Source organism: Vitis riparia, chromosome 10, assembly GCF_004353265.1.
Source record: "Vitis riparia cultivar Riparia Gloire de Montpellier isolate 1030 chromosome 10, EGFV_Vit.rip_1.0, whole genome shotgun sequence".
In the NCBI taxonomy this organism is placed as follows: Eukaryota; Viridiplantae; Streptophyta; class Magnoliopsida; order Vitales; family Vitaceae; genus Vitis; species Vitis riparia.
Window position 1 is genome coordinate 11932837 of NC_048440.1, and position 144179 is coordinate 12077015.

The 144179-nt window shown below is 34.0% G+C and overlaps 5 protein-coding genes across 8 annotated transcripts; 2 read left to right on the plus strand and 3 right to left on the minus strand.

Moving 5' to 3' along the window:
* Nucleotides 1-2867: 2867 nt before the first annotated feature.
* LOC117923385 (ABC transporter C family member 2-like) lies at nt 2868-15290 on the minus strand. Of its 2 annotated transcripts, none has more exons than XM_034841644.1 (4): nt 5222-5896; nt 3859-3980; nt 3513-3758; nt 2868-3354 (listed from the first exon to the last, which is right to left on the minus strand). In XM_034841644.1, the coding sequence occupies exons 1-4, from the start codon at nt 5244-5246 to the stop codon at nt 3175-3177; spliced, it is 573 nt and encodes a 190-aa protein (XP_034697535.1). In that variant the 5' UTR covers nt 5247-5896; the 3' UTR covers nt 2868-3174. The 2 variants fall into 2 exon arrangements, with proteins under 2 accessions (XP_034697535.1, XP_034697536.1); XM_034841645.1 differs by lacking the exons at nt 2868-3354; nt 3513-3758; nt 5222-5896 and adding exons at nt 12798-12976; nt 14555-15043; nt 15174-15290 and having other exon boundaries at nt 3897-3980.
* Nucleotides 15291-20258: 4968 nt separating this feature from the next.
* LOC117923696 (ABC transporter C family member 2-like) lies at nt 20259-64363 on the minus strand. Of its 2 annotated transcripts, none has more exons than XM_034842113.1 (28): nt 64195-64363; nt 62517-62941; nt 60520-60698; nt 57059-57098; nt 55892-56048; nt 55324-55438; nt 55143-55223; nt 54961-54985; nt 53602-53658; nt 51913-51978; nt 50652-50726; nt 46519-46626; nt 41528-41662; nt 40851-40957; nt 40658-40751; nt 39731-39898; nt 38818-38958; nt 36701-36901; nt 36305-36403; nt 36035-36187; nt 33039-33424; nt 32125-32305; nt 31448-31771; nt 24865-25621; nt 22982-23103; nt 21458-21703; nt 20841-21267; nt 20259-20598 (listed from the first exon to the last, which is right to left on the minus strand). In XM_034842113.1, exons 2-28 carry the CDS (start codon nt 62847-62849, stop codon nt 20504-20506), a joined length of 4872 nt encoding a protein of 1623 aa, XP_034698004.1. In that variant the 5' UTR covers nt 62850-62941; nt 64195-64363; the 3' UTR covers nt 20259-20503. The 2 variants fall into 2 exon arrangements, with proteins under 2 accessions (XP_034698004.1, XP_034698003.1); XM_034842112.1 differs by lacking the exon at nt 64195-64363 and adding an exon at nt 64003-64053.
* A 15013-nt stretch (nt 64364-79376) lies between these two features.
* LOC117922949 (cell division cycle protein 123 homolog) lies at nt 79377-83687 on the plus strand. Its single transcript, XM_034841187.1, has 2 exons — nt 79377-79450; nt 82386-83687. Exon 2 carries the CDS (start codon nt 82449-82451, stop codon nt 83463-83465), a length of 1017 nt encoding a protein of 338 aa, XP_034697078.1. The 5' UTR covers nt 79377-79450; nt 82386-82448; the 3' UTR covers nt 83466-83687.
* Nucleotides 83688-86567: 2880 nt separating this feature from the next.
* LOC117924071 (DNA damage-binding protein 1) lies at nt 86568-123364 on the minus strand. 2 transcript variants are annotated; one of them, XM_034842622.1, is made up of 19 exons: nt 123078-123364; nt 122152-122200; nt 116861-116920; nt 116671-116762; nt 110147-110198; nt 109952-110014; nt 109753-109802; nt 99501-99576; nt 98884-99093; nt 98644-98750; nt 98382-98490; nt 95895-96095; nt 95575-95790; nt 93294-93404; nt 92818-93093; nt 92175-92449; nt 88316-88667; nt 87742-88026; nt 86568-87599 (listed from the first exon to the last, which is right to left on the minus strand). In XM_034842622.1, exons 1-19 carry the CDS (start codon nt 123179-123181, stop codon nt 87018-87020), a joined length of 3270 nt encoding a protein of 1089 aa, XP_034698513.1. In that variant the 5' UTR covers nt 123182-123364; the 3' UTR covers nt 86568-87017. The 2 variants fall into 2 exon arrangements, with proteins under 2 accessions (XP_034698513.1, XP_034698514.1); XM_034842623.1 differs by lacking the exons at nt 116671-116762; nt 116861-116920; nt 122152-122200; nt 123078-123364 and adding an exon at nt 113428-113446.
* Nucleotides 123365-138077: 14713 nt separating this feature from the next.
* On the plus strand, nt 138078-138772 carry LOC117924183 (origin of replication complex subunit 1A-like). The gene is made up of 2 exons (XM_034842762.1): nt 138078-138371; nt 138689-138772. Exons 1-2 carry the CDS (start codon nt 138154-138156, stop codon nt 138759-138761), a joined length of 291 nt encoding a protein of 96 aa, XP_034698653.1. The 5' UTR covers nt 138078-138153; the 3' UTR covers nt 138762-138772.
* Nucleotides 138773-144179: the final 5407 nt, after the last annotated feature.

The window sequence follows — 144179 nt, forward strand, 5'->3', positions numbered from 1 at the left end:
AAGGATTGAATTGATTTAGGGTTTGAACTAAAAAATGAGAAAACAATTAAGGAAGATTAGTTACTATGATTCTTAATGAGTGGGTTTTAATTTGAAATGAATCCTTGTTAAATGAAGGAAGGGTAATTTTTTGTTTTTAAAAAACATTAAATGGTTACATCATTAATCATATGATAGTCAATGGTTATTGTCAATAAGGGGGTAATTATGTTACATTTGTGACAATGTAGAACTAGAAAACTAAGATAGTGAAAATGCAATTGTCAATATCTTAGAGGATGTTTGTGTAATTTTCCTATATAATTTTTAGAGTATTTATATTTTTATCCACCAAATATATATACACATTCACCTAAATTAAGATTTTTTTTAGGACAAAAATGACCCCTAATGAAATAACCAAAATACCTTTAAAATTAGCATTGTCTAAACTATATTTTCAAACAATCTTAAGAGCCTTAAAAACTATACTTTTAGATACCTTTAAGGACATTTATAACTATACTTCCAAATATTCTTAAGGGTGTCTAGACTTCACTTTTGTACATACTTTTGTTTTTGGCCTTGTAAGTCTGCACATCATGAAATTTGGTTTTTTTTTTTTTATCAAAATTTCTCATTCAAAAGTGCTTCTAAATTATTTTTAATTATTTTTACAACAAATTTTTGTTAAAAATTACATAAATCATAAACCCTAAAATGTTTCATGTGGTATAAACATAATATTAATGCATGGATTAAAAAAATGTATAAAAAAAGTTGGCATTGACTTTGAACTTATCTCAAATACATTTTGAAAAACCTTTGTCTTAGTAGGGTAACACAGGGGTGAATGGGTGGATATTAAAAATTTTAATAGATGAGTTGAATTTCTTAACCCAAATAAACCTACAAGAGGGATTTAAGTCAATTTAAATCAATTGAATTCTATATGATAAAAAAAATATCTTATGCAAACACAATCACACAAGAGTCAAACAATTTTACATGGAAAACCCCTACATTAATTGTAAAGATGAAAAAACCACGGGTCTAAGACCTCTAATATATAATCCATTATATAAGATTAAGATATATAGATTTGCCAGACAACTTTATCCTAAAGACTTAGTCTCTAGTACCTATATCATTTTCCATGTTCGTGACACGGTGCCTCCAATGCTCTAATGAATTTATATCAGCCTCTATGGGGATGCAGGTCAGGTCGTTCCAATAACCTAAAATTTGATTGGTGAATTCTTGAGAGAGTATGGGAATGATAAGGCAAGTTAGAGTTGATTCTCTCAAAACATCCCAACCAAAAATAGGTTTAAAAAAAAGTTTATATAGGTCCTAAGACCTAGAGGGTCGGTACTTGAATTTTTGAAAAGAAATAAATCTTTCATTTCTAAAAATGCAATATATCATATTTTACTAAAAACAATTTAGAAACTTAAGAATTTTAAAAAGATTTTGAAATATTTCATATTTTAAATTCAAAAAGATTTGAAAATTTTTTCTTTTTAAAATTCATAAATTAAATTCTTTTTTTCAAATCTCTTTTACAAAATTTTTAAAAGATTTGGAAAGATTCTCATTTAAAAATTTTCAATTTTAAATCCTTAATTTAAAATTTCTTTCCAAATTATTTTTATTATTTGAAAAGATTTTTTCTTTTTAAATTCTCAATTTAATATTTTTTTTCAAATTAATTAAGACAGTTTAGCTTAATTTTAAAACATTGATCCAACTCTATCTTATTAGAAAAAAACTAACTTGTCTTTATATAAACCTTTTCAGACTTATCTATGATGATCCAATTAATTAAACGACAACTTCAAATCTTCAATGGATGATAAGTCACTTGAAATCTTAAATAGAGAGTAAGTCAATGTTTAAAAAATCCTATACCATAATGAAAAGGAACAAAATTACTAACAACAAAAACATAAGATAATGTCCTAACACTTTTTATATTGACAACTTACTTCGAAGGAAGTATTTAATCTTAGAGTTTATTATTAAGGAGTAAAAAAATAAAGAGAAGAAGGAAGAAAAACTAGGTGTGAAAGAGAATAATAAGATATTTTAGGTGCATTAAATTTTTTTAGATAGATGTGTTAATAAGATTAATGTTTTAAGGTGAATGTATAAATAGAATAGATATATAGAGTGATTGAGTGGATACAAATATAGATTCTCCAATTTTAATCCTAAAACCCTAATCTCGGGTGTTCTTAGGTGGTGTTTGTTTTTTGGACTTTTTGGTGAATACAATTTGTTTTCAGAATTTAGGTTGTTTGTTTTTCTACTTTTTCATGACTTATTATAAACTTTTTACTAAATAGAAAAAGCCAAAATATGTAACTTTTTCTAAATAGAAAAAATAACATATTGATTTGTCTTTACTTTTGAATACTTAATAGAAATAAAATACTACAAAAACAAACAACCTAATATTTAACACTATTAAGTATTAAGGTTCTATTTAGAATTAAGTAAAAAAACAAACACCAACTTGATCTTTCTTTTAATGTTCACTCGTCTCAAAGTGCTTATTAGGTTTGCTGATTCTTGACCCCCATTTTGTTACATACAATCATTCATTAAGGTGTTATATATGAAAGACTTTTTCTTTCATATGAAATCAGAAAAAAATCTAACTCATTACATAATACTCTTATTTTGTGAATTTTGACACAAACTTTATATGGATTTGTTGATTTATTTTAATAAGTTTTGACTTTAGCTCAAATTTTTAGTTCTCCATTTCTATTTTATTTTCTAAACATTTTGTGAACCATTGTTCCAGTATCACAAATTTCTTTCTCTTTTATAAATATTTCTTTCTCATATTTATGATATAAGAAATTCGAAACTGTTCAACCTTTCATCTCTCGACAACTTTTTCGATTTCATCAATGATCTTGGCCTGAAAACAATGTCAATATTGTGTAGTACAAATGTAAGTTTAATATATTGTACCTTCAGACATGTTGTGGGGGGTGGACCACCATCTTCTACCTCCTGGAACCTGGAATTGTCTCAGCATTTCTTCAAGTACTACTCCACCATGCTTCTTTCAGAACTCCCTGCATAATAACCAAATCCTTTGTTTTCTACAGGTTCCAAAAATTGAAGGTCATTTTGTGACCAAGTTGTGCTAACAAGAAGGGTGAACTAGGCAGCATTAGCTTAGCGCAAAGAAGCAAGCAATCTTGGCTGCCTGTCCAGTTGCATGGCCTCCTCTCCTTCCTCTCCAAGTACTAATCTGCACAAGTACTCAGCATTTGCAGCTCCTGTACTTTTAACCATCTTAGAAAAAGAGCTTCCTTCATTGAGCAGTAATTCCTCTGGGGTATCATACTCTAGAACCTGAAAGAAATGTCAAACAGGTTCTAACTAGTGAGTTATCAAATATTAACATTCCATGTGAATTTCATTGAAGTGTAAGCCTTCATCTTCTCAAACCCAGATGCTACACTGGTGCATTACCAAGTAGGAAACCAGAAAGTTGGCAAGAATAACTTTACCTGACCAGAATCAAGGACAAGGATCCGGTCACAGTCGATTATGGTATTTAATCGGTGAGCAATAATAAGCATTGTGCATGTTTTGAACTCCTCTCGAATGGTTTTTTGAATAAGAGCATCAGTTTTAACATCAACAGCTGCAGTTGCCTCATCAAGGATGAGAATCTTTGATCTCCGCATCAAAGCTCGAGCAAGACTTAATAGTTGTCTCTGCCCAACACTGAAATTCTCTCCTCTCTCCAAGACCTTGACACAACCAAAGAAAATTCCTTTCTTATTAGCATTAGTCATTTTTATCTTTATAGTTGACTCAACAGATTTGCTGAAGAAAATCTAAAGAACTGACCTCTGCATCCAGACCAAAAGAATTCATCCTAATGAAGTCCTTGAGATGTGCTCTCTTTAGAGCCTTCCAAAGGTCAGCATCATTGTGCTCATTGAAAGGATCAAGATTAAATCTCACAGTACCTACATTATAAAAATGACAATTAGAATATGTTGAGGAAAATGATTTTTATCATGTTTTGTTTCACCGTGAAAAATACAAACAAAAATCAAATACAATTAAAATTAGTTAGAAATTTATACGTTTTCAAGTTATCTAATCTTTATATATAAGAGGAAAAATAAGTGAAATAAATTTGAAAAACCATATAAAAATAATTTATTAATTTTGTTGGTAGAATTTAAATAATTTTGTATTTATTCATTTCCTTTTCTCTCTTTGGTAAAATATGATTCATGGGAGAGATTATAGGATAATAATTAGTAGGTGAATAAGATCCCTTATTTATGGGAGGGATTTTAGGGGAATCCAATCCCCAATTGTGTATAAATAGGATGCACATATTGTATTCTAATACAATTCAAGGAGAGCATAATTTATTTCATGGTATCAAAGCTAGGGTTCTCTTTTGCACCCTAAGTTTTTTCTTTCCTCAGCCTTAATTGCTGAGAATTTTGTTACACTTGTACAACTTTCATTGCTAGCAGCAGAACTTGTTGATGCCCATCTCCTTCCTTTTAATTTTTTTTAGCCTGCATAGCCTCATAAAATTTTCCCCTCTTAGATTTACAAAAATTGTTTCTGATTTGCTCTAATTTGTTTGATGGATTAGAAATCATCCAATCTTCAAACTTTGCTCCCAACTTGATTAGCAGTAACCCTTTTATAGAATATCAAAATCTGCAAAATCCATTCAAACTCAATAGCTGCAATTATTTGGTGTGGTCTCAACTGATGTGAACCTTTTTTAAGGGAAAAGGAAAATTGAATCATCTAATTGGACCTGTCCCAAGTGAAGACAATCCAACTTGGGATGAAGAGAACTCAATGATTATGTTATGGTTATAGAATTCAATGCAACCAGAAATCAGCAGGATGTGCATGTTCTTAACAACGGCTATAGATATTTAGGAGATTGTTAGGCAAACATATTCCGAAGCGAGGGATGATGCCCTCATCTACGAAATAAAGACCAGGATTTATGCTACCAAGCAAAATACTTTTTCTATTATTGAATACTATAATATTGTGAAAAGCTTATGATTGGAATTAGATTATTATCAAAATATTAAGATGAAGTGCAGCGAAGATGCTGCCATGATGCTCAAATATGTTGAAAGTAAAAGGATATTTGATTTCTTAGCAGGTCTTAATGTGGAATATGATCAAGTCAAGGTTTAGGTCCTTAGAAAGTAAGATGTACCTCCCTTAAATGAAGTCTTCTCCATTGTAAGAGCAAAAGAAGGAAGGAGTGTTATGCTTGACACCCTAACAACAGAAGGTTCAACTCTTGTCACTATGAAGCCAAACTGCACACTACCAAACAACAATTATGGAAGAAGTGAAGTGTCTGGATCACTAGTTAACAAAGATGGATTGTGGTGTGTCTATTACAAAAAACCAAGGCATACCAAGGAGATTTGTTGGAAATTCCATAGAAAGCCACAATCATTTGGTAGAGGGAATGAAAGTCGATATGCACAATCTAGACAATGGAACAGTCAAGCCTATATTGCTCAATCTAAAGAGAATTCCCAACCAGAAATCTCAACTTTTAGTATTCAAATGGATTGTGGCGTTATGCTTGACACTCTAACAACAAAAGGCTCGGCTTTAGTCACTATGAAGCCAAAATCCATATTGCCAAACAACAATTATGGAGGAGTGAAGTGTCTAGAACACTAGTCAACAAAGATAGATTGTGGTGTGTCTATGCAAAGAACCAAGGCATACCAAGGAGACTTATTAGAACCTCCATGTAAAGTTGCAATCATTTGGTAAAGGGAATGAAAATCGATATGCACAATTTGGACAATGGAATGGTTAAGCCCATTGTTAGATAGTGTATAGTTATTTAGGTTATTTACTTTTCCTTTTCCTTTTCTTTCCTTATTGCATTGTGGGTCCCACTAACATGTATATATATACCCAAGTCCGATGTGTATTCTATATAGTTTTTTAATAACAATAATTAGGGATTCTCCCTTTTCTCTCTCTCTCTTCACATGGTATCAGAGCCTAGGGAAAAAAAAACCCTAATTATTTTCGGTTTATCCGTGAATCCATTCTGGGAAATCTTTTAGTGATCGTGTTTCATTCCGGTCACCCTTCCCATCTCCTAAAGCTTCCAATCAACCGTATCGCTGTCAGAAAACCCTCACCGCTGGCGACTTTTCCGGTGACTCCGGCGAAGTCCTTTTCCGACACCGACCATACCATCAGGTGCGCAAGGAGGAGATCTTCAACTTTTCTCAAAGCACCGGAGGAAAAATCCCAGCCACGCGCGTCTCTTCTCCGGCGGCCTGAATCTCACGCGCCGGCGCGTGAGGGCGCGTGGGGCACTTTCCGGCCACACGCTTCCACCTCCAGCCTCGCCTGACACCGTCTAGCCACCCTCCACCTACGCTTGTGTCATCTGAGCCCTAAAAGTGCATTTTTTAGGGTTTTTTGTCTCCGCCGGCCCTCTAAACCGCCTTTTCGACGATCTCTGGTGACTTCCTCTCCACCCCGAGCCCTGCACGTGTCTTAGGAAGTCCGCGATAAGCCGTATTAGGGCTCTCTTCGATCCAAACGTATTTCGTTCACCAGATAAGTAGATATGGCTACTAAAAGTTTCACTTTTTCCTCTGTCATATCTGGATCTCTTATGATTACTTCGGAGAAATTGATTAGGAGTGAAAATTATTTGTCCTGGTCTGCCTCTGTGGAGCTTTGGTTTATGGGTCAAGGTTATGAGGATCACCTTGTTACGCAGGAGGCGGATATCCCTGAGGTTGACAGAGTACAATGGAGGAAGATAGATGCACAGTTATGTAGTGTGTTATGGCAATCAGTTGATCCTAAGATTCTGCTTCATCTTCGGGCCTACAAAACATGCTTTAAATTTTGGAATCAAGTGAAAGGGCTATACACGAATGATATCCAACGTCTTTATAAGGTGGCTTCTTCTATTGTCAATGTCAGACAACAAGACATGGATTTATCTACTTATATTAGCCAGATTGCCTTTCTTAAGGAGAAATTCTTGACCGTGATGCCTCTTACTACTGATGTTGGGGATCAACGAACACAGATTGACAAGTTCTTCATGGTTCTTACGCTTATTGGCCTCCGTCCAGATCTCGAGACCGTCCGCGATCAGATTCTTGGCAGTTCCTCCGTTCCATCCTTGGATGATGTGTTTGCTCGCCTCCTCCGTATCTCCTCCACTAAGACTTTGCCATCTGATAACATTTCAGATTCTTCTGTGTTAGTTTCTCAAACTAGCTCTCGAGGAGGACGCAGTGGTAACCGAGGTAGAGGCCAACGTCCTCATTGCACCTATTGCAATAAGCTTGGCCACACTCGTGATCGGTGTTATCAGTTACATGGGCGGCCTCCCCGCACTGCCCACGTGGCCCAGTCATCTGATCCTCAGTCGCCTCAGCCTCCCAGTTCCTCCACATCTCAGGGTATTTCCCTCACTGACAGTGAGTATGATGACTATCTCCGCTATCAGGCCACCAAGTTAGCTTCTGTTGCTTCTGTTGCCCAAACTGGTAATGCTTTTGCTTGTCTTACCCACACATCTTCTTTTGGACCTTGGATTCTAGATTCTGGCGCTTCTGATCACATATCTGGTAATAAAGATTTTTTCTCTTCTATTACTACTACCTCTACCTTACCTACCGTTACTTTAGCTAATGGTTCCCAAACTATAGCTAAAGGTTTTGGTTTCGCTCATCCTCTCCCTTCCTTACCTCTCCATTTTGTCCTTTATGCCCCTGAGTGTTCTTGTAATCTTATTTCCATCAGCAAAATAACTCGCACTCTTAACTGTTCTATCACTTTCTCTGATAAATTTGTGACCTTGCAGGACCGGAGTACGGGGAAGACGATTGACATAGGACGTGAGTCTTAAGGCCTCTATCACCTCACCGCGCCTTCAACTCCTGCAGTTTGCATTTCCATTGATGCTCCTTTTCTCATCCACAGTTGCCTGGGCCACCCTAGTCTATCCAAGTTCTAGAAAATGGTCCCTAGTTTTTCATCTTTGTCGTCGCTTGCGTGTGAGTCCTGTCAGCTTGGGAAACATACTCGTGTCTCGTTTCCAAAGCGTTTAAATAATCGGGCAAAGTGTCCTTTTGAATTTGTCTACACTGATGTTTGGGGTCCTTGTCGGATCGCGCCTACTTTAGGATTTCAGTATTTTGTCACTTTCATTGATGACTATTCTCGATGTACTTGGTTATTTTTAATGAAAAATCGAGCTAAGTTATTCTCTATTTTTCTAAAATTTTATGCTGAAATCCAAACCCAGTTCAATATTTCTATTCGTGTGTTGCGCAGTGACAATGCCAGGGAATATTTTTCTACACCATTTACTTCATTTATGTCCCAACATGGGATCATTCATCAGTCTTCTTGTGCTCATATTCCTCAACAAAATGGGGTAGCTGAACGTAAGAATCGACATCTTGTTGAGACAGCTCGTACTTTCCTTCTCCATAGTCATGTTCCTTTTCATTTTTGGGGGGACGATGTTCTTACAGCATGTTATTTGATTAATCGTATGCCATCATCTGTATTAAACGATCAAATTCCTCATTCATTTCTTTTCCCTGACCAACCACTTTATTTCCTTCCTCCTCGTGTTTTTGGTTGTACTTGCTTTGTTCATATTCTCACTCCTGGACACGACAAACTTTCTGCCAGAGCCACAAAATGCATCTTCTTGGGATATTCCAGACTTCAAAAGGGTTATCGTTGTTATTCCTCTGAGACTCATCGCTACTTTCTCTCCGCTGATGTCACTTTCTTTGAGGACTCACCGTTCTTCTCCATCTCTAAGTCTCTTCCTGTTTCTGAAGTCTTACCCCTTCTTATTATCTCCCCACCTGCTGCAGTGCCTTCTCGCCCACTTCAGGTTTATCATCGCCGTCATCGTGTCGTTGTTCCTCCTTCTTTGGCCGAGGTACCTGCTGACTCACTTCCTATCTCTTCGGCTTCTCCTGCCCCGGCTCTACCTCCTTCTACTGACTTACCCATTGCTCTTCGAAAAGGTAATCGATCTACTCATAATCCTCATCCCATTTACAATTTTTTGAGTTACCATCGATTATCTTCACTCTATTCTGCATTTGTTTATGCTATATCTTCTGTTTCTCTTCCTAAAAGCACCCCTAAGGCTCTTTCCCATCCAGGCTGGCAACAGGCAATGGTAGATGAAATGGCTGCTTTACACTCCAATGACACTTGGGATCTTGTTGTTTTACCCTCTGGTAAATCTATAGTTGGTTGTTGTTAGGTCTACACAGTTAAGGTTGGCCCTGATGGTCAGGTTGATCGCCTTAAGGCCCGCTTGGTTGCTAAAGGCTATACTTTCTCTCCTATTGCCAAGATAGCTTCTGTTCGTCTATTGCTCTCCATGGCTGCTATGCGTTCTTGGCCTCTTTATCAGTTAGATATTAAAAATGCTTTCCTTCATGGGGATCTTGCTGAGGAAGTTTATATGGAGCAACCACCTGGTTTTGTTGCTCAGGGGGAGTCTGGTTTAGTGTGCAGGTTACGCCGTTCTCTATATGACTTGAAACAATCTCCTCGAGCATGGTTTAGCCGTTTTAGTTATGTTGTTCAGGAGTTTGGCATGTTCCGCAGTACAGCAGACCATTCCGTTTTCTATCATCATAACTCTTCGGGGCAGTGTATTTATCTGGTAGTTTATGTGGACGACATCGTCGTTACAGGCAGTGATCATAATGGTATTCAGAAACTAAAGCAACACCTTTTCACCCACTTTCAGACTAAAGACTTGGGGAAACTCAAGTATTTCTTAGGGATTGAGATAGCTCAATCCAGTTCCGGTGTGGTTCTTTCCCAAAGGAAGTATGCTTTAGACATCTTGGAAGAAACCGGTATGTTAGACTGTAAACCGGTAGACATTCCTATGGATCCAAATGTCAAACTTATACCAGGACAGGGGGAGCCTTTAGGAGATCTTGGGAGATATCGGCGACTTGTAGGTAAACTGAACTACCTCACCATTACTCGTCCAGACATTTCTTTTCCTGTAAGTGTGGTTAGTCAATTCTTACAGTCACCATGTGATAGCCATTGGGATGCTGCAATCTGCATTCTTCGATATATAAAAAACACACTAGGCCAAGGTGTGTTGTACGAGAACAGAGGTCATATCCAAGTTGTTGGTTACACAAATGCAGATTGGGTTGGCTCACCCACAGATAGACATTCTACTTCCGGGTATTATGTTTTTATTGGAGGTAACCTAATATCTTGGAAGAGTAAGAAACAAGATGTAGTGGCCAGATTTAGTGCTGAAGCCGAGTATCGAGTTATGGCTCTGGCAACATGTGAACTCATATGGCTGAAACATCTTCTTCGGGAGTTGAGATTTGAAAAGGATGAACAGATGAAGCTCATCTGTGACAACCAAGCCGCTTTGCATATTGCATCCAATCCAGTCTTCCATGAAAGGACCAAACACATTGAAGTTGACTATCACTTCATTAGAGAGAAGATCGCATTAGGATGTGTGGCGACTAGTTTTGTCAATTCAAATGATCAACTAGCAGATATTTTTACTAAATCTCTCAGAGGTCCTAGAATTAAATACATTTGTAACAAGCTTGGTGCATATAACATATATGCTCCAGCTTGAGGGGGAGTGTTAGATAGTATATAGTTATTTAGGTTATTTACTTTTCCTTTTCCTTTTCTTTCCTTATTGTATTGTGGGTTCCACTAACATGTATATATATACCCAAGTCCAATGTGTATTCTTTACAGTTTTTTAATAACAATAATTAGGGATTCTCCCTTTTCTCTCTCTCTCTTCACAAACAAGATCACTCAGCATTTGTTCTTAAAAGGGAGTTTGGAATAGTGCTACTCATAGTATAGATAGATAATATTGTCATTCCAACTTCCAAGAAATGATTCTTCAGAAATTGAATAAGTAAAGAACCACTTAAAAGGGAACTTTCAAACCAAAGATTTTGGATTCTTAAGCTACTTTCTTTGAATAGAAGTAGCTCATAGTAAGGAAGCAATAGTGTTGTCATAATGGAAATATGATTTGGGCTAGGGAATTGAAACTAGAGTGCTAGGAACCAAGTTTGCAGAGATAACTATGGAGCAAAATATCATATTTGATGTAAATGACAGTTCTAAGTTTAGTGATAGAAAGAGATACAAAAGCTTAGTTAGAAAGCTAATATATTTGACTATCACTACACCAAATATTTCTTTTGTTGTTAGTGTCATGAGTCAAGTCATGGAAGCTCCAGAGAATGTTCATTAGGAAGTAGTATGCAGGATCCTTGAATTCTTAAAAGGCACAATTGGTATGGATATTGTGTATAAAAAAAATCATTCAACAAAAATTTATGTTGAAAGATATCATGCCCTTCCACTAATAGAAGATCTATTGTTGGGTATTGTACCCATGTTTGTGGTAATGTAGTGACTTGGAGAAGTAAGAAATAGAGTATGGTATCAAGGTTAAGTGCCAAAGCTGAATACAGAGCTATGGCTCCCATTACTTGCGAACTTATGTGGATTAAGAACTTATTCCAAGAACTATGACTTCCTATCAGAAAATCAATCACTATGACAATCAAACTACCACACATATTACTAATAATCCCATGTTTCATATGAGAACCAAAAATTTTAAGTTGACTATCACTTCATCAGAGAAGTTATGGTGAACAAGTTGAAGAAATTAGAAGATCAAGTTGGAGATATGTAGAAAAAAATCTAGGTCTATTCAATCAATATAAAGAGAATGTATTATCAGTGATTTATTTACTATGCTTTTAGTGTAGTTATGAAGGTATTAGAGTCATTTGAATTCAGACCTATAACTATAAATTTGTGAGGCTACTCACGATTTTTACAGCTTTTTCTTTTCTTTTCATTTTCTTTTCCCCCTTCTTACTTGCTTCTAATACAAGACACAAACTATGTCTTTGATATATTTAGTCCTAAGGAGGTTAATCTTGCTCGATCTTTTAATTATAATTAATTTTGGGTTTTAATTGGACTATGAATTAATCACAATAGACTAACAATCTGGTAATAAGTAAATAACTAATTTTTAGTTAGACTTATTCACCCCTTCAAAATCCAACCTACCTACAATCTTTTGCCAACATATTTTTTGTCTAGAAGAGTGCAAATTCTTGGTGATGAATTCTAGGAGCATGTTATACCAAATACTCCTCAAAATATTAAATGTGGTTTTTAATAATATCCAACTATTGAACTTTTTAAGGAAGTGAAAAGGAAAGATCCCTTATTTCACATACTGAAAAAGGATTAAGCAGAAAAGATTAAATTGAACCACTCAAATGTGTCCTTTATATTTACTTAATGACAAAGTTCTGCAGTGAAATTCCTAGGTGTGATATATGCATGCTAATGGAAAAATGGTTAATTTATTTTAGAAACAAATGAAAGATCAAAATATCATCAATTATTTGTAACTGCCGGTGTCTGTACTCTGGGCCTCAGCAATATTTCAGTTAAATCAGATTCAGCGCATTGATATACCTGCTCTAAATACCATTACTAGTTATAAATTAGAGCACAATCAGATTCTGATTTGAAGAACTTCAACAAATAAAGGAACAAAAAAAAACCTCACAGTTAACATATATCACTTACGCCAACTTGCATTAGGAAGAAGAGGCAAAAATGATCATGCTGACTTAAAGTGAGAAACAGATCATGCTTTCAGGCAAGGAAATATTTAATAAGTGAATTTGAAAGCAACTCACCTACTGTAGAAATCCTTCATAGAAAGAATGTGTCCAAGCATAACAACATCCCCTACCACAAGATAAATGACTCCAAAGCGTACATACCATCGCAACTCCTGAATGTAAGTTTTAGTTTCTACACTGATCATAACCAGCATCAAGAACCAAGCAGGAGCCTCAATCATCAAGGAAACCATCTGCAAGAGAAGATATAAAATGGTTTTTCATGTTACAAGTCAAACAAGTCTACCATTCTGGATTCAATCTATAGTGAAGTCATTTCATTTATATTTCTTAATATGCTTAACAGAAAAGAAGCTGGATGAGCCTCCCATATTAGCATGGTGATAATACAACTTCCACATAATGAAATTGGAGTAGACCATAAATTTCCATACAACAGCCATTTTATTAAAGGAATTGTAAGACGCTGATGTTAGCTGATCAGATTGGTATTGGCAGTGTCCAGACACTTGCAAATTCCAGTAAGGTTTTGGAACACTGAGAACTTTGATGTGGTAAACATTTCAATTTAGAGGGAATTTCAAAGAAATAGGTCATGAGCCATTCCACAAAATGCTCAGAGAAGAGAAAGATGAGATCATCTAATCAGCAATTGACAGATGTGGCATTGTTTTATTCTCCCTCTTGGGATTGGGTTGGATGCTGCTGAAATTGCTCATGGAGTTTTGTTTTGTTTTGTTTTGTTTTTTTTCTTTTTCTTTTCTAGAAAGTATAGAGAAATAAGAGGCGATGCCATTCATGAAAGATGAGCCATCTTTTTCTTCTGTTTTGCATTTGGCATGGGAGAATAGCAGAATTTGTTTGAGAGAAGGAAACTTTCCTCTGCTTAAAAATAAAAGATGTCTGTGAGAAACCTCTGTTAGGATCTTTAATATCAACTAAAGGATGGTTCTCTTCGGCTTTATATACCCTGCATATTGGGGATTGCCTTTGTTTATTCAATTACTTTCTTTTAACCTATCCAGCAGGAAAGTTTCCCTGATTAATCATAAATTAATTTCCTTCCATTTTCCATGTTATACGATCTTTAAAAATGTACCTTGCTAATAATTCTAGAACACTTGTCTTACCTTTTCACGAGTCCAGTATCCCAATGTAGCCCAATATGCCTTTTAATCCAAGTCCTATTCAAGACATATTAGTTTGTTAAATCATTCCAATTTCCTACTGAGATCATAGGCTCAAGCTCCTTTGTCAAAACTATTAGCCAAATGACTACAATATTGTTATTACATATCAACAGCCTTTGTAAGAACAATTTGTGCATCTTTAGGGCCAACATTTACAGTATTTCTTCCTTTTAATTTGCACAAGAACTGAAAATTTTTAATTCCTATCACCAATCCCAGTACCAAAAGAGCAATACCCTGCATATTCTATGCCGTGGATATACATTTACATTTGAAATTTTTGAGAAAGTCGACTAATCAAAGTGCCTTGTTTAAAGCAACTACTATAACTTCATTGAACGTTTTAACAATAGTAGAAGAAAAAACATAGTGATATGCACATAAAACCATATACTGCCAATCATAGGATTCAGAAAAAAGGGAAAAGGATCAATAAGCACTAGCAATTTGATCTGTCAAAATGCATATTGAGATCATTTCCAATGATTAATCTAAAGCTAAGAGCTATCAAGTTTGAATTACATGCTTTTCAGCACATGCTAGATTTGGAGATAAGTTTCATCTCAGTAAGGCAGATTGAAAAGTTACAAATCATGAAAACAATATTAAAAGAAAACTGACCTCAAATGGAGCCATCTCGGTCTGTCCATCTAAATTAAATACTGAAACACCCATGATCAACCGGAGTAAAGGCTCAGCAGTACAACAAAATGCCAAGAATCCCAACATATAATTATAGTAATTTGACCTCAAGCAGAATCTCTGGACCTTGAAATCCATCTTGATCAGCCATAATCGGCAAGAGCACAGAGCCAAGAGAACCAAATGAGATGTGCAAACAACCAAGGTGCAGACTCCACAGGGTGTGTAAGCACCAAATGCACTTCCTTCTGCTTTTGCCCAAACCCCATGTTCCACAGGTCGACAATACCAAACCAGTGGCCCAAAAGCCACCATTGATTGTTAAGATTCAACTATCTAGCACCAAAAACACATTGAGCCCTCATTTTCCTTTACTTTTGGCTTATAGAATCATAAGTTGTTTTGATAAAATTTTAGGCTCATTCAATCTAAATTCACCACTAACTAATTTCTTCCATGAAGCACTTCCTGCAATAAAAACAACCCATATTCAAGCTTAAAGATATTCAAGCACAAACACCCAATCACACACACACATATATTTAGAACAAAAAAACTGATAACCACATGATAATTAATATTACCCAATTGAGTCTACCTGTAGTTACAACAACAGAAATTGGTTATTGTATCTGAAAAAGAGGATATATCTACTCCAAGAGTATGATGGATAAAAATGGGACGAGGAGAAAGTTCAGACGACTCTTCACTTGGGTTTTGGAAACTGGCTTTTAAAATATTTTCCTGTTTGAAAAAAAAAAAACAAAAAACAAAAACATGCTGGACAAGAGAAAATAAAGAATAATGTTTTGTTATTAAAAATAGTTAATATAATATTTTTTAAAAAGATTTCATATTTCGAAACAAATTTTTTATTTGACAAAACATAATAAAACATTTTAAAAAATTATTTTTTAAAAGTGTTTTCAAACAAAATCAAAACCTTTCTAAAAGAGCAAAAGTAAACTTAAGTAGCTTATATACCTATGATGTGTTAGACAATTGTTTTAAGAATAGTTTTATATTTTTTAAAATAAAAAAATAGAAAAATATATTTAATAATTAGAAAATTATTTTTTATTCTTAAAAACCAAAAACATAATACCTTATTAACATAGAACAATTTTTTGTTTTTCAAAACAAAAATCATAAAAACACATTTCACAAACAGAAAATCATTTTCTATTTTTGTTTTTAAGAATAAAAGATAAAGTGCTCTCAAAGAATATTATTTTTATATTTTTAATTATTTTTTATGATTATTTTAAAAAATAATTATATAGACATTTAAAATGATTAAAAATAAAATATTAAATATAAAATTTATTTTTAAAGCATATTTAAAAATATTAAAAATAGATTAAAAGCATTTTAAATTCAAAATCATACTCTTTTTTTTGTTTTATAAAACAGAAGAGTTTTAAAAAAAAAATTGTTTTTCATATGCAAGATTAAACCACTTGAAGTTTAATTATCTTTGCTCCCACTTTGTCAAATCTCACCAACCAAACAGAGAAGAAGTGGAACAATAGATAGGCACCAGCAATAGAATAATTTGTCAATCAGTTTGACAGACTATATTTATTGGAGCATTATCTCACACCTGAATAAAGTCTTTTGTCTTTTAAGATATGATTTGCAGATACAGACTCATGTGGTTGACCACCGACCACCGACCACCGACCACACATATCTCATAATGCTCTCAAAATACACGCCACGTGCTGCCTTATTAAAGCACTTATTTTAGATTCATTTCTTATCTGTGAACTTAAAATTTTAAGTTAAAATAATACATTCAAAAGAAATTAAACCTTTTAATTATAAAAGCAGAACAGTGGATACAAATATTAATTTGGACTATGTTCAGTTCTGTGAAATTTGAGAGAAAATGTAAAAAAATAAAAATAAAAAATTTAATAAATTATTTTTATATACTTTTTTAAAATTATTTTACTTAATTCTCTTTTAATTACATTTGAATAATTTAAAGATTGAATAATTTAACAATATGTAATTTTTTTATAAATTTTAATTATATTTTATTTTTTTTTGTATTTTTTAAGATGAAATCAAACATAAAAAATTATTTTTTGAACATTTTTTTCTTCTAGAACCCAAGATAACATTAACCTAATTTAATTTAAAAATTAAAAATAATTAAAAAATTTAGTTTGTTAAATATTTATCAAATTATTCTTTGTAATAATTGAAAGTGGTGTTGACTCTTAAGTTTTAAATAATGTAATTTTTTAATATATATACAGTACTTAAGACTTAAGAGTCAAGATCAGTTTCAAAATTTCATTTATTAGATGATTGATTAATATCTTGATCTAAAAAAAATATATTTTGATTAAAATTTCAAGGAAAACATCTCTATAATAATTAATTAAAGTAAAGAAAATTCATAGAACTTCAGAAAAAAGGTATATAGCAAATAAACCAAAAGGAAAAAAGTCAATAGGAGAACCTTCAATGTCAATAAAAGGACATGATCGACTAGGGAGAGAGATTTCAATAGAAGGACATCGAGCAGAGAGAGAGAGAGAGAATATCATCATTATTATTCTCTTCCACACTTGAGTGTAGTCAACCAAAGTATATTAGCGAGTTGATAGCCCCAAAGAGGAACAAAGCACATATTATTGCCAAGAAGTTTTTTTGGCACAAATAGGTACATTTTTTTAAATATATTTATCATATACAAAATGTTAAATATGAAAGTTAACAAACAATAATGTTTACAGAACCGTGCACCCTTAAAAGTGCAATCTCATATTCAAAGGCTATTAGAATTAAGGTGAGATCAGACATCCCCGTTCATAAGAGGATTTTCTCCCTTATTTAGTAGTTCAATAAAAATAAAAAACCTAGGCTTCTCTCATGTTGGCCCAACCTTCATGGTGTGCATACCAAATGCCAATTGAATCATGAAAAATGGATACAAATTTTGGACTGCTACTTAATATCGGCAATAGGTCTGAAAAAGTATCTAAAAATATCAAATTTAGATATTTGTACCCTGTCGAAGTAAGGAACCATGGCATATATGTTTGGAATAGATTCCATTTTGAGAGAGTTGAAAAAGCACTATCTCGTTGAAAGGTTCTATACATCTGCCCTTTCTCAACGCATTTCTTTATACAAAGACTCCGTTTTTTCCTCTTTTCAAATGGTAAATATTTCTCAGAACATGGAGTGTAAATCAAACTCATGTTTGAATTGAAATTGAGATACTAATGCAAGTTCTTCCCTTTTGAATCAGATGAATTAAATGACATTCAAAAGAATGTCTTTAAAAAATATAAAGCAATAAAATAAATCTCATAACATTTTCGATGTCTTCCATCCTTTTTTGCCACACAATCCAATCAAAGTGAGACAAGTAATCATTCAAAGGGTCTTGTCTCTAGTGGAATTCCTAAACCCATATAAGAAATAATCATCATGTTATAACAACTCCTAGGGTGAACCCACACCATCCTTGTTAGTGTAAAAAGACTATGTCACAACTCTAAAGAGAACAAACAATGTAGAAATAGATGATCACCCGTCTCTTCATTCCCCTTACATGATATACACCAATTTAGATTAAGGGCTTTGAAAGGTTTAATTTTGCAATCTTAACATTCTTACCATTATAAATATTCTTAAAGCTATTCAGATTCACCAATTTCTTGCTAGTAGTTTTTAAGAGCCATTTCTTGAGAAGAAATGAATACATTTCACTTACCATACGAGGAGATGAATATCGCATTAGAAGATATATTGATCATTCTTGATATTTTTGTATCCAACAAAGCTATTATTTACCCCAACATATAATGATAATCATATGACAACACAATTGATTAGTAGGACGCTCAAAGTTTTTAAGTCTAATGCACATATGGAGTTGCAAACACATAGAGGACATTCAATGCATGTAGAGTGGTTAAGCGACCTTTATAGAGATGGTACTATGCAAATGAGTAATAAGAGGGTATAGCAAGTTGCTCGACCTTATTTATCATACATCATAGGTTGTATATTGTTTTTTTGACAGGAATGGTAGTAGGTTCCAACCAAGAGTAGGATTAATGCTTAAGAACCACTTGTGAAAGTGTTTCCGACCATTTTCATACCTCATTCCCACGTACCTTGATCCTTCAAATGGATTAAATTGAGTTGCCTCCAATGAGGGTCTATTGATGCTAAAGGGATTGGGTGACCTTTGATTTTCTATAAAGAGATCTTGTGTGCACAAAGTAGTTCATGAGTTTATCCATGCACACATCCACAAGCGGAACATTCACTCCAACATTTTTAGATCTTTCTTTCATCAACTAAAATACTTAATGCAACTTTGGAAATACTATCCCTTAATTCACTAAACAAATGACTTTTCATATTATATTGGACACTTGTTAAACTCATTTCAAATGATGTTTTTATTTCAATGTGATGCAACTCTAACATGGTATGTATTTTAACCCAAGAACCCTCAAAATCACCTTAAGATGTGCCCCATTATATCTTCAACTTTACATATGAACTCTCCGCCTTATTGAATATTGAATAACATTTGAACTCAATATATGATGTTTGAAAACACATTATGCAAAAAAAAAAAAAAAATGTATTTATTCATTATAGTATCACCAAAATGCATTACATATAGTTCCCAATGTGCTACAGTTGAACTAATCACTTTGCTTTCAAACTATTCAATACCTCCTTCATTTTAATGATACTTTTTGATATTTCAACTAAGATACTCATTTCTTCCTAACTTAAATGACCAACAAAAGCATGCCCTTTGAGATATTTTGCATGGTTATGTTTTCTACATATAACACTAATATTTAATCATCATTAGTTGTCAGCCTCACACCTTTAAGAGTAAATAGATATTCATATTTCTTCATCCATATCAATTTTTCTTTCTTCTTTTTTTTTACTCTTATATTCGATATTAGCCCTTGTCAAATCTCTAAATATTCCACTTTTTTCACGAGTAATTCTAAGCTTTTATTTATTAAGTTCCCTCGTAATGTCTTTATAAATTATAATAATTATTCCATTTCTTTTACCGATCTCCCTTACCTATTTGATCAATGTATCCCTACTACGATGGATTGCATGTGTTGTGAAGAGATTTGTGTAGTCAATCATCATTCGAGCTTGTACTATGAATGCAACATCCTATTTTTTTTATAAAAAAAAATTAAATAAGATTTAATATTCTTTTACTTCAAAAAAAATGTTTGGAAGTTCAATGTGAAACATCCTTAAGGTGTCCAGACATACAAAGTGAGGTCCCTAGGGGTCGCCTTTAAGGGTGTTCAGAAGTATGTCGAATGGCCTTAAAGTTGTCTAGAGGTACATTGTTAGACACCTCAAAAAGGGTCAATACTTTTTTTTTAACGCTCCTTTTTTAAGCTCTAAAAATCATTCCTATGAATTTTGAACAAAAATATGCATGAAAAAACAATTTCAAAACATCATTCATATATTCACATCGAGTGGGAACATATTCCTTTCACGAACCAGTGTTAGAACCATTTTCACTTTCAAATTGATTCCATGCTTTCTTTAATCAAGAACATAACCATCCTCGGGTATCCAAATTATTCCTTGTTGGCTAATATTTTATTTTCAGAGCCGTTTGGCTAACAAGTTGGGCATTCAAAGACAAAAGGAGTCATCAAATTCCGAACTTCTTTACTAGAAAATAATGATGGTAACAACCCTTTTACCATCGTCTCACAACCTACAAAATTATCAAATATTCTAAGAATAATAGTAACAGAATACTATTTGGTTATATAATATACAGAGTTATAGGCAGATAATCAGAGATTTTGGTAATCCAAAATCAACTCATGATCAGAACTTTATTCCCGCTTTTCGTAAGCGTGTGAAGAACCAGAGGCATACTGTTGTCTACATTTCGATACGGTCCCAGTCAATTGATCTGTCTTCAAAACCATTTTCTGACTGAAGCCTGTTTCGAGCCAACCTGCTCATCATTGCTAGACCTGGCAGGGGGGAAAATATACAATTTTGGATCAGAAAGAGATGAAAATAAAAGAGCATTAAATTTCAACATATATATGCGTTAGAAATTAAATGCCACTAATTCAAGCTGGCCTCTTCTTGTTAAAAAGCAGATCCTGTGTAGACATCCACGCGTGTAGCTCATGTATTCATCATTCAGTTAGAAGAATGTGTGCTCCATGTGAATGCATGTGATGCAAGCAGAGGGGCAATTAATTTTTACCTTCAATCATTCTGTAGAGGGATGACCACCATCCATCTCTAGAAACCTGGTATTGATTTAGTGTCTCTTCAATAACTTTGTCATGCTTTCCTTCCAAAACTCCCTGCAGAGTTATAACGGCGTCCTTTGTTTTCTTGAGGATGCTGTTTTCATCTTCAATCTCCAGCTGCTGAAGGTCATTCTGTGATGAAGTGAGGCTAACAGCAAGAGCAAACTGTGCAGCAGCAGTCCAGCGGGAAGAGGCCAGCCATCTTCTCTGCCCATCAAGCCGCCTGTTGTCTTCCCTGCCCAACTTGTTCTCTCCTTCCCCACCAAGTACTAGGCTGCGTAAGTATTCAGCATTGGCAGCTCCAGTACTTTGAACCATCTTAGAGAAAGCGCTTCTATCATTTGAAAGCAGTTCCTCTGGGGTATCATATTCTAGAACCTGAGTGGAAGACATTAAAATCATGACATGTTGACAAAAGACTAAATAAAACCAAAAATTTCAATAAGAAAGCATACAAATCTGTCAGCAGTTTCCCATTCAAGGGCAAGCTTCATGTTTTCTCTTCCAAACAAGAGCAACAAGGAAATAAGAGAAATGAACCAGAAAAACATTGAAATTGAAGGCGTACCCGACCAGCATCAAGCAAAAGAACTCGATCACAATCAATGATGGTATTTAGACGATGAGCAATAATGAGCATTGTACATGATTTAAATTCTTCTCTAATGGTTTTCTGAATGAGAGCATCAGTTCTGACATCAACAGCAGCTGTTGCTTCATCAAGAACAAGAATCTTTGATCTCCGCAGCAATGCTCGAGCAAGACTTAAAAGTTGCCTCTGTCCAACACTGAAATTCTCTCCGGCCTCGGAAACCTTCACATACCACATGGAAGAATTGTTTCTATTTAAAAGTTGTTACTCTGAATTAGTTCAAAACAACAGAATTGACAACATATCAGGGCCCATTTACCTAGATTTTGGAGATTCAGTGTACTTGCACGGATAATATGGACTTAATAACATCCAAACTTGAGTTAAAATTTAGTAAATTTTTTGTACAAGAGGGATTAGTTGTTCTACTTCTAACCAAAATTGTAATAGCTCAACCCACAGTTGAGGTTATTCAATATGTTCCCCTTTGAACAACTTTCATACTTCAAACAGTTGATAGATGTTTCTTTACTTTTTTCAAATCCAAACTGATTTTTGGAAAATGAAAATGCTCTGAAACTTTAAGGAGAAGCATATCCCAGGATCAAGAGAAAGTTCATTAGATAGAGCCAATGTTAGTTGATATACATGTTGACACTAGCAAACCATAAGTCGCCCTGTTGAATCGTTTCATTTGGATAAATTCTTCTAATGAAGAAGTGATATTCCATATGTTTGCCCATACATGCAAGCATGCATACATACACATATATAGACAAATATGAATGTACATTATTACACAACAAATAAAAATGCGCTAATCTAACACCCACCCAACAACCAACCACAACCCCCCTACTCCCACCGCAGCCCACTTTTTTTTTTTTTTTTTTCCTTTCTTTAGTTTCAAATACCAGTAGTTGAATCATATTTTCCTCGTTATCCAGTTTTTCATTCTGTTTCCAATTACTTTTGCCTGGTCATCCTTTAACACAATTTTCTCAAAAAAATTACTGATGGTCATGCATGGCAATTAAGGAAATAACCTACTAATTCATTAATCCAGGAAGCAGTTCATGGGTCATGTATTTATTGTTCAAAAACAGTAAAAAGCATCAATTTGGAGGTATAACTTTCAAGGAAAATGTGACTGGTTCAACCTGTTTTAACACATTCTTCACCACTTGCTGATGTGGCAAGAGGCGATTGGATGTAGAAACACATTTATTTTCTCTCTTTAAACTTTTTCTACAGATAATCTAACTTGCCACACCAATAAATGGAAAAAAAGTGGTGAAGAATATGAAAAGAACAACCTTGATCATTTTTAACTAGAAAACTAATTCTGAACTATGTGATGTATTTTACAACAAGCAGAAGGATGAAAGAGAAATAAAAACTATCAATTGACAATTTAATATCCATGCTGTTTGAAAAAGAGAAAGAAAAAGAGAGTGAGAAAAAAAATAATGATCTACTAAAGCAAATTTGAGCATGTACCTCAGCATCAAGACCAAGAGAATTCCTCCTGATAACATCCTTCAAATGTGCCCTCTCTAAAGCCTCCCAGAGGTCAGCATCATTGTGCTCATTGAAAGGATCAAGATTGAATCGCACAGTTCCTATGTGAAACAAGTGATCATTAGAATAACACAAACTTCATTAAAAAAAATTTATTAACTAAAATGCATTGAATTGATAACTTAGGATCTTATCAGTAATAAGAGAAGATACAGCCTCCTAAGCACTATATGAGGAAAAAACCCTCACAATACAACACCACCATGGCACCAACCATTCCTGGTGGCATCCCCAATTCACCCACCCCCATTCCTTGTGAATAACCCAAAAAAACAATTAATATGGTACTGATTTCATCCTTTTCCAAGTCATTATACTCCATCACTTGAGTTAACCAATCAGAATTTCCAACTTTATAAACTATTAAACAATTGAAACACTTAGATTTTCAGATAGTCCATATCAGTAAGCCATATTTGACAGGCTTTCATCCCCAAAAAAATTATAGATAATTTATCAGTTCAAAGCTGAAAGAACATAAATATGGCTCTTCATCATTCTCTTAAAATGATATCAGGAATGAACCCTGAAGCCAAAAAATTTCCATGAAAAAAACAGATGAAAAATTAACGAAAAATATTCAAGTATGGGTGGGCATAAGATAATTCAGGCTCTAGAACCAACCAAATAGTTGAAGTATTATATATTAGTAAGCAGGACATGATGATTATGCTTTGCATAAGCCCCAAAAAATATGTAAAAAATCAGGAGCATATTCAACTTGATGGTCCAAAACTTAGTAACAGGCTCCTAAAAGGCAGCACCCACAATCTTAATTCTCGAACCAAAAATTCAGGAGCCTTTTTTCATTTCTAGTTGGTAACACAGTTAATGCCTGCTTGTAAGGAAACCAAAAGGCCTAGGTATCTTAAGCACAATAACTTAATTGAATATCAATACAAAATAAGATTTTACTTCATTTTTCTCGTAACATGAGTATATTTTGAGTTTCTTTGAACTTTATCATCAGGTTCATATCTATATATGAGATTTAAGATGAAGCACATAACACGTCAAAAATACCATTTATGTATAAATACTATAGCACTATAAACTTCATTTATTATTGTAATTATTAGAGGGTCTACTGTATATACACATATGATTTCACATAGCACTCCCAAAATACTATTAATGCATAACATTATTATTGAGAAAGTAATATTTTCCTATTCATAAGGAGGATTCTGGGGATTCTGTGGTGCTTGTTTAGAAAGTCAAAAAATATATTCTACTCTTATTATAGGCAGATTTTATGGATCTTGTCTATCTCGTAGCGTCAACTTTCTTTCTAGGTTTCAATTGTATATTATTGTAGTTTCTTGTTCTGGCAACAATTATTGTCTATATATGTTGTAAACCTTTCAATTTTTCTGAATGAATAAAGGAAAATCAATTCCAATTTTCTCAACTATAAACTTTACTTCATTTATTATTGTAATTATTAGAAGGCCTACTTTATATCATTAGATGATTTAGATAGGCCCTCGTATCTGGACACATATATTCTATGAACTGACACCCTTGTGCTCTCATCCCCGTTCTTGCAGCCATAATGGTTTAAATAAGTTCAGGATGGGTTATGACCAGAGAAGCCAAGTTTATTGATGAGAGCAGTTCACAGAATCTGCTTTCAATTTTCAAAGGTATGCAAAAACTGGATAAGGAAATTTATTAAGGTGTCACGTAAAAGAAGGAAAAAGGGAAAACCACATCAAGCAAATCAAGGAAAACAATGGAGAGTAGATCAAATATGCCTAGCTGTTAGCCTGATCACAACCAAGATTATAGATGTAGTATACCTGAGAAAAGAACTGGTGATTGTGGTATAATACCAAGAACTTTACGTAGATCCCTCAGTCCAAACTTTGAAATGTCACAATCATCAATCAAGATTCTTCCCCTTTCCAGTTCTACAATCCGAAATAAAGCATTAAGCATGCTAGATTTGCCTGCCCCAGTCCTTCCAACTATTCCTACCTTGTCACTTGGAGAAATTGTGAAGGACAATCCATGCAAGACTGGAGGAAGTTCAGGCCTGTAACGTAGAACAACATCCTCAAATTTGATGGATCCTGATGAAGGCCATGCAGGAGGGGGACGATTGCTCTCAATTACAAGTGGAGCTTCTGAAGGCAATTCTATATAAGAGCCAACTCGCTCAACAGAATTCAAACTATTTTCAGCTAGACTAGCAAGTCTCAGTACACCAGTCAATAGACTAGTAATATTTAAAGCATAACTGAGAAGCAGACCCATAGTAGATGCAAATGCCTGCTGGTTTTCTGCCCTTTCATTCTGCATGACAGCAAAGGTTGCAGTTAACCAAATCATGAGTCCCCCTAATGCTTCCAGACGGATTGCAAGCCAGCGGTTCGAACTCATGTTCACAAGGGTGTATCTTATATTGTTGTCCATGGATTTTCCATTAATATCAGCCATCCGATCATACGCTTTGTAAGCACGAATTGTTGAGAGTCCATTCAGCGCTTCTCCAAATTGTGCATAAACAGGTGATCTGGTTATGGAATCCAACCGCTTTACTTCACGGGCTGTGTTCTGTCAAAACAAAATTATGCTTCCATAAGAAAACAGTAAATCTATAGACAAGGGGCTCCATAATATACAGTCTAAACCCATTCTTCATGAAAAATTTATTGAAAGTCAATAATAAAATTTAATAAAAAAGGAGAATTCATGCATGCGTTCTCCAATTTAAAAGGTAACAAAATCAACAAAATGTACTAATTAAAACACCCAAAAGTGGGCATTTCCCATTTCCTAGAATAGCGTATTTTTTCATATTCATAACTGAAGGTAATATGCCTGTCAGATCATCAATATCAATGATATGGTTCAAATCCAGAAACCTTATAAAACCTTTTGCGCTGATAAATGTTCTATACGTGTTCAGCAGGGAAACAGTATTATATTTTCTTCATAGCTCCCTTGCTTCTATGTTTTAGTAGAGACCTTTTTCCTTTACGTGGCCCCTATGGAAATTGCCGTTATATTAATAGCTTGTTTTAAGGGCTTTGGTGTGAGGGGAGCATAGATTTTTGGGGAAGTTTGCCATTTCTGTTTTTTATTTGGGCAATATAGTAGAAGAAACTCAAGATTTTTGAGAACAGGACTGGATCTGCAGAAATTTTGTAGGATAAAATATGTTCCCTCACATCCATTCTAGGGTCTGTCACCAAGGTTCCACGGGATTATCATTGGATAGAAAAACGATTGACTAACCAGAGGAAAAGGATACTGTGTCCTTAGTGTCATCCTTTGGAAGACTTACGCTCATTTTTGAAAGTTTGTGCTTTTATTCTTAGAGACTACAGTGAGGAGGTATTGCAGGCTTTCTCCAAATCCGCAAGCAATGGGATTTATATGATATTGAGTTTTTAATGCCATGGGAAGTGTAAATGGTGCTACTGGTTCTGCTGTACAAACTATACTATCTAATGGAAGGGATTCATCAGTTATTATCTCATGGATCTCCACAGAAGGCACAGGTTCTTGGCAACTCATTCATTGGATAGAAGGATTCATGCTCTTTCTAAACTCTTCATCTGGGAATATATACTCCCTTAAGATCTGTATTTTGTACATTAATGGGCTGCAGTTGTGCAGTTAAGAGGTTTTAGCTCTGCATCCTTTTTTCCTTTTTATCATTTTTAATGTGGATTTAAGGCTCTGTTGCATGGATATGAATGTGGATGTCAGGTGTCGGCATTTATTTAGGTGTCCAATCCTTCACAGGTCCAAATTTAGGATATGAGGTATTGGTTAAAAAGAATCTTAATAATAGATAGGGATATTTGGACCCCACATAATGAAAGAAAAAAAAATCAATTAGATAAAAAGTAAAGGCATTCGTTATAGAAATTCCCTCTCTTTTATCTCTCATCTTTTTTTCTTATCCCTGATATTCCTAAAAGGGTTTTTATTCCAGCAAACTCTGACTATCTTCAATGTAATCTATATGCCAAGGAAGATGAAAGTAAAAACAGAAATCGACTAAAATAAAAAAACTGTATCTAAAGCAAAATAGGATGTCCAACATGGATCTTATACCTACATCGATGTTGTATGGTGTAGACCTGAGAACATTTCATGAAGTTGGAGAGTCTGAGAATCAAAGCTTTAAGGATAGCTGATCCTTGTTATTCTTGGTTTTTGTTGTTTCCAGTTAGGAAAAAGACTTCTTCCCAAACCCTTTTGTTGACAGACCAGATGGCTGACAATTTCACTAAGAGGGGTGCTAGATCTTTGTAGTTGTTTATTTAGGACCCCTACCCACTTGATTTATCCAAGGCATAGAGCGGTCATTATGTATTTGGCTCTCTAATTTCTGTTTGCTTTATGCCTTTTGCTGTTGCAAAGGATATCTTACGCATCTTGTCTTTGGTTCAATGAATTCTCATTTTTTATCAAGGAACAAAAACCAAAAGGCAACACAACTTTCTTTTTTTTTTTTTTTTTTTTTTTGATAAGGAAATAGAGCAAATATATTAAAAGCGATTGGATCAGGCGCACAAGGTACACACAGAGTATACAAGTAGCAGCCAAATATAAGCAGAGGGAAATAGAAACAACAAACCAACACAACTTATGCAATTTAAAGTAAAATGATTTTTTTTTTTATTAGAAACAAAAGATGTTTAAAGTACTGACAAGAAAACATAAGGATGAGAAATCCTCCCCATGAAATACAAACCAAATCAAAACACCCAAAAAACCTTCCGCTTTACAGGGAGATTTGTACAAAAGGAATAAAAAGACTATACACAACATACAACTCGAAAAGCTCAACTCAACTCCTCACCAAGTAAGCCCAAGCCTAAGGTGTACAAACCAATAGCCAACTAAACTGAATAGCACTCAAGGGAAAAGGTTTGAAAACATTAGTATGGTAGGCCCAAAAAGAAACAAAGAAATGAATCAGGTCCCACATCATCTCATGCATCTTGCAAGTATCCTAAAAAATCCTAGCATTCCTCTCTCTCCACACAATCCACATCAAAGTGAGAGAAGCAATCTTCCAAAGAGTCTTACCTCTAATATAATTACCAAAGCACATAAAGGAAATAACCATCATATCACAAGTACTCCTTGGCTAAACACACACCATTCTAGCCTATGAGAATAGCTTGTGTCATAACCCCAACATAATCAGACAATGTAGGAAAAGAAGATCAAACATCTCTCCACTCCTACATAGGATGCACCAATCAGGACTAAGGGCTTTGAAAGGCCTTCTCAATCGTAGCATATCATTAATATTTACCTTCTTAAGTGTCACTAACAAAGCAAAGGTCATGACCTTAAAAGGGACTCTTGATTTCCACAAAAAAAATTAGTTGGATGGAAAGGAACTAAATTTGATAAATTGGTCAAGGCTAAGAAGAAAGCTTTAACTGAGAATAATCCTAAAGAAAAAGGTACCCAAACTTTCGCATTTGGAATAGATGGAGACAAATGTACATGGGAAAGAAAAGTCATTAGTCTTTTGAGATCCCCGATCTCCAAATCAATTAGATTACGATGAAACAAAAGATTCCAAGAAGGAGGGGTAAGTGCAATGGCTTTCCAGGGGCAATGATGCCAAAGGACGAAGCTTTCCTTAGGATACTTTCAAAGTCACTTCCCTAATAAAGCTTGATTCCTTAAGAGTAATTTTCTCAAACCTTAAACAACTGAACTCCTTAAGCCTACACACTAGATCCAAACTAACCAAGTGATCCTTTTTACCCTCCCCAAAACTCGACCATAAAAAATCTCTTTGCATTTTTTCAATCCTGGATGTTTTTTTTTTTTTGATAAGTTTCAATCCTTGATGCTATTGATACCGAAATCTTGAAAAGGGATGAGAAGTAGCTTTAGATGTGCGGTAAACAAAACTGAATTTGAGTGATTCTACATCCTAAAGACGAAAAAACATTTTTCCATCCATCCAACCTCCTAGAAACTCAGTCAATCACTAGATCACAAAATGAACTTGATTTTGGAACCCTAAAGGAATACCCAAATACGTTAAAGGTCGATCTGAGATTGAACAATCAAGCATCAAAGTCATCCTGGAGATTTGATCTTGACTAATGGTGATCAGAAAACCTCCCAAAAACCAACAACATGAGCTTAAGGGTTTGCATTTATTCCAAGGAAGCTCTAGAAAAAAAAAGATAGTATCATCAACAAATTGTAAATAAGACACTAGTCCTATTTCTACCCATTAGAAATCCCTAAAAAAACCTCTTCCCTTTGCTCTCACCATCAACCTATTTAAAACATCAACCACAATGGTGAAAGGAAATGGGAAAGAGGATCTAGAAGCCTTCAGCCTCTACAAGCCTTCACCCAACCCTTGGCATTTCAATTCATTAAGACTACAAAAGTTGTCGAAGACAAACATCCCCTCATCCAAGACCTCCATTTTGAACTAAACCCTTTTCGTTCAAGTACTTGGTCCAAAAGAATCTCAATCAACATGGTCATAGGCCTTTTCAAAATCAATTTTGAAAACTACCCCTTCCTCTCCTTATCTCATTTTCTCATCCACCAACTCATTAGCAATCAAGACAACATCCAAAATTTGTCTCCCCTCTACAAAGACTCCCTAGGACATGAAAATGGCATCCCAGATGACTTTACACAATCGCCTTGATAGTACCTTAGCTATGATTTTGTACAAGCTAGTAACCCAATAGATAGGTTGAAAATCAGAGATTCTGCTCATTTGACTCTTTTTTGGCACCAAAGCAATGAAGGTAGTGTTGGTACTTTGATTAATTATCCAATTATTGTTAAACTCTAAGAAAACTCTTAAAAGATCGGCCTTAATCGTCTCCCAGCACTCCTAATATAAAGCCATGGTGAAACCATCTGGCTCGAGGACCTAATCCTTGTTTAATTGCAACACAACATTGTGAATCTCCTCTTTTGAAAATGGGCGATCTAGCCAATCGGCGCACTCTTTGCTGAAATGGGAGACCAATCTAGTCCTTCTATCCTCCATAAACCACCTAGAGATTTGGATAATAACTTCCCAAAATGGTGCTTAATCTCTTCCAAAATGTTTTCGATGTTATCTAAAACTTTCCCATCTTCTGACACTAAAGATTTTATGAACTTCCTATTCCGCCTACCATTGGCCACCCTATGAAAAAATTTAGTGTTGCAATCCCCTTCTCTTATCTATTTGACTTTTTTTTTTGCCTTCAAAACACCTCCTCCTTTAACAACACCTCTTCTAATTCCCCTTTCCTTAAGGTCCTCTTTGCTGCAAGTTTAGGAGTCAAATTCTCTTCTTGTTTCTTTGCATCCAAGTAAAATGCATTCTCCAATTGGATTAATTCATCTCCACTACTATCAACCAAAGGCTCCTTCTTAAGAAAGACTATTCTGATTATGGCCTCAAAGGGAGGAATCTAAAAACAAGCATGTGCCCCAAAAATGATTGGAGCTGAAATGAAAATTCTGAGCCAATGGTTGAAAAACAAAGAAAGATAAAGTAGGGATTCCTCCTAATCTATTATGTACCAGACATGATAATAAATGAGTATGGATGTAGGCATAGGTGTTTGACATGCCTTCTGTCAAATATGAAACCAGCAGGTGTGTCCAATGCATAAAAAGAGAAATGTTATGCTTGACAACAATAAGTTCCCTCAAATAATTTTTTAACCTATTCATTTGTTGCATTCGTATGTCAAATTTGAGTGAAGTATCCTCCTTCTTACCATAATACATATATTTTTCATTTTGTCCCCAGGTATAAAGAAAAAAAAAATAGTCATAAACTTCCATAATTGAACCAGCCCCTATTTCCTTGGATTTGAGGATTAAATGAATCAAACACCTAAATGCACACTAGCTCCTAAAACTGGCAACAAAGATCATGTAACAAAGTAATGGATAGAATAAAAACCAAATGCATTTATGAGAATTTGGATTTAGCTTCAATTGAAAACCTAATGAGAGAAAATCCCATGATATGTGTCGATCATGTGCAATGAAGATCAATGGCCAAATAGTAATAAGTACTGATTTACTTTAATTTGCCTTTGATTGAAAGTTTTTCCCTTAGCTCTGGAAATTGAGGAGAGACGTGAACACCTATGACTTAACTTGACCCAAGATAGAGTATAATGTCGAAAAAAGATCTATATAGCCTTCCTGAAATTCAAATTTTCTGGTCAAATTTGAGAAACTTTTGGGACCGCCAATAATTTCCATTACTTGTCAATCAGGGTTTCCCCATAAACTTGGCAACATTTTGGCAACATAATACACCTAAAAATGTATCATTTCTGTCTATATGTGGTGAGAATGATTAATGGCTCTAAAATGGTTGAGACGTGTATGAAAGTAAGAGAAAATTCCACATACCTGGTAATATAGATAGGCTGAATAGAACAATACCAGAAGTGGCATTATGGCCCACAAGGACATGGTGCTCACAATCCCTATCAACACAAAAGTTGAAAGGAGTTGGGAAATTTGGCCCAGAAACATATTTACGAATACGGCAACATTGCGATCTATGTCACCTAGATCCTTTGCAAATCTATTGATTATCCGTCCAATTGGATTGGTATGGAAGAAAAGCATTGGAGCTCTTAAAATAGAGCCAAGCATAGCATCATGCAACCTTTTGGCTGCATAAAGACTTGACATGATCAACCAATATGAATTTGCCAATGTCACCAGTACCTGAATCCATAAAATGAGAAAATAAGCTATAAAATTTGGAAATTTAAACTCAAAAAACTGTTTCCAAAAATGAGTCTTCAGAAAATGGCTAGAACTCCATAGAATGGAAAATAGAGAAGAAGATATCTTTATGATGTTCTAGGAAAGCAGGTTTTTTTTTAACACACAATCCAAATGATCTTTCAACATTTTTTTCACTGTGATTTCAAAAACAAAAAGATTTTTTCCAATAGTGGAACCAAACAGGCCCTTACATTTTTTTTCTTTCTTTTTTTTTTTTTTTATGTTAAAATCAGCAACAATTTAAGTATAGTGATAAACTTAAATTTCAAATCATCCAACTGAAAACACACCTGACCAAATGACAACATTGCATATATCAGATTGTAGTAACCAGGTCCATGAGTCCTTGAACCACCTTGATCTGTCCATTGACTTAACCATGTGCTGCTTGAAACCCGTAGAGTTTCAGTCAGGATATAGCACATAAAGAGTATCATAACTACCCATAGGCCTCCTAAAGCATTCTTATACCTGTGAAAAGGCAGTAGAAACAAAATTAGTTGATTCCATCATAAGTCAGATAGGATTTGGTAAATAATTAACTCTAAGTGACCAAAGTAGTAGAAACAGAATCAATTGATCCCATGTCTATGATACAATCTACAGATTCCCTACCAATAAGTTGGCACATTCCATAAATGCTATATCTGTGTAATTAAAGAACCTAAAATCTTTTGCATAATATGGGAAGGAGGAATCCACAAACCGAATGGTTATATTCTTCTGATTGTAATATTTGAAAATGGACATTTAATAAAAGAGCCAACAGATGGCATGCCCTAACCCCTACGTTCAATAGGTTCACCAGTGCACAACTGGGAAATAGCATTATGTTAAAACTGGTTCATACTAAACCAGAGGCTATTGTGTCACCAAAACTGAAACAGAACTTACTAACTGTTAATTATAATGAAGTTCCACAAATTTCGTAACAGTTATTCAGCCACTTTAGCTTATTCTTGTCATTCTGGGCATTGTATGTGTGGCCCTAGCATTGTAAAACATATTGGAATTTTCAAATATGTGATGCCCAAAATCATAGTTTGACAGCATCATATATTCAGTTACAATAGCATTGCAATGGAGTAGTAAGGAATAAAAAACCAAGCCTCAAAAGTAGGTCAAGAGTGATTATTGTAAAACAGATGATCAGCATCCCTGTTTGCCATAGATGTCAGTCTGAATCAAGATGAAAACTTCTTACCTCACCAAAACTTTCCAACTGACAACACCTGTTTCCCGTTCTTCCTGCTTGATAAGAACAGATTTTCCCTCTTTTGGTTTACTTGTGTTGCTTGAATTATTTGGAAGTTTGTCCACCACCCCATTAGCAACAGGCTTTGAGGTTTTATCATCAATATTTTCCTCAGCACCATTTTCTTCCACATACTCTTCCATTTTTCCCGCATTTTCCATCAGTTTTTGGAACATCATCCCATTATTAGATAGTTCCTCAAAGGTCCCCTCCTCCTTCACCATACCTTCATGTACTAGGATAATTCTATCAACCTGTGAAAGAAAATGTAGCTGGTTTGTGACGAGAACTCTGGTTTTCCCTCTTAATTCTCCCTTGATGCATCTATCAAAAACCTGGAAATGATTGGCAGTGAAAATTAGACCATTATAAAATAAAATTCAAGAACAGTTCTATGATTAAATTCCAAGAGCCAAAGATGGTGATAATCAAGAACAAAGAAGAGTTAGAACAGATACAAAAAAAAGAGCAAAAGAATAGAAGAAACAAATAATATATCGTGCAATTATGCCTCTTTTAACAAAAGAAAAGTTTCATAATTCCATATTTGTGTACATGTGTAATTAGAGTCAGAGTAAGAGTCAAACATATTCAATTCAAAATACTTGTTTAGATAATTGAACAAAATTGAAGAATAAAAATATCTATTCTTCAAGCAATTTACAGTGTTGATAATATGGTTTTCAAATCAAGATTATGGAATATGATTAATTGAATCAGATTTCAATAAAAAGGAGAGGATAATTTTGCAAGAAACCTAGTCAATTAATCGAGACTCTTGCTTAGTTAGTTTAAGTAACATTTCTCATCTTGATCAATGACCATTCTGCTTTAGTGATTGAGCAGAAACTTAGTACGATTGATCAAACGTATTTGTACATAGATCAAGCCACATCAGTAGCAAAAATATTATTTGTTTAAATCCTTAGAAATCTTATTGATGAAACATGATATACATTGTGGGCCCAAATTATAACAATTAAAACTTTTAGGAAAGTTGGTAACCCAACATGGTAGCAAAACCCTTATTAAGTGAAAATTTGTCTCCCTATCTATTTGCCTCTCCAAGTGCAGAGATGGAACTGTACATGAGGGGGCTATTAGAGCATGATATACAATGTGGGCCAAAATCCCAACAGCTTAAGCTTATGGGAAAGATAGTCGATAACTACTGATTATCTTAGAAGTCTGTATTGTATTCTCCACTACAAATACAGAATTTGAGTGTCCTTGGCATGTGCCTGTTTGTCTCTCCATGTACAAGGACACGGTCATGCATGAGGAGGGTTGTTAGAATGTGATATACATTATGGGGTCAAAATATTAACAGCTTAAGCTTTCAGGAAAGTTGGCAACTCAACACAAATTATTTTAGCACTCTATATAATATCAAATTCCCCTCTACAAATACAGAATTAGAGAGTCTATGACGTTCTCCAAAAATAGAAAAGATAAGTTGATCAGTGTAGCTCAATTTATTTATGACTCCAACTTAATTAGAATAAAGTGAATAAATCAATAACTTTTAAGGTATATCTCTTCAAATCACCTAGTTTAAGGATCCTTGGAAGGCTATTGCTCAAGTTTTCCAAGATTTTTCCCTTTTTATTCACCTAGCGGTGGGGAATGGGGAGAGAATCCGTTTTTGGGAAGATATATAGTGGGGTAACCAAACTTTGTGCTCTCAATTCTCTGGTCTTTATAGAGTTATTTCTGTGAAAAACCTCATTGTCTCAATTGCCCTTGGCAATTCCTTTTCACTATATTGGAATTTTAATTTTCGTCGTAATCTTACTGATATAGAAATTTAACTCCTTCAGAGAATCATGTCCTCCCTTAGTTCAATGCATTTTTCTCCTTCTGTGGCAGATTCAAGAGCTTGGTCTTTGTCCTCATCAAGCTTGTTTTCCGTTAAATATTTTTTCTTGGCCTTGTCAAATTTCTCAAATCCTATTTTGTTCCTTCTGGCCAAGTTTTTATGGAGTTCAAAAGCCCCTTCAAAGGTTAAGGCCCTTGCTTGGTTAGTGGTACATGGGAAGGTAAACACCAATGACAAGTTACAATTGAGAAGACCCTACAAATCCCTTTGTCCTTTGGTGCATTCTATGCAAAGGAAATGGAGAATCGATCGACCACCTTTTTCTCCATTGTCCTTTACCTATAGGGCTTTGGCATTAGCTCTTCAATCTAGCAAGGTTGGCTTAGGTTCCACCAAGGAGTATTGTGGACATGATGTATTGCATTTAAAGGTTTGGGGAACTCAATTAGAGGCAAGACACTCTGGCAGATCGCTTGCCTCACTTTGTTATGGATGGTGTGGCAAGAGAGAAACGCTAAGATTTTTGAGGATAAGGGGAGAATGGAAGAGATGTTACGGACTCATTTCTATTCCTCTCTTTGGGCCTCTTGTACTGCAACTTTTGGAGGAGTTCCTGTTAGTGTTCTACAGCTCAACTGGACTACAGTTTGTGATTCAGTAGTTTGAGATAGTTAGGGTTTATTCTTTGTATTTAGTTTTCTAAAGTTGGGTGTTTTCTCTTTTGATCAGTTTTTGTTTTGGAGGGAAGGACCTCTCATCCTTCTCTTGTATCTTTTCTTCTATTAATACATTTCTCTTCGTTTTTTATCAAAAGAAAAAAAAAAAAAAAAGGATCCAATCTACAAACAGTCTTTTCAATACACATACAAATATCTAAAAGGTTTCCATTTCATAAGATCATGATATGCTCAAGTTAATTCTATGGTTTAAGATAATCTTCAGGATTCAATATAAAGAATGTTGTTTCTAACAAACTTGACCAATAATTTTAAGCACAATTGAGATGGGCATGTTTGGGGCTATAACATGATCTACAAATCATATCGAATATAAAGCAGAATGTAGAAACAATAATGATAACAGCGATCCTCAAGTAATTTAACATTATTTAACATGAAATAATTACCTGTCGACCCACATGAGCATCTAGAGCACTTAAAGGGTCATCAAATATGTACACATCTGAATTGGAATATACTGCCCTAGCCATGGAAACTCGTTGCTTTTGACCACCACTAATATTCACCCCCCTTTCACCAATCTCAGTAAGATCACCACCCTAACAAATAAGAATGTAAGATGACCAAAAAATATACGGCCACAAACTATGAGTAATACAGGAATTTGCAAATTCAAGAGAACTGCAACATGATACAACTCTTGAGAACAAACTTACAGGCAGTAAGTCAAGGTCATGCTGCAAAGCAGTCACATCTATTGCTTTCTCATATCTCGCTGCTTCAAAGGGAGATCCAAATAATATGTTACCCCGCACCTGCAAAGATAGAAATAGAAAGGTAACCAATTCACTTAACAGCAATTTAATAACAAAGGGATAGTGTGTGACTTCATATCTATTATGATCCAAGAGCTAGATTAACCGCCCACATAAACCATGTTGAGCTAGGTAATTTCATTTTTTTTCCTTCCTTTTTTTTGGTTAAGCAGTTATTTCATATTTATCACAAGTATCAGCATGCTTCCATCACCAAGGATGGGAAGATTGGTTGTAAGCCCCTGATCATTAGACAAGAAATAGATAGTAATGCAGAACAAATATGCTGAAACTCACAGTGGCATTGAAAATCCATGAAACTTGTGGAACATAAGCAACTGTTCCTCTTATAATAGCACTTGCATCTGACATTGGAGGCAGCTCCCCCAGCATTGCCGATACAAGTGATGTTTTTCCTTCTCCAGTACCGCCGACAATTGCAACCAAACCACCAACTGGTATATCCAAATTGACATTCGACAATGTAGGCCTGTCAGCCTGGAACAAAAGATTCAGATTTTGGATCTGCATGATTGCTAGAAATTATGGAGCAAACTTTCAAATTTCACTAGTTTCAAATGCCATTGAATGCATTGAGAACAGAAAGAACAACGTATAAGTGAATATTGTCTTTGGAGAAGTACAAAACCTACTTTTAAGACATGTCTAGAAGCATGTCTCAAGATAATAATTTGTGGCAATACACAAGAAAAGGTCCTCAAAATGTGACTCAAATCTTCTCATCCACGAATCTTATAACACAAGGCATAATACACAAATAAGCTGTTGGGTTGCTTGTATCAGATATGTGCTATTCGCTAACAGGAATTTCTAAGACTTATTTTGCAAATGCCTAAGCTAGTTCATTAGTAAGGGCGTGTGTTCATCCCTAGCATCACATGGATTATTATCCAAAATGTTATAAATCTTTACTTTTTTTTGGATGCACAATAGAATCAAGCACAATACCATTAGAATTTTTTATTCAAACTCTTCTTTGAAAGCACACATGAACACCCAAGTCAATACGGTTTAGGTCCTTAGATGAGCCAATCTTTTTGCATAAAAGGATGAAGGCCCACAAAATATCATTATGCACAACCCAGCAATAAATTTCTCCTTATATGCTTCCAAATGTCTCTGTGTGGATGCGGTGTGCTCATGCATGCTTGTGTAAACACTAGAGTTAGCAGAGCTGTAGCAAACGTCAAGGCAAGAGATTGCAACACCAATCTAACATCTGGGTCAATTGTATTGATGGATTCAATCATGACTTAAACTGTTTTGGATATCCTATAAGTGCACACATGCTAAAAGGAGGCATAAGGTAACAATGGTAGGAATGAGCTCAATATAGGTCAGTGGATGGAAGCTCTAATGCAGGTCCCACATTCAAGTCTTTCCACTTTCTAAGTTATCCTAATCTTTACCAATAAAAGCAACAGCCCAATAACCCAGTTTACAATGGGCTGCAAACATTCAACTGGTTCAGAAAGGTCATGCCAGTCTAATCCAGTTCCATTCCTAAAGTAATCAAATTGACCAAACAGGCCACGAGATTGTGAGACCAACTCAGTGGCCTGGGTCCAGTTCGGATAACAGAGCTCCTATCTTTTGTTCTCTTGCTGTTGCTTCTTATTTTTTCATTTCTATGTCTCAGTTTTGGTTTTGTTCTTCAACAGGACTTATTCATGGTATTAGATTGTAAGATGTAAGTAGTACATATTTTTCTTATAACAGACTTGATTACAAATCCTATGGATGGTGGCAAGAGGTAGTTCATATATTAATCAATGGTGTGAATAGCTTTTGCCATATAATGCAAATATCATGAACAAGAGGGAAACTTTATGGCTTCCCCACTCATCTTCCTCCCTTCTATTCTTCAGTTCTTCTTTTTGCCATCTTGGACAACAAAATCATAACAAAAGGTTCTTATATTTATAAACTTTTCATTTAAACTAGTGATGATGAGCATTTGGATCTCTTCAAAGTTGCAATACTATAATTGACCAGACCCACCTGTGCTTGGGGAGCCAGGATTGTGGGGTGGGTGGAAGGAAAGAGGTTGCACCATTAAAAAACTGTAGAGTCTTCAATTGCAAAAAGGCTTTTGAATTATTCATCAATATCTTTACTCATATGAAATTCTTTTTTGCTGGGTTAAGGCTTTGTTAAAAGCCAAGAATACTTCCATACTCTTCATAAAATTTTATAAAATGGCTGAAAAGCCTGAAAAATATTTAAGACAAGCTCTTTAAGTGCAAAAGAGTTGAACCATCTTCACTTCTTGATGACCCTAGTATGAATTACTACCCATGTCTCTGTGTGTGTGTGCGGGGCTGGGGCCCAGGGGCAGGGGGGTGTGGGGGGGGGAGTATGGGGGGCCGCACACAAAAAGTTAAGATATAGACCTTTGAATCCCAAGAAAAGTATCCATTCTTGATTGAGATGGCTGGAAGTCCAGGTTCAAGAGGTGGATTTGGTAGAAGAATTCTCTCTTCAGCTAAGAATAGTTCCTCCAGTCGCTTCAAGGATACATTTGCATTTACAGCCTGTCAAACAAAAGAAACATTAGAAGCTTCAAATGCAAAACCAGTTTACATTTCATATTTAAGTAAATTCTATTTCACCTAATTGATAAGGCAAAGGATGTGAATGAAACAAAGTAATCAACATAAGAAGAAAAAAGAAAAATAGAATAGGAAAAACCAAATGTCAAACTAATCTCCAAAATAATTGCACTAAACCTTTGCAGTGATAAAGGAAAGTATTTCATTGATTATTCCAGCAATTCAAGACTCAACAATAGAATATAACCAGTAACTTCTCAAATGTATAAATAAATAAACTGGAGAAAGAATAAGTGAAATGGACAAAATTGATGGTGGAGAAATGATCATATCAGCAGACCACAAGTTCACAACCATCACAATATATGCAAGCAAGTTAAGAATTAAGACAATATGGAACAACTCTCTTATAACTTGTATTTTTTATGGCTATCTGGTCTCTACCAATCCATTAGTATTAACTAATCAAACCCAAACAACCTCCACTCCACCCTGATATACACCTAAAAAAAAAACAAAAAACAAAGAAATTCCCAGTATCTCCCTTAGTTTACTAGAGCAATATATAATATCACTATTCATGTCAAATGATACTGCAAAGGGCAGAGAGCAGAAACTAACATGAGCAGGTCCAACAACAAAATTTATCAATATTCTTTGATAAACATAATTGACATAATATATATATCTACAGACACACACATATATAGATGGGAAAAAACATGAATGCAACAAAGGTGGAAAAAGACAGAACCTGGGTTATTATATTAGGAAGCATAAACAGGGGAAACCGTAGGACTGCAAACAGAGAAAGTGATGTAAATGCCCTTGCAGGTGTGAGATCCCCTCCAAGCAGAGTGAACATCCCAAATGAAATCACAATCACTACAACTGGAATGCTGTTTAGCATAAAAACATTAAACTGCAAAACAACAGGGAAAAAAATAAAGGAAATAAGAAGGTAAACAATGTTATGGTTCCTTAATATATACGTGCACATGGATGGAGGGCTACATGTGGAATACAAGAACAGTAACCTATAGAGCATGAACAATGTATATCAGATAAAAACACACATGCTCACCAGTCTGCAGTATAAAAAGGATAGTTATGTTTTGTGTGGAACATAGCTCTTAAGTCACTAGTTGTCTCACCAATTTAATGAATCAATAAAAAGGTACAATCCAAGACAAAAGTTAAATATTTTATCGATAGTGATACTATCAATTGTAGGCTATGTAACAAGGGAAGCCCAATCTTTGCATTTTAGCATTATTGTAAGAATAGTCACAAATGTTTGATAAGAGATCATCTAAGGCACCAACAAGCATAAATTGATTTGCTTCCAGGAATCCTTTTCAGACACATCATCAGTGTCTGACAGTGACAAGTTAATGTCCTTGACTCCTTGTCCTTGTTAAAAGGATTGTAAGGATCCCTATGCATAAGCATGTTCATTATGCATATAATGCAGAAACCAGATTGTAATAACATAGTTATCCATGCAATAGCAACTATTCACCATAACAAATCAATTATTTAAATAGATGGTATCACAAAAATTATATTTCTAGATAACACTTGAAAGACATATATTATATTAGAATTTATTGGCATATTTGGCATTCTTGTTATAGAGAATATCAAAATGGAAATCTTTTCGAAGTGTTTTATGTCATACTGCTCCCAGAAATGATGCTTTCCGGAACCATGACAATTCTTCATTCCTGACACTCTGAACTTTGGATTGGAAACTATTCTCCCATGCATAGCACCTGCATCATTTCAGCACAGATGGTCAGAGTTATCCTTTTCTGAACTGCCAAATACTGTTGAAATTTTTTTTAAGCAACCCTTCTCTAAATGAAGCATACTTTACAGTGTCCATGGCAGCCAAAATTTCATTCATGAGGCCAATCCTCTTGTCTGTACGTTGCAACCCTTCCTTTGATAGTTTCTGCATTCTGCTGATCACTACAGTCTGTCCCACAAATGAAAGACAAATTAATTGAAGGAGATTATTAATAAAAGACAAATAGACATGGAACAAAAGTAAGAGGTATGATGCTCAAAAATCTAAAAAGAAGGCTCCCCTACCCTCCCACACCGCTTCTCTAGCATTCCATGCTATATAGCATGGCTGATAGTTTAATTTCATAAAATCTTCCTTATAATGTGATAGCTATATCTCAATTTCAAATTATTGCCCACCCAAAATAAATATATTTATATATATCTAAAATTCTTACATTTCATTCTAGTTTTGAATCTCCACTCCTTATCATGACCAAGATAAAATAACGGGATAGTCAAAGTAGATACCTTAAATTTAACCATTTCTTTACTTCTACCCCTTATTTAACATAGGAACATCATAACTTGGTTGTTGCATTATGCTTATCTCCTAAACTAGAACGATACCAACAGTGAGAAATTGGAACATTAGTAGAAAGAGAGAAGATTATCAAGAAAATGAAGTCCACAAATTTAAAATGGGCGCTATGGACAACAAGGAAAAAAGAGAAAGGTAACCAGAGGGAGACTCACATACCTGTATTGGAAACAGAAGAACAAGCATTAGTGCACCAAGAAGTGAAGCAACACCCAACTGCTGGTAAAGAAGAACCATTGCAATGATGATACGGAATGGAGCTGACCACAAAGTGTGAAGTGATTGGCATATTTGCTGTAGAATAAAAAGACGATTCAGTCATAGGATCAACCAAGAAACTTCTATACATAATTAAACAGAGCAAAAGGTTTTTCAAGAACAATATCAAAAAGTACATAAAAAAATTTGATATACCACTTTTTGAAATACAAATGATATCATGTTGTATCAGTTTCCATGTAAAAGAAATAGCCTAAAAACAAGTTCCGTTGTGTCAGTTGCATAGTTACATTATATTTCCAATAATAATATCACGGCAATATAGCTCCTTAGTTCATTTTCATTATTGCAACATCATAACAAATTTAGCAAATAGCATTATGCAAAGAAACATATACACAAAAGATATCATTGATTTTACTATAAGTTGAATGTAGACAAATAGAACAAATTGAACTACAGTTCAAAACTGCAGGATTAATGCCACTTCCTTATTCAAAACTTTACAGTACCATGTTTGTAACTGATTAGAAGTGGTTATAATGACAAATAGATTTTTTGACCTGCAAATTAAATTGATTTTCATGCATACTTTTGTTATAAACACACAAATGGAAAACACATACAAAATATTTCTGGAATATAAATTGCTAGTGGTACACATTGTGGCCTCAAACCCTAACAGCTTAAGCTTTTAAGTCAATTGTTAGCTTAATATAGTATCAAAGCTAGAGGTCTTGAGTTCAAGTCCCCCCTTACTGATACTATTCCCATCTATTTATCTACGGCTGCTACTAATTTGTTTCTTCACATGCCCATTGTGGGCCCAAGTCCTAAAAACTTAAGCTTTTAGGTCACCAAAGAACTTTAGCTTTTAGGTCATCAATTTGTGTCCCCATATGCTCATTGCAGGCCCAAATCCTAATAACTTAAGATTTTTGGTCACTCGACTTGCATCTCCACATCTAATTGTCCCTCCGTGTGCAGGTATGCGGTCACACATAAGGGAAGTTGTTAGCCTAGTACAAATATGGGCTCAAATCGTGACAGCTTAAGCTTTTTAAGTCAATCAGTAACTTAAATCATTACTAGATATTAGGTTCAATTGATTTTTTCCCTAGAGTCCAGGTAGTAGGAAACTGGATCTTGAAGTCTTCTCAATATATAATTAGCTTGAATTCATATTGGTCCTTAGATATCCTCCTTTAATATTGCAATGCCATCAAAACTTAGACTTCTACTAAATATGGTTTTGGAGAGCATCAGGGTATCCATCAATGAACCATTAGAGAATTAACCGTTTGAGGCCCAGATATTAACCATTGGAAGGTTTGCAGAGGTGAGGTACTTGGGTTTTAGCAATTTATAGTGGAAGTTAATTCCACCATTGTTCTTTCTAGATTATCTTACAGGAAGCAAGGGCTTAGAAACTGGATGGTTGGTTGTGCAAAGTCATTAATCTCCCCAAGGACTTGCATTTCTCTCTATTCCAATAATAGGAATAGTCAACCAAAAATTTGATGTCTCGTCTAAGGTCAAAGCCTTTGCTTGGCTAATGGCACCCAAGAGGGTAAACACCAATGACATGCTACAATTGAAAAGACCTTACAAAGCCGTTCGCCCTAATTGGTGCATTTTGTGCATGGAGAGTGAAGAAACGGTTGATCATCTTTAACCCTTTGGCACAAGCTATTTACATTAGCTAGTTTGGATTGAGTTCCTTCCAAGAGCTTATGTAATATGATGATCATCTCATATAAGGGTTTGGGAGGCTCCATTAGACGTAAAGTCTATGACAAATTGCTTGTCTCACTCTGATATGGATTGTGTAGAAAGAAATGCTAGAATTTTCAAGGACAAGTGGAGGACTTCAGAGACACTGTGGGATCTAATTCATTTCTATTCATCTTTCCAGGCCTCTTGTACCATGGTATTTAAGAGCATTCCTCTCAATGTTGTTCAGCTTGACTAGCATTCCATGTGCAGGCCAGAAGGGTTTGGATGATGAATAGAAGAGATTTGTTTTGATTTCTATTTAAAGGAGACAAGTTAATCCTCAAGAAGAGATGAGAGGTTTCATATAGAATATTCTCAAGTGGTTCTATATAGATGTACTAAAAACTAGAGAAGGTTCAATCTTTCATTTTTTTTATCAGCTTTTGTAAATTTGGGGAGAATCCTGCATTCTTCTCATGTACTTGCTTTATCCATTTCTAACACATTATCGTTTTTGATAAATTTAAAAAAAAAAAACAAAGAAAAAAAAGGAATAGCCAACCAGAAAACAGATTAGTTGGCCAAGTAAGGTGCCTTACTGCTAAAGGCTTTTCTGGGAAAATATATGCCTCACCAAGTCGTACCAGTTCAAGGATTCTTTGCATCTTTTTATTTCCTTTTCCCTATGTCCAAAATGTAGTTCTTGACTTGAAGGATAGCGCACAACCCTCCTTGTGTCCTCAATTCATTTGTAATAAATTGTGTTTCTGATAAAAATACTGCAAATCCATTATCATGCAGTATTAATAAATCAAAAACTTCCATAATTTTTTTTTTTTTTTGATAGATAAAGGAGAATATATATTAAAAAGAGGCGCCAAAAGAGCAACACAAGGTAAACAATACCTATACACCCACCGCCAAAACGGCTTAAATAAGAGAAAGAACAACATGACAGAAGGGACTAAAACAACCTCAACAAGAGCCCAACCAATCAAAGAAACTAACTAAAGTCGGAGGATAATCTTCTATAAACAATTTTGTCTCTGACCAAAGAAAGCATACAAAATAACTTTTTGTCTTTGTATCAAAAGCACACCATCGATGAAGGCCATTCTATTCCTTGCCTTCCACACCGACCAAAAGATGCATAATTCATTAAGCAATTAGAAAACCAGAAAATTCGGGTTCAGATAGTTTACTAATGATTTTTCACGAGGCAATTCAAAGACTGGTTAGTATTTGCTTGAACTAGAATGCTTGGGTTCAGGCAGTTGACCATTCACCAAAATCTATATTTTATGGTTTATAGTTTTAAACACATTGAACACCATCTATAAGCTTACCAATGTCCTTTTTAAGATGATGTAACAATACTTTTTTCTTTATCCAAGAGATGTAACAATATTCAAGACTTCATTGTGATAAAAATGACAAGAACTCATTGAAGCTTAAATATATCATATCAAATCCTCCTCTTCAACCTTAGTCAAAATGCATTCAACTTGTTAACAACCTGAAATTGGATAGTGGAAGAGTTGAGGTTTGTCATCCACAATTAGAGAGGCCAAGCCTAAAGTTTGGGAGGCTAATGGTCATCATTTTCCTTACCTGAAAACATTGCATAAACATGGGAGTTTACCTCAAGTTTGAAAAAGAAGAAGAAAAGAAGAGGAAGCCCTTAATTTTCTATGTTCCAGGGACTGAACTTTCATTTAGATTCTGTTGCCCTTAAAGCTGAAAAGTTAAACATAATCCAGTTTAATTGTGTAGAACCTTGATGTGCCTTGAGAAAGCAAATCACTCACTTCTTTAATAGGAAAAGAGAAGAAAAGTAGCTTTTAAGATTTCACTCGGGTGGCAAGAGATATTAGGTGGGGATGGAAAGGTTCCAAGTTCAATTCCAGTCCATGTATTAGAATCTTTTTTCCAAAAGAGCTACTAAACAAACAATAAAAGAGAGATTACACTCTAAATTTCTTTAGATTCTGGCTAGGTCAATAATGCAGTGAATCCACTGCCATATCTCTAAGGCCCTCTAATCCCCTCAGAAGCTTAGAAAATTAGATAACAGAAACTCTCCCAAGCTTGGAGAAACCCAAACCAGCAAGCTTAACAATCCATTCTCCTCCTCCATCAACAACACAACCCCTGAGATGACTTAAAAATAATTGTGTCTTATTTAAACCATAAAGAGATGGAGATTATAGGGTGGACAACATTTTTAATTTTACAAAGGCATTGAAAAATAATCACTCACCTCTTTTCCTTCTACTAAAGCTTTTTTCTTATAAAGGAAAATACTTCCACTATTTCTGTTTCAATATGATCTAAGATCCAAACAGAATAATATGGGGAATGAACTTTGCTAGGCAATTGGAGGTTTATAATAAATTCACCCCTCCAAGTAGTCATCTCTATTGTCATTTAGTTCCTGCATTTTATTTCATGCAATTTGCATACCATAGATGTTAATAAGATATGATATTTAGATGCACTTCTAGGAGGAATTATCTCTCTTTTTTCTTCTCCTCTTTTCAAAGGATTTCTTGCTTTCTCTGTAATCTTCTGATTCCTAAATATTATCAATAAATTATTGTTTTCTAGAAGGGGAAAAAACGATATGTTGGAGATTCTGATAGCACATTCTTTTCTTTTCTTGAACTGGTATAGGAAGACAAACTTTCTGCCTAGGTTGTAATTTAAGAATTTAAAACCCATATATCATGACCTAACCAATTAATGTACAACTGCTTAAAGGGTACTCCTATAGTGGTTATGAGAATAACCCTCTTTTGTTCTCAAAGATTGAGGAGATAGTATTTGTTTTCAAGAGTTTTGTTTGATTCGGTTTCCCTAATGATGAAAGTAACCCTTCTCTTAAAATACTAGTCTTTCAAGAAATTAATCTTAAATCTACTAATTTTTATTTCTTTTTTCTCTCAGTACATGCATCATGTCTGTTTTATATTAGTGTTTCGAAATATGATTGTATACATAAATTTGACAACAATACACAAAGTGTAAGGATGAATATATAAGTTATACTGGTTTTTGAATTAGAGCTGATATACATACAATTCATATTGTAAGATGATCATATGAATCACACTGGTTTTTGAATTAGAGCTGATAAACACACGCACATATGTGTGTGTGTGTGTGTGAGAGAGAGAGAGAGAGAGCATGCTTTTGAGGGTTTAAATAGAACATACCTGGAGGGCTTCAGCATCAGTCGTCATAAGGTTGGTTATTTTTCCAGATGCAAATTGTCTGCGACCCTCATGTGTTAGCTTTAAGGATTTTCGAAATACAGCAGCAACCTACAAATGTTAACAGTTGAACATAAGTATGCCAGCACTATCAGAACAGTTAAAGGAGACATTAAACTGGAATAAGAATCTAACAAATATCTGTATCACTAGATCTGGACAGACATTATACTATTCACCAGCTCATCCCCAGAATAAGGGCTTAAAATTATCTTACATACCTGAAAAAGATACAAAAGTCAACAAGACATAATTGCCCAATTTGTACCTGTCAACTCTCTCAAATACGCTCAGTGTGGGTTGGTTATCCCATAATTATTACCTAAAACCTAAGTCAGCTCAAACCCAATCAAAAGCTAAACTCAATGCTACTTAACACCTATGTGTGAAAATGAAAAGCTCAGAAAAATACAAGGACAAAAAATGTGTAAGGTTTATCAGTAAGCAGTTTTCCAACGTTCTGCTACCATGGAGAAAATCTGGAATTTGGAAACTATGTGGTGCTGAAAAATCCAAAATTCAGAAAATGTCCATAGAAGAGGAAATAAAATTCAGATCAGAATGCTATTTGTTCAGGGATTAGTTTCCCACAGCATTTGCATTCAGACTTGGGTTTAGAAAACCATGTATAGAGAGGGTTAATTTAATATCCCCACTAATATAGCTTCCTATAAGAAAATTTGAAAAAAAAAAAATTCATATCTTTTAATGAGACGAAGGTCTAAGCTTTTGAAGAAGAGAGCTTGCAGTGTGACATGACAAGGATGAAAAAGCATTAAGCCTAGAAGGTTTCACTTTGACTTTCCAGCAAAACAATTATGCAGTGAAAGGAATTTATTGGGCTTGTTAAGGGAGCTTCATGCTTTAGTGTCCTTGAAGAGCTTAATAAAATGCTACTTCCATTGTGTTGCTTCCTAAAAAATGAGGGACAAAGGATATAGATCTATCAACTTAGTTGAAGTTATATACAACCTTTTATCCAAGATCCTAGCTGATATACTCAGAAGGTTACTGAGAAAGTTGTTTGATGGGGGTAAAAAAATCCTTGATGTGGTTCTAATAGCCAATGAAAGCATTGATTTGGGATAGGAGTTCAAGGAGAATAGTGGCATCTAAATTGTTTCTTAGAGGTTTTAGGGTTAACAGAAGGGAAGATCAGGAGTTAGACATCTCGCAGTAGCTATTACCTAAAGGTTCTTTCTTGTTTTGAAGGTACCTCTAGCTTAAAGGTAAACCTGGAAAAGAATCTGCTTAATCTGTTAGGAAGTATGCAGGACGTAGAGCTTTGAGGCTTGTTTGGAAACTGTTCTGACAGAAAATAGTTTTCCAAGTTCAAAAACAATTTTGGCAAATTCCAAACTGAAAATGATCTTTTGAAAGGTGTTTTTATGAAGTGTTCTGAGAAACAATAGAAAACACAAATAATAGGCCTGTAACTTCTATATTGTACATAAGTGCATAGTGCCTTCATGGAAAATAGGTTGAAAAAACCATTGTTCATATTTGAGTTACCATTAACGAAACAGAATTTTGTTCCTGAAAACAACTTCAAACTATCTTTAAAAAATGTTCTCAAAACCTGATTTTTGAGCATTGTTTATGAAAACATTGTCAAACAGCCCCTTAGTTTCAGTTCTTGGATATATGGTCACTCACATGTCTTCAACTTATTTGGGCTTAAAGTTGAGATCTCATTTCAAGGCTAAATCAGTGAGGAATAAAGTTGAGAGAATGAGTTGAGAGAAGCCTTCCTTCTTGGAAAAAGAATTCTTCTCAAAGGGTGGAAGATTAATGATCATTACACGTACCCTGTTCAGCCTTCCGGTTTACTTTACATCCTCTTTTATGTTGCCAGTTTCAGTATATAACAGATTAGAGAAGCTTCAAAGAGACTTTTGATAGGGAGAAAGTAGAAGAGAGGAAACACATTTGGTTAAATGATAGACAGTCCATTCTGCAAAGGGGCAGGTGGTCTTCGCATTTAAACTTAATAAAGCATCATTGGCAAGTGGCTTTCAAATTTTAGAATTAACAAAGACATATTCTGGAGGAGGGTCATGGTAGGCATATTTGGCAAGGAAAAGGGTGGTTTGTACTCTGGGATAGGAAGGAGAGCTACAAGAGCAGGCCTCTTGAAAGTAACCAGAAGAAGTTGGAATCCTTTTCATCCTTTAACCTATATCTCCACAGGAAATGACCTCCAAGCAAGTTCTGGACTGATTTTGGTGTCAGGAAACTCTCTACATGTAGCCATGAACAGAGATGGGTCAGCACCCAACTTTTGGTGCTTGGTGGAAGGGAGATAGTCCATTGGAACCAAAGGTTTGGAAGCACAGAGTCTTTCATGTCTAGCATTTCAGTCATCACAATAGAGAGGAGAGGGAGGATGAGCTAGGGTTGAAAGGTTCCAGATAAGTCAAATCTTTTTATAGGGGACTATGTTGTAAACTGGTAATGCCAGTGTCTTGTCCATGAGGAACATGCAAGGAGGCTCAATGCCCCTTATAGGGAAGGATACTTCATGTCAAAGGCAGCATGGAGAAAATTCTTACCACTGGCCAAAGCTATAAAGGGAGGAAAGAGCCCAAAACATGAAATATCAGCTCATCACCTCCTTATTCACTGTAAGGTAGCTTGTAGGTTGTGAGATTTGTTGTTCTCGCCATTTGGTGTCTTTTGGGTATTGCCAGAAGCAATGAAAAAGACTCCAGGAGGTTGACATGCTAGTTTTGTAGGAAAAAGAAGAAAAATGTGGAGAACAACACCCTTGAGTCTATTTTGCTGCATTTGAAAGAGGCGGAGCACAGAAATTTAGATTTGTAACTACCAGAACTAAACCTAAAGAGTCTTTCCTTAAGTCACTATTTATTTGGTTAAAGGATTCGCTGGGGCAATGAAGATTCTTTATAGATTTTATAGATGGGTTGGATGGGGGCAAAAATAAGGAGGCAGATGAAGAATATTTGAACTATCAATATTTTATTTTTGTTTTTTTATCAGATTTATTATTGAAAATAAAAGTACAAGAGAAGGATGAAAAGTCCTTCCTTCAAAGTACAAATCCTGATCAAAGTAATACTTACACCCCACTATACAAAAACTATACACAAAGGTTAACCCCAACTATCTCAAACTTTTAAATTACAAACCAAAAGCCAATTGAGTTGAATAACGTTAAGTTGAACTATCAATATTCAAGCTAAAATGAGCATGCATAAACACTGTGACATCAAATCAACAAATTAGTTTAGCATAAAAGAATTTATGTTAAAAAAGTTGATGCACTTCCAATCAGATTGAATTTGTCTATTCCTTTATAGTTGGAACACCATATGATGGATCCAATCAATGAAAGCTTCTCTAGTACTTTCAAAAAATTAGTATGATCAGATTAGCGCAAAATTTTATTTTATTTTATGAGTCAAGATTAGCACAAAATACATTCTCAACATTTTCAATGAGATGGTTTTCCTCTAGACCAGCTATCTGGAACACAAATAATAAGCCAATTTTGACCAACCCACTACAGTCATAATACAAGCTAACTTGTAGCCACACGCTTAAATATTCTGGCCTGAACTTTGGCTGGGATGGATTTGCCTAAACTTAGGCTGGGATGGATTTGCCTGAACTTAGGTTGGAACAGATTTGAGAAAACAATCAGTATTGAGTCTTGAACTAGACCAAATAATTTAACCAGTTTGGAAAATTAAAAAAACAAAAAACAAAAAAAAAGGCTATACAATGAGCTCACAGACCAAACTTTCAGCCCAAGCCAAGTCCACAACAAAAATTGCAAGCCAAGTCCATAGCATAATACTAGAGAACTCATAGTGCAAGGTCGAGTACTCAAAACACAAACAACTACACAATGCTGCCCCCAACAAAACCACACAACCATCAAACCAACCATTCATTTCCTCCACTCACACCATTCCACCACTAGAGTAGGGAAAAACACTACAAATCCTCTTAGGACATGTTTATACAAAGCATTAATGCAACTTGGGACAACTGAGGTGAACAAGATATACCTATATAAGCACTTCAAAACGGTAGAGAAGAAATCAACTTACCAAAGTTGATCTAACCCGGAAACCCACACGCATGACATTCTGGAAATACTGAGCTTCAAATAATACCCCGAATACCTGAAGAAAGTTTAAACCAATCAGTGTGGAGTTCTTCTTCCAATTGTGTTACAAAGATCCAGTAGAAAGAGAGCATGCCCATAACAGTAATATCAAGAGCTTTACTTCATAAAACAAGTATAGGATTATTGCAATAAGGTAAAAAAGCCAATAACAAGCCACCTTCAATTTGCTCTTCAAAATCAGAACCCCAATATCATGCATGTGAACAACGTAACTCAAGAATCTATACTTCAACAATGCATGGTTGAAGAAACTAAATGTTTCCAATAACTTCATGTAGATTTTCCATTTAAAGAATTTTGATCCATTATTTCAAAATGAACCAGTTTATGACTTCCAATTTAGTCGAATACTACTAGGAAACAGAAAGGTAGCAACCAGATGGCTTCAGCATTACTAGGTAATGGCATCATATCATCAGCATGCCATCAATACCATCCAATGAAAAGTAGATTACCAACTACCAAATCCCTCAAGAGGAGTAAAAATCAAATCAAACAAAAATGCCATTTACAAATATTCTATATAGAATCTAATCATTTAAAACGCAAATCCCTACAGAAACTTGACCACTTTGGACAACAAAAGTGAACATGTAGATCAACCATTTGTCAAAACAAAATATTTTCATTTTGAAAAATTACGAAAACAACATATTTCAGACTTTCAAAAAAGATATAAAGAAAATAATACCATCACTATTTTGAATTTCTACTCTGAATTGAACTAAAATTTTGAGAAACTTATATTGGTGTAAATGGATGAGCAAAACCTTTAAAAAAATTCATGCATTTCAATCATACTTCTTTCTTTTTTACTATGAATTTTTTAATGTAATCCAAATACAGAAACGTTACTAGTAGGATCAGAAGTAAAGCCAGCTACAAAAGGCAATTTATGTTTTCCAATAGATAAGCAGGGAGGGAGGGAGGGAGGGAGAGAGAGAGAGAGAGAGAAGAAAATAACAAGATAATGAATAAACCCTTTAAAAAACTTCTTGGTATTTAATCATACTTCATTTTATTTTTCCATGAATTTTTAAGTATAATTCAAATACAGAACCAGTGCTAGAAGCATTAAGAATTAAAATTAGCTTCACAAGGCAATTTATGTTTTCAAATATAAGAGAGAGAGAGAGAGAGAGAGAGAGAGAGAAACAGAGGAAGAAATATAGAATTCCTACCACTCCAACAAAAATTGAGAAAGCATAGATATAACCAATCCAAGCTGGATCTCCTTGTTGCATAGACTGCACATGATTCATCAAATAATATAAGCGAGAACAGTTAGAAGAAAAAAAAATAACTAAGATAATCAGATGTGTGATTTGGACATCTACTGTGCCTAAACTATCTTCTTCTGACAAGAAAAAAATGAAAATCAAATATTCAGCCCAGGACTATTTCCAAATACATCAAAAGCAAATATCATTATATACATGTGAATTAGATAGTTATAGATCATTTCAACATTTTCTGGTATGCTACTCCAATGGATTGAATTTTGGTAAATTAAAATGCATATACATGCAGGGGCAAAAATGTTTTCTGGTGTGCCTATAGTTCAATCTTCGTTTATCTTTGTCCATTATTCACTTGCATGAAACTCCTATAATAAAAAAATAAAAAATAAAAAATAAAAAAACAAAGAGTAGTCCCCAATTGCCCATCAAAGCCAAAAAAGAGGATAGCAGCAGAACAAGGCAAATAGGGAAAACAAGCCAACAACATGCATCCTTAGAAAACTGACACCATGGACCGACGATCATTGAAACGGCTGATGCACCCCCTTCCACTCTCAAGTGACCAAGGTCACAGGGACAATCTCAAGAACTTTCGGTCCAAGCTTCATAGCTCATGATCCTAGCTTATGCTGGAAGCAACAATTGATACAGTTATGATACATTGTTCACAGTAACAAATGCCAGAGTCACAGGATGACTCCTTAGGCCTACCAAGCCTTTCGCAAATTGACGAAATAGCTAAACAGTTGTGTAATCTTATAAGAATGAAACTTTATTAACAATAAGAAGAAAGAGATAGAAAAGGATGAGATATCCTCTGCAACAACAATAAATAAAAAACCAAAACTACAAAGTAATCTACAGAACCCGCAACAATAACTCCTCAAAGAACAAGAAGGTAGGTTTTTTAATAAAGACTTCTTAGGCCTAGCATCCTAATTTGGCCAACCAGTATAGTTTTATCAAGGTATGATCTTCCTCATCCAGTCAATAAATAGCCAAGGACCTTGGATTCCAGAGAAAGTTCCATTCATAAGAAGATTTTTAACACCCAAAACATAAGCCATTCTTTAACCTTTCTGCAGAGCTAATAACTTTGAGTTGGGTTTGGGTTAGATGCAAACCCGACTCAACTTTTCCACAGGCAGGAAATGTATAATCAAATGAAATGATGGAAAAGGGAGAATGAAAGACAAGCAAACATTAAGTCAATCCATGCATTAGCTACCAAATGTTTAAACAATAAGAGTAAGGAAAATACAATTTATTTAAGTACTGCACAAGTCCACTCTCCAAAAGTAGACGCGTAATTACAGGAGTCATGTGAAGTTTCAAAGAATGTCACATGATCATGCAAATAAGCATTTAAGGCAGCGATGCTGGAAAAGCACAAACCATAACTATGAACTAGATTTGATGAAAATGAGAAGCACTTATCTAATCATGAATCACAGGCATTCTTAAGCAATTCCATTTAATAAATAGATTATATTTACTTAAATGCCAATTACAAAAGGAAAAAAAGAAGGGGAAAAAATGAAAGGCTTCCTAGGATCTAAGCTAAATGAAAAATAAAAAGATGAGGCAGACCATTTATCCAGAAAGATACTGGGGAAAAATAGCACTAACCTGTAAGAGCTGGTTCAGAATAAGTGGGCCCACAAATTGGGAAAGATCATTGCCAATCTACAAGTTGGACAACAAAAGTATAACTATATTAGAAATTGATAAATCAAATTGAGAAGCAGTACTTTAATTATGCATATATACTGCCTGTGTAACTTTTCAAATGCTTCCAAAGAGAGAAGGAATGCAACTTAACTATGAAACAACCAATGTGCTCAAAAAGAATTTAGAAATTCCCATTAAAAATAAATTCTAAAACCAACTTGTTTTAACGTATCACAAGTTCAAGAAAATCAGATGAGGAAAATTTTGAGCAATGTTTTAACATAACATAATGCGGAGCGAATGCTTGAGGGCAGCGTTAGGGGTTCAACCATCTGGCCATCTTTCAAAGCAAGATACTAATAAGAGGGTGCACATGTTATTCCATGAGGGTTGCCAAGCATGTCTGACTCATTTTTCAAAGGCACTACCATATGCCTAAAACTAAGGCCTCATACACAGACCAAAAGCTGGATTTCCAGCAAAATATCACAAGATAGTTCTTTGTGGACTTTTATTGAAATCATATGGCCTTGGTTGCTATTCTTCATGTTATACACTGTATTTGTAAAATTTATTAGATGTAAGTTTAGCATGATAGTGTACAAAATGGATATTACCAAAACATACATCTTAAATTTATTGGTAGCTCATAAACCTAAATTCAGAACTTTCACCCTTCAAATACTGCAAAAATAAATTTGGAAATCATATTTCAAAAGAACTGTTAAAAATGCATTACCTGTCTAAAACTCCACAAATAATCAAAGAAAAGCATGTAAAGGAAGATATTAATTACTTAAATGAGGTATCATAGGGTTACTATTATGGATTTTTTCTTTCAAATTGACAAAGTGAATGGGCAGCACTTAATGATAAGAAAAATGTACAACTACCACAAGAATATAGCATAATTATAATAATAATAATGTATCTACAGTAGCATGAGCATTCATACAAAGGGCTTTATGAGGTCCATCTGATAAAGCCTCGCACCTTCAAGTACACCCACTTGTGGTACAGTGATACAATGCGCAAACAATGGGACTAAAATAACCCCAGATCATTGCATGAATCCATGAATTTTGTGGATCAAAGCTGCTGGATGGTGAAAACCAAGCATGTTTGCCACTAAGAAGCTAATCATAAAACTAAAGTTAGAAGTTTTCCAGGCAAGAACCCTTCTGATTAAGAAAATGAAGCTCCAAGCAACTGACCATAAAACTACACAGATATGAATACTATGACTCTAACTAGAGGTGATGATCTTAACCAAAATACCACCTAGTTATAACAACATCAGAAGATTCGGCTCATTACCTTCCAAAAACCTCCCCACCAAAACCTACAAAAGAAAAAGCAGGAAATCAATGGGCTGCATGTGTATACAAATGGTAGAGGAGTCGTTCACAAAGACAATAATATTTATTTCGGAGATTCAGTCAGATAAAACCAAGGAATAAACCATTGCGATTGTCATAACAATCTATCTTGACACATACCTTCCACCAAGGCTACGATTTAATGCTCTTAAGAGCCATGGTTTAGGCCTTAGAGCTTCCTCAGCCCAGCATCTCTGGAAGCTACACAAAATCAATTTAAAAGAAAAGACAATACATCATACAACCAAGACATGAGAATTCATGTAAAAAAAAAAGTGTTAAAGAGAAAACAAGCACTCACTTGTTGTTCAGTGTCTCAGTCTGGTCCCAGGAATCTAATTTCCAGACATCCTTCTCTGTAATTGGTCTTTTGGACCCTAGCTGCATGATGGGATTCATCCATCCAAAAGTAATTCCTACCATAAGAATGAGAAACCAAAAATGTCAGTTGAAGTTAAGCAGCTAGGCTATATGATGATTTATTTAGCATATAAGAAGGCTATTCTAGTCTTTGTACTGTGCTGCAAATGCAAGCAGTGAACAGCAAAGAAGGTGGTTAGAAGTTGGATGGGATGATTCTTTCCACCAAGGAACTAACAAAAATAGGGGGATTGATCCAGATGGGTCTAAAGAAAAGTAGCTATGAACATAAGAAAGTTTGTCCAATCATTTAGCACAGATTTTCACCATTTAAATCAGAAAAAACATGGAATGTCTTTATAATTGGTGGACTATCCACAGTATTGCTATATATTAGTTTATGTTCTTCTCACATGACGAAGCAATAATCTATATCTATGTCAAAAGGTGAATCCATTTGGAAATAGGTGTATAAGAAATGAAGGGTATAGAAGTGAAATATTACATACTTGAAAATATGTTGACATGCCTCTCAGGACAAATTTGCTCTCCTCCTGGAATTTCTTCATATTCTGCATCGTCAACCGATCCAGTCCACATTGGGGTATAACCCGGATAAGGATCCAGGTCAGGAACATAGAAGAGCAACAATATCCCAAATAAAACCTACATCAAAATAATAATCATAGATCAAGGTTCAATTTACATGCTATGAACAGAAGTTGAAGACAAAAACCAAAGGTCTAGAATCTAATTCAACACTAGTAGCACACTTGATCACTTTGCTGTGGATCCTGTACTAGCTCAATACTTGGTCATTTCAGCATCCTAACAGAAAATTTAATAGAAAATTATCATAATTTAACTAGTTTTAGCCATCTTGATCACCTATGACACTGATCAATTTTCTTTTATAGGTAATGATTTTTTCTTTCTTTTATTGTTGCTGCATTGAACCAAAATGGAAACCTTCCTTATCCTCATCCAACCTCTTGTCACTTGAGTCAGGCTTCAAGGACAGCAATGGTCAAGTTGGATCACATGTAAAAGCATACTTGATCAGCCAATATAAACATGGGAGGATCATGTCAGTCCTACAGGCCAATCAGGATGGAACACTGAAAATCATCTTTATAATGGATTGTTTGGTGCTTTAGTAATCCCTACCCAACTCTGAACTCCAAATGGATTTGCAGCCCCAATTCATCCTATAAAGTGATGGGACTTTTCAATGTTTAACACAACCAAACATTATAAATTTGATATTATGGTATCACTACCACTTTGATGTCTTATATGAATCTTTAAACAGATTTGTTTTCCATCTATATGGACTAAGCTTCAATGGCTTGAACTAAAAAGTGTCCTTCTTATGATGATCTGGGGTTCAATTAACAACTTCAGGCCAGGCCTAGATGGTGCTCAGTAATAAAATGCTTCTAGCAGCTGGCTATGATATGCCATACTGGAGGAGACAACTTCCAATGCAGATTTTTAGTATTATCCTGACAGCTTAATACACCAACCACCCTATTTTTTAATAAAAAATTCTTTTAATAATTCCCAATATCATGCAATATGTATGACATTAAAATATATTCCACTGAAATGCAGATACATGAGAAAAATTAACATAATTAACAATCTTTAACATTAAAAATATAAGAGCAACCAACCTGCAAGACGACCTCACTGATGTACAAATACAGAATAGACCTGCAGAGGACATGTACATTGTAAGTTTGAATTGCCAAATCACACTTGTTAGCAGGAATGCTACTCAAGAAATCAGATCTTTGACTCTTGGATTCATCTTTATATGACTCATAATCTTTACAAGATATTATGCATGAATCTTCATATAATTTGTACCAGATACAAAGATGATTTTTCACATAAGAAATCTCAAGAGAAAAAAAAACATATTATTAAGATGAAGCTAAAATATTTTAAGGTAAGGAAGAAGTCTTTCCAGACTCGAAATCACCCTTCCAACCTATTGCAAGGGCAAAAACGAAGAAGAAAACATCCTTCTAGACTCCCCTTTCAACCTACCACCAAGGGCCAAAAAATAAAAATAAAAAGGAAGAGAAGAAGATCATTCTTTCAACCTACTGCCAAGGGCCAAAAAAATTAAAAGTAAATAGGAAGATAAGAAGAAGATTGAATGAACACTTTTTTATGGATCAACCTAAAGATAAATTCATCAAGTCTACACTAGTTGCTTGATGGGGTTTGTGTCACGAATGGAGCACTCTTTGGCATGCGGTTTTGGGGACTCCTAGGGAGAGTAATGTGGGTTGCTCTTTCTTTTAGACTCCAAGCTGAGCTCTTCATGTTGGAGATCAACTAGCCAAGCAGGCAGGATTGTAGATACTTTATTACATCTGTAGCCATTAGCTTCTATGTTGTTCCTTTTATGCAGATCCTCGTCCTTTTTATCAGCTTGTATTAAATTTTGGAAGAAATTTCATCCTTCTTTTTACCTATCAATTCAAATCAAAAGATTTGTTCATTGAAATACAAACAAAAATGACAATTATCAATTTATATGGAACAGAGATGTAGGTTTTCCAAGTGGAGGTCTTCCCATATCTAGGATTTAAAGTGATAGCATATGGTTTGGCTCCCTCCAGATATCCCCAATCCATCAGATGGCAATTCATTCCAAGTCAGTATGCAAAAAGAACACTGATCTGAAGCAAGCATTCATGCTGGATCATGATGATTTTGTGAGGAATCAAACAATTAAACTTGGGTGATTCCTATTATAAAGCATCTGTATATATTCCTCAAATTCCTGAGTCAATCTCAAAGAACTTTAATATTGGCTTAAATAGCAATAAAAGCTTTTGGACTGCTGCATTGAAACAAGTTTTCCTAATCCTCCTTGAAAGGAACATGCCACGATGTGATGGGACTAAATTTAAGCAAAAACATTTGAAACTTGGAAGGTAAGTAACCTGTAAGAACATGGGAGCAAATCAAATCTAGATTACAAGGGAACCATACCGCTCAACATGAGTTTTCTAGAAAGTCTGAAACTAACACCAACAACAATAAAAAAACTTCATCAAATTTCATGGATTATTTTTATGAACTACTTATAATCCAGTATGGCAGATGGTTCACTGTATAAACTGTTTGCAACAATTTAAGATGAGTCATCATAACACAGGGTAACGGATTTTTTTATGTTCACCAAGTGAAGGCTGATGACAAGCATAGTTTCCATATACACCAGAAGAACTATTGTGAAATCGAAGGTATTCATCCTAAGAGATAGCTACATAGTTTTAAAAGGTGCAAGGCGCACCTAAGGAGCAAAAGTCTCCTATAGCTCAGGTGCAAGGCACAACACAAAATGCACGCCTAAGTGAAGTGAAACCTAAATGAGGAAGCATATCAATTTTATAAAATATGATTCAAAATCTAATCCAATCAATAAAAAATTTAAGATTCCAAACATTTAAAAGAACCATTCAACAAAAGAGTAATGAAATTATATAAATTTCAATGTTCGATTAGAAATTTCAAGAATAAAAGTGTTTAGAAAGGAAAAGTAAAACAGACAAGGTGAGCATCTTCAACAAAGCGCATGTCTTGGCAAGCAAGGCGCTATAGCTAGGGAGTGGTTGCACCTTTTAAAATTATGGATAGCTAAATGATTCATAGCTACATTTTATTGGTCCTAGTTAATAGGCCACTTCAGGATGAACTACAATTTCTGTGTGATTCAGTCGCGAGAGGCCACCAATTCCTTTATTTTCAATCTGCATAATCAGGTTGTTCCATATACATGAAGATATTTCAACGTGAAATTGCTAGATTGAATGACATTTCAAGGGCAAAAAATCTTCAAAATTAGCATGTTTAATGTCATAGGATTCAATTCTATGTTGACCAATCTTGCCATCATTCCCTTTTGAGCATTTAAGGTTCTTAAAAGCCAAATACTTGAAAATAATCAACTTGGGAACTCATGGCACAGCCGGAGAGTGCAGCAGCCCAAGAATGTTGTTACAAGGAGGCTTCCCAACTGATCCTAACATGAGGCCTTCCTCATACTTGTTTGGAGTTCAGACTAATGATTAGGTACAAGGGAGATAGTCTGCAGATTTATTTGCTCTATTTTTGTGACTTCCATATGTAGTATCTCCAGATACTGATCTCACATCTCATTCTAGAAGATAATTTTTCTGTTATCAGAACCTTTCCCCATCATATCACCAGGTGCAAATTTCAGCATCCTGTTTCAATCTCTTAGCTCCATGAGGTACTAATTTTTTTTTATTTTTTATTTTTTTATCAGAAACGAAGAAAAATATATTAAAAGAAGAAAAGATACAAGAGAAGGAAGAGATACAAGAGAAAGAGAAGAAACAAGAGAAGGATGAGAGGTCCTTCCCACAAAAACAAAAACTGAACAAAAGAGAAAACACCCAACTTTAGAAAACTAAACACAAAGAAAAACCCCAACACTCTCAAACTTTTGAAACGCAAACCACAGTCCAATTGAGTTGTAAAACACTAAGAGAAACTCCGCTAAAAGCTGCAGTACATGAGGTCCTAACTTTGACCATTGCACTTCAATAGCAATGATGTAGGACAACCCTAGGATGGTTGCCTACACTCAAGGGACTTTCTTGATATATATCTTGAAGATTCATCCTCATCAAGCAACTTGTGTTTTAAGCTTATGATTTATGATTCAAACTCAAGGTGAGTGCCAAGTCAAGGGTAATTTTAGTCTGCAAATGTTATTACCATTCCCCTTCACCAAGGAAAGAAAAACAGAGCAACATCACATAAAACTAGACTATTATGGTTTTCATACAGCTCAAGACTCCTAAACTCACTATTAATTGAATTACAAATTCTCATTTCACAATTAAGAAATGCTGTCACCAACCCAATATCTACCTTCAGATCATGGATATATTTATTCCAAGAAATGAGAATGAGAGGACAAATAAATCTCAGCTAAAGTTTAGCATTTGTTATAGTCTTATTTTCATATGCATTAGTAAAACTTATGCTTTACAGGGGATGATTCAAAAAGGGTGAGACCTTAGAGAAAAACTAATAGTATCTAGCAAAACAAGTGCTAAACTTATAAAACAAGAAAAGAACCAACCTATCATACAACTCCTTCACTGAAAGAATGAGATTGAGCATCACAGCTTCCCCTACCAAAGTATAAAGGACTCCAAATCTGATATACCATCGAAACTCACGGATGTATACTTTAGTTTCTATTCCGATCAAGACGAGCATAGAGCACCAAGCAAAAGCCTTAATGATCAGGGAAACCACCTGCCAGAAAAATAATAAAGATGAAGATAATGATCTTGCAATTGCATGTAGCATTAGCTTGTTGCTTACCAAAACAGGTTATCCAAATCTTACAAAGTTGTTTAGGTATTATCGATGCCTTACATGCTTTGGAATGATCTTAAACTTGAGCTAATCATGTTTTCAAGTAATTCAAAACTAAATTGATTACAAATTGGAGGGAACAGCCTTTCAAGGGTAGACTGATTGGTTTGAAAGTTTGAACATTCCTTCAGTCAACTTCTGGGAAATTTAACTCTGATTTCATAAAATTTCAGATTCAAATTAAACGAGATAAATTGATGCAGGAAGGTCTGAGGCCCAATTTTAAGGCCTTGTTAGAATGTGCGCTTGAACACCTTGGCTGGCTCTTGCCTTAAAGTTCAAACTCACTTGTCCTTCAATTACCACTTCATACTTCTCTTTGTCTCTTGCCTCTTCCTTTGACTTTAAGGAGGTCGGCCCCTAATAAATATTCCAGGAAGACATGCATTCTTTTCTTCCACTTCTCTGATTCTATTTCCCATTTGAGAACCCCAGTTTCCAGCATGCCATGATTGACACTAGTGTCATTCACTACTTTGTCCTTGTGGAAGAGGCAGAGCAGGGGACTGTAAGAGATAACTGACCAGGGAGGGTCAAGACTGTTAGCTTGGAGGCAAGGCTCTTGCATGGTGTATGCATGAGATCATGGAGTACAAAGGTTGACATAAGTGCTGCTCCCATGGACGACCATCAAGTAGCCTGGAGTTCATAGTGAAGGATAAATGGTGTCCATTTTTCCCACTCACTATGACCATCTTAGAGAAGAAATGCAGGATACACCATGTAAGGCCCCAAAGGTAACAGGAACCAAGTCTAACACTGCTTGCAGCTCAGGCATAAAGTTAAGGAAGGACATTGAGTAAGAAAAACTAGCATACCTAGCTGCACTTGCAAGACACTGAAGCACTTAACATTGGCCCAGATGCCATAACCAGTATTACAGTAATAGACCCCTGCTTTCAGTCGTACACTATCACAATCATCCTATTGCATTCAAAGTCTCTTGATGCATCAGGCCTTGATGAAATTTCTCTAATCAGACTTCAAGAAATTTTTTTTGTAGGAGTTTTTTCAGCCTTTTACATGAACAAAAAGGGTGAAATTTTTTTGACAATGGAGCACTCTACTAAATCAAAAGTATCTTTAAACTACAAATATTATTAAGAAATAAAGGAGTCCAAGTTTCATCTTTTAGGAAAGCCTTTAAAACAGTGGTAAGGTAACAAATCAAGCAAGCTGATTAACAAGATTAAACATGTGAAAGAACTTTAAAAGGGTAGTAGCATGCTCAACAAATTGCAAAATGATAATCACTCATCAAGATAGAAATTTGAGATGAAGTGGATAAACAAGATATAAATTTCATAGTTATCATTATAAGAGGTTTAGTCATTAAGGAACACAAAAGAAAGGATAAAAAGAAAAGGCAATTGACAAAAGAGAGGGAGATTTACAAGATATGATCTATCCTCATCTAGTGCATCAATTCCAAATATTGGACTTAAAATAATTTCTTTATTTTGAAATGTTAAACAAAACAAAAAGAAAAGATAGAACATATTAATTTGATTTTTTTCACCAAAAGAAATGTAAAACAGGTTTAAGCCTTTTAAAGATTAAAACATTTAAATTAAACACTTTAACAAATAAAAGGAAGCTAATTCCATATAGAGGGGTATCAGTAAAGTCATTAAAACAGAGAACACAAGGACCTTAACTAGATAGACTAATTGAAAGTAAAAAGAGAGAACCTACCTCAAATGGAGCAAGACCTGCTTGCCCATCAAGATTAAAGATTGAGATACCCATGATCAATCTGAACAAAGGCTCAGCAGTACAATAACCAGCCAATAGTGCCAACATATAATTATAGTAATTTGACCTCAAGCAAAACCTCTGGACTTTGAAATCCTTCTTAATCCGCCATATTCGATAGAAGCACAGACTTAGAAGGATCAAATGAGATATGGAAATCACCAAGGTATCAGTTGCACAGGGTGTGTAAACACCAAATGCATTATCCACTAATTTGGCCCACCCCCCATTTGTGACTGGCCTGCAATACCAAACCAACGGCCCAAAAGCCATCTTGAATCACTTCTCTATCTTCCTTCCCTAGCAGAGTCGTCGTTCACCACTCAGACAAGTCTAACACTGCCAAGGCTCCATAGGAAGCTATTCTGCAATAAGATAAAATAAAATAAAATTCACTATTAGAATTTAAAATAAAGAAAAGAAAAGCAACTATTTCCCTTTGTTTAATCCAGTAAAACATTAATGAATTTAAGGATATTCCAGCAACAAGATTGAAATCCAATCTTTCCTTTGTCTAGATGAAAATTTTTCAATCAGAAAATTTTCTTGACAAAAATAAGACATAAATTATTCCCAAGCTGAACTGTAAATTATTTATTAGAATGAAATAAAACCTTCAAATAAGTAGAGTTTTATGCTCCATTTGATTGCTTAGAAAATACAGAAAGATAAAAGAAATTAAAATTCTGAAACTTACAGTTTTTGTCATTATTATCAGGAAATAAAAACCTCAACAACAATTAACCTAATACAGCTTATTCAGCTTAGTTTGAGGTATGTCTGCAAGGACAAGAAATACACTTACAAAAACAAAATTAAAGTTAAGAAAGTAGAAGATGTAGTTGAAATTAAAGTATATGCCCTTTCTCATGATAAAACAAATTATATTTATATTTGCCTAGTCTAACCAAACATTTGCATTAGGCTCTCATCGCTGGAGATTTTCATATTCTTGACTCCCAAACAATGAAAACAGAAAAATCAAACTATTTTATTTCTTTATCATTTTCCCACGATTTCTCACAACCCAAACGGGACCTCCAGAAAGCTTCTTTTTCCTAGAAACTGTTTGCAGTAAAAATCTAGCTGAAAATTTCACAAAAAAAATAAACTAAAGTTTCTTATTCGCCATTATTTCCATAAACCCAGGAACCGCATAAAACATAATATTCAAAGCTTCCATTCTTTTCCTTCTCACAAAAAAAAATATCAATCTATGAAAAAGAAAACAGAAAAAGCATAGAATGTACATGTACCGAAACACAAGCTCAGTTCAAACATATAGAAAAAGTGACATTGAAGACAAAAAAAAAAAAAAAAAAAACCAAAAATACAGCTAAAAATTAGCATTACAGTAATTAAAAAGAGATAAAAGAAAATCATCAGATTCACTCAATCACATGCAGAACACCTAGAAACAAAATACCTGCTGAGTGTTTCTTTGTATTTAACGAACTTTGAAACTAGTTTTCTGGATGATTAAAAAGAGAAGAGACCAATAATGAAAAAATTATTTAAAAAAAAAAATCAAGGAAAGAAAATGAAGAAGAAAATCGGTAAGTTGTGATGAAAGACAGAAAAGTAGAGAGGAAGAGAAAAGAGGCTCGGTGTCCGGTACCGGAAACGCAGGAAAAGAGAGAGGGAAACACTCGCCTTTGGATTCAAGCGCGTGCGCTACCATGGAAATTATTCGATTCCTCCTTTGTATTTCTCGTTCTCTCCTGCTGTTGCTCACGATACCAGACAAATTGGCATTGCAGACGTCACCGCTTACGGCGTCATTCAAAACCCATTGACAAATCCCAAAGATCCAAAAAACAAAAAAAAAGGAAAATAAATTTATTTAATCCTATGTTGATCAGAGATACCATAAGAAAGAGAGAAGCCGCCACGTTTGAATGCAACCTTAATATTATAATAATAATAATAATAATTATTATTATTATTATTGACATATGCGGTTGGTAGTTGGTACGTAGCCATACTAAGAGCATTTCCTTTACAAAATGATAAAAGAAATGATGTGCTTAATTTGTAAATGACTTACTTCTTGGAGTCAATGAATATGAAAATAAGACTTGTATTTTGAATTTTCTTCTAAAAGTCATATTTTTCAAAATGAGTGGGTTAGAAAATTGTTTTTGAAAGTCATTTTCTATTTTGAAAATAGAATTTGCATTTTTAATATAAATTATTTTTAGAATAAACTTTACGTAATTTTCATTTGTATTTATGTAATATTTTTATAACATTTAAAAAATATTATTAAAAATTTATTTTTATCTTTAGATTTTTTTAATAATGTTTTATTACTAAAAATAGTTCGAAACGGTTTGCTAAAATAATTTATACTCAATACTTAACTGGGTAGGAAAATAGGGGCAGTAGGGGATGAATCCACCAAATTGCCGTCAACTTTGACAGCTCAACCTGTAGGCGTACGATAGGGCTAGTTTCGTCTTTTTACGATAAATTTGTCCCTTTTATAGAAACAAATGGTAGATCGTCAACTTCTTCCAGTTTTACAGGCTGTTGATGATTTGGTTAATTATTTGGGGCAAGTTAGGATGGGGCCGTCCTCATCACCTTTTTAAAGGCCTTTCGCCCGCTCTGTTTCTTCAGATGTGTGCTGAGGTGATTTCAAAATCAACGGCAGGAGATTAGAGTTCAGGGAGCTTTTAGTTTTTTAAGCACGAGGGCGGGCCCCGCTGGGTTCCTGGAATAGTAAATCCACCAAGGAGGAATAAAGTCTATTCCTTTTCCACCTTGTTGGAGTGCTGGATCGAGTACGTAAATCTCAAACTCGCTTCTTCTATTCCACACGTGTCCATATCCTTTTGTTTTTTTTTAAATAGCTGGTAGATCCACATCTTGACCCTCTATTTTTCCTTTTGGTAGTGAAAAAGGAACAACATCTTTTTGGCTACTTGTTTCAACCAAAAATACTCATATCACATCAATGATTCTCACCACTTTCTATGTATTCATTATATTTCATATCTTTTGGTTTTTATTTTTCCTTTTTCTTTATTTTTCTAAGTTTTCTTTTTTATTTTAAAAAATTCCTCTTTATAATAAAAACATTTGAATTACTTCCCATGATATTGCCAAAACAAAAATAATAATAATAATGATAATATTCTCTTATTTTTTGTTTTAGAGTCTACTAGATGCTTTCAACTTAAAAGTATTTTTTCCACAAAAATTTTAAATTTTGAGAAATTGCTTCAAGTTATCTTTTAATATTAGCATTTGTAGAATCTCCACCCAAAAAAAAAAAAAAAAATCAACTAACAATTGTTTTGAATTTATATTTAAGTATTAACTAATTCTCCATGTAAAAACATTTTTTAAAAAAAGTTATTAACGAAAAAGCATTATAAGTTGAAAGTGTTTTTATTCATGTTGTATTAAAGTATGTTTTTGAGTAATTTTAGAAAATGTTTTTAATATTATTAATATTTAAATAATAAAAAATTTTAAATTTTAAAAATATTTAAAACGCTTTATCTAAGCAAGTAGTCTCTTTCAGGGGACGACTTTTTGCCAACTGACAAAAATCGTAGATCTCAACCCAATGGTCCAGCATGGTCATTGTTTTGGGGCAGATCCCATCCTAGGCTTGAGTTCCCCTAAGCCTAGCTTTGCCCTTGACACCACCGATTTTGGGTTTTGTATCATAATCCTATTTATTTATACTTGCATTATTATTTTCATGTCTTAGCATTATTATAAAATATTTAGAAATTAAGTATATTTAAAAATAATTTTTATAAATACAATAAAAATCTACTCTCAATAAAGATTTTTTTTTTTTTCAAAGAATAAGATTTTCTGTTGTAAGAATTGTAAATCTAAGAAGCATCTCCCAATCGAATGTGATAAATCATTTTGACTGGCTCTATTTTTAATTTTTAATAATATTATGAAATTTATGAATTTTTTACTTATATGTATGTATATAATATGAAGCAGTTAATAGCTTTTGAACAAGGAAGACTCTGACTTGGTTACCAAGAAAGCTGTGATTTTATTTTAAATTTTAAATTGCATTACCTACCAAATAGTAAACTGCAATATCTTGACCAACTTAACCCTATTTGGTAGAAACTTGTCCAACTGTGTTTGGAATCATTGTCGCTTTCGCTTTAGAATTTCTATACTTTAAAAAACCCAAGGTATTAAAATATTTTTAGAGTTTTAAATTTAAAATATTTAAAAATAATTTTTAAAACGCTGTATGAGACTTATTATATTATATATAAAAATTACTATTATTTTTTATTTCTAGAAACAGACAACTGAAAGGATATAAGTGGAAATTAACAGATATTACTTTTAAACATGGTATAATATATTGTTTATAATATTGAATTATAACGTTTCGAGGTCATGACATGTATTACTGATTTATATTACAGCTCTATTTAGATAATTTTGAATAAGGTATATATATATATATATATATATATATATATATATATATATATATATATATATATATATATATATATATTAATTAATTAGTTAAAAGGAATAAAATAATCTTCATATTTGTAAATTTAACTTTGATATATTTTTGTTTGAAAAGTAATTTATTTTTTTACATAAATACCCTTAATTATTTCAAATCTTTATATGTAGATTTTAAAGGAAATAGTTATTTTATAAGAAAATAATAATGGTATTTTTGTCAAAATATGATAAAAAAGTTGATAGGGCGGTGTTTGTTTTTTTGACTTTTTGTTAAAAGTAATTTGTTTTCAAAATTTAGGTGGTTTGTTTTTTTATTTTTTTTATGACTTATTATAAAATTTTTACTAAATATAAAAAGTCAAAATATGTAGTTTTTTCTAAATAAAAAAAATAACATATTTATTTTTTTATACTTTTTAATACTTAATAAAAATAAAATACTACAAAAACAATCAACATAATATTTAACATTATTAAGTATTAAGATTCTATTTAAAATTAAGTAAAAAAACAAACACCACCTTAGAAAATAGCTTATTATAAAAATTAGAGAAATATTATTTCTTATAAAATCTCTAATTTAGACTATGCAATAAATTATTTTCTATTTAATAAAATTTTCATAATACTAATATTATTTTTTAAAATTTATAAAATTTTAATTATGGTTGTAGATTAGGATGAGTATTGTTTTGGTAGGGGTTCTTCAAAATAAGTGGGAGAGCAATTTTATTAAATTTAAAATTATAATATCCGATACTAAATTGACTTTCCTAACAGCAAGACGCATAAAGAATGAGTGGGAGGGAATGAAGTTCAGTTGAGAATGTTTGGTTTGAGTGGTAGGAAATTAGGAATTGGTCTAGCTCAACCCACATTAAAACGCGACTTTAGATGACGGTTTCTACGTTCTCATCTAATAAATAAATGAAAATAAAATCTAGTGCGCCAACGAGGACGAATGGATGGTCGAGACTTGAGAGTTGAGAGATTTGATGCCACCTAGAAAATAAGTCTTTCATTAAATGACAGTGAAAATGATGGGAACGGTGAAAGATTATTTACTTTAACAGTAAGATTTGATATCACTTAGAAGGGTTGACATTTCCTGGCTGAAAGCTACTTCCCTGATAAAAAAACGAAGGTGGATGAATGATTAATGTAACAGGAGGCTAAGATGAATCCAAGAAGAGTGAGGGTGATTTCAGCCTGAAATATTATATTAAATGGAATGAGATAATATTCATGTTTTTAAAAATAATTTTATATATTGAAAATATTTTCACTTAAATTTTTTTATCATCTTAGTCTAGCCTATCATTTCAATTTGCAAGCGGCATGGTGCAGAGTGTAGCAGGTCGCCTAAAAGGACAGGGAGACGTCTCGTCGAGCGTATTTCTAACGGGGAAAAAATGATTGCTCATATGAGCTGGTTAGGGAATCTGCTTGGAACGCGTCATGCACTCTTAAAGGAACATAAGGTAACCAACCATTGATACTTAAGGGTCAAATTGAACGTTTCGACGTGTTTGTGCTTGTCTAGACAGAGATGGAGAGATGTCACATGTCTAATAAAAGGGTGTTGCACGAGGTCGAGACAATCTACCATGTGGCCACAAAATGGATGTTTTTACAAGGGTAATTTCGACCTAGAATATTATATTAAATGGAATGAGATAATATTAATGTTTTTAAAAATAATTTTATATATTGAAAACATTTTCACTTAAAATTTTTTATCAAAAAATGTTTGATTTGAATAAGAATTAAAAACAATGTCTAAGGGTATCTTTGTTCAAAAAATATTATATTTTATGTTTATTAAAAAATAAAAATAGTTTTTTTTTTATATTTATTGATAGTTTAATCATGGTTATTGAAAATCTAAAATATTTTTAAAAATAATTTTTATATCTAATATTTTATTTTTAATTATTCTATATATTTGTATAATTATTTCTTAAAACATATCTCAGAAAACAAGTGAAAATAACTTAAAGGTGTTTTATGAAAATATCCTATTTTTAGTTCTTAAAAACAAAAAACATAAAAACCAGTTTTTGGTCCAAAATGGTTTCTTATTTTCTGTCTCTCTTACCTTGGTGATGAAATAATTGTTTTCATTTTTTTGTTGTAAAACAAGGAGCCTTATTATGTCTTCTTCTTGTTGTAAGTATATATACAACCTCCAACCTTGCACAGTGCTCTTTTTTTCTATTGTAATGATGATATTTGGCTTTTGTAGTTTGAGAAAGGAAAGGCATGGGACTCAGGATGGAACGAACTTGCCTTTTTTTTTTTTTTTTTTGTGCAAGTATTTTTGGGTGCATGTGGGTGAGTGAGATTGTCGTGATAAAAATGAAGGAGAGGGGACAGAGTTGGTGATGGTTTGTCGTTTGTGTTGTTGATAAATAAAAGATTCTCGACTTGAGAGATCTTCCTCCATCTCCAAAACCTTGTCTATCACCCATCCTTGTCCATGCTCCTTTTTATCCATGTTGATGACGAACCTTCTCTGACTTTGTGTGGCTTTCATTTATTCTGAGAGGGTCCCCTCATTTACTCACAATCACATCCAATTTGCTTCATTTTTTTTTCAAAGAAATTAACCATTTGTTGGTATGAAAGGGTCAAGAAGGTGAAGGACGATCTTGAAAAGAATATATCCAAGGATTTGGAGGACTTTGTGCCCTTAATTGCAAAGAAAACTGGGTTGAGAGCTTGGTTCAAGGACACTTTCTGGAGATGAGTGAAGATGTGAAGCATTATTAACCTCTATGCTGCCATTGGCATGGAAACTCACTGACCCACTTTGAATTGATGGACACTTCTCCTTCCTTACCTCTAAATTCTTGTTACAACCTTAAACCAAGTTACAAAGATCCAAGCAAAGATTGAGAAAAAACCAGGAAAGAAAGAGAATTTTTTTTTTTTTGATATTTAAATTTTATTTAATTAGATAAAATAAAAATATGTGGGAGACTCTAAATTTGTGTAAAAATGAAAAAAAAAAATCATGAAAATGTAAGGCCCATGTTGGAGAATTTCATCCAAACAATTTGAAAGAATTGCATTTGATTTCCAAGCCTGCAGATGGGTGCTCCTGAGACATGAATGAATATGTCTGGACTACCTTGACACAACAGGATGGATTCCGTGTGTAATAAGAGAAGGGTTGCTATCAAAACAAAGAAACATGAGGAAATGTGTGAACTACCGGAAAGAGAGCAACCCAATTCACAGGACATGAATGAATCAATGATGCTTTCATCTTTCATTTTCTTCAACACCACCACCACCACCACCAGATACAGCTGTAGCCCAAGCCCAAATCAAGTTGAAATTTCAGTTCCCAGCCCAACACCATGTGGGCCCAAGACCAGTCTGAGATTCCAGATGAAAATTCCGGCCCAAAGTCCTTTTGGGTCATGCTAAGGAATAGTAGAAAAAGGAAATTGCATATGCGAAGGCATAAAAGTTGAATAGGAAGTTAAATGGAAAAAAAAGAAGAAAAAAATCCTTGGACTTACACCCAATAAAATAAAAGAGTGAAAAACTGAAAACTTCTGATTTAACCATTAAATACCCTCATCTCACATTTCTGTACTTCTTCCCATCTGGAGCAGGCCAGCACCATTTTACACCCATTTTTGTCAATTTTATTTTCATTTTTAATAAATCAATCCACTTGAAAGGAAATGAGTATAGAAATTCTAAATACTATTATTTTTAATTTTGTGAATTGGGTTTGAATTCATGTTGTGTTTAGATTGTGGCTGAGTTTTGAGTCTATTGTTAGTAGATTTGGAATATACATTTTGCAGGATTTGTAGGTTTCAAGCATTACTAGTTATTTGTATTTATGATTTTTTTTTCTTTTGAAACTTATGATAGGAAATTTTAGATATGAATGTAGAGTTCTAGAAGAAGATTTTGTGGGAATAAAAATGATATATGTTTGGAAAGTTTAGTATACTGATTGAAGATGGAAATAAATTGTTGTAAAATTTGGTAAAAATATTTGTGAAGCAGTGGAAAATCATAGTGGAAGCATGATTAGTTTATAATAAATATAAGTTTGTTATCATGTTGAAAAAAGAGAGAATGGAATACAATAAAATATTATTTTAGCAAAAATATTATCAATACTCAATCACGTGAGTTTCGAAAAATGGTATCAAAGTCAAAATATCAAGGAAGGTAAAAAGCCATATAAGAACTAGAATACTAGGAAATATGTAGAATAATAAGAAATGTACAATTTTGTTAGTGAAATTATAACTAAATAATAACTCAATTCCTTCTCATCTTTCAAAATTCCCAATTAAGAATTTTGATAATTGATATATTTAGATACGTGTCTTGTTTAGATCTTAAGATTTATGGGGTCTAGTGAATAACCATCACAATGAAGTGATTGATTTAAAAGAATTCGAGGCACTATTAATAGAGTAGAAAAATTCATTGAAGATTCTCGAAAGAAAGACAAAAAAACGCTCTACACAATATTCCAAACAATAGATGAATCTATATTTGACAAAATCTCAGAAGCAGTAATAATAACAAAAGAGAAATGAGTTACTTTATAAAAATTATACAAATGAGATAATTGTGTCAAACAAATGAAGTTGTAGATATTATGAGCTAAATTCGAGTCTCTCCACAAGAATGACTTTGGATTGATCTCAAATTTTTTTAATTAGGTACAAATCAATGTAAACCAAATGTGGGTTAATGGTGAGAAACTTGATGATCAAAGAATACTAGAGAAAATCATGCGATCTTTAAGCGCAAAATTTGAGTATGTTGTTGAAGCGATTAGATAAGGAAATGACATGTTCATTCTTGTAGTTGAAGGGTTGATGAGTGCATTGTGTTCACATGAACAAAACATAAATTAGAGAATCAACTATAGTAATTTGAAGCAATTTTTGCAAATAGATCATTTATAGAAAGTTGTGATGGCCAATAAGGTGGTAGAGGTAGAGGTAGAAGAGGACACAACAAATTCAATAATAGAGACGGAGATGATAACAAAAATTATTTTAGAGGAAGGAGCAATGCTCTTAGACCTAAAGTCCATATATAATGTTTTAGATGTAAAAAATATGAACATCGTAAGTTAGAATGTTCAACAAAATTGCATAATGAACAATTAGAGCAAGCAAACAAAGTCAAGGTGGAGCAGAATTCGGTATTATCCTACAATGTAACAACATCAAATGTAGACTGCAAAGATGTTTGATACCTTAGTATAAGATGCAACAATCACATATACGGTAAGAAAGGACTATTCTTACAATTAGATGAATAAGTTAGAGGTGAAGTTAATTTTGAAAACAATCCAAAGTTCAATCGTAGGAAAAACTAATGTTAAAATATATTCTAAAGATAGTACTAATGTTACTATAATATATGTATTTTTTTATTTTAAATCTTTTTTTGCAATTTGTTGAGCATAAGACAATTAATAGAAAAAATATATATCATTAATATCTCTAATGGAGTTTGCACCCTTAATGATAAAAATAAGAAGATGTTTGCAAAAGTGTAGATGAAAAAGAATAGAATGTTTCCTACGTTTCTTCAAGTAATTTTTTTTTTTTAGTTTAAAAGCAATTGTGGAGATAACAATTGGCTTTGACATCTTCATTTTGGTTATCTCAATTTTTATGGGTTGAATCTGTTGGTGTAGGACAATATGGTAACATAATTATCAATGATTGATGTTCCAAATCATGCTTACGAAGGATGTCTCCTTGGGAAATAATATAGGAATTCTTTTCTAATTATAAGATTCAACAGAGCTAAACAACCTTTGGAGTTAGTGCATACAAATATATGTGATCTTAGTGGGGTAAAATATTTTGGTCACAACAAATATATTTTAGTCTTTATAGATGATTTTACAAGAAGAACTTGGATTTATTTGTTAAAAGAAAAATTCGAGACTTTTAACAAGTTTAAAGAATCCAAAATTCTTGTTGAAATATAGAGTATTTGTAATATTAAGATATTGAAATATGATGGAGAAAGAAAATTCACTTGCAATGAATTTTATAATTATTACAAAAGTTAGGGTATTTGATGATAATTGGTAGCTAGCTACACACCTTAGCAAAATAGTATAGTTGAAAGGAAGAACAAAACCATTGTGAAGATGGAAAGAAGCATGTTAAAGGCCAAGTCAGTTTCAAAATATTTTTAAGCAAAAACTACATGTGTAGTGTTCTTGTTGAATAAGTGTTTTGCTTACTCTTTCAAGGTTGAGAGGCTATGTAATATAGTAACTTGGTGAATTATGATAATTGATAGCTTTACATCATGATTTACTTTAGGTTTTGTCTAGTGTGCATCATACACATTAGTGCACTTACCATAGGAAAATTATTTCAATGACCAAGATAAGTCATCCCTCCAATTAGGAGATAGTGCTTTACAACCTCACATGGATTGCTCAAATTCATGAACCAACTGTGGACTACTCATCACTCTATAAAGAACCCATGACTTGGATCTTTTATGCAACTCCTAATGCCCCCAAGTTATGAACAATTCAAATGATGTGGGCATATATGTCGAAATAATCAATTAATGCATATGAGATAATAAAATGGAAATTAAGAAACATAGATAAATAAATATATCTCAATCTATTACATCAAGTTTTGCTTTTTAGGGCTGAATCCCAACACCTAGATTGATTCTAATTTGATGAAGTAACTGTGGTGACATCATAAATCTCATAGACTTAAAGATCTTCCTCTTATTAACTTCTTTCATGAAACTCTTGCATAAGAGAAGAGTGGTCATCTCTAAAGGGAGGCTAGGGTTTTTTTTTTTCTGAAGTCTTAAAGACAAAAACGCAAAAATGAAGTCTTAAACAACTAAAAGGGTTTATATAAACTTCCCTATGAGCTTAAGTGACTTAAACTCAACTTAGGCTTGTGTTACTTAATCAACCCAATTGAGTCCTAATTAATTAATTATTCATTTTTTTTATTTCAATTAATTAATTAGCCTAACCTAGAAATTTCATTCATAATATCTAATGTAACCTTATATTTTTACCAATATGCCTTTATGCATAATTATGAATTATAAACCCATGATTCCCTTAAACAAATGTGCCACCGTGAATTATGAGCTTGAACGGGGACTGTTGGAATCCATAAGAGGATACTAGCTATCTCAAAATCCAATTTTGAAGTTGACTCAACATTCCATTAAAGAGAGTCAATCGTACTTTAGTATCATATGATATTACAACGAGACAAAGCTCAGGTTCATGACCTATACTATTCACTGTATGCAAACTCCCCATGAACAGGTGTTTGTAATTTAATGAGGTATGTGTTATCATCTTCTCAAAGTTACTTCTCTAATATTTGAGTTATAGATTTTCCTATTATGTGATCAATTAACATACTTTAGCTCATAAAGAGCATATGTGAAATTCTACTTAAGGAATTATTATGACCATATCACATGTCCTTAGGAAGACACACTATCTCAACACATGAGATATCATAGTGCCTTTATTGATAATACTTATTACCACTGACCTTAATAAACAATAACCTAATTTCTAAGGAATATATGACTACCTTATGATCTCACTCATAAGTTAAAACCTCTTGTTGATTTCAACACAGACTTAATATTCTCTCAAGGTCGAGAGTCCATGTAGCATGGTGGTTAGTGACTCATGACTACTTGATAGCTAATGTCATGATTTATCAAAAATTATACCTAATGTATAACCATATACAATAGTGCACTCACCAAGGAAAATTATCATGACGACTAAGACAAGTCATCCCCCTATCATTATAGTCTTTGATGGATTACCCAAATCCATGAATAGATTATGATAACTTATCAACTTGCAAATAACTCATGATTTAAATTTTCTATGCAACACTAATGCGGTCAAGTCATGTACAATGCAAGTGATAAGAGTATGAATGCTCAAAATATAATTAATGCAAACAAGGATAATAAAGGGAATTAGAATCATAATAAATAAATTTATTAATAAAACTAAAATATTTTACATCATATCATGCTTTTTATGACTCTATCATAACAAGTTTGCCCTTAGGTGAACCCCTAATTCTTTATGGATTGAATGAACTTTTCAAACTAATCTCTTGGTGATTGTTTTAGTCTATATAAGGACTTTTTTAGCTTATAAACTTTTGATCCAAACTTCACATCAAAACTTGGGGGTGAGTCCATGTAAACTTCTTCCTTCAAGTCTTCATTAAGGAAGACATTCTTTACATCTAGTTGTTATAGAGGCGAATCAAGGTTTATTGCAATTGATAGGAGTATTTTCACGGTGTTTTGCTTAATTTGTCATAGGAGCAAGTAGTTAATATTGTAGGTTTGAGTAAATCATTTGGCCACCAATTGAGTTTTAAACCTTTCAAGTGATCCATCTAACCTATATTTGATTGTGAACACTCATTTGCACTTAATCATCGTTTTTCTTCTTGGTACGTCCACCATCTCCCATATCTTATTCTTCTCAAGAGCCCTCATCTCTTAAAAAAAGTACATTTTTTCCACTTAGGAATTCATAAAGCATTGTGTACATTCTTTAAAGTTTCCATACAAGAAAGTTGTGAAGTGAATGCAAAAAAAGATGATGAGAGGTTCTTATAAGACACATAATTAGACGTAGGATGTTTAGTATAAGACCTAACACTTTTCAGATAGCAATGGGAATAATAAGATTATTAATGAACTTTGATTGTGAACTAGGACTATGCATGACATATTGAACCAACTTGGATTGGTCATTACTTGGAAGATCGGTTAAGTTCTAATTACGTCATGGTTCCAACTCATGGCATTGTAGTGGACCATTGGTCTCTTTCCTTTGAGTTGAATTCTTCGTCAAGTAGGTATAGAGTTCTGTGAACTTAGTACCTATTTTTCTACTATCATCTATTCTTGTGTGATCATGAGATGGGTAGTAAGGAGGGGCTCAGATCTATATTTTCAGTGGTTAACATACTTGGTTTCACTATAAGTTCGATTGAAGTGATCATGGGTGGAACATGTGATGATTCTTCTAGTCGAAAAACATCTAGACACTTTGAGGCTTCATTTTCTCTCTTTCCCCGAAGACAAGATTCAAAAAATGGTTTGGATTTGAAAAATGAGACATCCATAGTAACGAACTTTTTTTTTGGAATGGGATCATAACATTGTACCCTTTCTATGTTGGAGAATAGGCCACAAACATGAACCCTTTTGCTTTAGGATTAAGTTTCCCATAATTTTGTTCATAAATATGGACAAAGGCAGTACAACAAAAAACTTCTAAAGGAAAATTGGATGAAAGTTGAGATGTGGGATGACATTTTTGAAAAAATGTAAAGGTGTTTGGAAGTGCAAAACCTTGCTTGGCATTCGATTTTTAAGTGGCCATAAGGATAGCTTCACCCCAAAGAAACTTAGGAACTTTATTTGTGTAAATTAAGGCCCCAACTGCTTCTAAAACGTATTTGTTTTTACTTTTGGCTCCTTCATTTTGTTGAGGAGTATCATCACAAGAAATTTGATGTACAATTTGTTTTTGCACAAAGGAATGTCCCAAGTTGAATTATTATTTCTTATTATTATTATGAAAAACTTAAATATTTGTGTGGAATTGTGTTTGCACCGTGGTGTAAATTTTTTTGAAAACTTAACTCTTGGTTTTTATTTTAGTAAATTTACCCAACTTACTAGTGTATTATTGTCAATAAATGTGAGAAACCATTTTGTTTTTTCTAGAAAAGCGTAGTTAACATAGATGGTCCTTATATATCACTGTGAATTAAGGAGAAGAGTTTAAAAACTTTATAAGGCTGTAATAGAAAAGATGTTCGATGATGTTTAATTTATTTACAAAATTCATACTTAAATAAAGATGAATTTTTATTTTTTAAAGAACTTGGAAAACAAATATTTTAAATAATGAAATTTCGAGTCGCCTAGCTTAAAATGCCATAACATTATTTGACTATCACTAGCAATAAAAATGGATTTAAAACAGGTATTTTGAATATGTTTTCTCAATTCAGTTCCATTCTCAAAGAAATAAAGTCTTCCGCTTTCTTTAACATTGCCAATCATCTCCCCCGAGGTTGTTTCCTAAAGCTCACTTTGGGATGGATAAAAATTTGCTTGACATTTGTGATCATGAGTTAGTTTGTTGACAAACAATAAATTGCAGGACAAGTTAGAACATGAAGGTCATTATAAAGTGTAAGGGAAAAAGAAATGATGATTGATCTTGTCTCGACCATGGTTGAAAGAGTACGATCTACAATTTTGATCTTTTTGTTTCCTTTACATGGACTATAAGGCAAGAATAATTTTGAACAATCGAATGTGTGATCAGTTACTTTGGAATCTATGATCCATGGATTATTTGAATTTTGACTCCTACAAACTTAAAAATTACAAGTTGGTCAAATTATATATATATATATATATATAAAAGATATTCCTTGTTCTTGGGAAATCTTTTATTTTTATTTTTTATGAAGCTATCTCCATAAACCCAACCCAATATATTATATTAGAGTTGGTTGAGCTTGATTTGAGTCTTTCCGATGTTGAAACAAATTGGGGTTCATCAATTGTGGGTTGAAAGGTATCACTAAATTCCCCCGGAGTAGCAATATCATAGGATATCAATCTTAAATACTTTCCAACAACTTATATGAATCAAACTTAAAATATAATATTTTCCTTTACTTTCTTGACAACCAAACAGTCTAAAAAGTAAGAAAAAATGGTTTAAAAATACAAACGATTTTCACACATGTAGAAACCTAATTTTTAACCACACTTTCATAAGGAAGAGGTAAAGAAGGAGAAGAAATAGAAGAAAAAAAATATAAAACGAAATTATTTACCTTTAACGTCTTCTCTAAGTAGAGATGAACAATCTTTACTCCTTCATGTTTGTATTCAATTTTCACTTAATTTTCACTCAACAAATTTTTAAAGAAAAAGAAAAAGAAGAAACCTAGGAAAATAAAAGAAAGATGATTTTCTTTAAATTTTCCCTCTTTTATATTTCCTTTTCGAATATTAGTTGGCTTAAATATTCTTATTTACATTACGATGTGACCAAATTGCCTTTAGCTGCCACCAAAATTTTAGGTACACCCTCTTTGTTTTGTAGTGTCCATTTCTTCATATCTTTGTGACATTTAGTAACCTTTTATGATATGTGATTACCCTTAAGTGTGATGTGTGAAGTTTCTAATGTGTCCCCAAATTATTTACACTCATACTAATAGTTTAATTGATATTTTTGAGCTTATTTATGTAGTTTTGAGGTTATTTAACTTTCCTAATTATTTTAAATTATTATAAATTTAATTACATTATTTATAATTTTTTAAGAAAAAAAAAATATATATCTATAAACTTGGGATGCTAGAGGTCCAATAAAAAAAAAGTTTATAGAGAATATGAGTAATTTAATGAATTATTGATAATTTATATGCTTATGTGGTATTTAATTTCTATTAAAATAATTTTTTGATGAAGTGATAAAATAAAAAGTTTTCTTATTATTTAATAAAAAAGGTTATAAATGTAATTTTAATGATAAATTTTCTTGGGTTGAATAAAATATATTTTAATATTTTTTGTGTTAAAAAATTTGAAAGTTGTTTATATTTTTTAAAATGTTTTTATTTTATAATATTTTCGATGAAAATAATTTTTTTTCTCATCAATGGGTATATGAACATGTGAACAAGCTTATTGCATTCAAATTTGAATTTTAATAATATTAGTATATTTTTAATTGATAAAACTTAATACTTATTAAAACTTAATATATATTATTTAATAATTTAAATTGATTTTAAATTAAATTATACTTATAAACTTAAAATTTATTACTTAATTCTTATTTTAAGTATTAAAGTTGTTTGATATAATTAAATTTAAATTTATTCTAATTATTACATTAATATATTTATCATCATAAATTATAATTAGAATAAAAGAAATCAAGTGATAATAATAGAATTCTTGGAGTAGTAAAAGAAATCATAAATTATAATTAGGACAAAAGAGATCCAATAATAATAGAGGTTGTGATGTAATAAAAGAGATCATAAAAATAATTAGAGTAAATGAAGGTAAAAAGATAAATTCAAGACGTAAACTTAAAAATAAGTTAATTTCTTTTTAAGTTATATAAATAAGTTATTTTATCAAATTAAATAATTAAATAATTTAAGTTATTAATTTGGTTTATTAAACTGATATAGCAGCTGTTCGTTTTGTCCATTAAGAACCGCCTAGCCCCTCACCAGCGAAGAAGACGGCATCACGGCAGACGGCTCATGGATCTTCGGTTTCGATTAACCTAGGTCTCAAACAGCTCCATCATCTCTCTCTTCCAACCTTTTGGTTATAGCAGATGAACTTGAGATTTTTTATTTTTTATTTGGGAAAATTTCGGAACCTTTTGAGTTAGGGTACTTTGTTTATGAAGTTTCTTCATGAAAATTTGTTGTTGGAATGATTTTTGGTGAAGTTCAAAACCTTGGCTTCGCAATTTTTTTTTTTTTTGGGGGTACTTGTTCTGTTTAGTGGTATCGGCTTGTGTGTGTGTGTGTGTGTGTGTTTTTTTTTTTTTTTTTTTTTTTTGTGAAAATTTATTAAAATTGATGATTTTTTGGTGCCCATTGAACTGTATTCTTATAGCATATGTCTTTCATTATGGAAATTGAAATTGGCTTTTGGTTCAAATGCAGGCTTGATTTCTATGGGTTTCTAATTTTCTCTGGATTATTTGTTCAAGCTGATGGATATACAAAAAATACATTAAGTTCTTATGGTCTAAATACATGTCATATAAGCTGTTATGTTATTTTTTATTTTTCTTTCCAGTGGGAATACATTACTACCTTTTCTCTGAGCTGGACAGTCTATTAAGGGATGTGGTCTTAGGAATTACAACTCTATTGGAGTCTTTAGCATATGCATGCGAATTATATATTCCAAAGCATTCATGTCATGATTGAATTTGTTAGTCATCCAGGTGACAGCTTCTATCATTTGCATGTCTTGATGACCTTGAAACTAGCTATCTCAAATAAAATTGAAACTTTTGACTCTTCTTTTAATTCAAAATGGGTGAGGACTAATACATAAGAAGGCTTGAAGGGACTCTTTTCAATTTCCAAGAAATCAGAATGTATGAAGATATTTTCTATAGTTTTATAATTCACTTCTTTAATCTTGCAAAATGTCATAAGTGCAAAAGAGTTGACATGGGTTATCAGTCCACTCTCTCCCATGTAGATATTGTTTGTTTAGGTCCAATAGGTTGTTGGTCCTTTAAAACACATCTACACAATTAAGAGAAACCCACAATATATATATATATATGTGTGTGTGTGTGTGTGTGTGTGTGTGTGTTATCACATTAACCCCTAATGCAAGCACAAAGCCCACTACATATATATTGTCATGAAATATATATATTCTTTCCATAATCGGTATGAGATATCACATTATAATGCAAAAACAAAGCCCAATGCATATATAGTGTCATGAAAGAACTTCTTTATGAGATATCACATTAACCCCTAATGCAAACACAAAGCCCACTGCATATATAGTGCCATGAACTTCTTCCCTTAACCAATGAATCGAGCCCCTTAATAGTAGAGTCTTGATGTGACATGATTTAGTATTATTCAATAATATGGTTGTTTATATTTTCATGCATAGCTGACTGTATTCACTTGCATCTTTATGAGCATTCATGCCCTTGTGAATTGCATTGTACATAGTTAAAGTCATTAGGAGGTGCATATAAGATGCAATCCATGTGGTCCTTGCAATCTGATAAATGGTTCACGGTTGGTTCATTGATTTGGGCAATCCGGTAGTACCCGTACTACAATACCTTCCAATTGGTAGGATGACTTGTCTTGGTAATTGGAATAAATTTTCGATGGTAAGTGTACTAATGTGTATGGTTATACATTACCTATCAAAAAAAAAAAGGTGTATGGTTATACATTGAATAGGACATATGGAGAAGCATGTCCAAATGGCTATTTGATTACATGCATTTTTCTAAGTTACTATGTTGTATGAGTTTTCAACCTTGAGAGGGTATTGCACTAATGTTTAGGTCATTAGTCACATTGTCTATACAGATAAGATGCTAAAGTGATCATATATTCCTTTTGGATTAGGTGGTTAGTGGTCTAGGCAGGTAGAAATTGATACTCATGATAGGGGCATCATGATGTTTCATGGGATCGAGATAGTATATCCCCTTGAGTGATTCTAAGCAAATATGATCAAGTAAAACTATGACCATAGTAATTCCAAATTAATCAAATTTGACATCTATCCTAATGGATAGAGAGATGTCAATTGATCATAGGATAGATCTGAAACTCAAGGGATTCAGAGGTAATCCTGAAAGATGTAAGTGAATACAATCAGCTATGCATGAAAAAATGAAAAACCATATTATTAATGAATAATATAAAGTCATGTTATATCAAGACTTTGCTTTTAAGGGCTCAATCCTAACAATAAGTGCATGTACTGTTGATGCATTAGCCCCTCTATAGCTGCTGGTCAAGTTTTGTTTTTGTGTTTTATTTTGTATGAATTATAATTTAAGTTGAATGGAAAAGTTTTGGGTGTTTGGGGCTCATTTCTTTTCGATGACCCAATTGGCAATCCCATGCTCTCTCATATAATGATTGATTCTTCTTCTTGGTTCTCTCAACTCAGTGCACTTAGTGTTTATTCACACATTTCCAATTGACTCAATGCTGATTGCGAGCTGCCCAATTCAGTGGTATTTTATTTAAAAAAAAAAATTATTTGGAGCTGATTTGAGTATTCAGTTAGCTGATGCAGTTGATCATGTCATAAACGAAAAGTAATTCAAAGCTAGTTGGACATGGCGTTGGCTGACTCAGTTGTTTCTTATTGAAGAAGCTTGATTCCCATTCTCATTTGAGATGAATCACAATGTCAAAATTTTAGTATAAGCCTATGTAGCCTTCATTTCTTTGGTTTTTGTAGTCTTTATTTATACCAAATTTGTTGAGATTTGTAATTTATATTTACATATGTTTTGGAAGTTTATTTAAATTAGTAGAGCTTATTTGGACATTTTAGCAATTTACTTGTTCCTTGTTCTTTCTTTCTTTCTCTTTTTTAAAGGTAGACTAAATGTTTGTAGTTCATTCCACCTGTCTTGAATTGATTTAACTGTTCAAAATAGTAAAAGAGAAACTAATTCATGTATTATTTGTTGTATAACAGTTAGAAGAAAGAAAAAAGCTTCAAACTTTTGTATGCTTTTGAATCTATTCTATAACCAATAAGATGAAGGAAGAAGAAGTGAATCGATGTCAGATTCAGGACTGGTACCCGAAATTTAAATCTGTATCCATTAAAACCCTGATTCATGAACTTCCAGAATCCTTTGTTGACTATCTTCGTGATGACCATGGGCCATTCCTTCTTCCTGTTTCCATCACAAATGAAGATGCTCTTCCCAATAGAATCCATAATCCTGAAGAGGAAGAAGACTATCAAGTATTGGAAGGCTCTGGAGATGAAGCAGAACAGCCTCCATCACCCCCTTCTTTCCCAGAACTTGAATTGAAGATTAAAGAATCAATTGAACTCCTTGGCGGTGCTGTCTTCCCTAAGTTGAATTGGAGTGCACCAAAGGACTCTGCTTGGATTAGCACAACTGGGACTCTCCGGTGCACCTCCTTCAGTGAGATTGCACTTTTGTTACGAGCATCTGATTCATTAATCCATGATTTGTGCCATGCATATGACTCATGTATTGATAAATCCTTGTCAAGACCTGCCAATTTCTACCTTGCCCTACGCAAATGGTATCCCTCCCTGCGACCAGAGATGGAATTCCGTTGTTTTGTACGGGATGGGCGTCTAGTTGGAATTTCCCAACGTGAGGTCACTGGATTTTATCCTGGTCTTCTTGAAAAGAAAAACGATCTTGAAGTGGTAATAAGGCAATTCTTTTTAGATAAAGTGAGTCCAAGTTTTGAATTAGCAAATTACACATTTGATGTTTATGTTAAAAAGGATGATCGGGTTAAGCTTGTGGATTTCAACCCTTGGGGTGCATTCACACTGCCATTGTTGTTCACATGGGAAGAGTTGGAGCAGAAGTGTGGGGAAGAGGAAGATGAGGATGTTGTGGAATTTAGAATTGTAGAGAGCCACTGTGCAGTTCGGCCCGGGTTGAAGACTGCTGTTCCCTATGATTACTTGGATGTTAGCCCTGGCAGTGGTTGGGATCAATTTTTGAGGAATGCTGACCAGGAGTTGCAGCGGCAGACCAGATCCCCAGAAGCAGGTGGTTAACATTTCAATTTGCAGGTTCGTATTGCAGTCCTCCCGCACCCCACTAAAACACAGTATTTTTATGTATTTTGTTTTTAGATGGTAGGTGAAACATTTGATATAGGTGTTTCATTTGTGATGTGCAAAATCTTATATTATGATATATTTTATGTTCAGCTCAACTTTGCTTATCCAGTTTTTTCTTATTACTGGTTTATTTAATGGGTGTTTCCTCTTGATCAACTTTAGCTCTCATTTTCGTTTTCCTTTGTTTATCTTTTTTCTTCTTGTTTCTATGATAGTAATGCTTCTAGGTGAACTTGTTTCTTAATTTCATAATAGATGGATAATAGGAAGTGTTTGATTTAGAATTTGAGGTTACTTTTCTAAAAGCACTGGATTTGAAGGAGGGATCTGTAAAGAAGTTTTTTGCCTACATTATATTTTGTATGCTTCTTTGAAAGTTTCAGATATTTTAAGTGATATTGCCTAAGCCAGTTAATACTTAAAATTGGAAACTGATCAAAATAAAAAAGAAATGCAAAAATGTGTGTGTTTGTGTTTACAAGGAGGGAGAACACCTAAAAGAGTTTTGAGAATGGGTTAAGAGGAAACTTTTAGCCAGAAAATTGTTGACTGTATTTTTTGAAGTTGCTCTCTCAGTGGGGTTCATGCCTCAGACATCAAGTGGGACATAGAGTATGAGGTATCCACCTTTGCACCTAAAGCTTTGTGTAAGCCTTATGGCTGAGTCTTAACTCTATTCTCCATGGATCTCAGCTTGGGGTGATTTCCAATACATTGCTCTGAATCAAAAAATATTATTCATAATGCTCAGGGATGTAAATAAGCTGAATATTTAATTGTTCAAACTTCGTACAATGAAATCTGGGTCAATCTAGTGCATTCTCAAATGCTAAGTTTTGCTTGTTTTAGCTGTTAAAGAAGTTGGTTGATTGGTTGAGCTAGAGTTGGTAATGAGTAACTTGGTCATTCATTGACCCCAGTTTTATCAAGTTTAGTCTATAAGTTGGTTCTTATTGAGGTGGATTGAAAGATGCTTTTCCTAGGTTAGAATTGACCATGATATTGGTCTCTATGTATAACTCTGACTAGTTTCATCCTGAAAAAGCTTTAAGCTTGTGTTCCATGGGGGAATTAATGCTAAGGTGGCTGAAGAATTGGATAACCATGCATATTCAATGGCCTTAGATTCATAACTCTTCTAATTAGGATAGGATACATGTCTTGTTTCTGATAAAAGGGAAACTATGGAACTTTTGTTTGGAAACATGGAGTTAAGAGCAAAACTTATGGAGTGGTAAGATGGGGCAGAAATTGGAACTTATGTTGAAATTTGGAAGTGGTAAGAAAGATTAAAACTTGTGGAAGATTTGGAGTTATCAATTTCATGTTGAAAATTTGGAGTGGTATGAAAAGTTCTTCAGTGGTGTTAATACAAATGTCAAGCCTTTCAATTGGGTATTTATTTTGTTTATTATTTTTTGGTAAGAATAATGTTTATTTATATTGTTTTAATTCTCTTGTAATATATGCTTGAATTACACTCAAGACTGTTCATTAATTTTAGAAGTTAGTGTGAGAAAATAGCTCAGGTTACATAAAAGATCAAAGTAAAATTTATGAAAGGGCTAACAAGTAGAAAACCAAACTAATAGTATTCCTTGCCATGCTTTTTAATAGGAAAGGCAAATATAAAACTACTTTTAGTGCTTCGAAGTTAGTCTTTTGGAAAGATGTTCTCTTTCTTGAAGAGCTTCGGTCTTCTCCTTCAGACGGCTTCTTCTTTCTGCATTAACATAAGTTTAGAAATCCCCATGGAAGAAGCTTCTCTCTGACCCTCTTAAAGACATAAAGACAACTGCTTCTATACCAAACCTGAACCCAGCCAGCCTGGTGAAGGGAAAGATTGTACTCTTGGTTAAGTGGTCTAGTGGAAAGTGATGGAGCATTTACCTTTATATTCCATGACTCAAAAATAGGTCAAGGCACTGTTTTGTATAAATGGAGCTTCTTTATTTTATTTTATTTTTATTTTTTACTTTTAGCTTCATTTGGGTTAATAAATAAAATCATGAGATGGCGGATAAGAGAAGCAAGAAAAAAAAAGGGGGGAGGAGAGGGAAGCGAAAGAGAAGGTAATTTTATTTTTCATTCACACGGAGCCACACAAATTGGATCCAGTATAAACCTCATTTTCATTAGAAAGAAAAAAAACTTATTAAATTGTAGTCCACAATTTGATTGCGTGAGTGGCAAAACACCTCACCCTGCTAAATTAAATCCTGAAGGACAAAAGCTACGACAATGCAATATGATATTTGATTCATTCTATAGTAAGATGAATGAAAAAAGTTTTAAGGCCTTTCAATATCATTTTGTGGCAATATTTATTTTCCGACAATAGATATATTTGTTTTCTCGACTTTTGCTTCAAGGCATGGTGTTTACAATACCTCAAGGCTCAAGAGGCTCTCCAATTGCTTTTCGTCATCAGGTGGTTTGAAAAATGGCAAAACATTTGTTGCTAATCAACTTGGCTAAAACAGAGCATTTTAAGGAGCATGAAAACTCAGCTCTCTCAATGGTCTGGCTCTCAGATTTCAAAATCTAACCACTCATTTGTATTTAAAAAGAACACATTCATTCCATTTCCACCTTTCAATTCAACGGCCTTATCTTTTTTGTGGTTTCGATCCAAAGCTAGCCAGTGGACCTGAGTTGAGATATTAAGGCGAGTCAGACTAACTTGGGTTGGATTCTTCAGAGGAATAATTCCACCTGAATGATTGAATCTTGCTTCTGAGCTTGGCTTCCATCTATATTCCCCCAACTTGTTTTTGAGATTGGCTTCCAAGTGAATATCGGTAACAATACTAGTGCTCTTAACTCAAAGACATCAAGGACATCCCATCAATTACTAGTGGATGTTATTCTATGAATCAAAGGCTTCTTTAGACATCACATTGTGAATACACAAAACGGGCCACATCACTTTCATTGTGACATCAATCATTGATATTTATTGGCATATGCTCAGCCAAATCTACTCGACGATAGACACACAGACCATACAAAAAACCAGGAGAAAAAGAGTCCCTGTATCAAACATGTACGATTCAACAGTCTGAAAATTTATTTACTTGATTAGCTCTTCCTTTTTCTTCTGGGGAGAGGAGAGGGGAGATTCATGATCTCAGTTCTCAAATTCAAGAACCCCGTACATCCATTTGAAAGAAGCAAGTAATACCCTAACCAGAAACCGAAACGATTGGAAAAGGAAACCCCACACATCACTTGGTGTTTGAATAGGGCCAGCCAGCAAGAGCTAGCAACTTGCAATGACGGGATATGATACACATGCATTTATGAGTTTTCTACTCTCTCCCCACGGGGCAAACCATTCCCTACCTGATTACATTTCATACCACAAGGAAAATTAGCAAAAAATTAAAAAATTAATATAAAAAACACCAAAAAACAAAACAATCTATAAAGATGTTACAGAATGAGGAGAAGTGAAAACATTGTACTTCAACCAAGCCCCGAGTCTCAATGCAACCTCGTCAACTCTTCTACTCTCTTGCAAAGTTCCTCCACTGAAACGCCCATTGCCTTCGAAATTTCATCCATTCGAGTACGATTAAGATCAAGGAATGTCTCGATCAGATCTCCATCCAAGAAATTTTTAGCATCTACAGTTTTCTTCTCATTGTTGAATGACCTCCACTGCTCATGGCTCAACCCTCCTACACCCTTTATCACCTTCCTCAAGTTTGCCTGAAGCTTCTCCAAGAAGACATACTGATCGTGTGGAAGTGATGCTATGACCCCAATTACGCCATTAACAGTGCCAAAAATTACAGTTGGTATCTGACCCACATCAGAATCTGGCAAGCGCATGACAAGGGAACCATGCCTGAACCGGTTGACAAATTCTCCGAGATGATACTCACCAACAACTTCAAGACGACCCCGCTCCTCATCAGTAGCACCTTCACTGTTCTTTCGCACTGTGAAGATGTTGAAGTTATTCTCAGCACCAAGGTAAATGTCATCATCAAGAATCTCGACAGCTGACATCCAATTTGCATTGTAGTCACGGGCTCGCTCTTCAATGGCACCTTCCTCATGCTGACAATAAAAAAAGGACCAATCAGACATCCATTAACAAGACGATAAGAGTAACAAACAAACACAACACTCTTTTAACTCCAGGGAACGCCATACTTGCTGCCAAAAGGACAAGGGATTACTTGAAGATTAGTCATCTTACCTTATAAATTAACAAAGAGATTGATTTCATCAGATCACCAACAACAATGAAATCTCCCCGTGTTTGTACATAGAGGGCAAGAATGTGTCCATGGTGTCCAGATTCAGACTGCAATTCACGGGTACCATCATCCCGGAGCATCCACTTGTACAACTGAATTTTTTGATTGATAGCAGCAAGTAGTTTACCATTGAAGGCATTCAAAGAATAAACAGCCCCCTTGGTTTCCTTCTCAGCAATTAGCTGTAACTTCCCATCCTCAACTATGAAGACCAGTATTCGGCCCTACAGTTGTTCATCAAAGTGATAACATTTGAGCATTACAGATGGATAATACAATTTAGGTTCCAGATCAAAAACACGAAACTTCCATGGTCAATAAAGAAATAGACATAAAGCAGGTTGCTGTAAATACAAGAATTTCACTAGTGAATGAAGCATGCTGTATGGGAAAGTAATATGGGGCCTGCAAAGCTCAGCGATTCAGACATTAATTTAGACTGCAAGTGCCATTCTGGCAACAAACCAATGCATATATACAGGTATGTATGTATGTACTAATATGGCATTTTACCTTGGTTGGCTCATTTTCCTCTGGTAAAACATATGCGGTCCCAACGCAATAATATACATTACTATCATCAGAGAAGGAGCAGCTAAGGATAGAGCAACCATACTCAAACGTGTCAAGTGGATAAGTAGATATGAACTCAAAGGTTTGGTCGTCTAACAAACGGATAAAGTGCATTTCAGAATCTTCTGTACTAGATTGGTTATACTTCAAACTACAAATGGCAAAGGTCCGAGACTGCTCCTGATGGCAGATGCGGCGAGCATGCTCCCCAAGTGGGATAGAGCGGATGTGAAGCTTCTGGATATCATCAATGGTACCGATCGTAAGATCACCTTCTTTGGCAATTGCAAGGCTGTAAGAAAGGGGGAGAAAAGCCACCAGTTAGTCTTTTAACCCAATAATATCATTTACAATTTCATCTTCTCAGCCTCTTACTTGTACCAAGCTCACGGGCAAAGATTAGCCCCTGAAAACATCATTTATAACATGTCATTCCCAAAGAACATATTGGTCCTCTCATATGACCCAACTGTGTCAACTGTGAAGGGTATGACACTAAATTTATTTTGCAATTAAAAAGTAGTAACTGGTGAGGAGTTCTACAGTCACACCACATTGTTGACAGCTGTAAGTTATTACAAAAGAAACTGAGTTCGAAATTCGCATATTATGTATCACAAAATAGATATGATCTTATAGATGTCTTTACCCATTTGGTTGCTTTCCCTGTGGGGTTTATATAGGATCACATGAGTTTAACAGAAAGAAATAAGATCTTCAGAAATTTCATCAAATATATCCTAAATTGCTCAGGTACAGATCGATATAAAATCTACCAAAAGCATGTTGATACCAAATGCCTACTAGGTACAGTGACATTTCAATCATGCCATGATCACAAGCCCATCTGAGCAAAGTAAAGATTTTTTTCTCAAGCTTGACTCTGCTGCCAGATGAGTGGGCAATTAAGAGTTCAAGCTCACCATGTTTAGCTTCATGAAGAAGTTGAGCTTTAAATGAGTTGAACTCGAGCCAATCTCAAAGTACTTAGTTCATCTATGGTCCTAATCAGAGGGCATCACATGCCCCTACACATAAATAGATGGTAACACATGGCCAAAAGAAACAGTATATATAGACCATGAGAATGAATGGCTAATCAAGGACCATAAGGAACAAAACCAACATTTTATTTAAACAGAACATATGCACCTTACACCACTCCCTTCCCTTTATTTATTTTATCTGGAACAAAATGTGCATTGATATGGATGAAGAATACATGTGAAGGATGAGGACTCCTCCCCAAATTTAAAAAAATAAAAAATAAAAAAAAATCTGATCACAAATAGATGGTTAATTCTCCTCCAATAAACAAAGGAGACCTATCCATTGTTGTAGTACTATGTGGGTATTATACAACATAAAGCAACTTATAACTCCATGAGGGTTAACACATCCCTTCAACAAGAAACTGAATCAATTCCTCTCCTTGCTATCCATTTAATCTGCACACTACATACCAATCGAGTTGAAAAACATTGAGAGAAGTGCGTTTAAAGGTTGTGGTGCAAGAGGCCTAGAAAGAGAAATACAAAAGAATTAGATCCCATAGTGTCTTTAAAGTCCTCCACTCACCCTAAAAAAACTTTACATTTCTTTCCCGCCACACAATCCTAATCATTATTAGACAAGCGCTTTGCCATGAACTTCACCTCTAGTGGTGCTCCCCAAACCCCTAAAGGAGATGGTCATCATGTCACATGTACTTCTAGGGGGAATCCAACCCAGGCTAGGAAGTCGACATAGTCTATGCCATAACCCCAAAGTCCACAAACATTGTAAAAACAAATGATCAACTGATTCTCTACTCTTGATACATAAAATACAACAATCAAGGCAAGGGCTTTTTAAGGTTTTCTTGTTTGTAGCATGTTGTTGTTGACCTTCTTATTGGCCACTAGCCAAGTGCACTGGATGAGACTTTAGATTTCCACATAAATTCAGCCGGTGGGGAAGGTATTGGATCCGATAGTGAACAAGGTTAAGAGGGAAGACTTTACCGTAGATAAGCTTGAAGAAGATAATGACCAAGTTCTTGCATCTAGAATGGATGGTGACAAGTATATGTGACCGAGGGAGGACATGAGTCTTTTAAGGTCCTCTATCTCCAAATCAGGGAGGTTATAACAAACGTTTAGGTTCCAAGAAAAAAGGGAAGAGATTTATGAGATTGGTAGATTTTTAATAATGATAACTCTGACAATACCTGGAAATTGAGAAGTCAGTGGTTGATCCCCCTTCCACAACTCTTCTTAAAAATGAATACTCGTCTCATCACCCATCACATAATGAGTATGTTTAGAAAAATCTTGAAAAACCTCTGCAATGGCCTTCTAAGGGCAATGATGCGACCACTTGCCTAGAATGCTGACATTCCACCCACTAGGGTGTGTCCCATAGATGCATAATATGACCTGATGCTAAAGAGCAGAACTTTCCCGGGAAACCTCTAAACCTCTTATCACTCATCTTAATCTTTATTTCCTAAACCATCACAATGCCCAGAGATTCAATGCAAAGAAAATTCTGAACAACCATTCTTTGCTTTCTAAATCCCAAGCCTCAAATATTCCAGCTAATAATCTTCATACCAACACTTTAAGGCCCATTGGATATTCCAGCTGTTTCAACCCTCTGAAACAACTTCTATTAAGCACAAATACCATTGGATATAGGTTTGTACTTACAGGATACTTCCTCCTGTAAGTACGCCTTATCCATTGACCTTTCACTACTGCTGCCCATGGGGATAACATTCTTGCTATACTTGACAAGCTTGACAATTGACATTCATGGTAGCCACAACCGATTGAACTCTTGCCATTTTACCAGGGTTGTACCCTCTATGTGAAAGCCTTCTAACAAGGAGCCTGGTTCTAAAGAATGTCCCTTTTCTTTATTCTTTGATTTCTTTGATTCTTTAAAAAATGGATTGCATGAAAAACAGATGAAGTAACTACAGTGTCCTATTTCTTTCTGGAAAAAGAGAGATTGAAGGATTGGTGAGACTAAAGCACGCTAATGCATTTAGACGGTATAACCTTTGGGTTGAGCAACCATGAGAAACCAATGCACCATCTACTTTGCATGGACAAAAGCAAATAATGGAACTGCTGCAACCAGAGAATGCTTATGTATGTTGATGTCTCCAGTCCAAATCTTTTGCAATTCCTTTTTATTTTTCTTCCAGCTTCACTCATATTAAAAGGGATGTGAAGATCCTTGGGAGGATAGAGAACCTGCTCAATCTTACTTACTGCCATAACCCAATTGCAGCTGATCCATAATCAACCCTTTCTGCTCCTAATTGAAGTTTCTGGTGAAAGACCAGCGCAAGGATGTGATGACAGATTAAAAAAAAAAAACAATAACTACACCAAAAAAGTAAGGAAAACTCAGTTGTAATACAGAAATAATAACAAAATTAAGGGGGAAAAAATACTAGAATGTATTAAATGAAGCTAATAAAAATGAAAGCTACTAGCATCTGCTGGATTGACACTGTCCTGCAACAAGAAAAGTGCCATTTTTTTCAGGGGAAAAAGTAAGAAAAAGATAAAAAAGAAAGGAAAAGGAATGCAATCTAAACTAGAAACATGCTTGACTCCTCTCAAATTTTTAAGGACAACGAACCAACATGCTGATCAGCTCATATAAACATTCTGATTGACGCCATACAAAGTTTTCCAGGGGAAATCATTGGAAATGAATTTTTTCTGTATGATTTCACATGCATACGTTGGAAGAAAGTAAAGAACAATAAGTAAAAACAAGAAGTAAAGGCAGCAAAAGGTACCTATCTGGAAAAGCAGCAGAATTGAAAGGGCACATGTGGCTGACTTCTTTCAAATTAACATTGCTGTAAAGTAGCTTCTTGTTACTGCTATAAATCACTGTAGGCCTATCCGATGCAGCAAATACATGTGTAGTATTCTTGGATGAGAAAGTTCGAAGAGTGATAGGTTGTGTCCCAAGAGACACCTTTTTCCTATCTGTTAACTCACCAGTACTCATGTTCAGTAAAAAGTTCAACAAATGACCGTCTCCCAGTGCACACAACAAGTAAGGTATCTGAAAAGGGAAAAAGAATAGAAAATTACTAATGGGGAAGCACGAGGAAGTAGTAGAATACCATGGGGACATTTTTACCACCAAAACAATGGTCTAAGTGGACCTTTGCTCAGGGTTTGAAAGGATGTCATAGTGGAGGATATCAGGCTTTTCAAAACTTCACTCCAGATATATCCACTACTTAACTAGAAACCTTTAAATGCAGAGGGGACCAGTCCTTCCATATGTGCAACATTGTTCACAATGCCATAAACATTCTAATTCTACCAAAAAAATTTTATGTTTTCGAGTAAAATAACTTGAGCAGAATTAGCATAAATCTCATAGATAAGGAATAAGAAGTGAAGAAATCTCAAGTACAAGCATACCCCTTCAAAGGAACACAAAAGTACGGACCGAGGTATTATCTCTCCACCCAAATACTCTTTTGTGATGAGATTCAGGTCAGGAAGTGAAAATATCCTAACACTAATATCTGTCCACATTCCAACAGCAGCTAACTGACTAAAGTTGGGATTTTCACCGATGGGATTTATGTCAAGGCATGAGATGTCATACTCTAACTGAGCATGTTTCACTTCAGTCAATGTCCCATCACCAATTTCCAGGTAAACTAGATGGCCACCCCCAGTGGCCAGTAAAACCTGTCACATAAAAGGTAAAATAGTTCAATCAGTAACTTTATAGCATGATATAATGGATGCTAGCAAACACTATCCATAGAGTTAAAACAGCGTATAATAAACAACAAGGACCTTTATCATTTGCCACATTGTAGAGAGTATATTCATTGTACCAAAACATATATCAGAAGTAATAATACTCAAAAGAGGTAGAAAAGAACCTGGGTGGCATTAGCAGTAGCAACATTAACTGAATACCCTGATGGAGCATTCCATTCATTTCGCAGCTCTCTAGATGTAGAGCCGACCAGTCTTACTGAGCTTGAAGTGACCTACCATTGAAATTGATTAGTTAGCACATGCTAATTCCAGTACATTGTATATATAATTGGATCTATCCAAATTCTCAACATGGTCCAATTTTTTTTTTCCCCCTTTCTTTAAACAAAATAAAAAGGCACCCAGCAGGCAGCCACTATAACATAATCAAGTTCAGCACCGCCAATTATAAATGATGAGCAAGAAAGCAAATGCCAGAATGTGTAGTTGCTACAGATACATATATGACACCAACTGTATGTAATAGTAATATTGTCATAATTTCTGTACATACATAGATAGGAAACAACAAATAGATATATTGATAGAAAAAAGAAGTACAAGAGAAGGATGAGGAATCCTCCCACCAAGAAAAAACTAAACGACAACAATAAAAAAAACCAAAAACTATACTATGAAAACTACAAACAAGCTCTCTTAGCTAGACCAACCCGTTGAAACTACACATTGCTAGCCAATCTAGTTGTAACACATTAAGGGGAATGCCCTTAAAAACCATGGAACAAAAAGCCCAAAGAGAAGCAAGGAAGTGAATGGAATCCCAAAGATTCTCTGAATTCATAACTTTATCCTAAAAAATCCTAGCATTTCTTTCCCACCACACAACCCAAATTAAAGCAATGCACGCATTTTGCCACAAAACTATCCCTCTCTTGGAAATGCCAAAACCTTTATAATTGATGAACTTCACGTCGGAAATACTTCTCAGGGGAACCCAATCCATCTTAGCTAGCTGAAATAATCTGTGTCACAACCCCATCATCAAAGAACAATATAGGAAAAGATGATCTGCTGATTCTCCTTACTTCATACACAATTTCCAAATGTCAGGACTAAGAGCTTTGTAGGGTCTTCTCAATTGTAGCAAGTCATTAGTATTTACCTTCTTGTGTGCCACTAGCCAGACAAAGGACTTGACTTTAAAAGGAACTTGAGAATTCCATACAAACTTAGTAGGGAAAAGTGGAGATAAATCGGGTATTTGGAACAAGGCCATAAAGAAAGACTTGACTGTAAACAATCCTAAAGAAGATAAAAACCAGGATCTCGCATTTGAAGCCAAAGTGGATAAATGCATACAATCAAGAGAACGCATGAGACATTCTAGATCTACTATCTCAGAATCGGAAAGATGACAACAAAAATTAAAGTTCCAAGAGAAAGGGCAAGTAGAACCAAGAATTGAAGAAATAGGAATATTTTTATCCATGACTACTCCAAATAGTCTTAGATAATGGGATCTCAAAGGCTGGTCCCCCCACCACCAATCTTCCGAAAAGCGAATTCTTTCCCCATCTCCTACCACAAACCGAGTATATTTGGAAAAATCCTGAAAGACTTGTTTAATAGCCTTCCAAGGACAATGATGTGACCATCTGACTCCAATGTTAGATAAATGCTAAGAATGATTTGATGCCACAGAGCTGTACTCTCCCTAGGATACCTCCACAACCACTTCCCTAAAAGAGCGAGATTCCTTAAAGAAATCTTCCCAAACCCCAAACATACATAGATACACATGGACACTATGTATATGCATGTAACCCTACCAAATATTCTCTTATCATATTTAACAGATTCTGTGATGTACCACACCAATCCAATCACTAGCCAAACCTGTTCAATGGTATACTAGTTTGTTATACTTACTATCAGTCTCTTCCTTGTTGAACCTGAATACTCTCTCAATTTAACTTAATATGACATGAAATTCAGTTGCAACAAAAACGCTTTCGGATAAAGCTAGATATTCATCAATATAAATAATTGAACATTTATCCCTGAGGTATCCCTGAGGATTACATTTGTGCAAAATTTAATGGTCCTAAATGAGCAATAGGAGATAAAAAATAGTGGTTCCAACAAATTAAATGAGGAGAATTTAGGCGCCCTTAACCGTAGTGTGAAGCTAAATCTGCACTTCAGGTCTCATACAGCAGATCAGTCTACACTTGATTCTATTCAAGGTTATAACTGTAGCAAAAAATGCCATCCATGATAGCATAAAAGCAAAACAGGCATAAAATGATGCTTCTAGAAGAGAGAATTTAATTCAAATAGATGTTTGGTGCACTTTGGGTTGATTCATTAGGAAATTTATTAATATCAATCCAAATTATACAGAAAAAAATAATATAAAACACCCAAATTAAGAAAGCCTACTTGTACTAGTTGATCATAAACAGCATCATGGCAGAACAAAGTCTGCACTTGAGAACAGAAACCCTCTATCTCAGTTTCTTCCAACTCATCTTCAAGATTCATCGCCAATATTCGTGTCTCACTGATAAAGCTTACAACCAAGAAGGTGTCATGTGGATCATCAGTAGAAGATCTCAATGACCACATTCCTTTGATGCCTTGAAGTTCCACTGATGCCTATGTGATGGCATATGCACATTAATAAGCAAGTTTAGAAGAACTTATAAATGGCAAAGTCAAATTCTAGTGATCAATAAGAAAATGGTTGAAATAAGCCAGACCTGTTCATTGATTCCTATTCCATTTCGAACAATGCGAAGAGAACCATCTTTATAAGCCCCTGAGCAAGTTACAACCTGACCTTGGCCTTGCCTCTCCAGGTCTACCACACAGAAGTCAACAATTGGACCCAGATTGACATACCTCTCTAAAACCTCCACATATGAACCTTTGGCATCAGGTTGTAGATGTATCTTTATGAGCTGCATGGCACCATTATGTAATGTTGAGATTCAATTCAGAGACAATACTAAAATGAATTAATGGAGAAATATGAATAACATCATAAGTTAATAAAGAAAATAACAGTTGGAACCTATGGTTTTGAGTTTTTCCTGACAATTAACTTTTTAATTGTTACAAGGGACATAGTACAAGGCATATTAGTGGAGGAGAGAGAGAAATAGGTCCAGCATCTTCAAGATATATAGGCATGACTACCTCATAAGTTGGTTAACTCAAACATCGACTCAATATCATTGTTTTTTTTTTTTTTTTGAAAAAGGTTTAAATTAATCCTTTTTCTATGAATTTTTGAACTGCGAAGTGAGATACCCCCCCCACACACACACATTCTCTCCTCCCTTCCTCAATAGAGTAATTTAGGAGTTCTTTATTTCCTTTCATTCCTTCTTGAGTAGATTTTGGATATTCATACCAATCAAAAGCTCCTTTGAGACTCATAGGTATTCCCTGGCTGGCAACTAATAAGACAGATATTACCAACAGCTACAGCAGGTTAGGATGTCCAATAAAGTCATCAACCCTGCATGCTCACTATATATCGTGCATAGACAGTGGGAAACTATAAAACTTCTCTTCCAATATCCTGTTGCCTTGGTATTATGGTAAAGATTGTTCCTTTTGATCAGTATTTTTTGGGCTCCACTCTGCAACATTTTTTTTTTTTGGATAAGCAAAGGGCTCCATTCTGTAACATTGTAAAACTGTTGTCAGATGCATCCTAAATTTCAAAGGAAAGCCTAAGGCGTGCACGTGCAAGAGAGAGAGGGAGAGGGAGAGAGAGAGGGGAGGGTGGGTGTTGGTGGGAGGAGCCAGTGTTCCACATCTCTTTGGGAGCCCATTACCAGTTATTGGACTTGAAGTTGTTACTACAGGAGGTGTAACCATCCACCTAGAAGGAGAGAGTGTGTGAGAGAGACCACTTTTTCCTTCTGATGATACATATTCTGACCTCAATTCGTTAGATGAGTTTAACCACCTAATTGCATATTTTTACACAAAGCTGACCCGCACTACTACCCTAGCCTTCAATCATATAAGCAACTTAGCGAATCCCACTATGACCACAAATTTTTTTAGGCTTAATGACAAGGGGCTCAGGAACAGATATTATGGCATTTGGATTCATCTTAGAAATTTGAGTCACTTTGAGCATTTTATATTTTGTATTTTCTGATTTTAAAAGTTCTAAGGGTTTTTAGGAAACGGGAACTGAGTCCTAATAGCTCGTTATGATGGTAAGAAGTCTAGAATTAGGGAAAAAAATAGGATTATAAACAAAATTCAAATAAAAATTACTACAGAATTGAAAGAGCCTTCTACAGAATCGAGATGGAGATTTTAGCGTTGATGGAAGGACTAAAGCTTCCATCAACCTTCTAGTTGAGGGGATCATGATATGGTGCTATATTGGGTAACAAGGAGAGAAGTTCATGGAGGTTTGGTGGAAGGATATGGCGAATTTTTTACATTACTCTAGAGTTAGGGTGTTCAATCTGCTGGATTTCTTGGCCAGCTAAATATGTTAGCAAAACAGGGAGCTAAGCAGTTGATTTCTTTTATAAGGGATTTTCTACCCACCTAAGTTCTTGAGTTCATATTTGTAATCATTTTTAGATGTATACTTCTAACCATATATAGAATAGATAGTCTTTTCACACTTCACTAGAGCTATGCAGTAGTCGTGCTTGGGGGAAGGATTTCTCATCCTTCTTTGTACTTAATCCATGATAATACGATGTTTGTTTCCAATAACAATAATAATAAAAAAATAAAAAAATGAAAGAGACTTCCAGTCCAAAATCTATATTTCTCATTGGACATGTTTCCATTATTTTGATGAATCCAACAAGTTGCATCCTGACATTTGCAATGGTGAAATTGAATGGTCAACGGGGAATCAACTCCACATCCTTTTGTGGACAGATTGCATTTGCATTTTATTGCTATCATATCTTCTTGTATAAGTAAAATTATATATAAAATTGACATGTAATGTTGTGTCCATATGCAACTTCCTAAGCTTTTGCTATCTCAACATGCCTGGAATAAGTGAAGCATGTGCCTTGATCATTAACCATGTTAGTGCGGCATAATCATAGGTCATATCCAACAATAAAGAAGATCCATCCGATCAAAACAACATATGGGGAGTTGATATTATTGAACAAGATAAACCTCAAATATAATTTCTGAAAATACATATTCACAAATGAACAAAAAGAGATATTTATGTTTAGTAATACCTGTGAATCTCCATAGCTTGAGCCGACATAGACAAATGCATTGTCAAGATATGAAATTGTTGATGCAATAGAAGTTTCCCCTAACAGCTCAATTTTGAGTCCAGTAACCCTACATGATAAATACAAATGACCCTCAGAAAAGTGATACACATTCCATCTGGTCTTAAGTAAGTTTCTTCTTTATTTTATAAACCCAGCACTGATTTTCCAGGGCAAGTAGTTAGATGATAAAAATAGGATAAAAGAACAAATGGTCACTCACTTTTCTTTCTCATGGGTTATAACAAGTAGGTGAAGAAGCCCCGCATGATCCCCAAGTAAGTATCTAGAACCATCAGCATCAACCCTCCCATAGGCCTTTGTAATTGACTGGAAGTGCACATCAAACGAAATGAGGGATTGTAAGTCAACATGTTTCAACCACAAAGAACTAAAAATTGAGATTGTTGGGGGTGTGGGGGTGGAGCTGACACAAAACAAGCAGCAATTTTAAGTAACCTACAGGTCGGATTGGGATTGCTTTGAATAAACTGGCACTGCAATATACAATTGTTTCTTCTCCAATAATGAGGACACCACAAAGAGGTGGGGGTACTGGTATTAGCAAATCAGCCCCATTGTCTAGATTGTTCTGAGCCCAAGGACCCTCAACAAAATCCTTATCCTTCAAAGCCACCTCATATGTTTTAACATGACGTGCATCTTTGTTATCCTGCAATTTGAATCAAAAGAACTTGGTGAGGCCATCTGAGTTATTCTTCCTAATGCACTTCTGATGCTACATAATGGAACACAGTGGGGCCATCTAAGTTGCACCCAAATGCACCTCTTATGTATCCTAATAAAACATTATAAGGCATTTTATCAACATATTCAATTATGCAAAGCATGTCCCCAGGTAAACTAGCAGAATAATTTTTTTTTAAAAAGGGCCAGTGTAGCACAAGCAGGCATTGACAGATACTACCTTGGATTTTAAAGGATCCATAAATTAAAGTAACTAAATCCTAAATCCTAAAGATAATGGCAACATAGCATATGCTAACAAGTGGTTGCTAACCAATTTGAAATATTAACAATGAGTGAATGGACATAAAAATGTGAAGCCAAATTGGGGACCTGGTAGAGAACAACAATAGTTGGTTTTGAACATCCATAAAGAAACTTGATATCCAAAACTTGAAGCTCCTCAAGCCTGAAAAGCATTCATCATTAGAAGGAAAGTGTTAAACTAAAAATAATAGATCAAACAACTTCAAGAAACATATAAAGGATGAAAAACTATTCAATTAAGCGTTGCTAACCATTTAGAGAAACCTCAAGAACTTCACCATTGCTCTATCAAAATCAGGAGAGCAATGGTCTATAAACTGAGGACTACAAAAAAAGGACACAACACTAGAGACCGCTAAGATTTTGGAGACTCCAGAATATCTACGTTACACAGGACATACATGCAGAGCATCCACAAAGAGATAGAAAGAAGAAATACAAGAGAAAGGCCAAACAAAATTCTCAAGGAACCATGAACCAAAATATTATAATGGCCCAAACAACCAGTAAATTTTAACTCATGCAGAAAAAGGTACCATTCATTCTGAATTGCTTATCAGAAGAAAAAAAGGTTCAACTCATCCTGAAGGCTCAAGGAATTGACAGAAGACTCATTTTCCCCTACAATTTCTGTTTTAGTGACTGCATTATCTTACCGAATTTGATTTGGTCTTATTGTTTGAATTTAGAGGGAGCCATTGGTAAGCAGGTTTTACTCTTCGAAATTTGCATTTCTTTAGAAACTTGAAAGATTCTGAACCTATTGCCTTGTGCACTTCTCCAAAAACAAATCCCCAGAAAAGGTGGCCTTTGCTCAGTTAATGGCTCATGGAAATGATAATAATATCAACAAATAGCAAGCAAAGGAGGTTAAAAATGTTCTTTGCCCAAATAGTGCAGTGAAAATCACAAAACTGTGGGTCACCTGTTGCTTCATTGGCCCTACTATATATATCCTGTTCCAGAAACTTTGCTTTACAAGAGTTCATTTAGTTATATTTGTTTCCTATATTAGTTTATCTTATTTCCAAAATGGGACTTTAGCCTAAAAATTTCTCAAAAGTTCCACCAAAAAGACGAGAAAGTTTTAACTTGATTTCTGAGCATTAAAGGCATGCTTTCCTAGACTTTCCTTCTTGGTCTTGCCGTTGCTGCTGTTTCTGTTCTCTATTACTTACTGCCCAGAAATTCCAGCAACCTACACTTATTGTCTTGAAACTGTGTCTTCTTCCTTTTTTCCTTTTTGTTAGGCAAACAGAATATTAACGAAGAGCACCTAATACTTATATTTAATTGGTAAGAGCTACAAGTTTCAGCTTCATAGTAATGGGGCTGGAAGATATCTCCTGTGCTCAGTTTTTCCAGCAGAAGCGAAAAGTTTTGTTTTTTTTTTATCTACTGCAAAGGAAACAGATTGTTTTTTGATAGGCAAACACACAACAAAAATATATTAGAAAAGGGCGCCTTGAGGCTGACCCAAGCATACAGGATGTATACAAGAGGCGCCAATAGGCACAAAAAGAAATAGAGATACAATACCAGCCCTCAACTAGCGCCTAGCCAATCAAAAAAATTGATCAAAGGAAGAGGACCCTCATTTACAACCGATTTAGTCCACAGCCAAAGATTACAAACAAAAGAATTCTTCAACCTATGAATTGATAACTCTTCATTATCAAAAGCTATCCTGTTTCTTTCCTTCCAAACCGCCCAAAAAATGCACAAAGGGGCTGCATTCCACACCTTCCTATGCTTCTTGCCCAACTTAAAGCCACACCAACCACTAAGAGTATCTCTAACCGAAGAAGGGAGGACCCAAGTAACACCAAACAGAGCAAACAATAACTCCCATAACCCTCTTGCCTTAGAGCACTGAATAAGAATATGATCAATTGACTCTTCTTCCATACCGCAAAGCAAGCATCTGTTAGCTAGAGACCGGCCCCTCTTTTTAAGTTGATCCAAGGTTAGCACCTTACCCCAATAAGCTTCCCAAGCAAAGAAGCTCACTTTGGTAGGCACACAAATACTCCAAATATTACTATAAGGGAACTGAACATCTCTTCTTGAAGCTAGTGAACTATAAAGGGACTTAACTGAGAAAATCCCATCTTTAGTCTCTTTCCACAGCATTCTATCTTACAAAAGAGGATTAAGCCTCCTACCCCGGATTGTCAGAAGTAATCTCTCCACCCCCTCCACCTCCCAGTCATTAAAGGACCTAGAGAAGCTAGGATTCCAAACCCCTTCATCTCCCGAATGATCCCATAATTCCACTAGCCAAGCCTCTTTAAATGAAGCAAAGGCATACAAAGAGGGAAACAAATTACTGAGAGAGAAATTCCCACACCAATTATCATTCCAAAATTTCACCCTTCTACCATTCCCCACAGAAAAGACAACTTTGTTTTGCAAGAGAGCTCCTTCCTTCCTTATTTCCTTCCACAAGCCTACTCCAAACCCCTCCTAACTTCTCTAGTATACCAGCCCCCTTCTTCCTCCCCGAACTTCCTACTAATGACTTGCCTCCAAAGAGCCTCCCTTTCATTCGCAAACCGCCAATTCCACTTGCATAAAAGGGCTCTATTGAGAGTAGACAAACGTCTAACTCCCAAGCCACCCTTCCTTATGTCCGAGCACACGGAATCCCAATTTACTAGATGAGGCTTCCTCTCCAAAGCTCCTCCCCCCACAAAAAATCCCTTTGAATTTTTTCCAATCTTAAACTAACCACTCTTGGCATTCGAAGTAAAGACATCAAGTATATGGGCATACTTGACAAAGTACTACGAATTAGGGTAATTCTACCGCCTTTGGAGATATAATTCCTTTTCCACAAGGCAAGCCTTCTCCGAAATCTCTCTTTCACCCCATCCCAAACAGCCACAGACTTGTGATTCGCCCCCAAAGGGATCCCCAAGTAAGAATTTGGCAGCCTTCCCACTTTACAACCAACCTCAAGAGCCAAAGCCTCCAAATTCTCTACTCTCCCAACCGGCAAAATCTCGCTCTTATCCAAATTAATCCTCAAACCTGATATGGCTTCAAACCACATCAACAACCAGCTTAAATGAGCCATCTGATCTTGGGAAGCTTCACAAAAAACTAAAGTATCATCGACGAACAGCAAATGAGTTACCACAGCCCTGTCTCCACTTCTTCCTTTTATCTTGCAGCCCGAAAGAAAACCCCCCTCACTGCTCTAAGGATGAGCCTACTAAAAGCCTCCATCCCAATAACAAATAGGTAGGGAGAGAGAGGATCCCCCTGACGCAAACCCCTTGAACTATTGAAAAAACCGGCTGGAGTGCCATTGATCAAGACTGAAAACGTCGCTGTGGAGATACACCAAGAGATCCAGCCAATCCACTTCTCCCCAAACCCCATTCTTTGCAATACCAATAGTAGAAAATTCCAATTCAAGTGATCGTACGCCTTCTCTATATCTCACTTACACAACAACCCACTCTCATTTCTCTTCAGCAACGAGTCTATTGCCTCATTGGCAATTAGGGCAGCATCCAGAATTTGTCTTCCTTCAACAAAGGTGTTTTGAGCTGAAGACACCACCTTTCCCACCACCTTCTTGATCCTATTTGCTAGCACTTTTGCCAATAGTTTATACAATCCACCTATCAAGCTAATCGGTCTGAAATCTTTAAGGTCCTCCGCATCCCCTTTTTTAGGGGTAAGGACCAAGAAAGTTGAATTCGGGATTCTCACAAATCTGCCATGCTCGTGGAACTCCTTCATAAAGCCCATAACCTCATCTTTCACAAAATCCCAGCTGAACTGCCAAAAGCTGAGAGAAAAGCTGTCTGGACCAGGAGCCTTGTCCCCGTTCAAATCTGAGAGGGTAGAGAAGACCTCTGCCTCTGTAAAAACCCCTTCCAGACAAGTTGCATCCTCACCATCAATCCTATTAAAATCCAAACCTTCCATTAATAGATGCCAATCCCCAGGATCTGTTAGCAGGTTCTCGAAAGCTCCAACCACACCCCCCTTGATATCCTGCTCTTCTGTTAACCAGTTACCATTAATCTTAATCTTAGACAAACAACTTCTCCTTCTATGGGAATTGGCCATCTTATGAAAGAAGCCGGTATTTCTGTCACCCTCCCTCAACCACACTTCTCTTGATTTTTGTCTCCAAGAAATCTCCTCCATTAGAGCCCATTTCTCAAAGTCCCCCTTAGCTTCCTTTCTAGCTTCCAGCTCCTCCAAAGATAATGTACGCATCTTCTCCTGAGAATCCCAAAAATCCACTTTGTCCAAAGCCTATCTCTTATTCACTCCCACCTTCCCAAAAACTACCTTATTCCAAGACTTTAAGATTGCCTTTAAAGCCTTCAATTTCTCTGCAAGGATGAAGCTAAAAGACCCGCTGAATCTTAGACCTTGCCACCACCCCTTCAGCAGATCCTTAAAACCCTCCTCCTTAAGCCACATGTTTTCAAAACGGAAAGGGACAGGCCCCCTCCTCACCCCTCCCCCATCCAAAAGAATGGGAAAGTGATCTGACACTGGCCTAGGAAGAGTACTCTGTACCGCCCCATTAAAATGGCCCTCCCAGTCCTCCGACACCAGGAATCGATCAAGTCTTGACATGGTTTGGTTGTTCAACCCTCCACTCCATGTAAACGGACCCCCCTGAAGGGGCAGATCCCTCAAGTCCAAGTCATCGATCACTTCCGAGAATCTTCGCATTGAAGGAGACAGTCTCCCTCCTCTTCTACGCTCATTCGGAAATCTGATCATATTGAAATCTCCACCAATACACCAGATTGTTGGGGAGATGTTTGCTCTTAGCTCAGAAATTGGGGAGTTATGGAGTGGTGTTTTCATTCAAAGCTACTGAAGTGCTTAATGCTGGGGCTTCTCCTTCTCAGAGGATTCAGCCTTTGGGGCCTAAAGTTCTTGGTACCTTTGCTGAGGTGGTGAGTATGCCATGGGGGGGGCTGAGGGGATGGGGGTGTGAGTGAATCCGCATGGCTGCACAGACTTTTTCAGCTAGCCAAGATGGATTGGGTTCTTCCAAAAAGCATTTCAGACATGATGTTAATCAATTATAAAGGTTTTGGCAAGTCCAAGAACAGGGTAGTTCTGTGGAAAAACGCGTGCATAGCTTTAATTTGGGTTGTGTGGCGGGAAAGAAATGCTAGGATATTTGAGGACAAAGCTAGGAATTCAGATAATCTTTGGGACTCCATTCATTTCCTTGCTTCCTTTTGGGCTTTTTGTTCCGCGGGTTTCAAGGGCATCCCCCTTAACGTATTATAACTTGATTGGCTAGCAATGTGTAGTTCCAATGGGACGGTCTAGTGTATTGTTATTTTTTCGTGTTGTTTAGTTTTACTTTTGGCGGGAGGATTCCTCATCCTCCTTTTGTACTTCTTTTTCTATCAATATATTCACGTGTGGTTTCCTATCAAAAAAAAAAAACTCTCTAAAAAAAGTGCAGTACCTCAATTGGTGCTTGGTGGGATGTTAGGGAGATTTCTCGGATGAGGCCCCTTTTTTGCCTTCCTTGAAAGAAGTGGGCTAGGTATCATTAGAGATTACAAGGGAACCTAAACCTGTCTTTGATGGGAGGATCCTTGATTTTATTTTTGAGCTTGCAGGGAAGGCAGAAAGGGTTTTGCAAGAAGATGTGCGTGTTTTCAAGGAAAAATCACTGATGTTTGATGGATGCAGTCTAGAGGCGGGCTGTTTTAGAGAAGGTGTTTAGGCCAAAAAAGCTTGGGTCAGGATTTCTTACCACTTTTCTATTGGGACAAAGGCTTCTTCAAACAGGTGGAGTACGCTTGTGGGGGCTTTTTAGTGGTGCATGAGGAGACCCCAAGAGGAAAGAATCTGCAGTGGGCAAGGGTCTTAATCAAAACAAATAGGAGAAAGGTTTTGGGGAGTTTAAAAGTGGCTGTAGGGCAGTCGTGCTCCGCTGTCCATTTGTGTTGGGAGCTTCCACTTTTGGGCCCTCAGATGTGTCCATGTAAGGAATGGTTGGAGGTAAAGATGAAGGTGAGGGGGGGCTTCACGTGCGTCTGGGAGCGTGGGTTCTTCAGGCCTGCAACGGAGGGCAGGAGGTGGTGAAGTGTTGAGTTTTGACAGAGTGAAAGCTAGTGGAAGTAAGGCTTCTTTAGGATTTTCTAGGAAAAAGCTGCAGCAGGTGGGATAGGAGATAGTAGGGGCTGGGTTGGAAGGAGACAACCCTGTTTCTGCAGCAGGGGGGCAGCCTTAAAGGAGGGCATGATGGAAGTTGTCAGCCCTTCTTTGGAGTTGGGCCTTGGGTGTGGCATGAAGGTTGGCAAAGAAGGGCCATCAAGCTTTTTAAGTGGTGATTGGACCATTGATGGTCAAAGGCCCATTTGCTTTACCCGCTAGTGGCCCATTAGGGATGTGTGGGCCTTGCCCTCCTAGGCCTGGGGGAGTGGGAAAGGATTAGGACCCCATCAGGCCCCTTCTCCCCTTTTGGGGAGATCTTTGCCCTAAGAGGGGCTTGGCTCTAGGAAGAGAGCTTACATGCTCCATTTTATAGCTGGTGCAGAGAAACGAGATTGGCTTTTCTGCAGTTGATGATGCCTTGATGCGGAATCGGGTCAGCAGTTCATGACACTTTGATGCGGAATTGGGTTAGTACCAAGGAACGAGGGTTTGATTTGTAGGAGGGATTCAGTGAAGAGTGGCACTGAGCTTTTGTCAATGAAAGAGGCTATGAAGGGTGGTCCTCTTAGAATGATTTTGAAAGACAATTCAGCAATGGATCTTTAGGCAAACAATGTAGTTTTGAATATGAGACTAGGGCAGGGGAGGAGGAAGAAAGGTCTATTCTTGCCAAGGGGTGTGCTCTAGAGAGTCCAATGAGGGATTCCATCATGCATGAGGGTAGTTTCAGCAAGCTAGCCTCCTTTAATAAGTTTGTGGGGCTTCTAGTAGATGGTTTTGAAGAGGATATTATGGCACTTTGCAAAGGTTGGAGCTGAGAAAGAAAGGGAAGGTTTTGAGCCAAGTGTTAAGGAGTATTCTTGTTGGATCCAAGTTTGAGATGGAACATTGTAAGTTGGAATGCTCTGTTAATTACAAGTCAAACTTGAGTATTGGGAGGAGAGTGGGAAAAAGTAATTGGGAATTAGCCAGAGTGTGTCAATGAAGCTATGAATCCTTCTGTGAAATGGGGTCAGTGGAAGCTAGGGGTCAAGTAGGGAGCATTTTGGTTTTTTGGGATAACCAAGTGCTGACCACGATATGACTAACCGGAAAGCTTTGAGAGATGGAAAAGGTGACCGGAATGAAACACGGTCACTGGATGGATTCCCGGAATTAATTACACGGGTAAACCAAAAAGAATAAAGTTTTCCCCTTGGCTCTGATACCATGTTGAAAAAAAGAGAGAGAAAACCTTAATTCTCATTCATATGATTAACTTCTTACAATAGAGAAATGTATATACAAGGCTAGGTTGAACTAACTACCATATATGCAATGTTTTCAGAACCGGACCGGTGATCGAACCGGAAAAGTTACCGGTTCACGGTTCACTGGTCGGACCGGCGGTCGAACCGCTATCGAACCGGTGACGTCATAAATATATAATTTATATATTATTAAAATTAAAAATAATTATAAAAATTAAAAATATATTAAATTACAAATTTTAATAATGTTTGATTTTTATATTTGGTATATAAAATTAAATGATAAAGTTTAATATTTTAAATTTTATTAAATAGGAATATGTAATATTTAGGAAAGAAGATATATTTAAGATGAAAAAATTTAAAATATTTAATTTTATCATTTTGTCTTTGTATTTTATTGTTTTTAAATTATTCTATTAATTAATTTATATTATTTTTTATAATTATTATAAAAATAAACAGGAATTTAAATATTTACATTTTTTTAAAGATTTTATATGATAAAATTTTGAAATAAAATCAAAGTTCCATGCATCCAAAGGCAATGTTTTCCTTTAATAGTCTCATTCCCAATCCCACATCGGAAGCACAAGAATTTTATGTGCTCTATGTGCTCTATAAAAGCCTTCCAACTTGCCTTTAAGGCAAACAAGCCAGCAAGCTGGGCCTGCAAGCATGGCCCAAATGCAAGTGTTATTTTAAAATGAAAAATGCTGCAAATTGGGCTTGTAGACATGGCCCAAATAGTAGTGTTTAAATCTTATCATTGGACTAGGCCTAGAGGCTTGGACCAAAGAAGGTTTATTAGGTTGAGTTTGTAAGCATTGGGCCTGGACTGGGCCTTTTCATAGTAAACAAAAATTTGTATAAGTTATGACCGGTTTGCAAAAAACCGGACGGGTCGTCCGGTTCGACGGTTCAACTGTCGGTTTGAACGGTTCAATGCCGGTTTGATAACAAAACGGTTCATTGAGCGGACCGAACCGGATAGTTCACCGGTCGAATGTTGGACCGGCCGGTCCGGTCCGGTTTTTAAAACCATGCATATATGTGACCTATATTAAGAAAGAAAAGAAAGATTGTACACTATAAATACATTATATTCAACAAACATGTCTTTAAGGGAATTGTTTTCGAAACTCCATTCTATAGCTACTTCAAAAAATGCTTGGGTGGGTGACCTTTGGGATGATGGTAGCTAGTCATATTTTTACAAGGCAATTGCATGATTAGGAGGTTGTATGAACACTCCACTACTTTGGATATTGATGATGTTATGGTATGGTTGCTTACACTTTTTCAATTAAGTCCTTCTATTCCTCTTTGGCAAATAGGAGAGTGGAATTGTTCCCTTATGATACGGTATGGAATTCTTGAGTGCCATCAAGAATTAGCTTCTTTGTTTGGGAAGCAAATTCGGTCAAGATTTTTACTTTAGATCAACTCAAAAGGAGAAGCTAGAGGATTCCTAATAGATGCTACATGTGTAAGAAAGAAGAAGAAATGGGAGACCATATTCTCATTCATTGTTTGAAAGCTCACATTTTGCAACAATTGATTTTTACACTTTTTGGTGTCCAATGAGTGATGCACTCTTCAATTAGAAGGGTCCTTCTGAGTTAGCATGGGTCCTTTGTTAGAAAAAAAGGCTTGGAAGGTTGCTCCGTTGTGTTTGTTTTGGACCTTTTGGAGAGAGAGAAATAGGAAAGCTTTTGACAATTGTGAAAGCATGGACCAAACACTTTCTTGTATCTTTTCTAGGATTGGGTTTATTGGGGATGGTTCTTTGACCCTGTTAGATTTTGTGGATTGGTTATGTTCTCTATAGGGCACGGTTGCTAGTTTTTATATCTTCATGCCTCTTATTTGGTCTTTTGTTTACCTTACATACACCGTGTATACCCCTTGTTTTTGTTTAATACAAACCTTTTTTTTAAATATTAAAATTTTTTTTTCCTAAACCATGATGCAACAATAGAGATTGTAGCCATCAATTTTCTAAATAAGTAGCTTTGCATCACAACTTCTACCTATTTTATTCTCTCTCCCATTCCCTTACCATGTGTGTGTGTAATGCATCTTTGTTGGGACATTACCAAGTGTAGCGTGGAATCAGTTTTGTGCATCTTGATATATTGCCTAGTTGCTCAGAAGCTGTGGAACTACCTTTTATGGGAAGAAAAATACTCAAAAAAGCACCATGAGGGGCAAATCTCTCTTTTTTTTTTTTTTGATAGGTAATTTTTTTCATTATTATACTGACCATGAAGGGCAAATCTTAGTACCTGGGGCATTTAAGTAACACTCAAAAGAAATAAAGAAATTAAAAAAGGAAAAAAGGAAAAAAAAACGGTCATTAATAAGTCAGCTGTAAATGTTTTGGTCATTGTGTTTCATTGATATTTTTTGATAGATATGTTTCATTGATATTTATTTCATATAATTTCTTCCAAAAAGCCTGGGCTTCATATGAGAGCCCATGAGTCCATGATCTCTATGGTGTACCCCGAGGGTTAGGGGTTATATACTTTGCTCCTGTAAAATATATTTTAGAAAGATTTTATTATGAGCAAAACAACTAACACAGAAAAGACTCAATGCTCATCATTCAAAACCAAAAAAAAAGGTAAACAGGTTCATATAATTTACACTATCAAAAAGATCTGTTAAAATCCAAGGTGATTCTTACTCAAGGGTTCAAGAAATAATCGGCTGTGCTACTTAGACACTCTAAAGCAACTAATAAAACCCAATGCAAGATGTGACAAATATATATTTTTACAACATCAGTAGTAATATCCAGTAAATTAAGAATTCATGCCTTAGTTCCCCCATCATGGATAAATTCATCTCCAGAATCAGTCATTGATTATTAGAGGACCAAAAGGGAAAGAAAGAAATACCTAATATTAAACGCCTCCTTCAGCTGTCCTTTATTATCAAACGGAATCACCTAAAGAAACAAACTTGTGATGATAATTCTTCAAATTCTAAAGCATTAGTAAATCTAAAAACTTATCGGAATCTCTAAGCAAACAGGCATAAAAACACAAAAAGGAGGATAGATTATAAAAGTTATAATCAGCACTCAGGACTACATACCTTAAATAATCCATCGTATAAATGAAGTCCAATTAATCTGCAATCAGGATCAATAATTCCAATCTACGGAGAAGAGAAAATTAAAACATGGTTAACATGTCCAAGTGGTTGCAAAAAAAATAATTTAGAATATAATTGAAATCCAACACAGTAGTTCATGAACAAAATAAAAAGAACATAAATTAAAATTGATACCTGTCCATTGTCTGTAGGACGACCTATACGATCTGAGACATCTCCCATCGCTCTACAAGAAAAGAGCATAGAATTGTTGATGCAAGAATGTGACAAATAAATTCTCATGAAGTATAGCCATATTAGAGTGTCAAGGTTTTCAATCAAGCCAACTTCAACTACAATGAGTATTAACAATAATATCAATATGTTGACCAACACCTCCAAATATCTATTAGTGTTAGATATTCAAATAATTTCAATAGACTTTCTTATATTCCTATTAAAGCTAACCCCATATCCTGAGATGCATCTAATATCAACCTCATATTTCTCATCTTTGTCCACAATTAGACAGCTTCAATCACGAACTTGTTGCTTCTTAACTATCCAACATTTTTTCAGAGAAACATAGCAGTCATTTGTTGAATTAAAAACTTCCCTTCCAAATCATTAGAATACATGGGAAACTTGAAACCCCAAGACCAAAAGCACATTTTAACATTTACTATTAAGCTCTAATTATGAGAAAAAAATATTCTTTTGAGAAACCCTTCTTTGATAACTAAGCAGCAAGATGTTTAGAAATTGAGATTACAACACAAGGATGAGGTATGCTTCAAACTGCCCCAAAGAAAGAGAAAAATTACAGTGTAAGAGAACTGGTAAACAAAGACAACCAACCCAACTTAAGGGGCAAAGATTCTATCAAATAGGCGACCTAGCACCACTTTTAGCAATCTTATATGCTACCTAGCCATGGCAAGACAATAGGTCTCTTTCAACCAATGATCACAGTGCCTATAAAAGGAACATCCCACAAAGATTCATAATTTATTGCATTGAACTTGGTAAGTACAAGGGAGGATCATAAATTCTTCCAAGATTTTTTTTTTAAAAAAGAAAGATCAAAAAGGAAAAGTAAGTGTATGTCTCCAAATGAAAGCAAAACAAAATGTACATCCTACAACATAAACCAAAGCATGTCTCTTTTGCCATTCCCAAAAGGTCAGCTCAAGGCTGAAATAGATCTAGAGGGATTTCCTTTAGACGGGGGAGCACTTGAGAAGAAGTCTTAATCGGTCTACTATCTGTTTGAATAAGAAGAATGGAGGTTTTGCCATAAAAAATGTTCATACCCTCAACAAGGCTTTGTGTGGCAAATGGAATTGGAGATTTACTACTCTAAGGGAGACCCTTTGGAAATAGGTCATAACTAGAGAGTGGAGATGATGAAAGTGTTGGTGTTCGAGGGCGGTTAGGGATGGCTATGGGGTGGGTTTGGAAGGCTATTAGATTCAGATGGGAGGCCTTTAGAAGCATAACTTGTTTCTATATGGGTAATGGCAAAAGTATAAAATTCTGGAAGAATAGATGATGCGGTAAAAGTTCCATGGAAAAGCCCCTGGGAGTTATTTTATGTAGCAATCGCAAAAGAGTCTTGGGTAGTAGAGATGTGAGAACAGATTGGGGAGGGAGGCAGCAAAGTCCTCACTTTCATAGACAACTCCATGATTGGGAATTGGAAAGAGTGTGAAGACCTTTTTTTCCAAGACTGCAATCGTGCTTAATTAGAAGAGATGAGGACGATAGCTTGGGATGGAAGAAATCTAAGAATATGGAAATTTTTTAAGAAATCTAAGAAGGGCTTTACCAGTATCAGTATAGACCTCAACTCGAAGATGCTCCTTCCCAAAATTTAGGCCTTTACCAGGAGTCCCTTTAAGATGCTTGAAGATTCTAAACACTATTCTGAGAGGCTCCTCACTAGGGGAATGTAAGAACTAAGTATACTCACAACAAATGAAATATTTGGCTGTGTATATGCAAGTAAATCGGCTTCCCTACAAGCCTATGATATCAACTCGTGTCCACTGTTGTTGCATTACTTGTTGTCCCTAACTTACAATTTTGATTTATAGGAGTGTCAATTGGCTTGCATCCTAAACGATCAATATCCTTAAGTAGATCAATATCCTTTGAGATACACAAATTGCATCTTTGGATTTAACAATCTCCATGCTAAGAAAAAGTCTTGAGTGGTCCAAGGTCCTTGATCTTAAAACTTTCCTGCCGAAATCTTCTTAAGTTTGTCTAGCTCTTCAAGATTGCTGTCAGTTAGGATTATATCAACCACATACACTATTAGGATAGCAATCTTGTAGCTAACTATCTGTTTAAAAAACATAGTATGGTCGACTTGACTTTAAGTGTATCCATAACTTCGAATTGACTTGGTAAATCTATTAAACCAAGCTCTAGAAGATTGCTTCAATCCATAGAGTGACCTCTTAAGTTTGCACACTTTCTTTACCTCCATAAATTTTCTCGAAGCCCTATGATAAGTCCATGAGGACTTCTTCATCTAATTTGCTATTCAAGAACGTATTCTTCCCATCTAGTTGGTGTAAGGGTTATTTAAAGTTAGCTGCAAGAGATAAAATAACACAGATTGTATTTATCTTAGCTGAATTGGCAAAAGTTTCTTGGTAACCAATACCATATATTTGTGTGAACCCCTTAGCTACAAGTTTGGCCTTTTATCTTTTGATTGAGCCATCCGCCTTATATTTCAAGGTGAGGACCCATTTGCAGCCCAGGAGAAACTTTCCTCTTGGCAAATTAACTAGTTCCCAAGTTCCATTCTTCTTCAAGGAACCATCTCTTCAAATACTGACTTTCTCCTTGATAATTTTTTGGAACCCCATTCATGAATATGAGTGCTCTAGCAACCTTAAAAAGGTACCTATTCTTTCTCTCTGCAATCCAATTTTGTTGAAGGATATCAAAACAAGAAGAATGATGGATGATTCCTTGCCCTAACAGGAAATTTCCAAGAATTGAAGAAAAGTGATCTTTTCCATTGTCAATTCAAAGAACTTGATTTGATTTTTGAATTGTGATTTAACCATATTATGGAAATTTTTTAAAATACTCTTAAAATATGGAAATTTTTTAAAACACTCTTAGCTTCTAATTTTTCTTTTGACAAACAAACCAAGCAAACTCGAGTGTGGTCACTATAAATGTGATGAACCATTTTGAACCCATAATATTTTTGACAAGTGAGGGACCTCATATATCACTGTGCACAAGAGAGAATGGTTTAGATTGTTTGTAATGTTGACCATGAAAGAAAACTTGATGATATTTGGACAATTGGCAGATCTCACATTGAAACATTGAAGAATTTTTGTTTCTAAACAAAGATGGAAATAACAGTTTTGAATATGAAAAACTAGGGTGGTCTAACCTGTAATGCCACAACATTATTTGATTGTCAACAGAAAAAGAAATATCACCTCTACTCGCTCCTTGAGCTCGTCCACCACCAATAACATTCCCTTCCAAATAGTATAGTCCATCAATCTTCCTAGCATTGCTAATTGTCTTCCCCAAACATAGATTTTGAAATTCACAACCACAATGTGAGAATTTGACAATGCAGTTTAGGTCTTTTGTGAGTTGATTGACAGATAAAAGATTACATGAAAGTTTCAGCACATGTAAAACAGAATTTAAAGTAAGATTCTTTGACAAAAAAATTGAAACATTCTCTGCAATTGTGGATAAAGAACCATCAACAACCTTACTTGTAAAACCACCAAAACAAGGTGAATATGTTGAGAACAAACTAGCTAAACTGGTCATACGGTTGGATGCCTAGAATCAATGATTCAGGGGACTTGATTTGACAAAAAAGCGTGTAAGGCATTCAGTGAGTTAACTTTCTGGGCCAATGAGCAGGAGGGTGATCGATTTTGAGAGAGCTGGGACCAATTTATCAACCTGTACAAGTGCTTTAGTTGTTCCTTACTAAATGGTTATCAATAGTTCCAGCTTGGTTTTCAACTACAGCTTACATTCCTCAGTCATTTCTTTCAGGAAATTTGTTGTTTTTCAAATTTGGAGGTTTCCCATTAAGTTTCCAACAGGCATCCTTGGTGTGCTGCAGCTCGTTGCAATAGTTGCACCACACCTTCCCTTTTTCCTTCACTTCTCTGCTGAATTTTTGGACCACTAGCACCAGTTACAGTCTCAATTGCAATAGTAAATAAAGCTGAGTTTTTATTTGTGGTAGAAAAAATAGAACTTCTCATCATAACCTTTCTCCTGCTTGCCTTTCTCCTAACTTCATAGAACACCTCTTGAATTGACTTCTCATCATAGCATTTCTCCTACTTGCCTTTCTCTTAACTTCATAGCATACCTCTCGAATCAAGGTTAGTGGCTCGACCACCCACTTCATCCAGTTCCTTGTTAAGCCCAGCAAGAAATTCAAATACCCATTCCTTTTCCAACATTTTCTTGAATCAAGCACTATCTTTTTTTTTTTTAATAGAAGAAAAGATACAGGATAAAGAAGAGAAACAAGAGAAAGAGAAGAAACCAAAAGAAGGATGAGAGGTCCTTCCCACAAAACAAAAACTGAACAAAAGAGAAAACACCCAACTAAAGAAAACTAAAAACACAGAAAAAAACCAACACTCTCAAACTTTTGAAGCGCAAACCGCAATCCAGTTGAGTTGTAAAACACTTAAAGGAACTCCTCTAAAAGCTACAGTACACGAGGCCCAAAGAGAGGAAAAGAACAGAATCAAGTCCCATAGCATCTCTTCCGTTCTCCCCTTATCCTCAAAGATCCTATTATTTCTCTCTTGTCATACCATCCATAACAAAGTAAGGCAAGCGATTTGCCAAAGTGTCTTGCCTCTTAAAGAGTTCCCTAAGCCTTTAAAAGCAATAACCAACATGTCCTCAATACTCCTTGGAGGGACCCAAGCCAACCCTGCTAGATTGAACAACTTGTGCCCAAGTCCAATGGTAACGGGGCAATGAAGAAAAAGGTGGTCTATCAATTCTCTATTTCCTTTGCAAAGAATGCACCATTGAGGACAGAGGGATTTGTAGGGTCTTCTCAATTGCAACTTGTTATTAGTGTTTACCTTCCCATGTGCTACTAACCAAGCAAGGGCCTTAACCTTTGAGGGGGCTTTTGAACTCCACAAGAACTTGGCCAGAAGGAACAAGATAGGATTTGAGACTTTTGACAAGGCCAAGAAAAAAGATTTCACTGAAAACAAGCCTGATGGTGACAAAGACCACTTTCTTGAATCTACCATAGCAGGAGAGAAAAGCACTGAACTAAGGGAAGACATTAAACTCTGAAGGAGATCAATTTCTATATCAGTGAGATTGTGGCGAAAATTAAAATTCCAAGACACTAGAAAGGAATTGTCAAGGACATTAGAGACAATGAGGTTTTTCACAGAAATAACTCTATAAAGACTAGCAAATTGAGAGCACAAAGATTGGTTACCCCACCAAAGATCTTTCCAAAAATGAATTCTCTCCCCATTCCCCACCACTAGGCGGACAAAAGGGGAAAAATCCTGGAAAACTTGAGCAATAGTCTTCCAAGGACATCTGTGTGACCATCTAACCACCGTGTTGACGTCCCATCCATTAGGATGTGTCCCATAAATACTCGCAATAACCTTATGCCAAAGGAATCAAGCACTATCAATAGCACAAACACACTCAAAATTGTAAAATAAATCTAATTCTTGCCAGAGTCTATTCAAAATGTCATGGCATATAGTTACATCATGTGTTCCTTGCTTAATCTCATGAATTCCTTGCTTAGTCAGAGTATGTTTAACTCATCGCATCCCATAAATCCTTTATTGTTAAAAGAATTAGATATATCCGACCAATTCCTAGTTCCTTAACCAGTCATGACATGATCATGGAATTCTCTGAATCCCATGTAGGAAGCAATGGAACATCGTCCTTTGGTGCCTTGATCGCACTAGTCAAAGTAACAAAATTTTCCACAACCTTTGATGAACAGTTTCACTGATTGAGACCAACAAAGGAAATTCTGTCCATTCAGCTTATGGGTGGTGATTTGAATTGTCTGATTATTGTCAGTTCCATGGGTGGTGTTCTAAAGCAGCAGCTGTTGAAGAGGCGCTAACCTTGACTCTCCAAAAACTTCTTCTTTGATCACTCCAGATATTTGATTCACTCCTATGTTGCTTAGCTAAACTCTCAATAAACCAAACAAAGAAAAACTTGCTTCTCTGATTCCAACAATAAAAGTCCAGAAGAAAAAAGATTTTTTTTTTTTTTTTAATTTAAGCCAACTCCAGTAAGGAAACTAGCTCCAACATGAACATAGGTTTTAGAAAATTTGTCATCCTCATTCAGTAATGAAGAATTGGTATACAAAGGTATTTAAAGAGTATATGGAATAAACAAGAAATCAAACAACTGTCCTGATAAAATCTAGGCCCAAAAAATAGGAACTGGATAAAATTTGAAGTGCACCAATAATCTATAAAATATTTTACTTATTCTCTGATTTAATTTTCATCTAATTCAACAGCAAATCAGACTCCAAGCTATTCCTCATTTTTCAACAAGATGCATGCCTTCTACATAGAAAATGTAATAACTTAAAATAGTGGTAAACTAGCAAACGGAACATCATAAATGAAATGAACAATAAAGTAAATGTTGTTTCTGTTTCATGCTTAAACCTTGTGATAACCTCAGAATTCTCTGCATCCCATTGAAGAACACAAAACTTGTATCTTTCAGTTGCGATGAATAGAAAATCTTGTGCTTCGCCCTGTTAGAATCCAAAACAGCAAGCAATAGTATTAGCATAAAAAACATGATTATAATGCTACTAAGTAAGCTTTCTATATGTCACAAGATGATACTTACATGGGGGCGAAAAAGCTCAAGTGTTGCTATTCTCCCATATATTGGCACATCCAACATAGGCTGCAAATAAAATAATTTTCTGTCAACTTGACCTTTGCAATCATGCTTTTGGAATAAAAAAAGTTCTGATTTTAACAATGAAATGAACTCTACTTTTTATCAGATAAAGATTGAAAACAGAACATAAATCCTGATTAAAGAAAAAAACAGAATATAAGTCAATGCAAAGTAAAGTTAAACATGACAATTTTCTTAGTGCATAAGGAACATAATTAAAATATCTTAAAAAATCTAATACAAAATTCTCTCCTTTGTAATGATCAAAATATAGAGAATCAAAGTTCATACAATGAAACATCAGTTAATTTTTATCAGAAGGAACATATCAGTTAGCTTGGCCTCATTTCTGCAGGCATGCAGCTATTAGGTTTAGAATAATCTTACTTAACACCAAATAAACTTCATGAATCGTCATATTTTGATTCAAATTAACTATTATTGGACTTTAGTCATCATCTATGTTGTTACAAGCCAAATTCTTCTGCAGTAAGTCAATGATATTTTCTGTTCACACATCAATTCCAATAACAAAATAATTAACAATTTAACAAGCTGACTTCATAAAATAGACAAGCTTAGTCAAATTACTTCATCCAATTTCATCTTTTTAAGCTACTTAGAGAGAGTCGGGAGTTGGAAGTAATTAATTGACCAACCCACTTAAAAGCACATTAAAAGCCATAACAAGGTAATTGAAACGCATATGAGCAACCAACATGGAAATTAGGTATTTGACCCAACAACCTTAAAACACAAGATTGGAGACCCAAAATTAGTGGGATGAACTTTGAAGCAATGCGGAGCAAGGATTCTAGGAGACTAAAGATTCCTTTTTCTGAGGAGGAAATCTCTGCTGCCTTGTCCAATTTATGCAGAGAGAAAGCTTCAAGGCCTAATGGCTTCACCATAGCGTTTTCGCAACTATGTTGGGACTGTAGAGAACAAGGTGATTTTTTCAAGGAATTGGTATCTTTTATTGAAGATTTGGTGCCTCCTTAAGTCTAATGTAATTTTTTTTCAATTGCTTTGATTAATGTTTCACTTTTTGTAATTTCTTTTTTTTATTTTATCAAGAAATGAAAATAGTATTTAATTTCTCTTGTTTGTTGAGCCATATGGAACCATGTAATGGTATCCATTCCCTTGTTTTGATCTAAATTTGTATTTTGTGGAAGGATGTCACACCCTTTTGAATTTTTCTAATTAATTGAAAAGATATTTTGAGTTTTCGATTATAAAAAAAAAAAAATGAAAGTCTTTATTGATTGACTTAGCTCCTAGTAAGGTTTTTCTCTCTTTGGTTTGCTTGCCTGTTAGTGCTTATTTTTTTTATAAGAGTGTAAATATTTTTTTTTTTTTTGATAGGTAAGAGAGTATATTAATGAACACAAAAAGCACACGAGCACACAGGTCATATACAAAGAGCACCAAGCAAAAAACAGAAAAAAGGGCACAAAAAAATACTCCCTCCCTCAACCAAGACCCGACCAATCTATGAAATCAACCAAATACGTATATCCTCCGCCTAGATACACCCTCACCCACACAAAGAAATTGTTTAGGAAAATATTTTTTAGCCTTTGAATAGACAATTCCTCACAATCAAAGTATCTCGTATTTCTTTCCTTCCAGATCATCAAGAAAATACAAGAAAGAGCAGCACTTCTAGCCTTAATACACCTTTTTTTTTTTTATAAGTAAGAGATTGTATTAATAAAAACGCAAAAAGTACACAAAAGTATACAAGTAAACCAAGCAAAAAGGGTACAAAAAACTCCCTCCCTCGCCCAATACCCAACCACTCTATGCAATTAATCAAATGCGTATAGCCACCACCTATATACACCCTAACCCACATAGAGAAACTGTTTAGGAATAAACTTTTTAACCTTTGATCGGACAATTCCTCACCATCAAAGTATCTCTCGTTTCTTTCTTTCCAAGTCGTCCAAAAAATGCAAGGAGCAGCTCCCCAAGCCTTAATATGCCTTCTCTCTATAAAAGACCCATGCCACCCTAGGAGAGTTTCCCTAACTGACTCAGAAATAACCCATTGTACACCAAAAACGGAGAACACCAACTGCCATAATAATCTTGCCTTGTCACAATGAAGAAGGATATGATCTACAGACTCTAACTCCTCTTTACACAAAGCACAAGCCAAAATGCACCCTCTTCTTTGAAGCTCATCCAAAGTCAAAACCTTTCCCCAACAGACCTCCTAAGTGAAGAAACTCACCTTGCAAGGGATCCAAGGATTCCAAACTATCTTTTAAGGGAAAATGATAGAACCACCAGTCTCTAGCAAAGAATAAAACACCTTTACAAAGAAGACCCCTTGCTCTCACCCTTCCAAACCATCCTATCCTCTTGTTCCCTCTTCACTGAATGTCCTTGAAGTAAAGAAAGAAAGCGCTCCATGACACTCAACTCCTAATCATTCAGATTCTTAACAAAACGGAAATTCCAGTTTCCACCTTCTCCTTGATGCTCCCACAAATCAGCTACCCATGCTTCTTTAGAATCAGATAAGGCAAACAAGGACAGGAAAGTCTCACATAATGGCTCCTAGCTACACCACCTATCTTTCCAAAACTTCACCCTCCTTCCATTACCCACCGTGAAAGAAATCATTGAATTAAAAAGTTCCCATTGCTTATCTCTTCCCATACCCCAACTATATAGGAATCTCTCACCACTCCCGACCTCCATCCCCCTTCCTCCTCCTTAAACTTTCCCCTTATGATTTTCTTCCACAACAAGTCTTTTTCAGTAGAGAAGCGCCAACACCACTTGCAAAGAAAGGCGTTATTAAGCAACGAAAGAGAATGAATACCTAGCCCTCCTTTCGACTTTGTTTTACAAACAATAGACCACTTGACTAAGTGTATTTTCTTCTCTAAGGCCCCTTCCCACAAAAAATCCCTTTGAACCTTCTCTAATCCCAACTTTACAATTCTTGGGATGGTGAACATAGACATAAAATAGATTGGTAAACTGGCTAGAATACTACAAAGTAAAATGAGTCTTCCCCCTTTGGAAAGGTTTGTCTCTTCCATAATGAAAACCACTTACGAAACCATTCTTCTACCTCATCCCAAACTGCCATAGATTTGTGAGAGGCCCCTAAGGGAAGCCCTAGGTATGAAGAAGGCAACTTTCCCACCTTGCACCCAATTTCACAATCCAACTCTTCCAAATTGGTGCTTATTACATACAACATGTGTTCTTTGGTGCACCCTTCGATTACGCATTATTAATAAATATTTGTTTTTTGCCTATAAAAAAACCTTAAACCACGAGATTTCAATGTGGTCATTGATAGCCAACAAGCATACACATCTATACACCTAAGAACATGCAATGTATAAATGCTAACACTAGACTATCCTTGTTACATAAAACAAAAGAAATCTATCGATTGGAATGATCCCTCCAATGAAGTAGGAAATTGCAATGCATTAAAAAAAAATAGGACCAAAATGAGGGATATAGGATGTACACAAGACTACTAAAGGCCAAAATACTAATAGCAAGCATAATCTACAGTATCCAAAAGGAATAGCCTATTAGATAATAAGGAAATCAACCAAAAAAGGAATGCTACCAACAATATGCTCAAGTCTAGAAATGTCATTTCCTTTTTTTGGAATATTCAGTATCTCTTTTCCCTTCATAGGAGGCAAAGTTCTCATTTTGGTATTGGCATTATTTTCTAACTGATCTTCGCTATGGTTATCAACCTATAAATAACATCTCGTATGATTTTATGATTTTTTTTCATCTTACATTGTGTATCATCAAATACAATTTTTTTTAACATATTGACAAATAAAAAGAAAAAATAGGTATACCCGCTTTCACGTCCTAACTCCTTACCACTTAAGCTAAAATTTAAGTGTTATTGCTTTGTACTTTAGTTTTGCAATACATACATACAAACATACAAAAGAGTTACCTATAAAAAAAGTGCAAATTAAAAAAAAAAAAAAAAAATCATACATTTGAAAATATTAGACTTTTGACAAAATCAACTTAATGAAATATAACATTTAAATATATGGATCCATCTAAAAATCCACAAAATGAGCTTCTCAAACTTTTTACTATAATTTTCATTTCCAAGTTCCAAACAATTTGCTAGTAAATACTATCACATCATAAGGTCTAAGTTCCTAAAATTCCCTAATTATAGTTAAAAAAGAAAATATGATCACATGCAACTTTCCAAGCTTATCATCAATCTGTCCTAAAAAATTTATTTAAAAATAAAAAAGAAAGAGTAATATATTAAACAAAAGTCTCTATTTGTAGATTGGGTGGGTTCTTGGTGAGGGAAGGAGTAGTTGTTTTTTGGTGGTCCTCTCCCTTTGGGGTTGTACCTTTTGGTACCCTCTCCATTTGTCATCATCCTCAACGTTAACATTTAAATCATTTAAATAACATCTCCTGAACATTTATTACAAAGATAATTACAATCAAATTCCAATACTTAACATGCAAACACATGTATAGTATTTTCATGTAGGATCATTGTCTCTTTATTTCCCCACTTTTAACATCATTTTGTACATTTAAAAAAATTAATATAATGACCATTTTAAGAAAAAAAAAATCAAGTTTATTTTTCCCTAGAAACTACTAAAAATGGTTAGGATGCTTGTATCATAGAATCATTTGTCATACATGAACCTTAAGAAACAACTAAGACAAAATACACACCCATGCATATTGACAATATACAATGTTTTTATAGAACAAAATGTTTTTATAGAACAAAATGCATTGGATCACAACCTGTGACTTGCAACTATGATCGTCACCTTAGCATTCCAGGCCTTGATCCACCAAGCCCCAAAAACGTCCATAAACAACAATCAAGGCATGACCCATCAAAGGCCAAACAAGAACAAATGAAGTCTTAAAATATCCCAAGCAATCATAAAATTGAGGAAGAGGTGAGCCACAAACTCTGCACTCATTTTGCACATGCAGCAACAATTTGGCAACTTGGTAAAAGACAACTTCATTGGTAAGATGTTAAACTGTACTAAATTTATTTCTCACCACCATCCTAGAAAAGAACTCCACACAGAAGAAGGGCTAGAACCCCACACCTTCTGAGATGGAAGAGAATCAACCTCCGCCAGAACCTCCCCCTACAACCCTTAGTTAATAGCAACCAAAATGAAAATTTAAGAGAGAGAGAGAGAGAGAGAGAGAGAGAGTACCTGTAAACCCTGAGGTGTAAGCAAATGAATCTCAATACGGGTGCATTTCCTGACAGCAGATCGTATTGTAAATAAAATGTTGATAGATTAAAAATGCACTCCATACATAAATTGCTAGAAACATTATAACTACTGCCATGGTAACCAAATATTAAAGAAATAAGAAAATAGATACATAGTGAAAATATATGGAATGCCATAAATTTTTCCCTTCTGGTAGTGACAAGTGAATTGCACTTTCAACGTAGTGTGAAAGAGGTCAGCAAATCTCCTTTTTGGATTCCTGGCTTGGACAACCATTTGACATTGCAAAGGACATAAACTAAAAACCAAATTGTCCATGAAAATTGATGTCAATGCAATTCGCAAGAGGCCCAAAAAGTTCAGGAACAATTAAGCAGTTTAACTAAAGGGTTGTCGAGCATCAAGTTTTCATCAAAAAAATTTCCCCCAAAATGAAAGAACCCTACGCCTTTACACCTCGATTAATCTTGATAAATATTCTTCCAAAGTGAAGAAATTTTTGCCCTTGAACTTTATTTGTTTTCTTGGAAAAATTTCCCCGAAAATATTTAACAACAAAACATGGGAAGGCCAAAAGATGGATACGAATTGTTCCTAAATCGATCAAGAACTGAAAAAATAATAGTTTGAACGAAAATTAGTAAACCCTAATTAAAAACCACATAAAGAACCAAAAATTTATAATCCTTTTGCAGAAACGAAGCAAACGATCCAACAATATTATGCAAGCCAAAGAAAAAAACCCTACAATCAAGACTTGAAACAAACCATATGGAGTGAAATAGGCAGAGGAAGAATGAGAAAACCCTAGCATTTTTCTTGGCATGAGAATGGCCAACAAAGAGAAACCCAACACATTCACACACAAAGAGAAAGAATAGAAAGAAAAATGCAATACATACGCAATGATGAGGTTGAGCTCCTGAGGGCCAGTGAAATTGCCGACGCAGGAGTGCGTAACATTGGTGGGCTTGTGAGCCGTAACAACATAATTCCACACGCTCATTTTCTCAATCTCTCTGAGCTCTGCGATGAGCTGGATATCTGTTCCTCAGGTGAAAACGTAACCCTAACCCTAATGCTGTGCGTTGGGTGGAAATGCGTAGGAGGAGGAAGGCGGTGGAAACATCTGCCGCTTAAAGAGTACCGAATGTAATGGTTTTAAGCAGCACACATCGCTCACTCATTTAAAGGAGCGGCTCCCTGGCGTCTACTCGAAATCTTATGGTGAGCGCCACCTCACTGCGCTGTATTTTGCAAATTACAACTTTTGGGTACATGGAAGTAATATTTAAATTGAAGCACTGAAGTATTTATTCTTCGTAAAAGAAATTATTGTTAAGAAGGATCGAAAGATGTCATATTTATAAATCTAACCTTTTGATTTTTGTGTTTTCAAAAATAATCTATTTTTGACATAAATACCCTTCAATATTGTGATTATTTACTTGTATATTTTAAAATAAAAAGTTATTTTTGTAAGAAAAATGTGGAGACATTTTTGTCCAAAATGAATATTTTTTTAAGCTTAAAAAAAAGTAGAAGGTTTGATTTACAAAATAGGGATGATTTCATCATTTTTAATCAAAATAACCCAACATAAAAAGGTATATGCATAATACAATTATAAAAACAGAAATTAATAATTCATAAATGTATTAAGACACCCTTGGACTAGGAGTCTGTTAACTTGAGTGAAGTTTGATAATTTTTCAACAAACGCCCAAAGACTATGTAATAGATCTCTGGAAAAATAGGGATATCAACAAAAATAAAAAGTATGTGTGGACAAGTCATGGTTCCATTAAACCTATTGTAAATCCCTTATTTTTGTAACTGCAAAATAAAGAAGAGAAAAGGTATCATGAGACTTACATTTTGGTGTCATTTGTGATAATGAGCAAGGAAGGAGGAGAGAGTTACAAGAGCATCTCAGTATGAGGGGCTTACATTGCATCAATTACAAGACCGCTTGAAGTAACATAAAGACCATTTTGATCAATAGATAAGAGCTCGTATACAATAAAATGAAATTAATATTGATGCAAAATGGAAAATAATTCAAGGTAAAGTAGATATGGTGACATTACCTAATGCGTTACTTAAGGACCACTCCAACTCCTTACTATCATTCCTAGCAAACAGACTCAACTCCTTATGATGAGGAAGAAAAGTCAATAGAGACAAGATAGAGGTGTGTTAGGACTATAACTCAATGAGGCGAAAGTTTGCATAGATTATATGAAAAGAAAAATCATCCAGTAGTTGATCAATTGAATTGTGCAAGGACTTGTGAGGACATTGTTCACTCCACATATTACCCATATAAAAGTTCTTGTTGGTTTCACATATCCTAAATTTCAGAGTTACGGTGGAATAAGAGATCTTATTAACTACATTATGTATTTTTGGCAAGTCATGACCTTTATAAAGGTAATAACGCTTTTATGGGCAAGACTTTCCCTTTCAGTGTGTTAGTTTAGTACTTGTCTAGTTCCATAATTTGCCTAATGAGTACACATTATTCCTTAGAGTTGTATATCATGTTCGTTTCATGATATGTGTTATTCTTAATAGAAACGAGACATGGATTCACTTTTCAACATAGGCATGATGGAAGGGAAGGAGCCCCCAAAATATGTATGGCACTTCAATGCTACCCTAGTCTAAATGGAATGTTATGATAAGGCAATTGCTTAGATCGCATTTAGAAGGGACTTCTTATGGGCTTTAACCTTTATAAATCCCTTCCTAAAAAGAAGTCAAGTAGCATGGATGAGGGCTATAAATATGTTTGCTTGGAAGAAGACTTATTGCAACAAATCCTAAGGTACTTGTTGCAACAAGTGAAAAAAAAAATACTCAAGGCAATAAAGAGTAGACACAATCAAACAAACACTCTTGGCAAGGCAAAAAAGGTAACTCTCAATAGAAAGGAAGAGTGCATGGGTGGAAATTTGAACTGGTTTTTACAAAGTTGAATGTTCCTTACAGATTAATTTTTCAAGAACTTTGCAAGTCACCTAACTTTCATTTGTCACCTAATCAATTAGAGACATTTAATAAAAAAATCAACAAAAATATTGTCCTATCATCGAGCACATGGACATAAGAATGTAGAAGTTTGATGCATGTCATTGAAATGTACCTCAAGAGAGGAGAGTTACATCAATTCCCCCCATAAAGAGTGATGAAAAGTTAGATATGCCTTTAAAATCTCTAGAGAAGATCCCCAATAGGGCCTTTGGAAAAAAAAAATCACAGTAATTGATGAAGGAAGTATGGAGACCCAAATGACTAATATTGAGATAGTCAATCAAGTTTATATAAAAGTCCATATAGTCACCAATCAACTGCCCATGCATGGAGACTTGGTGTTCACCCAAACTTCAAACAAAAATTGGGGAATTCCCATAACAATGCTCTAGTTAGCCTTGTTGATTGCAAATTGTGAGTTACAAAGAATTTTGATTGACCTAATAGTTCAATTGATATTTTATTCTTATGCACATTGCAAAATATGGGAGTGAATTACTTCAAAATTTTCTAAAGCAACGACTCATTATTTGTATTAATGGAGATTCAGTCACTGCAAAGGGTAAAATTGCCTTACTAATCAATGTAGGATTGACAATGATAATGATCAAATTTCTTGTGGTAAATCTATCTTCACCTTATAATATGATACTCAAACAGACTTGGATCCACCAAATGCAAATAGTCTATGTACTTATCACTAAAAAAATATTGTTCCCAACCATGCAAAAGAGTAATGAAGATAATAAGAGAATAACTATCAACCCATAAGTGTTTTTATGCGGTCATGAAGGGAGCTTTTAAGAGGCTAGGCCTTAATGTTAAAGAATTCTATCGATTATAAGATGTGGAAAGGAAGCATACAAACTCTTTCTTGGTCATACAAGAAATAAAAAGGGTTAACTTGTTAGAATATCTAGAGTGAAAGTAGGTTAACTTGGGAACTAAGTTGATAGATCAAGAAAAATTAGCCTTGGTAAGCCTTTTAAAGTCCTATACTATGGTTTTTGCTTAGTGAAAGACATGAAGAGGATTGATTCATTAACAGTAGTACACCAACTAAACATAAACTCATGATTCAATTTAGTGCAATAAAGGATGTGAAAGTCATCACTGGACAACGAGAAGATAACAAAGCAAGAGACAAATAAGCTCTTAGAAGAAGGATTCATTTGAGAAGTCCAATACCCCACTTAGTTGGAAAACACTATTGTTGTGCCTAAGAAAAATGACAAGTGAAAAGTTTGTGTAGACTACACTAACTTGAACCGGGCTTATTCGAAATATTGTTTCACATTGCCACATATAGAGCAATTGGTGGATTAAATCAATATATGCACTAGGTTATCATTCCCAAATGCTTATTCAAGTTACAATAAAATCAAGATGGATTCTCCTGATGTAGAGAAAATGACATTCATCATTGGTAAAGAAAGTTACTATTATTAAGTGATGCGTTTTGAGCTTAAGATGGTATGCTAGTGAAAACTAGAACAAGCCTCGCAAGATACACCTCTATGCAAATTTTGATATAATGATAACGTATGGAATGAAATTAAACCTTGAAAATGTGTTTTAGGGGTTGAACTTGGACAATTCTCGGGTTACATAGCAAACTCATAGGGAATAAATGTTAACCTAAATCAGATTATGACCTTCAAAGAAATGTTATCCCTCATCACTCTAAAAGATATCTAACACTTGGCTAGACACATCCTATCCCTTGGTAGGTTTATATCAAAGTGTTCCAAACATTGTGCCTTATTCTGCAAACTTCTAAGTAAAAAAAAGAAAAAAATAGTGGACAACAAAATATAAAGAAGCTTCTTCTTGATTAAAACAATATTTGTTTTCTTTGCCAACTTTATTGTTTCCTATATTAGGAGAAGATACTAAGTTATTTCATGTAGGAACTTTGGTTAAGAAAAATTAAAGAAAAAATCATTATAATTTTTGTAGTTCTCCATTGTATTGTCTTAAAGGACTAACTTATGGAAAAAGTCAAAACTAGATTGAAATGATTGCTTCTTGTTTAATTTCTAAGCAAAGATAGTTTAATGTTGACGCAAAAGAATTCTTATTTACTAAAATAAACATAGTTAAAATGCAAAAAAAATTATTGATTTCTAATTCAAATGATTCAAGATTGAGGGTTTCACAATTTAACTTCAGGTATAGGTCTATGTACCTTAGGATTGCATTTGTACCTTAACTTTTAATATTCTATTCCATCTTGAAATATCAATTAGATGAATGAATTTAAAATTTAGGTTTAGATCCAGGATTTAGGCATTTACCATTATGTGTAGATTTGAGTTGGGGTAAATAATAATGACAAAACCTTAGATAATTAGGGATCAAGAATTACCAAGAATTTCTAATATCAAGGAATAGACAATTGTATCATCCCCAATTCAAACTAACATTAGAAAGTCTTTTGATTTCAATATTAATGTCTTAACCTTTCATTTAATTTATTATAAGTTCCAATTACACTCATTGTTTCTCTTAACTTTAATTCTAGGTTTTCATGTTTCACACATCAAATGACTTTTTTACTTCTCATAAGTGTGTTTTCATTCACAGGCTCTCATTGGTGTGTTTTCATTGAAACAAAACATAAAAGAAAGCACAAAAAGCATTCTTGAATTTAAAAAAAATTGGAATCGATACTTTTATTAATAATAAAAAGAAGGAAACCAACCAAGAACCTTTAATGTCTTATTGTCTTTTGCAATAAATGTCACAAATTCTCTTAGAAGTCCTTATCAAAGCTAATATACAAGTTTACACGAAAGTAAAAAAAAAAAAAATAACACATGACATGCTCCTATATATTAGTCACTTATTTCCCAAATAATTACTTAAAAATAACTAAATAATAATAATAATTCAATTTTCATTTGTCTATGACCCGTTTCAGGTTAGTAGAGTGTCAAAAGTAAAATTTTCAAGGTAAAGGAGGCTTGACATCAAAGTGGCATTGATTGAATTTGAAATTAGCATGATTTCAAATTGGATTTCGAATTATAAGTTATCTTTTTTAACTTGGAAGTGGACAAATTTGAAATTGGTGTGATTTCAAATTGGATTTTGAACTGTAAGTTACATTTTGAATTTGAGATCAACACCTATTATGCCCAATTGACTTCATATAGCCATAACTTCATTAGTTCAACTTTGATTTGCTATCATTTATACCATTAAACTCTTGACTTCTCGAGTTTCAAAATAATACATAGTTTTTCCAAAATTGATATTGGGAAATGATTTTAAATTTGCCTCACAATGACAACATGCATTATTGCTAGATTTTAAACTATAATTATCATATTGAACTTCAAGTTGTGGCTTCTAACCTTATTTCTCTTATTTGCTTATCCTCCTCCAAATCTCTTTATAACATTTATTTCTTATCTCTCATCTATTTGTATTTGTTAAAGCTTTCATCATGCTTCATAACTTTTGGAGCTCCCTTTTTAGCATATTTAGCCATTTTTTCACCCTGGTGAAAATGAATCTTTCAATTTGCATCATTTTCACTAAACTTAGAATTTAGCTTAAAATACACATTAGACTCATGCTTAGGGTTTTAGAAACAATTCGAATTAAGTTGGGTGATTTGGGACTTTATATTGCATAACTCATTTTTTTTTATGTTAATTAGGTAGTAACCTAACTATTTCTAGCAAAATAATGTGATGGTCAATAGAACTTAGGGATGAAAAAAAAAAACGTATTAGGTTGGGTCCCTTAGGGATCTTCCCCTAATGGGTAAGAAAGTGAAAATTTTCATGAACTTGAGATAGAGAAGGGGTGAGGATGGGAACCTTATTCCTTGCCCTAAACCCATTCCTATTCCCACCTCGATTATATTATATTATAATCATGACTACCCTAAGGTGGTCATATATTCCCTATAAATTGGGTTGTTGTTGATGAAAGGTAGTGACAACATATATTCTTAATAAATGCACCATAATATCCTATGGGATTGAGATAGTGTATCATCTTAAGTGATCTTAAGGACATATGATCATGAAATTTATAGTTATGGTAATTCCTTAAGTGGAATTTGACATATGCTCTTGTGAGTTAGAGTGTGTAAGTTGATTAAATAATTGAAGAATATATAATTCAAGGATTAGAGAGGTAATCTTAAGAAGTTGATAGCATATACCTCCTTAGATTATATACACCAATTAATAAGGAGCCTACATGTAGTGGATAGTAGGTCATAGACCCAAGTTGTATCTTATTGCAATTTCATAAGATATTGGAGTATAATTGTATTTTTACAATGAGATGTTGAATTAATTTCATAATTCAATTATAAAGAAGCCCATGTTTTCTTATGGGTCTCAATGATCTCTATTCAAGCTCCGATCTGTTGTGGCATGATTTTGAGGGTATATTTGGAATTATGATTCATATGTGTTCATAAAGGTGTTTTGGTAAAAATGTAAGGTTATATTGGATCAATTGTTTTTCTTGACTTGGTTAATTAATTAATTGGAACCTAATGGGGTTAAGTAATTAATTAAAACCTAAATGGGCTAGATTAAGTGACCTAAGCCCAAGATGGGCTCAAACCACTTAAGCCTATAAGGAAGCCTATGTAAACCCTCTTAAAGGTTTCGAGCTTTTTAGTTTTATGCTATTCACTTTGTGATTCCAAAGAGAATCCCTAGCCTCTTCTTTTAGAAAGAATACCACGTTTCTTTAGTGCTTAAATCTATGAGAGAGATTGATTGAGTGGAAAACTGCTTAGTTGGCAAGGCTTTCGATTCATTCTATATGATTTCATTAGATTGGAATTGATATGAGATCATCTATATTTTAAGTATGATCTTTATTCTCTCTAGAACTATATGATTTATAGTTTCATTGTCATGTTTTTCCACAACAATTAGATCTAGAGAGCCTTAGGACTAGAAATATGCACCATAAGCGATCCAAGATTGGGAATGGAGAGATCTATGGATTCTCTACAACAATCATTTCAAAGGTTGATCACTTACTCACAAAGCCATCACTTAAGGATAATTTTTGCCTCACATGTATTAAGATGCAAGACAATTTATTAAAAAATGATTCATGTCAAAGGTTTACACCCTTAATTCATCAACCAATAGAGATGCTTAGATCTATAATGAGTCTTTGGTCATTTATGCAATGAGGAATAGATATAGTCCAACATTCCTTAAAAGATTTGAGACAAAAGAGTTTTCTTTTGGTAGCCATTAACTATTTTATTTACTAAATGGATAAAAAGAGGCTTATACTTATATCAGGAAACTAAAAGTTAGCTAATTCGTCTATAATGATTTTTTTGTCAATTTAAGACACCAAAGGTGATAGTTGCAAAACAACATATTACAATTGAACAATGATAGCTTCAAAGTCTTTTGCAATAGGTATGAGATCAAAAATAGATTCTTGACCCTACGATATCCCCAAGGCTTTAGACAAGCAAAATTTTCTCACATGATAAGTCTAAATTTTCTTAAAAGACAACTTGGATAGAGTAAAGGATTATAGGTAGACCAAATACCGCAAGTGTTATCGACCTATCACACCATTTCTCATAAGCCTATGAGAAAAACCTCATTCTTCTTGGCTATTGGAATGAAAGTCATTATCCTTGTAGAAATGTAATTTCTAACAATTCAATTGATGTTGGTTAACTCAAATGCCAATTTTAAAAGAATATATACCTCTTTAGGCTTGTTGTAGGAAAAGAGAGAAGATGTTTTCATTAGGGTAGCCACATACCATCATGTTACAATGCACGAATATGATAAGAATGTATGTGTAAGAGGATTATTAACCTCGTTCCATGCCAAGTATTTGAGAACATAGGGATACTAATGATGGGAAAATGTCACCCAATTAGGAAAGACCACATCAATTTTGCAATGAAGTCGATCCAAGAGTATATTAGCTTCTAACTTTACAAATGCATCAATTGGAATGATCGTGAAATATAATGAATTTGAAAAAGTATTATTTTTAGCAATGTTAACATTGACATCTCTAACATTATGGCTTTTTTTTTTTTTTTTAACTTTCTATGAGATAGGCTCAAGAGTAATAGATATACCAAAAAGTAACCAAATTTCAATGGCAAATAAAAGTTGATATAAAATCCATAACCTAACAATAATTTTACATAAAAGGAAAGGTTATTTAAAGAAAATATAAGAGACAAAAAAGTAAGATAAAAAAGGATAAAGATACACTGGTGTTCCTACACTTTGCATAATGACCAAAGAAAAATAAAAAAATGGCTACTATGGAGCATTTATTTGGACTCCTAGTCCATCTTCTTTGACCATGATGTTGTTATCTCCAATACCTTCAATATTTTCTCCCTCCTTTGTCGATGGTAGACATGGAAATGACATTCTTCAAAATCAATGTCCTTTGATTCTACAACCTAGTCCTTAAGTTGACCAATATAAATTTCCCTCATCTCCAATATTTTTTCGTCCTTTTCTTTTTCAAACCTAGTTATCATATTCTTCATCTCCTTTTCCAGTTTCACCTTTCTCTCTTTCAATTTTTTATTTTCATAAGTCAACTTTTCAGAGTTAAGATTGAGCTCATCAACAACTTTCTTTATGGCACCCAACTTCTCATGGAGTTGACAACATTCTTACAAAATTACCATCTTGGTAGCTTCAAAAAGCTTTAGTGTCTACTATATTCATGCAATAACATGGTCTTTTTGAAAGCAAAGGGTCTCATGTTGATCTAACTTCACCACTGATTGAACAAAAATAAACATGATTTTAAAAAAAGGATTATAACTTTATTAGATTTTATGTAACTAATATGTTTATAATTATTTAGACCATTCTAACAACTTAGTGAATTAACACAACCCTTTAATCCATCATTAAAAGTTGAAAGGGGAATAATTGACAATCATTGCCTTATATCTTATCTTAGGGAATAGTATCACATTAAGTAATGTTGGCACATGGTCTTAAGATAAACCAAAGTGATGTTGCTAAGTTATAGGTATTCTTGTATCATCTTTCTCTCTTAATGACAATAACATGAAAGCTCTCATTTAGGATGAGGGGAAGAACAAACAACATTCACACCAAGTTTTTTTTTTATTGGCCTCTTATGTTTCAAAAAGACCTTGCTTCTTTGAGTCAATGCTATCTATGTGAGTGACCTTCTTAGTTAACTGCCATTTCTAAAACTATCCATGAATTTGACTGACCAAACTCTTTATCAAACTATTTTCTTTTCAATCTCCTCAGAACATTTGGCCACTTATTTACCATCAGCAAGAAAAGAAAATTTTCCATTTCTATAAAATTGGTATCAAGAGGAACTTCTGCATGTTCCCAAAATTTTAGAAAATTGAATTTAGGAGAAAAACTATTTCTAATTACAATGGTGGTTCTTGAAAAAACAAAAAATAAGTTATTTGTTGGCAAATGAAAGGGGTTCTTGGAAAAACAAAAGAGAGGGTATTTGCTAGCAAAGAAGCTCAAAATGTCTTGTTAATTGTACATCCATCAATCAAAAGTTAAACTACTTGTCCTAACCTTTCCAAGGTGTTTACTAAAACAAACACACATTCTTTATCTCTATGATAGCATAACCAACCACGCTCATTCCAAAAACAATGACAAGATATCAAAATGAAAAATTAAAAGTTCATAAACATGTTAATAATAAAAGAAAAAACCTACCTAGTTGGTTATAACTTTGAGTGATATCTTATAACTTAATTGTTAGGATAGAGCCCTTAAAAGTAGGACATGATGTAACAATAATGAATTTATTATTTATTAATAAGATTCTAGTTTCCCAATTTTATCTATCATATTCATGCATTAATTTTCTAAGTATTCTTGCATGACATTTCTTGCATTTTACATGACTTGGTGCATTAGGAATTGTACGAAATATCCAGGCTCCTTGTAAGTAAAAAAATTGTTCATTGTTGATTCATAGACTTGGGCAATTCATGTGAGGTTGTAGTATTGGAAGGATGATTGGTCTTGGTTATCAGAATAAGTTTTCCATGGTTAGTATACTAGTGTGTATGGTTACACATTCGATAGGGCCTATGGTGAGTTGTGTCATTGACTATCAAGTAATCAAGATCTCACCAAAAGGATACTAAACTTGTGTTGAAGTCTAGAGTGACCTTGGCCTATGTGTGAGACCCTAAGGTAGTCATATATTTCCTATGGGTTGTGTCACTATTGGTGGAGGTGGGTAACAACAAGTATACTTAAGATAGACATCATGATATCTCATGAGTTTAAAACAATGTGTTCCCTTGGGTGATCTTAAAGACATATGATCATAAAATCTATGCTTGTAATTCCTTAATTGAAATTTGGTATATGTTTTTTATGAGTTAGAGTATAGCAGTTGAAAGGTTAATAACATCTACCTCGTTAGATTATGAATACTAGTTCTTAGGGAGCTTACACATAATAGATATTAATAAAAATATTTTTAAAGGTATAAGTTAGGCAAGTTCAACCCTTCCAATTTGTACCCAATTTCATGTTAAGTTAGTATGGACAATATTTGAATGGATTAGGTTAGGTTTTGACTAAAAAAATACCACCAATCTAAAAATATTAAAATTAGCATAGATTGAAGTTGCAAGCAACTCAACAAAACTGGATCCCAAACATTATTTATTTATAATTAACATATATTATTTTATTCAAATATAAAAAATACAAAAAGAATAAGAAAAAACTTTACTCTCTAATTTTTTTAATTATGTTAAACTAATGAATTTATCATTTTTTTAATTATTAAAGTATCTTTGATAATTAAAACATAAGTTTGTTAGCAATCATTTAGATTAAATTAGTAACTGATGATTTATTTAATGATTTTCATAAACTTAAGAAACTTAACTCAACCTCTTATGACATGGTTTATATTCTGTAGTATGTAAAATAATTTTTTTCTCTCATTGTTTTGAAAATGTAATTGAGAGAATAAACTTTGTTCATGAAATAACAAAAATGTCACCTTAGATGTACCTTAATCATTTATCCTTTTACATTTTCTTTTATTATATTACCCAGGAGAGTGCAATAGTTTATATTTATCTAATTTTGATGATAAATTTAGATAAATTAAACTAGATATAAATAATTTTTTTCAACTAAGAATCTTCATTGTTGTTCCTTCCTTTTTTTTCTTTTTTAATTACAAATAAATTTTTTTTTAATTTTTTATTACAAATAAGAGTGTAGTAGACTTAATAGATCATGGTGTATATATATACACCAAATTCATTTTGGAAATATGTAGAAATGAGAACTATGTTGGCATAAAACATAAACCACATCATATGAAATGTGTGATACAGTTGGTAATATATGGTTTTTGGGTTTTTTTTGCTTTAAATATGGGTGCTGAGATAAAATTTTGTATATATTTTTTCGGAAAAGAATACAAATACTAAGATATTGGAGGATGCCAAACATTATGGGAATATATGTTTATAATTAGATTGAATGTCAAATAAAAAAACCCAATGTTAATAAGTTTTATTTTTGAAATAGATTTATAAATTTGACGATAAAAATTAAATAATAAATAATGAAATGTTTGGCCTTTCGACCAAATATTCTACCTTTGTCGAATCGGAACCAACCACCACTGCATTGAGCTCGAACAATTGAGCGGTGGTCGACTAGCAACTTTTGTGCAAAGACATAGATTTATTCTTCATACTTGGACAAAGAAATTAGTCATGTTAGGTAAGACGGAATTGGACAAAGAAAAGAGAGTGATAGAACCGGAACAACGGCTAGTGCTTATAATGTTTGTGGTTTAATTTTGAAAATGAATGATGGTTGTTTGAGTAAACAATTTAACAAAAGCACTGAGAATGAAAAATTAAAGAAATATAGGTTATGATTAAATCTTACTTCAATCAAATCTTTAATTATTTTGATGATGAATGACGAAAGTGTTGGGTAAGCAAATTCAAAATGAGTTATGATGATGAAAAATGAATTAGAAGTGGGTTGATTAGTTAAAAGTCTGGTAAGATTAAATGTCACATCCAAAGCTACGATTTTTAATGATGGTTTGATTTTTATAATATTGATTTAAAATTTTCAATTCACATAGAAATCAAAATACCCTTGAATGTTATTTTGAATTAAGGATGGTACAATTGTCTATTACTTGATAACTGAAATTTTTAGTAATTCTTCATCCCAAGTCAAATTTCTAAACCTAAACCTAGATTTCAAATTCATTCAATTATTCTGTATCTCAATAATGAGATAGAATATTAAAAGTTAGAATATGGATACAACCTTAAGTTATGAAACTCGGGTTTGATCTTGTTTAATCATACATTTTGAATACTTTAAGATTAAATAAAATTGATATCCTTGTTTGGCTCAAGCTGAGTAGATGAGGTCGAGGAATTCCAATCTTGAATCAATTGAGTTAAAAATTAATGATTTATTTATAATTTAATTAGATTTATTTTAATAAATTATTTATTCAATTCATATATTTTTAGTTTAAATAATTAGATAAAAAGTAATCATTTAAACTTGGTTTTAACTATTTTCATAAGTCCTCGAAGATAATACCCTAGAATAGTCATAGCAACACTTTCTATAATTTTTCTTAACTGTAGTTGTTGCATAAAAAGACTTACAACACAACAAATAATTGTGGTCATTAAAAAATGTTGAGTTGTTGAAATTTAGATTTCCAACAATAATTTTTTTCCAAGTAACATAGAAAATTTAAATTCTATTTGGATTTATACTTCCTATTCTTTATTTTTTTTAAATTTTACTTAAAATATAATAACTCTTATATAAAACTAAAAATTTAGCTTGTGTTTTTAAAAACTTGTTTCACAATTTTAAAATGTTGAAGAAGTATTTAATTCCTTAAATTTAAAAAAGCATCAAGTGCATAACATATGTATTTATTTTTATATAAAATATATAATTTTAAAAATAAAATATAGAAAATGATCTAAAATTATGTTTATAAAGTGAGAGCCTCAACTCCCACTACCATGAATATAGATATAATTTAAAGACTTATCCTATATATTAAATGGTTATGTTAGAATTTGAGAAACCGAATCTCTAAAGAAGATTTGAATAAAATTTAAATAATTATGTTAAAAGTTTTTATGGTTCAATATGGATTGAGGTGGTTAAAACACTTACGGTTTGTTTGATAATAATTACAGGAAACTTTTCTAGTTTTTTTTAGCACTTGAAAACAATTCTTTGAATAAAATTTTCAAGTGCTAGAAAAGTTAGAAGACTTCTTAAAATCATTATTAAATGAATTCTTAGCCTTATAACTATGCTACTACATTTGTAACCATAACAACTCCCTTTAACTTATAATATGACTATTAATAACCAAAGTTTCAATTTATTCTATTTTCTTTGTACATCATTTGACTATCTTTATATACGACGACAAATTTATATAATTTAAGTAAAACTTTTCCTATAAATAAATAAATAAATGTGGTCAAATGTTTGCATGTTGCAAACATAAAATTTCATTAAATCTTTTTTTTGTCTTTTAATTTTTTTGTAGTCATTAAGTTAAAAGTACGTCATAAACTTGAAAAACTAAATTATAAACATTTTTACAAATTATTATATAAAAAAGTAAAAATAATTACTCATATACATATATACATACATACATATATATATATATATATATATATATATATATATATATATATTTAAATTTAATGAACTTAATTTTTGTAATAAAATTAGTATGTTTATAAAAAAAAAATAGAATGTAGACCAACTAATAACAAATATGACTTTGAAATATGGAATATTAATGTAGATAAAATTTTGATGTGCTTAGAAATCCATGATTGTAACTGGATCTGATTAGACATCATCTCTAATGAAACTAGACTTGAAATATTTTTCAACAAGCTTCCTCTTTATATATATATATATATAGTTTCCTCTTTTATTGCCTTCAGGGTGCAATAATTTATATTTAATTTTATTTAACTGATAAATGTAGGCAATTCAAACCCAGATATGATAGAATAATTTTTAATTTTTTTCCTTTCTCTAAACATCTTCATTATTGTTCCTTCCCCATTTTCTTTTATTACAAATAAGAGTTAGTAGTCTTAATAGGTCATGATTTGCGGGCACTGTTATATTTAATTATATATAAATATATCAATCTCAATAACAAATTCATTTTGGAAATATAAGAATATAAATATATCAAATTCCCATACCAAATTCATTTTGGAAATGTAAAGAAATGAGAACTATGTGAGACTGTTAATCATAAACTATAAACCAGACCATATTTAGTGTGTGATGCAGTTGGTGGTGATAAAATGGCTTTTGCATATCTTTTATGCAACGAGGCTTTAAATATGGGTTTTGAGATAAAATTTTGCATATATTTAATCTAAATTCAAGAAAGAATACTAATGCTAAGATATTGGAGGGTACCAAACGAGAAACTATATTTGTCTATGGATAAAACAACCTAAAAATCAAGGTTTATAATTTTTACTTTTGATTATAAATGTGTAAATTTGAGGCTAATGTTCCCGTTCTCTTTTTCATTCGTGTTCTTCCTTATATACATGGTAAAAAAACAATAGAAATTATGATATTATCTTAATATAATATTTAATTATTCTCAGGTGAAATGCTTGTAATTTATGAAGATAAAAAAATTCTAATAAAAAGGATTATGGATAAATGTTGCATGTGCCAAACCTTTAATTATTTTCAAAATGAATAATAAGAGTGTTTGGGTAGTCAAGTACTTGTGAAGAAAAATTAAAGTAATAGGTTATGATTAAGAAGGGAAAATGCGAGCTCGGATGATGAAGAATTGCAAGTGGAGGAGTGTAGGGTATGTTTCAAGTCTGGAAGGGCTGTGATGATTGAGTCTGATGATTGTCTGGGTGGGTTTCATTTGAAGTGTTTGAAACCACCGCTAAAGGAGGTTCCAAAAGGGGATTGGATATGCCAGTTTTGCGAGGCCCGGAAATTGGGTAAGGAAGTTGTGCTTCCAAAGCCACCCAAAGGGAAGAGACGGAAGAGAATTGCAAGGGAGAAGCTTCTTTCCAGTGATTTATGGGCGGCTCATATTGAAAAGTATAGTCCTTTATCTCCTTTTGTTAAATTGTTTGTTTGATTACTGATAAAATGTGGGAAAAGGAAGGGAATCAATTTGAAACTTGAATGCTATGTCGTTCATAAAAAGTGAGTTTGACATAACTATTGGGTTGATTGATTTGAGTTTTTAAGGAGCAAAATGACCAAAAAACATGGGACTTGAAATTCTGTTTTCTTTTCTTTTCTGGTGCTTCTGAGGAACAAGAAAAAGAGAAAATGATACGAATTCTTATTATTTTATTGTAGTAGTAATTGTGTGGACTATGGATCATTTGTTTTATGTTGGAGATGTGTAGTATGTGGAAAGAAGTGGATGGTACTTACTGGTTTCGGGGCGATGGTATATCATTCCTGAAGAGATTGTGTTGATTGTAACATTTAACCTATTTACTGGAAAAGGACTTCTTAAATATATCTTCAACCTTAAAAATGGAGAAGTGAAGTCTCAGACAAGCATTTCATAGAGTGACTTTTTTCTTTCAGTTTTGTATTAAATATATCTCCAAATAATCCAACTGGTCATGCTGCATCAAGAAGACAATCAGAGCAACTGGTAGAGTTTGCAAAGGCAAATGTATCAATCTTTGAATGAGACCGATATCTTTCTACCAATCTACTCCAAGAGTTCAATTTTTGTTTTCCTGAAATTTTTTTATTATTCAACAAATTGATAACCATCTAACATGAATTTATGATTTTATTTTCCTTCCATTTTTCTTTTATTTTTTTTCGTGGTTAATCAAATAAAAGAAAATGAATTCTTTTTTTTTTTCCCCTTGAATTTTCCATGGATAACCAAATAAGTGAAAAAAATTATTTTTCTTTCCTTAACTTTTTCTTTCATTCCATTTTTCCTCCCAATTTTCTTTCTCTCGCATTTTCCGGGAACCAAACATAGCCTAAAAATATTTAAAAGAAAATAAAATATAGTTAAAATTAATTAATAATTTATATATTTTAAAATTATTTAATCTTGAGTTTGAAGTTGCACATATTTGATCTTGAGTTTAAAGTTACACATAAAAATGATTTAATAACTTTAAATCTATTTTTATTATTATTTTTTTCTTTTACCTTTTTTTCTTATATTTTTTCCCAAATTTTATAGGAACTAAATTTTTTTTTGAAGGTTTTATCTAAATACTTTAATTCTTTTTTGAAATATAAAGAATGAATCATACTTAAACGATTCGGATATCCAAAAATAATTATTAAGAGTCCAACGACTGTTATACCACCAAGCCTAATTATTATTATTTTTTTAATTCGTATTGGAATTGATGACGTGAAAATTTTTGGATTAAGACGAGGTTCATGAGCCCGAACTTACCTGTTTGGGCCTCTGTGTCGGCTTCGACATTTTATTAGCCTATACAATTGGGCTTGGGCTGAGGTTTCAGGGCCTAAAGGAATTCTCTGCTTAAACCAATCATCCTGTAGGGTACCGTTTGGTTATTTTGTTTGTTTGTTTGTTTGTTTTTTATTTATTTTTTTAAATTTTGCATTATTGTCTTTAAGGTTAAAATTTTAAGTATCGCTTTGGATACACTGCTTATTTTCTATTTTTAAAATTTTAAAAATAAATAAATTTTACATAAAAAACAAAGAACCATCAATTTATTTTAAATGGTTAAAAAATTAAGGTATTAAAAAGTCTATGCTTCGTCAAAATTTTGAAGTAATTTTTTAAAAACATAAGAGAAGTTCATACCTTTCGCATAAAAACTAATTCATTCTACATGACTATAAGTATTATTTTATATTTTTAAAATTAGAAAATAGGAAGTGTATCTAAAATAACACTTAATGTTTGGTAAATTTATTTATTTTTTAAGTTATAATCTGATAATGAAAATTCAAAAATAAAAAATAATTTTTTTCTATTTTTTAAAATAATTTAAAACTATGAGAGTACACATTTATTTGTACTTATTGAAATTTTGTTGTTATATATTTTATTATTTATTTTTAAGAATAAGTAAATGGTTAAATTAACAAAAATGTTCGTTCTAGAGAAAAAAAAATAACAAATGGATATTTCACACTGGATAAGGGAATATGTTTATCCAATATATATATATAAATTCCTCTAACTTTATAAATGTATTTTAAGGTTATAAAACCCCTTGGTGTCAAAGCAGACCTAAAAAAGATAATATTTACAGGTTAAAACCGTGAAGGCCAACCTCTACTTGATTATATTTTGTTTTTGGCCTCGATTTCGTTATATTTTCTAAATTTGTTTTCACGGTGTAGCAAGTTTTAAAACAAATGTTTTTTTGTTTCTTTTTTGAAACAAAACTCATTTCATTTGAATTTTGATGGATAACTTCTTATACATGATTCAACATGATTTAACATCATATACCTTTTTCATGGATGGTTTGACATTCAATTTACATTTACATTTTTATAAATGATTTAACATAGACATTAATAGTGTTTTTTCATTGGAATGAAGAGAAGGAAAAAATAAAAAATAAAAAACAAAAAACAAAAAACAAAAAATGCTACCCATATCAAACTTACCTATTGTATTTGTCCACGTAGAGTGCATAAAGATAGGAATATTTTAATATACAAAGTTATTTTGTGAAGTTGTAGGTTGAAATTAATAGAAATCTTGTGATATTGTTAACATGAAATATAGGTGGAGTGCGTGATATAGTTAGAATGAAATAGTTTTGGCGGTGCTGAGTATTTATACTTGCTCTCTGCAGAGATTTTTTTTCAAGAAACTCCTGCATGTGCCCTTAATCATGGGAAAAAGGTAAGATGTTGGAGGAGGCTAAAAATGATAGAAATTAATATGAAATAAAGATATGTTTAGAGTTAAGAAAACTTCAAAATTGTATTTGGGTTCAAGAAATTTAACTTAGATGAAAACTGAAAGTATGGAAGAATGTGGACTCCAAGCCCTATATGGTACAGTAGCTTCATTGGCTTATACAACCTTGGAAGGTCTTGAGTGATTTGTATTACAGGAGAATTTTTATATTATATTTTATATTTAATATCTTTTTTATTTTTAATCTTACTAGTAAAATAAGATGTGAACCTTAATAAAACTATTTCTTTTATATTTTCTCAAAAAATTGTAAAATAACCTATACTTAAAAAATTGATTAAATAACATAACTTTAACACTATAACATATAAAATTCAAATTAACACTTAGAGTTACATCATGAAGTAATACAAAGAATAGATCTTGATATTTTTTCGTGACAGATTGGATGAAACCCGTTTGTATCATGTTATCATAAATTGATTTCAAATGTTAATATTAAATTTGATTAAAAAAAAAGAAGGAATCTTGAAGGAATTGTGCTAAGATATAATGAACTAATCTTAATAACTAAATATTATACTAAAAGCAAAATAGGTGTGAAATTGTGACGCCTATACATGCCATGATATCCCAATTAAAAAAAAAAAAAAGAAATTGTATATAAAATAGAAATATATGAGTAAAATGTTACAAGTTATACTCAAACACTATATATATTTTTTATCTTATATTATGGTTTTATAGTATTGTCAACACAAGATAAATCATGTGTGATGATAATGACTAATCTTCTCCTAAATGTAATATTTTTATATTACAAGAAAAGAAATTATATTTAGTTCATAATTTTAATAAGCTTCAAGAAAAGAAATTATATTTAGTTCATAATTTTAATAAGCTTCAAAAGTCCTTTTTAAAGGAAAAGGAGATATAAATATATGCTTTCCATTTTAAAATAAAAAATTTTGTTGGAGCTTCAAGCATAAAAAAAGAATATGGTGACAAATAAATAAATAAAGGTAAAATTATGCATTACTTTTAATGGAACACCTAATTCAAAGAACTTAGAATAACCGAATGAGAACAAGGAGTTATGAATTTTTAACTACATTCCATATATTTTGGGTAAAAAGTTTTGAATGTATTTTGAATTTCAAATAAAAATTAGTTTTAAAAACCAATTAGAATTAAAACTTAAATTATAGTGGATCATTTAAATTGAACAAAATCAACTTTAATAAAGTTAACTCTCCACTAATTTGTCTTTCAAACATTAGCTAAATTACACCTTTTTACACCCCTATCAACACACATGCTTTAACTTAAACTTCAATATATAATTTTTGTGCTCCATTTCCTCACACCACCTTCTCACTATTGTATTTTTTGACTCTCTTCCTTACCTGCAACACTTGCATATTTCTTTTCCTCTCAAACAAACACCTTCATTACCCTCTCTTCTTTCTTTAACAAGCATCTCAATTGAAGGCTTGAACTCTCTCTCTCTCTCAAACATGTTAAGTATATTTGAAAAATAATAATTTAATAGTACTATTTAAAGTAAAAATTAATTAAAAATATTTGGTTAAAAGAAACCATTATTTTAAGCATATCTAAAATGATTTTATCCTTTTATTACCCCAACTTTCAACCTATGTCATTAGCTTTTTGTTATTAGTTCATCATTTGATATTAATGAGGATCAAAAAACCTCAAATTTAAAATACATCAAATTTGATCATTTAAAAAAAATTAAGTTGATTTTTTAGAAGGAAAATGCTTAATAGTTAAGTACAAATAAATGAACAAATTCCTTTTTCAAGCTCTTTCAGGGTTATTCTCATCCATTATCTTCAACACTTGCACGATTACTTTAGTCTTAAATATCCAAAACTCCACAAATAGGCATTTCAAGGTGGAAAAACAAAACATCAAGGAGTGCGCAAATGCAAGAGAGATAGAGAGAGAGAGTAGAGCCATGTTCTTAAGTCCAAGACCGACCCCAGCCCCAAGGGTGAAGCCAGCTGAGTCTCCAGTCTGCAGCCCTGAGTCCCTTGTCTCAAGCTTCAATCCTTTAAAAACAAAATGTAGAAAATGTATTAAGCACATATGAAATATGTGATAGGATGAGGAAACTTTGACATGATTTAGTTGAATAAAGAGATTGCCTTAAATTTGGAGGCATGCATAAATTTTCATCTATCAATTTGATTTTGAGAAACAAGATATGGGAGGATATATATAAAAATAAATAAATAAATAAAATCATTCAAATCCCCTTTATACAAGGTGACAAACTTATACAATTTAAGTAACTTTTTCATAAAAATAAATAAATCTTAATCACTTCATTTGTAAGCATAACAGCTCCCTTTAGTGATGGGTGACAAACTTATGCCATTTATATAATTTTTTCATAAAAATGCATCTTAATTATTTCTATTGGTCAAATGTCATCACCTGCATGTTGCAACATAAAATTTCATTAACTTTTTTAATGTTTTTTTTATAGTAATTAAGTTCAAAGTAAATCATAAACTTGTAAACAAAATTATAAGCATTTTTACAAATTATCATATAAGAAAAGGAAAAATAACTGGTCATAGATTTTTTTGTTTCACTAATTTCTATCACCATATTAATATTTAATATTTCAAAGTTGTATTTGTTATTAATTTAATATATGTATTATTGATTATTATTTTCATTTTTGAAAGTTTCATCCAAAATTTTTACTTTTGTACATAGTCTATATCAATACTTTTTATCCTTAGTTGTGAGTACATAGATAGGGAAGCCCTAATCCAAACACCGAGGATGTAGATGAAATTTTGATGTGCCTAAATCATATTATCTCTAATGACTTTGAAATTATGAATTATCACGTAAGAATTTTATGATTGTAGATATCACAATTTGGATATGCCTAAATCACCCTTGAAAATATGTGTATGCTAATAAGTATATAAAAGGGAAAAGGAAAAAAAATAGATGTT

What these genes read in the sequence shown, in the direction of transcription:
- LOC117923385 (XM_034841644.1), bottom strand. Translation starts at nt 5,246, where the DNA reads ATGGAGAAGACTTCATTTAAGGGAG. An exon ending in CTTTTGGTCTGGATGCAGAG is followed by an intron (nt 3,759 to 3,858) that starts GTCAGTTCTTTA and finishes GGTTGTGTCAAG; the next exon opens with GTCTTGGAGAGAGGAGAGAA. An exon ending in TTGTCCTTGATTCTGGTCAG is followed by an intron (nt 3,355 to 3,512) that starts GTAAAGTTATTC and finishes CATTTCTTTCAG; the next exon opens with GTTCTAGAGTATGATACCCC.
- LOC117923696 (XM_034842113.1), bottom strand. Translation starts at nt 62,849, where the DNA reads ATGGCTTTTGGGCCGTTGGTTTGGTATTGCAGGCCAGTCACAAATGGG. An exon ending in TCCGGGTTAGATCAACTTTG is followed by an intron (nt 46,627 to 50,651) that starts GTAAGTTGATTT and finishes TAACATTTGTAG; the next exon opens with GTTGCTGCTGTATTTCGAAA. An exon ending in ATGCTCATGTGGGTCGACAG is followed by an intron (nt 33,425 to 36,034) that starts GTAATTATTTCA and finishes AATCATTTCCAG; the next exon opens with GTTTTTGATAGATGCATCAA.
- LOC117922949 (XM_034841187.1), top strand. Translation starts at nt 82,449, where the DNA reads ATGAAGGAAGAAGAAGTGAATCGATGTCAGATTCAGGACTGGTACCCG.
- LOC117924071 (XM_034842622.1), bottom strand. Translation starts at nt 123,181, where the DNA reads ATGAGCGTGTGGAATTATGTTGTTACGGCTCACAAGCCCACCAATGTT. An exon ending in AAGCAATCCCAATCCGACCT is followed by an intron (nt 98,751 to 98,883) that starts GTAGGTTACTTA and finishes GTGCACTTCCAG; the next exon opens with TCAATTACAAAGGCCTATGG. An exon ending in TCTGCTGCTTTTCCAGATAG is followed by an intron (nt 88,668 to 92,174) that starts GTACCTTTTGCT and finishes CCTTTCTTACAG; the next exon opens with CCTTGCAATTGCCAAAGAAG.
- LOC117924183 (XM_034842762.1), top strand. Translation starts at nt 138,154, where the DNA reads ATGATTGAGTCTGATGATTGTCTGGGTGGGTTTCATTTGAAGTGTTTG. An exon ending in TGGGCGGCTCATATTGAAAA is followed by an intron (nt 138,372 to 138,688) that starts GTATAGTCCTTT and finishes GGAGATGTGTAG; the next exon opens with TATGTGGAAAGAAGTGGATG.